Source organism: Zeus faber (genome assembly GCF_960531495.2).
Source record: "Zeus faber genome assembly, chromosome: 17".
NCBI classification, from domain to species: Eukaryota; Metazoa; Chordata; class Actinopteri; order Zeiformes; family Zeidae; genus Zeus; species Zeus faber.
Window position 1 is genome coordinate 22,125,715 of NC_137204.1, and position 108,437 is coordinate 22,234,151.

General features: G+C 45.4%; 1 protein-coding gene across 2 annotated transcripts; it reads right to left on the bottom strand.

The window, feature by feature from the left end:
• Positions 1-22,498: 22,498 nt before the first annotated feature.
• On the bottom strand, positions 22,499-106,689 carry bcr (BCR activator of RhoGEF and GTPase). Of its 2 annotated transcripts, XM_080017762.1 has the most exons (23): positions 105,082-106,689; positions 60,161-60,345; positions 53,493-53,597; positions 51,986-52,171; positions 47,615-47,722; positions 44,576-44,636; positions 44,426-44,478; positions 44,134-44,274; positions 35,621-35,742; positions 34,959-35,124; positions 34,143-34,262; positions 33,709-33,784; positions 33,318-33,422; positions 32,914-32,988; positions 32,493-32,590; positions 31,091-31,222; positions 27,391-27,450; positions 26,860-26,969; positions 26,006-26,145; positions 25,148-25,282; positions 24,578-24,683; positions 24,158-24,320; positions 22,499-22,604 (listed from the first exon to the last, which is right to left on the bottom strand). In XM_080017762.1, the coding sequence occupies exons 1-23, from the start codon at positions 106,679-106,681 to the stop codon at positions 22,515-22,517; spliced, it is 4,137 nt and encodes a 1,378-aa protein (XP_079873888.1). In that variant the 5' UTR covers positions 106,682-106,689; the 3' UTR covers positions 22,499-22,514. The 2 variants fall into 2 exon arrangements, with proteins under 2 accessions (XP_079873888.1, XP_079873889.1); XM_080017763.1 differs by lacking the exon at positions 31,091-31,222.
• Positions 106,690-108,437: the final 1,748 nt, after the last annotated feature.

The window sequence follows — 108,437 nt, forward strand, 5'->3', positions numbered from 1 at the left end:
CTGTGTGTCTGTGTGTGTGTGTGTGTGTGTGTGTGTGTGTCTGTGTGTCTGTGTGTGTCTGTGTGTCTGTGTGTGTGTGTGTGTGTGTGTGTGTGTGTCTGTGTGTGTGTGTGCATACACACACACACATACGCACGCATACGAGAAGGAGGAACCTGTACAGTTCACTGAAATGAGGGGGAAAAAGGGAAGTGACTCTTTTGTTTCACCGTGCCGTCTCCCAACAGCTAATACGCACTTAAAACAGTTGACAAAGCGTGAGCAATGTCTCACATTCACACACACACACACACACGCACACATTATTCCTTACCGTGTACATGATAGCATAGAGGTAGTATTTTTCCTTTTTCTACTGAACTTGTTCCAAGCATAGGTTTGTATTTTCTAAGGCGCTGTACAACAGCGACGCTGAGGCTCGCGTTGGACGAGTCTGAAGCCGCTTAATGAACCGCGTGGCCTACCAAATGGATGTGGGAGAGAGAAACCATCCTCCAGTCCTCACCTGCAAACATTACAAGTTATTAGCAGCAGCTTTAAAAATAGGATCATTCACACACAAGTCCGTTCCGTGTCGTTTGGAAAGTTATTTGTGTTCCCACATCGGTGTATACAGGTTCCGCTGCGAGGAGAAGAGGAGGGCTGATTAAAACGTTTTTTTTTTTTTTTTATTTAACGCTTTCATTTGTTTCACCTGTATATAAAAAAAAAAAAAAAAAAAAAAAGGATGTTTGACGATACCATTTTCAGAAAACGTAAAGAATGACTGATAGTATTTTGAACAGCACATGTCCAGCACACCAAAAACAAACGAAATCAGTTATGTGACGCTATAGCTGCTTTTTTTTTTATGAAGGGCACTACCTTAAAATGACATTTACACCTTTAATCTGTTGTTAATTTTTTTCTTAAGATGTCTAAACTAAAGAGCAAGTTTCCCAACAACGATTTTAAGACTTTGAGATGTAGGCGTTTGTGCAGCTGCAGGTCTTTTGTACAAATCTATGCATGACATATCTGTACTAGTGCTTAACTTGAAACGGTCGTCATCCAAATGGTGTGGCGCTTTGGTGGGGGGGGGGATTTCAAATAAGTTATGAAATACTTGTCAACTTTTATTTTTTAATGAGCCCAAAGCGGTCGCCGTTAGCATTTTCTTTTATTTATTAATGACATTTTGTTGCTTTTCATTTGACCTCTTTGTCAGATAGGCCACTGTAAAAGTATAGTCATCATGTTTGTTGTTAACTAATACAACATTATTTTTTAAGAATTAATGCTTCCTCACTTTAACTATTTCAGCACTTCAGTGTTGAATGTACAAAAAAGGGATAATTGACAATTGATTTTTTTTTTTTTTTTACATGACTTTTTGCATGTCACTTAACTGTTGTCGTGGTTTTTTAAAACTATTACTATGCATACGAAATGTCTTTGTTTTTCTATCCGTGCGGTGCGATGATGCGGTCGTGTCACGTGCACAGTCTGGATGAAGGGGCTGTAGGTTGTAGACTAATGTAAGTGTTTAAACTTACCCTTGAACGTTTTCCTTGAACGACAAAACTTGAGCGGCCGACTGCTCAGTGCATCCCATACGACCCGACGCAGGTAAAGGGATATTAAATGACACACACACAAAAAAAACCCAAAAGGTTTAATATTTTTCACACGATAGCATTGTGCACTGACTATTAGACACTTTGTAATAAGGCAGTTTATCCTTTTTCTCTCCCATGAAAGCTTCTCAGCGGTCCTGATATTTACTCTTCCTTTTAATATATCTACGAGCAGGTTTCAGGTCTGGCCTTTGGTGCGCTTGGGCGATAACCACTTCAGGAATATCAATTAAATCATTTGAGCTAATTTACCTTTGTTTTCCTTATTTTTGTTAACTGATCAAACGAACCGCTTTACCACGTAGGGTCACACAATCTGGCGCCATTGGCTGTCTTTGCAGGGAAGCAAAAAAAAAAAAAAAACATGGACATTATTGTTTACATTGTTATCTGGGGGGAGGGGGTTCATCCTGTGCAGCGTCTGAGGGGGCGTGGCATGTGTTGTCTTGTGCATTTGAATGATGATGGTATTTTGTTGGAAAAACTTAAGTCGTGGTCCATAATATTGATGTCCATGATTCATCCAAAAAATATAGTGCAAAACTGCCCTGATTTCTAAGATACTGTAAAAGGCTACTACCTCAGTGCAAATTAGTGTAAGAGTGAAATTGTGCATATTGTTCGAACTTGTGCACTTGTAGTGATTAAGAGTAATTAAAAGGTTTTTTTAAGACATACATCTGCCCTTTTGGGGTGAAGAGTGTCCCCATTTATTTAGATGGGCTGAGAAAACGACGGGGTGAAAATGCAATTTATTGAAAGCTGTATGATAACTGTATTTATGTACTATAATATTTAACCTTTTAACTCTTTTCCTCATGGTCTATAGTCTGTTTCCTTGAACGAGGGCCAGACTGAAGGGTCACATTTATTGTTAACGGGACTCTGCATTCTGTAGAATTTACTGTCATTTATTTCAGTGAAAGCTTTGGGGTCTTTACCCCCAAATGCATGCCAACATCCCATTAAAATCATAGCATGATAAGAGGTCCTAACAAAAAAAAAGAACCACAGAAATTATTATTATTATTATTATTATTATTATTATTATTATTATTATATACATATTGTATCCAGTTCATTATTTGAATAAAATACAATTGCATTTCTGTCATGTTTTTGTCTGAATTTCATTGTCAAGAATCTTTTCCACTCAGACTCAGGGCACGCACCGTCACGCGGGACATAGATATAAATCTGGTAAAAAATAGAAAGGAAGGAACACAGCACACTGGAAAAAAAAGAAAGAAACAAAGAAAAAACATAGAAACAAAGAGACGATGTCGATGTTGGTGCGACCTCTCCGCTCGCTGCGAGACGGTGTTTTGCCGCGTTGCGTGGCGACGGTGTTGCTGCCCGAGGCGTCGGTCGCCCGCCGGGCCGGCACCGTCACACCCGCCGGGCCCGCAGCCGTTATCACCACAAGCTTTTTATCCTTTGAATATTTCACAACCAACTTGACTCTCAGTTGGATATTCCAGTAAGGAACACCGTCTGATCGGCATCGTCTCTTTTTTTGAGTTTCAAGTCGAAGAAAATCAAGTGTGTGACTGAAGTCGATATTTCAATTTCAACAACTAGACTAACTAAAAGCCATCAAAAACCTTAAGCAGTTTGCAAAGTTGAAACTTGAGGCGCCACCAGCGGGTTATTTTTTCGACAATTATTTTGTATTCCCTTATGTTAGTTACACATCCGTTTTGAATAGCCTGCAGCACTTCAGATTTGTTGACACTGGCGCTGCCATCAACGACGGCGTTTCATTTTTCAAGCTTCAAATTAATCATTTGACCCAGTGCTAATTATATTACACACATTTTTACTCACGCAGTCGACCGAGCACGTTTCACAAAGCAAGCAATTTTCTAAAATTGTCACCCTTAATATCCTTACACTACCCAAGCATCGGCACCCCAACGAGCGGGAGGGGCTCTGGTCCTCAGCGACGCCTTTATATCCTCCAATCACAGCCAGGACACGCAAAAATTACGCTTTTTTTTTTCCGAGTCCACAAAACATGTAGACTGGTCTGGCAACTCATCATCATCATGCAAATCGTAACAAAATAGGGCAAAAACGGAATAAAGCCAAAATTGTTAGTGGCAGCACGGGTGTCAACTGAGCCAACAACATTGGGTTCACACATCTCAAGTGCAGGGTGGCGAGGCTGCTGAGATGAATGTCATTAAAACCATCATGATGTCACAGTTGGAGTCGGGCGTGCGGATGGTCACTCATCACCTTTCTTTTGCAGTCGACGCACCTTTCACCTGCGGTTTGCTCAGATTAGTGTGGACACACCTCTCGCCGAACTTTAGCTCCTCCGAATTCAGGTTGACGTCTTTTTGGCTTTGCGGTGGTCGTAGCGTTGTTCATCCTCTTAAAGAATACATCCGGCCGTCGGAGCATTACCGCATCCGTTCCGACCGTAGACGATTGTCTCGTCATGAGCCTGGTGTGGGGGGCAGATACCGCAGTTACTGAACCCAACCCCGATCACCAAATCTGCAAGAACATTCGGTCGCTTTCAAAAGGGTCAGTGCTACGCGTCCGGACGTCTTTATGAACCAGCGAGCTGTTCAAGCTGCGGAGGACTCAGAACGCAAAGGCCTTGAATCCAGACGGGAGCCAAGGTTCCTTTTCGACGGCCGACTTCCGCGGCCTCCAGGCACGTGTTTGGGGAGGTTGCAGGTGACGGGGAGTTATCTGATCGTTTCGCACGGGCGGCAAATAATACATGTGCATACGCTCGCAGCATGGTGGACAGATTTGCAGAGTCCCCCTCTGAATTATTAACCCGACGCAGTAAAGCACGACACGGCTGGATCCTCTTACCGACATCAGCGCAAAGTACCAAGAGAGGGCCTGCACAAAAGTACACGGCACAGCGTCCTGGACGCCCCCTTGGTCATGATGTCACGTGTGGACGGGATGTTGATATCTTGAACATTTGACCGCCCTCCTTGAGGTTTAAGTAATGTTTAGGGTGATGTATTCACGAAAACGGTCTGCGGTTTCTGCCGCAAATTTCATATAGGCTCTTGGTATATATATATTTTTTTTTTAAAGACAATTTGGTAGTGAACCACACAGAATCTAATCTGAATTAATGTTGCACTACCCCGTAGGGTGATACTGCTGTTGGATATTTAATGTCTTCTCAGAGGCTACACACCCAGGGTGCTTGGGGGATACCTGCATAGTAGGGACACGGAGAAATGTGTTGTATTAGACCTATTTAGCGTATCACTGTCTATCAATTCGCGTCCAGAAGGCAAGCATAGTTTCCCCAAAACCCATTCATTGCCGACCTCGTCTTCCTCAATGTGATTCGAGTACTTTCTGACACCAAATGACCAACGGATGACTCGGTAGTACGCTGTCCACATTTTGAATCGGGGATGCAGCTGTGGACAAGCGGCACACGTGCCACGGTGTTGGTACCTGCAAGCTGCCATGACAGCCCAGCACAGCCCGACTTCACTCACCCCACCCGGTGATGTGAGACAGATGTTTCCAGGGCACGTATTTTAGTTTCACCGCATGTGTCGGGTAGTCGTTGGTGCATGTGATAATCTGACACCGCAAAACACAAGAAATAACTGGTGTGATATTGAGTTGAAGGCAGGGAGACCATGGAGTCCCCCGAGAGACTTTCCATTTCCAATGCTCTGGCAGTTTTCCACTGAAACACATCTAGGAAACGCAAGTTTGTGTAACACGGGTACAAGCACTCCGATGCTTTACCCGTGTTATTTGAGGGCTTTTGTGACGGGGGGGTTTCAAGGTCTTTTTAAAATTGCAAGACGACAGCGACTTCATCCTCATTTCCGCCCAAGGGGGGGCCCGTACGAGGGTGTCTTTTCGTTTGTCACACGCGGTCGTAGAAAAGTCTCGCACGCCGGAAAGAAAACACGATCGCCGAGGGGGCGTCATTAACGACGATTTCACGTTCACCCCCGCGTGACACATTCCGGCTCCGCTCACTGTCTCAGACGTTGCGGCGCGCTGCCTCTGGATAAGACTCATGCGTCATATACAGTGTAAATAGATCATGATTCACAGGAATAAAATGCTTCCGTCTAAAATGTCCCACCGTAGACTCACCGCCGTGGTGCGTTGATTGGATTTGCTGCAGTCAAAAGAGGATTTGGATGCGGATTTTGGAAAAAAGAATTATAATTGCTTTATTTCGATGTTCCTCCGCACCGCGTGTGATTAAACAGCTCAGTTGGCGAGTGTTTCCCAGGTGTGGGATTTATCCAGGCGCCAGCCCCAAGTTTTCCCCACGATAACTATTACTCCGCCTTGATGATGGTGTCAGGGTGATGGATGGTCACCAAACGTTATGGTTGTCATCCCACCCAAGTGCTTGTGGTAAAATTGCCACCTGTGTTCTAGGGAAACGCTCTGAACGTAGTGCAGGCACACAAACGCATCACCGCATCCAGGCTGGTAAAAATAAATAAATAAATAAATAAGCCTAGAGAACTAAGACTATGACCTCATCGCCCGCCATGATCTCACCGCTCACCTCTGAATCCCAGCGGTGGCGGTTGAAGTGTGTGTCACACGCGCAGACTCAACCCAGTCATTGACCCAGATAGAACAGTGCTCGTGGCGGCTCCCCCCCACGACACCGGAACCCCACCTTCATGCAGGTGCAGCGGGTCCGTTTGCTTTTCAACACTGAACTCCTACGTCTTAGCACCTACGTGTGTAACGTCTGTTCATGACCTCCAGGTCTATGGGGACGGAGGATATGTTTGCAGGCGAGGCTTGTTTGTTTGGGGTCACGGGTTAGAGTCAGCAGCAGGTAGACACGGGCCCCGGGAACACGGGCCCCGGGAACATGGGCTCTGATGCCGAAACACACACGTTTACTCCGCAGCTGCTTCAACTCATTCGCACGCATGCATGCACACACACACGCATACACGCACACGCACACGCACACACACACACACACACACACACACCTTCCTCATCTTCGCTGCTGACCAAGCCGACCGACTGTTTTCTGAAGGTGTACGTCGTCGCCCCGCAGTTTGCCTCTGGCATGAACACGAAATATTTGCGGAGCTGTGACACAACGTGGAGGCTTTTCAAAAGACAACCGAGAAGGTTGTAGTTGTCCGTTTTATATATTTTTTGACGCCTCCCGGGTTTTTCACCGTAAAACGTGAATCAAGTGTATTTGAAAGAAATCTATCATTGTATCCACCTCAATTCTTGTAGTGTCAGACTTTTATAAAAAAAACAAAAACATAGTAGGCTGACCTAATAATAAAAAAAAAATCATAATTAATAAATAAATCTAGATTAATTTCTGCCAGGGTGTAACCAAAATGCTTCCAGAGAATGGCAGACTAAAAGTTTAAACAACTCTAGGGGTTAGGAGTCACTCAGCACATTTTACTGCAGCATTAGTATGGGGGTAGCAGGGGGTCTATGAGGCGGAAAAAAAAGTTGGGAACCCCTGATAAACTAGATAACAATTTAAATTATATTTAGTTTGTCTGAACTAAATGAATGCATCTGGTCGCTGGTTTTCATTAACGCTTCGCGGTCCCATTCCCCAGACGAAGGGCTCAGTGTACGAGAGGTGGGGTGGAGTTCTGACGCTACTTGTCCGACGTCCCCTGAACCCCTTCCACCCGGTCTGTGTTCAGACGGGTTACTCCACTGAATCATGCATTGATTTGCAATCTTAAAACTCTGTATTGAAACGACGGAAAACACCCGAAGAGTGAGGAAAGTCATTTTATATTATATTACGTGTGCGTGCGTGCGTGCGTGCGTGTGTGAGTGTGTGCTAAAAGTAGAATATTTGGTGAGCCGTGAGACAGAACTTTACATCGGGTTATAGCACAGCCGTCAGGATGGAGCGGGTCGTTTTGATATATGTCGCGCGTATGTGGCTCAAAAAGTGCGGGAGGCGTAGCGCGGTGAAATTTGTATATTATAATAAAATGTGCAATGATAGCGAGTTCAACGAAAATATTGATGCTTTCCAAACCGCTTCAACTGAAATGAACTTCTGTTTTTTTTTTCAACCCTATTGTACAGGTGATATTGTTGCATTAATTGCTTTTGTCCTACATTTACGTGTTTCCATCGCGAGTGTGTAAACATCGTGAAAGGAACGTTCCCCACCCTGCGCTGCAGGTGCTCTGATGGCGGAGGCTTTGTGCTGCTGTTTGTGACGTGGAGTCCTGGAACATCTTCACCGCTGAGCCCACTGGAGATGGATTTATTCTCTGGTGTTTACAAGGTATTTTAAGTCCCTTTGATCCTCATGACAGCACACGATACTGAAAACAGACTATAGGTGAGTTATTTTTGAGAAGTCCAAAAGAAAATCTTTCTTTGCATGCACCTCACCTAAAAAAACAAAACAAAAAAAAAAAAACCCTAAAACCTGAACATAGAATTATTTTGAGCATGTACTCCATCTGCTCAAATGCATTAGAAAGCACAACAGGGGAGGAGTCTGGCTTTCGTTTCTTAATAGACTGAGTCAAGTCTTTGCATAACGTCTATTCATCATAAACACCTCCACACATTTCAGGTGCATCGCAACTTTGAATGTGTGAAGCGAAATGTAGCTTCAGCTTCAGGCCAGCCCTAAATTTAGAAGTGTAAGCATGTAATTGGTTTCCAAACAGGCTCTTTTCTGGACTTGTGTGGTCTCATTTACCTTATTTATTCTTGCATTTAAAAGCATTAAATCATTAAAAATGTGTATTAACTCTCAGGTCCACCATCAAACCATCAAACACCATCAAAGTGTTAAATTTGATATTTATTACCTGCCATTGTTCGGTGTCTGTAGTAACAGTCAACTAATAATCGCAAATAATCTGATAAAAATGATGAAAAACAAACGATTTGTCACTATCATGAATATCTAAGTCTAATTTCGCTTGCGCTCTCATCCCTGCTCTCCGTCCGTACAAAATACAGTATTGTTTTCCTTCTTGGCGTTCTTTGGTGCAAATACCGCATATTCCAATCATCTCATCAACTGAAACGGGGGCACAGCGGGGCTTCTTGTTTTGCTTGTGTTATTACAGCGTCACCTTGAGCAGTGGCACTAATAAAGCAGCGAGAGTGACGTGTTTGGAAATCGATCCCGCACAGCGGGAGCGGCAGGGTCGGCGTGCCGGAGAGCCACGCAGGAGAGCACCGCGCCAGGAACCAGCCTCCTGCAGGAGCTCCCGCACGCAAACATCGTCAGGTCCGCTCCGGCCTCGACAAATATAAATTGTGCATTTCTTTGTCGAGTCTTTTTTTAATGTGATCATAAAAATAATAATAATAATAATAATCCCAAGTGTTGCAGTGGCTTCTTGATAAACTCTTCAATAAAACAACTGTTCAAAATGCGAATAAAATTGCAAAAATACTGTTAAATTACCGCCATCGCAGGTGAGACGCCAGTGTATTCTTTTTTCTCCATGTATCTTGGAATATGTATAAAGGACGATAAGCTGTATCCACTGTTGGAGGTGAGATTGTCTCATCACTTGGACTCACACTTCTGCTATTAGAAGATGTGACCACGCTGATTCTTCTTCATTTGCATCATTACATTGAGGCAAAAGCTCTACTCCGAGACCTTTAATGTAGTTTTTGCGAAAAAAATAAAATAAAAATGGGGGCTGCCTGGTGGACCTCCTTGCTAAGGAGGAAGCCTCTTCAGTCCTGGCGAGAGAAGCTGCCGCTCGTCTGGGACGTCTTCGGAGGAAGGACCCACCTGCACGCGAACGACACCTACCACAGGGGCCTCAGCTCCGGGGTTCCCGCACCGTCCCGTGGTTACTGTTATGAGACTGACGATACGTACAAAATGGTGTCGGGCGTCTTTTTTTTTTTTTTTTTCCACCGTCTCTAAATTCCATGCGTCCCTTTCTCATTCGGAGCAACTTTGAATCCCCATTATTCCCTGTGTTCCCAGAACGCCCCGGCGAGGCTGGCGGCTCGGCGCAGAGAGGCCGCGGTGGTCGGTCTCTCTGTGGAAGTGGCGGCGGGAAAAAAAAAAAAGGAGCGGGAAGATGTCGACGGTGGGATCGGCGTCGTGGATGGACCCGGAGATGATGCGGGAGGAGCCTTACGACCAAGAAGGTGACGAGACCGATTCTGCCGCGTGGGCTCTGCTTTCATTCGCCAAAATGTGATTTATTACATTTCATGCTTCTATTTAATTGGCCGTGTCAACAAGGAATTGGTTGTGGACCGGGACTCAAACATGAGGCTGCGTAACGTCATTATTTTCACCGTTGTGGTTAAAAAAAAAATAAACAGCTTTGAGGGCTCCGGACGAAGGAAGACAATACACGGGCGCGGCCTCGCCACGGCGATCGCACGCGACGGCAAAGGGACGTTATTGTTAGTTCACCGGAAACATTCCGCAGCCCCCGTGGAGTCTGACTACACACGTCTGCTCTGGCCATCCCAGAATAAGGCTTTAATATCGTTACGTCAGGGGAAAGACGACGTTAATTGGGGACAGTTGGAAAACGGGTGCTCTGACCGGTGGCGTTATTCAACTGAGCCCAGATGAAAACAAGGTTCATTTAATGACTGGATGCGGTCGTTACTCAGAGACGAATCTGGGACGGCGGCTTTCACGGTTGGATGATGTAGCTTGCAACTCTCTACCTAGAATTCTAGGAATCTTATCTCCACAACCGTTTATCCGATCTACTTCACACTTGGCGGGTGTGTCGCTGGGCTCCCACGGACGTGCAGTGTCGAATTTTGGTGCAATTTGGACGCGCCACATTGCTAAACTTTGAATAAACAGCGAACCTTCGGGGCCTCGGGGCTCTGCGGCTGAGAAACAAGGAGCGTCTTACCCCCGGTGCACGACATTAAAACGTCTCAAGGTCTTACGGTTGGTTCTCATCTAATCACAATTTGGTTTTGGAGGCCGAAAGTCTATTATTTTATTTATTTATTTTTAAGGACTACGGGCTGGACGTGAAGGCTTTCAGTGAACTGGCTCCAGGCCGTCCCCAAAACCCGGTCAAGGTCGTTGAAAGCCGCTGTCAGGTGAGCAGGAGGGGAGCGACGTCACAACACAAAAAACATTTCACTCCCCCACGCTTTGAAATGGATTTTGTTGAATTTGAGGTTGAAGCGTTGCTGGTACAACAACATGAGAGAGGATGTCACTTTATAAACCCCCAGGGGGGAATTCTGAATGTTTGTTGGTGTGATATGTGGCGGACGACTTCACATCAAGCCGATGGATGCATGTTGGGGAGGAAAGAACGTACAGTAAAGCAAAGTCTGTCCTCGACTTGACCTCTCCTTGAAGCTTACAAATCTGAACCGACCTTGAAGCCGCTTTGTTCCAGCCGGAATCCGCCCACAGACCGCCGCTCAGAGAGCTGCTGGAGGAGCCGCTGGATGAGCTGGAAGCCCTGAGGTAGCTTGATGTATAAATGTGATGTCCGTGTTATTTTCCTATGAAAATCTCATATTTTATTCTTGTTAAAAAAAAAAAAAAAAAAGATCTCTGTATATTTAGTCTATCAACAGCAGCGTAACGGCATTTGTTTATTTAAGGGGTATTTACTTATGTACGAGATGAATTTATTTTTATTTGTTATATTTTCTGACTTTAGATTCAAATTTAAAAAACAATCCCCCTCGCTTCGTTCATATTCCAGACTTGTTTGATTGACTTTGAAATTGATGGTGGAGCTCTTTCTTTTCAGGTCATCAACATGGTAGAATATAACCAGGACGGTGAACAGAAAAATACACCGATCAGCCACGACATTAAAACCACCGACAGGTGAAGTGAATAACATGGATCATCTCATTCCAGTGGCACCTGCCAAGGGGTTGGATATATGAGGCAGCAAGTGAACAGTCAGTTCTTGAAGTTGATGTGTTGGAAGCAGGAAAAATGGGCAAGCGTAAGGATCTCCAAAACCACAGGTCTTGTGGGGTGTTCCCGGTCTGCAGTGGTTAGTACCAACCAAAAGTGGTCCAAGGAAGGACAACCGACAGGGTCAAGGGCTCATTGATGCACATGGGGAGTGAAGTCCAGCCCGTCTGGTTCGATTCCACAGAAGAGCTACTGTTGCACAAATTGGTGTAAAAGTTCATGCTGCTCTGATTGAATGGTGTCAGAACACAGTGCATCACAGCTTGCTGTGTATGGGGCTGTGTAGCTGCAGACCAGTCAGAGTGTCCATGTTGACCCCTGTCCACCACTGAAAGCGCCTACAATGGGCACGTGAGCGTCAGAGCTGGACCATGGAGCAGTGGAAGAAGGTGGCCTGGTCTGATGAGTCACGTTTTCTTCGACATCATGTTGATTTGTGGGGTTAGGGTCCGATCCGATGGAGCATCTGTGTGATGTGCTGGAACAACAAGCCTGATCCATGGGGGCCCCACCTCAACTTCCAGGACTTAAAGGATCTGCTTGGTGCCAGATACCACAGGACACCTACAGAGGTCTTGTTGAGTCCATGCCTCCAGGGGTCAGAGCTGTTTTGGCGGCACCAGGGGGAGCTACACAATATAAGTGGTTATTAGTGGTGCTTTTAATGTTGCGGCTGATGTGTGATCTGTAGAAAATTGCGCCAAATACAATGGTCGCTGGTTATTGTGCAAACGATAATAAAGTAATTATTAATCCGAACTCCAGTCAAAATCACCAACTGACCGAAACGAGACATGGCGGTGTTTTTAGGGAGATCAACACTGGATTCTCCACCGTGTGAGACCCTTCTCCACGCGTGTGTGTGGTGGTGATCTTATGGGATATGTGCAACCACGCCTTACAATACAGGGGGGAATGTGAAAAAATATGTTTTTAGCTTTCGAATAATGACAGTTGAGAATTCTTCCAACATGATTACACGATACATAATTTTTTTGGTAGGGTGGCTGGTGTATTGGTTGGTTTGGATTATTGGAGGCTCTACAACCCCCACCCCCCCGGCCCTTAGTGGTACCTCCCATTGTGACGCAATAAAGTAAATTCCAGAATTCAGTCAGCAGGTATAAATTCTGGAGTTTGCCCTGAACCTCATCACGGGACACAGGTTGAGAACAGCAGCAGGAGCTGCCGTCACACACACACATGCACACACTCACATATGTATAAAACAATATTTATTATTATTACCTATTGATTATATTATTATTTTCTTAGCAGTTTTAAAAGGTCGGTTACCCTGGGCACCTGTACCAGATTGTAAAACTTGGTTCATAAACCTTTAATAATTTTGCACTTTTGTGCTCAAATTATTTGTCTGCTGCTCTGCATGCACAAGGAACTTGCTGCTGCTGCTGTGAACTCACTCCCTAGCCGAGCTAAGATGACGTTCATAAATCCCCGGTGGAAATTCAGGAACACCCTCATCGAGATCCCCGAATCGGCAAACATGGACAAAGACCGCCGAACCAGAGCGGAGGAGAAAAAGGAACGGAGCTACAAGAAGGAACTCACCGTGGAGGTGGAGATCTGCGGCGAGGAGAACGTGACAATGATGCAGCTGCTGAGGGAAATCAAAAAGCAGTGCGGCTCCGTGATCGGCTGCAGGTTCAAGTCCCCAAAGACGTACGAGATCACCATGGAGGACGAGGACAGCGAGACCAAGCTGCTCGACGGCATCAAGGTCAAAAACAGCATCATCATGGCCAGGGACATGGCCAACCACGAGATGGTGGTGTCCTTCCTCAACCTCCCGACGTACATCACGGATGAAAACATCCTGGAGCAGCTCAAGGGCTGGGAGGTGACGCCGCTCTCCCCCATCAAGAGGAGCGTGTGGCTCGGCACGGACATCGCCGACGGCACGAGGTTCCTCAAAGTGAAGCTCAACAGCCGCTCAAAGCCGCTGCCGGACTCGGCGAAGTTTGAGACTCTGGAGGGAAGCGAGCACTTCCGGGTGATCCACGACAGGCAGGCGCACGTGTGCAGGCTGTGCGTTCAGCCCGGACACATTCTGCAGGACTGCCCCGAGTTCACGTGCCACGCCTGCGGCAAACAGGGACACTACCACCAGGAGTGCGCGGTGAAGCAGGGCTGCGACTGCGGGCGGAGCCGGGAGAAGTGTCGCTGCAACGGGGAGAATGTCAACGCGGAGGCGCTGAGCGCCAAGGGGAAAGGGAGCGCGCCCGCCCTCAAGTCGGACGGAGGAGAGGAGCAACCGGAGGCAAGTCCCCAGAAGCTTGAGACCGGGAGCAGCCTGGACAGGGGGGCCCCGCAGGCCGAGGGCGGCGCCACCGAAGGAGACGCGATGCCCGAGCCGTGTGGCCTGAATCACGCGGCCGCCGCCCCCGAAATCCTGGCCGGGGCCAAGGCCGCCGAGCAGAAGAAGCCCGGCGTGCAGGACTACCGCAAAGAAACGCTGTCGAGCGAGCGCGGCGACAAGGGGCCGCGGTTCACGGAGATGGAGATGGAGATGGAGATGGAGATGGAGATGGACACGGACGAGCAGAGAGGGGAAACGGGGGGAATCGTGGAGAACAGGCCGGCCGAAGAAACAAAAACCAAATACTGAAAAAGGAGAAGAGACGTGAGGATGGGAGGGTATGGGGACAGACGGAGCGACGTTAAGGACGGTGTACATTCCGCCCCCGGGGCCATCGCCGCGCTTGGACGTAGGCGAGGAAGCGCCGTCCCTGCCGCCCGGAGGGGAAAGCCCGACCACAGGCTCCCAGATCCAGTCGGTATCTACATGTCTGTAGGGCATGGCGCTACCACTGAGCGACGCATTCCTCAAGATGTTTGTTTGTGGTCGTCGTGGTTGTCAACCTGAGCGCATCGGATCAGATCAGTCCTCTACTGCCCCCTGGCGGAAGTCAGGTGTCACTACCTACGTTTGTTACAAGCGGACCTTGGGGTTTGCGGAGCGTAGGCCGCACAGCGGGCGGCCATTGCCGTTCGCTTGCACCTACTCCGGTGAGGCGCCGTGTGTGTCGGCCCCAAGTTCCCGTTCGGTGTGTGCGGCGGCGATTAGAGCAAAATATATTCGTGGAAACGGACCCGGAGAGCGGCCATGCGACAAGAGCGTGGAGCCGCACGAGAGCAGGTGAAAAGTGTTCAAATAAACGTTTGTGTTGTATTTGAACAATATTAACGTTCTCACATATTCTTACAGTTGGGATAAAAAAAGAAAAAAAAGAAAGAAAAAGAGAAAAATGTGCCAAAGTCTTGATGGGCGGCAAACGTTTCAATTACTTATTTCTTCGTCAGTATGATGTCACATAGTGATCATGAAGTGAATGATTACACTGAACACCGGGTACTGTGTCTGTAACAAACGTATCTGTTACAGCCTACATGTTTTTAATTTGTTGTTTTTTGGGGGTTATTTGAATGTAAAGCTGATTTGAGTTAACTTAGAGAATAGACTAGAATAAGTCATTCGTTTGCTGAAGACGCACACGTCACTGGCAACGTGATCGTTCAGCCGTAGAGTTGCAGATGGAAACGCACTGTTTTGCGCCGGCAATACCCACAAGCAACCACCAGGTGGCGGAACATCCCCGGAGACCGCCGACGGAAAACAAATCCACGGGACGAACCGGTGACGTTTTAAAAGTTACTCGTGCTTATATTTTAGTTTCTAGTTTCCATTCCATCAGTTCCGAGTAACTACTTAGTTTAACGTGTCAAACTGTATCAGCTACTAGTACTTAGTAACTACTCCAACTGTGATGAGAAACTATTGCAATTAAAAGTCGAATGAATACACATTATAGTACTTATTAACCTAATGAATAAGTATTAAAGCATGTATTCGTTAAATGAATGAGTACTTTCATACTTATTCATTTAATGAATAAGTACTTTACTATATAGAATGAGCGCTGACCAAGTCCTTTCATTTTCAAAATATGAAAATAGTCAGTTGATTTACAAAGCACATTTTCAAAACAGCCTGTGTTGAATAAAATTTAAAAGAACATAACCATAACCATGAACTATAACCATAACCATGAACTATAACCACAAACATGAAATATAACCATGACCATGAAATATAACCACAAACATGAAATATAACCATGAAATTTAACCATAACCATGCAATATAACCATAACCATGAAATATAACCACAAACATGAAATATAACCATGAAATTTAACCATAACCATGAAATATAACCACAAACATGAAATATAACCATGAAATATAACCATTACCATGCAATATAACCATAACCATGAAATATAACCATGAAATTTAACCATAACCATGCAATATAACCATAACCATGAAATATAACCATAACCATGAAATATAACCACAAACATGAAATATAACCATGAAATTTAACCATAACCATGAAATATAACCACAAACATGAAATATAACCATGAAATAAAACCATTACCATGCAATATAACCATAACCATGAAATATAACCATGAAATTTAACCATAACCATGCAATATAACCATAACCATGAAATATAACCATAACCATGAAATATAACCACAAACATGAAATATAACCATGAAATATAACCATAACCATGCAATACAACCATAACCATGAAATATAACCATAACCATGAAATATAACCATAACCATGAAATATAACCACAAACATGAAATATAACCATGAAATATAACCATAACCATGCAATACAACCATAACCATGAAATATAACCACAAACATGAAATATAACCATGAAATTTAACCATAACCATGCAATACAACCATAACCATGAAATATAACCACAAACATGAAATATAACCATGAAATTTAACCATAACCATGCAATATAACCATAACCATGAAATATAACCATAACCATGAAATATAACCACAAACATGAAATATAACCATAACCATGCAATATAACCATAACCATGAACCATAACCATGAAATATAACCACAAACATGAAATATAACCATGGAATTTAACCACAACATGACATATAACCATGAAATATAACCATAACCATGAACTATAACCATAATAATGAAATATAACCATGAAATATAACCATAAAATAAAATATAACCATAACCATGAAATATAACCACAACTATGAAATATAACAATAACCATAAAATATAACAAAAGCTATGACATATAACTATGAAATATAACTATAACCATGACATACAACCATGAAATATAACCATAACCATGAACTATAACAATGAAATATAACATAACCATTACATATAACCATAATAATTATATATAATCACAACCATGAAATATAACTATAACCATGCAATACAACCATAACCATGAACTATAACCATAACCATGAACTTTAACAATAATAATAATAAAATATAACCATAATAATGAAATATAACCATAACCATGAACTATAACCATAATAAAAAAAATATAACCATAATAATTAAATATAACCATATCCGTGAAATATAACCATAATAATGAAATATTACCACAACTATGAAATATAACCATAAAATAAAACCACAGCCATGACATATAACCACGAAATATAACCATAACCATGACATACAACCATGAAGTATAACCATAACCATAAAATATAACCATAACCATGACATACAACCATGAAGTATAACCATAACCATGAAGTATAACCATAACCATGAAATATAACCATAACCATGAAATATAACCATAACCATGACATACAACCATGAAGTATAACCATAACCACGAAATATAACCATAACCTTGAAATATAATCATAACCATGAAATGTAACCATAACATATAACTATAACCATGAAATATAACCATGAAATAGTCACAACCATGAACTATAACTATAACAATGAAATATAATATAACCATGACATATAACCATAATAATGACATAAAACCACAACCATGAAATATAACCATAACCATGAACTATAACTATAACAATGAAATATAATATAACCAGGACATATAACCATTATAATGAAATATGACCCTAATAATGAAATATAACTATAACCATGATATATAACCATAACCATGAACTATAACAATGAAATATAATATAACCATGACATATGACCATAATAATGAAACATGACCCTAATAATAAAGTATCACTATAACCATGAATTATAACCGTGATACAACATCGGAGTCGGTGCGTTGGTGCGTCCACTCCTCCCCGCAGAGTCTGCGTGTGGCCACCAGATGGCGACACTGTTCCGCGTCTTCGGGTGACGTAATGCTCCACGGAGCATGCGGACGCACGCTCCGGAAGGTGACGTTGTTCCTAATACTCGGTACAGGGAAACGTGTCGCTTGCCGCTCATCTGTTGGTTTATTCTTTTTAATCGTTATTGAATCATTCAGATTATTATTGGCTGTTTGGGTCAGCGCGTGTGCGTTTGATTGAGGTGAGACCTTCCGAGCGTTATTATTGTTTGCGCCGCTGTCGCAGAGCTAACCGGATCGCTTTACGTTTTCCTCAGAGCGCTTCTGTGGAAATTAACACCGCTTCGGGGGGGGGGGAGAAAAAGAGAGAATAAAGAAACATGTTCAGCGAAGCGCTAACTTGAAAGTATCACCATTCTGGTTACATTTTTATTTTTATTTTGGTTGCGCAATATACACAGTATACAGCCGGGCGCCGCATTGACTTGCTTCTGCTCGTTGCTGCGATACGTCAACGTCGCCGCCATATTGGAACGGTCAACACTGGTCTGTGAATAAACACAAGGAAACGAGGAGCGCTGCGGTTTTTTTTCTGGATAAAAAGCACCATAGCGTTTACATTTCTCAATCGATCCCAACGAACCATTTTTATAATCAAGGGTTTATGATCTACGTGGGGTGGGTTGCTCCACCGGCCGCCATTTCCGCTCATGGCGGACGCACTTCCTGTGACGCACTGCCGTAAATCGGTCATTTTCCCGGGAGTTCGTACCAGGTGGCGGTCTGAACGCACATGGACGTGGAGAAACGATCTCAACGCAGATGGTGCCATTATTCTACAGCCATTACACTGTGCAGTCAACATTGACTTCATCATGATAAATAAATGCAAAAAAAAAAAAAGCCGTCCATGTCCCCTCAACACCTTCATTCTAGTGTGTTCTGTTGTGGCTGCCTTGCTCAGATCTTTATTTATTCCACGCTTTCGCGTCCAAACAAATAAGTTTGCCCTCCGACGGTTCAACAGAAACATGAATAATAATTTAAAAAGAGCGAAGTCCCACCCGCAGCCCTCCGTCGAACATTTTAACCAAATACAAAACAAACGGGCTCATCAGCAGGAGGCGATTCAGAGAATGCTGCAGGCGTCGTGTGTTTTAAATACGTAAGGATAATAAGATGTGGAGATATGAACCGACGCGTCGTGTTCACATTATTTTCCTTTACATTCAATTCAATTAAAAATTTATTTCATGGGAATAGAAGCTTTGTATGGAGCGATACGTTCCGTACGTTCCCTTTTTAAAAGCTAATTCCACATTTGAACGGAACGAATTACGTCAGTAGAATGTCATATATACAGTAAGGGACTTTGCTCGTGGAAGAACCAACGGACCAATGCCGAGTTGACTCGAGGGTCATGAAATGTTTTGGGGTTTTTTTCCTCCAAAATCAATTATCAATCAAAACACAAAACGGGGGCCACAATGAAAAAAAACAATTCAGAAAACAAATGATTTACTTTTGGATGTAATTTCATATTCAACTCCATGGAAAATAACATATGTATAATATGCTGTACTGTCAAAGACCTGTTTAATTTTTAACTGACTTTATCCTCCATCTTTTCCGTTGGTTGGTTGGTATAATCTGGTATAATCTGCAGCGTAAAGTCATATTAAGGAACATGAGAAGGATGTGTGCAGTGTACGTGTTAAGGCTCATATCAGAATCCTAGAAAAGTCACACACACACACACACACACACACACACACACACACACACACACACACACACACACACACACACACACACACACAGACGCTTTGAAACAAAACCAAAAAGTAATAGTGTGGAGGCACAACAGAGTAGAGCAGTGTCACCACCAATCATCAATCAATCAATCAATCAACTACAAAGACTTTGAATGTGTTTCATGCAGTGGAATCACAAAACGTTCCTGGATATTAACCAAGTAATACGAGCAAAATAATTTGGACGCCGCAAGGTTTTCCCAACCGTTCTACATTACAACATTGCACCTTCGGTGACTCGGGTTCGTAGAAATATTGACTTTGAAAGACAAAAGCTTGATGTGGTAAGGTAAAAAAATAAAATAAAAAAAGTCAATAATTTGACAAATTCTGAACATTTGTCCTCAGCTGAAATGTTATGTTAGTGGACGCTGTTAAGGGAGGTTAAAAGATCCGTTGTAACTTTAACCTCCTTTTTAAAGTCCGTAATGAAAGGCAGGATGGGGCGAGACGGTATCATCGTTCACATGAATAGAGACGTTGATTCAGAAACTTCCAGACAAAATTCTCCAACTTAAAAAACAAACAAACAAACTAAATAAATAAACCTATGAAAAGTCTCGACTCCTTAATACAGCATTTTTTTTATTACTGAATTGATATCATTCATACTTTCATGCGGGCACACCCATGTGAACTTACAAGCAGATAAAGACACACAGAAACACTTCCCAGATCTGTAAAAACCCTCGGTTGGTCGTTATTAAATCGCCCCCTAACAAATGGGAGGGCTGGGGGGGGGGTGACGACAAAAAAACGGGAAAAAAAACAACCCCAAAACAAAACAAACAAAAAAAAAAAAACAGCACAGAGAAAAACAACTTCAGATCAGTAAACCAACTTGTTCTACGTCACCATCGAAGACGGTCTTCCTCACGTCCTCCCTCGGGCCAGCGTCAGGTAAAAAGCAGACCCTTCGTGAGCCACTGACCAGCTAAAGCTAAGTCTAACATGTCTATTAGAACAGATCTTCCCCAAGAGGCCCAACTGCAATGAAAACATGCCTGCATGTTAAATAAAGGTACAGAAATAAAAAACAGTCAATCTCTGGACTCTCTCAGCAACAAAATAATGAAGAAAAAAAAAAAAGAGCTTTTCTTTTAACTTGGCCCAGGAGTTAGTTAATTAGTAAGTTAGTGAACGTCAGGCATAGTGGAATGGAAAAAAATAAAAAATAAAGGGCACATGCGTACATAGAATAATCCAGAGGTTTTATTTTGGAAGCGGGTAAGAAACAAATAAATAAATACAAAAGAAAACAAACGACGGATAGATTGACACGGAACGGAAGAAACGAATATCCCTTTGTTAAAATCAACAGGTACGCTCCTCGTTTATCGTAAAGGATTCAGCGCTCAGGCCACTCGTAATACAGTAGTTCCAACGTCGCGGGAGTGCACTTGTGTAGCCGCAGATTAAATAACAACAATAATAAAAACAAAATAAAAACACGGACGCGTTTTGTGCTGCTTCACGACCTCTTCGCGCGACGGTCTCTGGATGGGAGATGGGGCGCTGTGAAACGCAGCTGACCCAGCAGCCAAAACCAACGGAGAGCCGGGGCCCCTTTTTTTGGCAGCGGCGTACAAAAACGACAATGTGTGTGCGTGTGTGTGTGTTTGGATAGGACGAATAGAACAGCTGAATTGTTTCTATAAGAACAAGGCTAAATCCTGCTTGTTTCACGGCAAGACTTTGTGTCAAGGCTACGACCTACCGCTCCCCTACTCCACCCAAAAAAGCAAGGTCTCGCTTCGGTTTCTCCCGCCCCCTCCCCCAAATAAATTACTATATTAATAATAATAATAATAATAATAATAATGATGATTACACTGCCAAACAGAAACTCGGAAGCCCCCCCCCACCCCCACCCCCACACAAATTCCGAGATTATGTACACACCACCTGTAAATACAAGTTGAATTTTCCTCCTAGAAACAAACGACTGATTATTTGGCAAGACGCCCCCGTGTTACGACGAGGACGCTCCCCCTGCACGGAGACGTGGACGCAGACGGTTCCCGTGTTAGAAAAATGTATTGCTTCCAGGGTTTTTACAAGCTGAAGACGGAGCCGGGGGAAGAAAAACCGAAACGACACAACACGGAGCGAGAGAGAGAGAGAGAGAGAGAGAGAGAGAAAGAGAGAGAGAGAGAGAGAGAGAAAGAGAGAGAGGGAAGAGAGAGAGAGAGAACCGGAGGCCGTCTCGTTTCTCGTGTCCGAGAGGCCGCTCCAGTCGGCTCGGCGTGCGACGCGCTGCTTACCGTGTAAACAACGTCAACAGGTAAGTGCTGGGGTTCTTTAGAGAGGAAAAAAAAAAAAAAAAAAAGTTAAGAAAAAAAATAATATAAAAATTCAATCTCGCGTCGACTCCCTTTTCAACTCCCCCGACGACGACAGAGCCCGAGGTCTTCAGCGAGAGGGTTCGGACGGATTTCTGTTGAGAGTCTTGACTCGATGATTGTCCAAATAAAGATATCCGTGGAAATGACCCGGCTGGCCCTACGCCTCTAATAAAACATCATGACACACGCACGCGGACACGCACACACACGCACACGCACACACACACACCTAATGGAGGACAAGTACCACGTGGACGACCTCCGACCTCGTCGGGCCAACGCAACATTAAAATAAAAGCTCCTTCATGTGGCGGACGTCTGCGTCGACTCCGACTCACTGCGTTGTTGGATAATTAGAAAATCCTAAATGTGTCAAGTACACCAGTATAGAAGCTGTAAAGGCCCGGGGGCTCGGGGCAGCAAGTTCGACAGTAGAGAGGTGGAGAGGTGGAGAAAGGCAGGTGGGGGGACGGCGCTGTGGGGGGGGCTCCGGGCCTCGGTGGCCCTCCGGAGGCTCCGTGACGCCCTGCCGGGGGGGCCGGGGGGGCTTCTTGAGTCGTCGCCGGGGACGATCCGCAATTTGAAAACATACTATAATAGACTCAGTTTGAGCCAAAGTCCGTCCGCTTGTTTCACTCTACACCTCGGTGGAGAACAGGATGCTCTGACGTTTGCTGTCCGGCGTGGGGATGGTCTCCAGCTGCAGGAAGTACAGCAGCACCTGGACCTGCAGCCAGACAGAACAAAGCAAACAACCACCCATCTCCGATTTCATTGTTTTGTTATTTTGACATTATAATTGCACTTTAACCTCTTTGACTTAGGGTTCGGCCACCATATAGGCAAACTATTAATGTATGTTCGGATAGATAGATGGACAGACAGGCTATAGATCAGGGGTGTCCAAACTACGGCCCCCGGTCCATTTTTAATTGGCCCGCAGCAAATTCTAAAAATACAATGGAATATGGCCCACAGATGAAACTTGCGCTTGGCTGTATTGTACTTCCTAGTTTTAACACTGGGTAGAGCTACTGTCTTGAACAAGGCAGCTTCTCCCCAAAAACGAGAGCAATCAAAGAACGAGAATTCAACAACGTGAGTGTGACCAGAAACACAGTTGTGCGGCGAATCGAAGACTTGTCAGCTCACTTAAAACATCACGTGTCAGATAAAGCTTGTGCCTTTTGATTTTTACTCGATTGCATGTGACGAGAGCACAGACACCACGCAGCCGTCTATTCTTTTTGCGGGGAGTAGGCGATAACTTTTGCATTACGGAGGAGCTGCTTGATCCTAGGAGTCTTAAAGGGCACAACAACGGGTAAGGACATTTTTGAAGCTGTGTCTGATGCAACTGACCAAATGGGACTTAAATGGGTCAAGCTCTGTGGAGTTACAAGGGATGGGGCTCCAACAATGACCGGCGAGCACAAATGAATGGCCTCTTAAGGTGTGCGCCAAGGTGCAAGAGAGTGGAGCTGAGGCCGTTAAAATGCACTGTATCATCCACCGAGAAGCCCTCTGTGCCAGGACAGTCCAGCTTGGCGATGTGATGAACACTTCATTTTGAGCATGAGGGCTCTACCAGAGCTTTCCTATCTGATGTCGATGCTGAACACGGGGACCTACTCGACCATTCTGATGTGCACTGGCTAAGTCGCGGCTCCGTGCTGCGGCCATCTCTCATGACAGAATTCAGTCAGCGCTTCAAAGATTTTTCTATCCCTTCTATCATTTTTGTAACAAAATAAATGAAAACTCATTAATGGAGAGCTGTGATGGAGGCGGGTTTTTTTCTTAATGCATATTCAATTATCAAGCATGATTGACCTACATTTGATTGATTTTGCTAACTTTAATACACGAGAGGTGAGGCGATATACCTCACCTCTAGTGAGGGGCCCAGCCCTTCGCATATTTTTCCTGTATGTGGCCCTCAGTGAAAAAAGTTTCGACACCCCTGCTGTAGATCAACAGTTAGATACAAGACAGACAGACAGACAGACACTGTAGATAAACAGATGGATAGACAGATGGATAGATGGATGATAGATGGAAACATAGATAGGTGGATTGATGGATGAATAGGTGGATAGATAGATAGATAAACAGATAAATAGATAAACAGACAGACAGATAGACAGATAGATAGATAGATAGATAGATAGATAGATACTGTAGATCAACAGTTAGGTATATAGATAGATATAGACACACAGACAGCCAGACGGGTGAGGGTGAGGGTGAGGTGAGACAGGACTGCTGTGGACATCTCACCTGTGACATCACCTCCAGGGACCAGCTGTCCCCCATGCTGATGGGCTGGGTGGGGTTGGTGGGAATCTTGCTGTCCTTCTCCGCCGGCCTCAGCAGGGTGGGGCCAAACACCGTGGCCAGGTTGTGCAGGGACATCTTGTTGACGCCCTCCTTCTCTGCCACCCTGTCCCACGCCCCCGCGGACACAATGTGCTGAGCTGAGCTTTTTAAAGACACCGATCCCAGAGAGCCCGGCACCGAGACTATTTTTTATAATCAATTTTTATTTTTTTATCTATTTTCAAGGTCCATTTCATAGGATATACACGCCTGTCATTAAAAAAAAACAAAAAAACAACTGATAAGATCTTTAACGTTTAATTCTTAGGTTTGGTGGTCGTGTCGGGGTTCGACAACGCAACGTGCACGGCCCCGCCCTACCTCTTCAGGTGGTCCAGAAGGAACAGGAAGGTCACCAGGTTGGGCTCCGGCAGCGACAGCAGCAGGTTGAGCATGCAGCTCTCTTTGGCGACACTGTCGGACAGCGCTGCAAACGGGAGGAACAGCACACGTTATTGACACGGACAGAACTGTAAATAATGTTTCATACGTTTTTTTTGCGGCGCGTTGTCCTGTTTCATTCAAATCTTTACTACACTAAAAGTTAAACGTAGTGGCAGGAGTACTGTAGCACTCTGGCGGCAAGCATTTCAGTAGCGTAACTTTCATAAAGACTTTTAAAATTTCAAATTAATTACGTGATTTACTGATTGGGCAGCAGATAATATACTATATAATATACTATTCATAAGATTGGTAGCAATATTAATGCTAAACTCCATTTTATCTTTTGCATCAGAATCATTTAAATTGATCCAGTATTATGAGAATAGCTTCAGCCAAGGGGGTCATTGCAGCCGCTCTCCTTTTTGTCACTACCTATTTGCAGCCTGTTTGAGGTTCTAAAATACCACAGTGTTCCCTGAAGAACGTAATTTTTCGGCGACTTACTGATGCCTCCCGCAAAGTTTGGGTAGAGGTCGTCCGTAAAGAGCGGCTCCGGCAACTCTCTGAAGTAGAGTTTCAAGGTCCCGGCGATGGCATTGACGTCCATCTCGCTCATCATCACCGACACGTCTTTGTTGTCTGCGTCGAGAAACAGGCAAACGAGCTGAGTGGACACATTTTTGGGGGTCGGCGAACGAAAAACGGGAGCACGACACGACCGCAAAGGAAATCTCAAATCTTTCGGCGCGACCAGGCGTTCGCCGTGCTCCGTGTCACCAGAACCGACACCAAACCGTTTCCACACCAGACCGTCAGTACATGACCAGAACACCCTCGCAAGCCAGTTAATCCACAACAAAAAAAGAGAAAGCCTGTTAATAATAATAATCATTATTTGACACCACGCAAACAATTCTCACTTCAGCAACAAGCCGCTAGAAAACACCGAGGCGCCACAAGGATCACCTGATGAACAGAGTCACAGACACAGCCCAAAAGATGAGAGAAACAGGAAAAAACAGAGGCAGAGACGTTATGATTTTAGCAATTCATAAATGTTCATCCACATGCTTGGGTCCCATCATTGCATTTGACCTGAGTTGCATTCTTCTTTGCATTTAGCCTAAAGTCAGTTGTTTTACTTTTTGCTTGATAAATACACCAACCAAGTGTCTTAATCGACTTTTCACTGTCCACAAATATTCACTGTTCGTTTCCCTAAATATAACATATGCATTCCAAACTTGATCACTGTACAAACAGATCACACTGACAGCAGGTCAACAGCTTAACCACCCTGCCGCCTGCATCCCCCTCCTCCTCCCTGCCTCGACGTCAGAAGGCTCTCGTTTGGATACTCACTGGTGTCGAAGGCGGCCTTCAGGGCCTGGATGTCGGTGGCTACTCCGGACACGCGGTAGATGCCCACCTCCTCCATGCCGCGCCTCTCGATCTCCTCCAGGCACTGACGCACGATGTAGGGAACCTTGGAGCGCTCCCGCCTACAAACGCGCGGAGAAGAAACGACAAACACGTTTGGAGAGAAAAGGCGCGATCGGTAACGCGCGGTTCTCCCGTCGCCCCGGCGGCGGCTGAGGGGTTCGAGCGGCTCGGTCCGGACTCTCCTTTAGGAGGAAACGCTCCGTCCATCTCTGCCCCATCCAGCTGAGCTCCACCGCTTCTTTCCCCAAACGGGTTTCATTTTGGTTCACTCAGCGACCAAACGACCGACATGGCAAGACTCTGTAATAACACCCCATTTTGTTATAACTTTCCCAAGTGCAATACATTTGACCTTTATGATGTAATAACACCCACATTTTGTAGCATTTTGAAATTTCTTGAACGCGACACATAATACGTTTAGCCACATTTTGTAAGAACCTACAACATAACGCATGCGAGTGAAAAGGGACTTTCAAGGCCCGGTGCCGTCGGGGTTTTGTCTGGAGTCCAGGGCTACCAGCTGGACAAGGAGTTGCCGGGGAAAGTTTTTGAGATTATCCGAGCGCTTATCTCCCTCAATCTGCCTCCTCCTTTCTCTCCACGTTGCGCAGACGTGAACACTCGCTCGGGGGCGTCGGGAGTGCACCAGCTGCCGCGCACACACACACACAGACACACACACACGCTCTTTCTCTCTCCCTCTCTCTCTCCACGGCAACGGCGCGGGGGCGGCCCGTCGGCGAGGTGCCGCTCGTATCGGGCCGACTCACTTGGTGACCGTGGAGATCTTCACTCCGAACACGCCCATCGGTTTCCTCGAGGGCATCCTCTTCAGGCTGAACTCCCGGCTGGTGAACTTCATGGAGAGCTTCACCTCAATCTGACGCGGGGAAACAACGAGAGTGGTCGTAAATCAGAGGGGGAGAGAGAGAGAGAGAGAGAGAGGGAGAGTACGTTTCACACCAAAGCCCCGTCTCAGACGTCTTTTAACGATCTGAGGGGAATCCTCAGACGTGAGCACTCCCAGGTGGAGCGCTCAGAGGGCCCAAACACATTGATATATGAGAGTTTCGATGGGAGCCGGTAAAATGATCCAATAAGAACGCAGGTGGGAGACAACATGAGGAACGGGCCGCGCCATTCCCCGCCTGATAACACAATATTTCTATCTGACAATGTGAAAATGTGTTCAACAGCAGAGGTTCCCACGGCGATTCCCTTCCGCCGAGCGGACTTTTTAGGAGACGCGGAAACGCCGTCAAAGCCCGGAGAGGTTTCGTTTTTCGGCGTGATCCACTCACCCCGTTCATAGGAATGACGGTTCTTTGCCAGTCTTTGCCTTGCAGCGTCTGTGGGTCCAGCTGGGAGAGGGAAACAGAGCCACAGGTCTCCATTAGTATTGGTCTTTGATTATAAATGAATCTACCAATCAGTGGGGATTGGGAAAAGTCAGGAGAATAGGAGCAACCAGAGGGAGATGAACGTTCTTCTCCTTCTTCATTATTTTAGAAGAAACCAGACACACCCTCTCAAATTCCTTCCTCCGCGTTTACAGTTTGCAGGGCCTGGATAGAAATGACGCTAATCCATCACTGCTCTCTCCACCTGAGGGCCCACATGTCTCCACGGCCCTCAGCAACTCTCGAAATGAACAACCCACCACTTCTCCTGTGGACGGTTACTACACTAAACACAGCACAACAAGAACTACTGCGCTGTAGCTCGTGTCCTCTGCCCCATCCCATAAATCACCTCTCTCTCCATTAGATCCCAGATCTCCAGGACATATATAATATATAGAAAATATTCTAATGTGTCTTGATATACCATACCTCTGGTAAGTGGATATCAGGACTATCATCACACACACACACACACACACACACACACACACACACACACACACACACACACACACACACACACACACACACACACACACACACACACACACACACACACACAGTCTTTACCAGGTCGTCATGGCCGTACCAAACTAAAGCTCCATCTGCTCATGTGCAAAGCTGGATAAAAGTCTTGAATCTTAATCTCAGTGGTAAAACTTGTTTCACAATGACGCATTCCGGAGTCACCGTCCACGTGGGAATCCAGTGTCAAACCTTCTGGCCGTGCACGTGCACTAGCCCTAAAAAAAACCCCAAAACATTACTAGGAAACATTGAAAGTGTTCCCAAGTAATTCTTCACAAGATTTTTTGTCCTGTTTTTTTTTTTTTTAAGATTATGACAAATAATAAAACCTTTGATTTAGAAAGACGTGTTTCCAGTAATACAAAAGACAAACGATTTACCCCGAAATTGAATAAACACAGATAAGCACACAGACAGACAGACAGATGCACACACACACTTCTGAGCGATAAATAGATCTAATATATTCGTTATCAAATTGTCATACCATAATATTTTGTAGACTAATTTAAAAATTAACGAAGACCTTTCTCACAGAATTACATTTCTCACAGCTTGAGGGTAAAAATAATATTTTATATATATTATTCCTAAACATTACCCAGATTTCAAAACATAAATTAACATAAATGCAGGGAAGCAGACGTCATATGACAAAACCAGTGCTCAACTTCGGTAGTTTATTCATTCTATTTATTATTTTCCTATTTCTTCCTTTAAGGTTAAATTGTGCCTTTTGATATATTGTGCCAGATTTATCCAGAGCTCATTTTTATCCACAGTTCCATGTCAGCTCGCGTACGCACACACACACGCATGCACACGCACACACGCACACACACACACACACACACACACACACACACACACACACACACACACACACACACACACACACGCGCGCGCGCTCGTTTGACTCTAGTTACCTGATGTCTCAGGATTTCTCGGACACGCCCCCACAGCTGGGCCCCGCAGCCCCCGACACCAACCGCCGTCATGATATTTGAGAAGACCCTCCCCTGATGGTGCAGGTTCCCACCTCGGGACAACGTGGTGCATGCGGTGGTGTCCATGACTTATTACAGGACAGGAGGAAGCTTTTTACTGTCTTTTACTGTCTTACCACTGAAATCTTTGGACTATATAGATATCTATGAAGCGGTTTTGCGAGGTGAGATCCCAGATTTCCTAAAGACCATCCATGATTCTCGTACTGGTCTTCCTGAAGGACTGGTGTCTATCTTTCCGCGCCGTCATTGAGTCATAGCGAGCAGTTAAGCCTCCACGCCGCACTCCAAAATGAAAACGTGCATGGCAGTCCAGTTGGCTCCCGTCTCTCGTTTCCTCCTTCCCGTTATCCTTCTTGCTGTCGTCTAAAAAGTCGCGCCGCAAATTCCAACAATCCTCCCGAGAAGGGCATCCCCTCCAGATGTCAGTCGAAACAACTGAGCGATCTCCTGACAGCGTGGCCTACTGGGCTTTGGGGAGAGCGTCAGGGAGGTCCAGATCTAGCGGCGGAGGAAGAGGCGATCTCGGGGGAGTTTGCTTCCATCTCTCCCCTCTTCCCTCCCTCTCTGCCGTGATCCTGCCAGCTTTGGCGAGCTACCGGCTGAGCTTCAACTCAGTCTTACCTAAGTGTGAGATACTTGTCTCTTTTTTTTCCCCCTCTTTATTGTCTATTTTCCAAGATTTCTGCGGTGTATATACACAGACACACACACGCACACAACACACACTGCAGGGCTCCGGGTCCTCACCCTCTAAAAGGATAACAAGATGATCCCAATCATCCCCTATTATGACTTTCAGACTAAAGCTGCTTTAAAAACACTCCCCTGTTGCGCGCGCGCATGCGTGTGTGTGTGTGTGTGTGTGTGTATGTATGTGTGTATGTATGTGTGTGCATGAGTGTGACACTTGACTGCCTGGGGAAGAACTGATTCTTTTCATATATTCTTTTCAGTCAGGATTTAAATGGGTTGTTCTGACAAAATAAATGCCCGGAGCAGAGAGGTTGTAATGCCTCAGTAAAGAACACATAAACACTGTAAGCCGAGGATACGACTGGATTAAGCACAGGGAGGTGATTCATGTGCGCAGGAACAGATGATGGAGTGGCGTAGGAAGCAACTTTCCCATCTTTTTTAATTATTGTTTTCCGCCTGCTCACAGGCGGCGTTCCAGCTATCGCCACTAGAGGGAGAACTGTGCACATCTTTCCACATCGACCAGGACGTTTCCCATGGAGGGCCGAGTTGGAGCCCGTTGTGTTCATCCTTCATTAAGCAACGGCTTGATGAGCCTGTTTTTCCTGGATAACGCAGACGATCTCCCACTCCATTATCCACCTCGGATGTTGTTGTTAAAAAATGTAAACTATTTCTCACCCTGTTCTGCCATTCACTCCGTGTTTACTCCCATCTCCGAAATCATCTTAATGAATCTCTCCAAATGAATCTTAAACTAATTCTGCAGGACTGGGCTATCACAGCAAATCTTTTAGTTTTATTTATTTTTTATTTTTTTACACATCATTTAGGGACACTCTGTTTCACTCTAAGCCATTAGCTATCATTTTGGTCTGAGACGACAAAGGGTCTGGTCCGCTCCTAAACCAGATCCTTCCGTCAAGAGTCCATGCTGCGCGCTGACTGTTCCTGCATCCACATTTAATGTCAATCTAACTGCCAAATATGATAAGGAAAGGAGTAGTTGTCTGTATTGTGTGTGTTTTGCGCCCGTGATATCACATTTGACCTCATTGGGTTTCATCTTACAGCCGCTGGCATATTAGACAACTCAGCAATTCATCCCTCCGCCCCTCCCCCGTTCAGCTATAATGACCGGAAACCAAGATCGTCCAATCCGGTCAATATCTCACTAATTAATGTAATCGGCGGCTCAGTGCACTATCACGTGCACGGTCCGAGTCATCCAGTAAATCAATACCCCCCATTGAGATCATAATCTGAATTTCATGCTTTGTGACAATGGTGATACGGCAGGCGTTTCGGCGATGACTCACGGCGGGGCTGCTGGGGGGGTGGTGGGGGCTGACGTAATGCCTTACCGGGATCTGTCCCTTCCCAATGATGCGGTCCGCGCTCTCCACATCCTCTTTGTTCTGCCTCGTCTTGTTGTAGCTCTTCTCGTAACACAGCAGCCGCAGGGTCTGCGAGCCCTCCAGCTCAATCTCAAACTCCTGGGGATGGAGATGGGGGTCGGGGGGGGGGGCAAGGAGGACGGCAGCTGTTACCAAGCAGCCGACCGAAACAGGCGTCCGCGGCGCCCGAGAGGCGCGCGCTCGAAGATATTGATTCAAAGACGGGAAAAAAAAACAAAAAAAAAAACGAGGAGGGAAGAGAGGAAGGAGGACGCGTAACAACAAAGCGGAGGCCGACGCGCCAGCAGACAATGAGGGATGGAAGTCAGGCGGAGAGGGAGGTTTTTTTTTTTTTTTTTTTTTGTTTGTTTGTTTCTTTTGTTTTCTTAGCGTTTCCAGAGACGTGAGTCATCAGGAGCAGCTCCTCGTCCGCTCACACCCCATTAACACCCAGATGAGTATCTGGGCTCCCGGCGCTGACTTCCCAGTGCTGCTGGGTGCCTCGGAACTGTCTTTGCGTGGACCTGCACCTCATGGGCCCCGGCTCCCACAGACGGCGCCGCCGCGGCCGCTGCTGTGGCTTGAGCGCGGTGCACGAGTTGACGTGCGTATCTGCTCGTGCATATCTGCTTGTGCATATCCGCTCGCGTGCGTGCGCCCGCGAGTTTATCTGTGTGGGGGCGTCCGCAGGGCGCGCAGCTGCACCATGTGGGCTCTCCGCATGTTAGTTCTCCTGTTTGTCCTCCCCGGACAAACTGATTAGGGCTTTTGTTAAATTACGGAACAGATGTGATTCCTTATTACATTACGGGCAGGATAAGTGGGAGAATTGGAGGAAAACTGCTAATAAGTGCGTGCACATCAAGGGTAAGAGGTCCATTCTCACGCAGAATGAAGATTGATGACTGTTTTCCTTGGTTCGTACGGACGGTATCCTGAATCTCATCCATCAAGAATCAAGTCAAACAAATCCGTGTTCAAATCAAACAACAGTTGTTCATTTCAGTTCATGGGGTTTCATAACAACCAATTGGCGGTTGAATGGCCCTAGATGAGGCTGGTGCTTATCTTAAGTACAACATCAAAGTACGGACTGTTTTTTTCGAAAGAGGCCTTATTAAGACGACGGTTCCAATCATTTACATCCGTTCATAGCAAAAACCTCGCTGAACGCTTCACTAGAGCGAGCTTTACGTTTTCAAAAAAGGAGATTACGTTTTTTAAAGCTTAAACGTTTGCCCCCGTTGGACTGCCTCCAAGCAAAGTGGTACATTTTCTCAGTAGTAAAGCGTCCATCAACAACGTGACGTTAAAACTGGCGACACGACAGGGATTTTTCGTGGAGCGTGTAAAGCTTGTCGTCTCTCACCTCGTTCCATTTGGGTTCGGTGGTGTAGCGATACACTCTCGTCTTTGCTTTATTTACAAAGAAGCCGAAGGAGTCCACCTCCAGTGTGCAGTAGAGGTCTAAGAAATGAAAGAAGGTTTCCAAAAAAATTAAGCTATGTCACAAATCTTCTTTTTCTCTCATGAATTTGGGACTTGAATCTCAGATAAATAACAAAATTCTTGTAATTTTCTAACTTCATTTTCAGAGATTTTCATTTTTTTTCTTGGAATATAAACCCCCTTTTTTCTTCTTCCCTACATGCTTAAGAATTATGCATTATATATATATTCTTTTTTTTTATATACTGTTTATATGTAATGCATTATATATAATTATGCATTATGTATAAATGTATTTTGGATTTGCCATATCCTGCATGGGGGCTAAAAGGGGGACTCACTCAAGCTCTGTTTGAGGCCGGAGGCAGAGTGGACGATTACATTCAGGAACCCGTGGAGTCCGGGGGATTCGTCCTCTGGACAAACGGACAGCCAAGAGGAGGAAAAAAAAGAGAGAAAAAGAAGGGATTGGAGCAGACTGCTGTTTGTATTGGAGCAGGGTCAGGCATGAAAGGAAAGCTCGGCGAAAAAGGCCGATGCGATAATATTCCTAAAATTCTTCGAAATCCAGAGATTCAAGAGCCTTTTTGCTAAAATTAGCTGAAGTTCAGAAGAAAGAACATTTTCCAAATTTGGACAACACGCAGCAAAGTAAAAATGACAATTAGCCGAACTAACAACACCTTCCATAAATTAACATAAATTACGACTTAATAAGTCCCGATGGTTAAATATGACGTCTCACCTTCCTTGTTGATAGTGAGTGGAATGTGGTGGACGGTCTGCAGCTTGACACAGGAGTTGGTCAGCATCTGCAGCTCCATGGAGGTCAAGGAGAAACTCTTAAAACCTGGAGGGAAGACCACAGATGGTCAGGTTCCCACCTCGAGACCTCTGTCATATTGGAGATTAATATCACTGCTCTAGCTATAGTAACAATTAAATCACGTGTTAGGCCTACGCATTACAAGAATAAAAAACGAAAAACAAAAAATTCTTGCGTTTGAATACAATTACAAATTCTTCCAAAAAAATAAATAGCAATAGCATGATGATGAGGAAAATTAGTGATCGCATCTTAAATACCAAAAGATTTTGCAATTATCGGTTGCTTCAACTGCACGAGTGAACCTTACATTTCTTCTGCTGTTCCTTTATCATCTCCTTCCACTCAGCGCGTTCGTAGTCGGACGAGATCAGGAAAGTGTAACTCTGAAACAGACGGAAATAAAGTCACCCCTGAGTGTCGTTAAAATGGAGCAAACAACGGATGGATGATGAGGGGAGGGTATAGTATCTGTAAGGAGAAATGTTTAGCATGTTAAACAGCATGCTGAACTGTGACGTATGTACGTAGTTTATAGTGCCTGGTAATAATACAAATGATAATACTAGCAGCAAGTGGTATTTTATAATATGTAGTAGTAGTCATATAATCTGGTATACTATTATAATAATAAATAATAAAATGTATGAAAAGCTGCATGAGAAAAAAATATGAAAATAATAATTATTAAAGTAATATATAAACATTTTGATTAAAAAAGAGAAACTGGGACATTTGACGGACCTTTCCGCTCCTGTTGTAAACTCTCAGGGCCATGCTGGGGGAGGTCAGCAGCAGTAGAGACTCCTGCTCCGACAGCTTCTTCCTCAGGCGGTCTATCGCCTTGGAACCCTTGTTGGCTCTCTGGAATCGTAAAACGGTAGAGCATGAGATTCGGGTGTTTGCCTGTCGAACACGTCGGACAGTGTTTCCTCTGGGAGCGCTCGGCGGAGGGGCATCGCCAGAGCGGAAGCACCGGCACCGAAGCGCTACAAAACATTATGGAACGTAGACAGATTTCCCCTCACAAGAGCAAAATAATGAAATTTAAATATTCAGAATGTATATAATCTATGTAATAAAGAACCATGTTTTATATATATATGGGAGGTCCTCTGTCTTTCACCCCTATCAAAATGTTTATTTCCATCATTTATAACAGTTCATGGCACGACCTCGCTGGACGGTCTTTTAATATGCCATTAATTTACTTTAAACGTGTTTAAGAATCAACATTTTTTTTTTGTCTTATGCAGAGGGTCCAGAAGAAAAACTGTTACGGATCCAAAACAAAGGAGTTAAAGAACCAGAGTTACAAAACACCTACCAGAGGAAACACTGGCTGGGTGGTGGTTGGCAACCAGTGTTGGGGTTGCTTTGATGTGGGATATACAATATTCCTTGTGTTTACGTGTGTGTGTGTGTGGGTCTTTTCCTCTTCCCACAGCCCCTGCCCACCCTTTCCCCGGATCAAACCCGTCAGATGTAAGACCTTAAACCGTCCGCACCCCTCGCAATCTCACAATGCGTTCACATCCAGCACGGGCGTGTCCACGCTACCTTCTCTCGCTGGATCTCGCTGCGGAGGTGCGAGATCTTGACCTTCATGGCGTCCAGCTCCTCGTCGGGGACCTGGGGGATGGTGAGTGGCTCCGTTTCCTCGGGGCCCTGGAAGGTCAGCTCGGACAGCGGGATGTACCACTTGCTGTCGTACTGCTGGCTTTTACTGTGCGCCGAGAGGGAGCGACAGCGGGGTTAAATGAGATCGACAAGTGGAAAGGAGAGCGATGTAAGGTGTGGGAAAGGTGGAAGGAAGCAGGGAAAACTCTTTTATTTCAACTCGTGCATAAGAAAGGAAACCACAGGCCGGTTTCCACTGATGAATTGTGCTTATCCAGTAAAAAAAATACACACGTAACAATTAATACATGAAATCAAAAAAGGCACATTTTAGATTCCGACACCTTTTTAATGTGAGTTTTTCCCCATCTGGAAATGAACCATACATTAACATACCAAACCAGAAAGTAATAAAAACTACTGCCAAGAAACAGCATTTCATTAGGTGCCAAAGCCAAAACGTTTTACTCCTCAGTTTACTGCAGAACTCGTTCCACTCTGTGGCCTTGGGGTCGCGACGTGATACAGAATGGAGCATTCAGTATTAGCTTAAATAATAAATCGCATAAAAGCATTAAAAAAAAATAATCACGGTTTCTCACCCTCCAATCTGTTTCTTGAGCTTGGCGCAGAGTATCAGGTCCGTGAAGAGGAAGACGTGCCGGAGCTTTCTGGCGCCCTCCACCAGCTCCACCATGAAGCTGTCCTTCAGCAGCTGGCGGTTCTGCAGAAACAACAGCACGGCACCGCAGAGGCTCATTAGCACGCTGTCAGAAACAGTCAGTAACACAGTTTGAGCAGACAGTGATGCAGGCGAGAAGGCCGTCCAGAGCGGCGGAACTCAAAAGACGACATTACATAACGTCATTGACAGGACATTTTTGCACAAAGTGTCTTATAATGCAAGTGGTCGTAGCCTAGGAGTAGATTAGTAGAAGACTTCAATAGGAACAAGTAACATCGTTTCAGTCTCACTTTCCCCTTTTCTTCGGAGTTGGGAGGCTCATGGAGTCCCCGACACTCATTTTGCAGTGCTGTGTTCAGAATGGTGTACTACGTACTGCTTACAGCACTACATGTACATACTATCATCCACAACATTATCATGCAAGTAAAAATAATGTCTTTTCAGACACACTACACCATCGTATAGCACTTCCAGCGGTTTCACAAGGACGCCGCCAGGAAACCTTCACCAGCGTCTTGCTTCAATGCAATGTGAGACAGGACATTTCACTGGATGGAGCATTTAATCCTGTCTTTATCTCCTTGTGTTGGTCTGCATGGAAGCTCGGACACTGCAAAATAGTGTCTGCATGGTGGCATGTGATATGGTTATTGACCAAAAGGGGGCAGTGATGTCGCTTTTCCAAGGATGGTCACGTCATTCACTAATAAAGTCAAATAAAAAACAAGATTTGTGGAACCAAGGACGTGTTCTCTGTCAATACAGGCCTTTATCAATCACATGATACTAAAAAAGAAATCCGACTGGCTAAACGATGCATCTTCACCAAACAGGTATTATCTGCCGGCGGTGGTCTGCAGGTGAAAAGATATTGTATGTGGAGAGAGGGCGCATAACTTCTTCAGGTACGTAAGTTAGTTCATTTGTTTAGTTTGCTGCCTTAGTCGATGAGAAAGAAGCGGAAAGAAGAAGAAACACATTCTGACAACAATAACAAACACCTTCCAGCAGCAGCAGCAGCAGGCAGCATGCAGCATCAGCATCAGCATGCAGCAGCAGCATGCAGCAGCAGGCAGCAGCAGCAGGCAGCATCAGCATCAGCATCAGGAGCAGCAGCAGCAGCATAATGTAGCAGCATGCAGCAGCAGGCAGCAGCAGCATCAGCATGCAGCATCAGCAGCATCAGCATGCAGCAGCAGCAGCATCAGCAGCATGCAGCATCAGCAGCAAGCAGCATCAGCAGCATGCAGCATGCAGCATCAGCAGCATCAGCAGCAGCAGCATGCAGCATCAGCAGCAGCAGCATGCAGCATCAGCATCAGCATGCAGCAGCATGCAGCAGAATGTAGCAGCATGCAGCAGCAGGCAGCAGCAGGCAGCAGCAGCAGCAGCATGCAGCAGCATGCAGCAGCATCAGCAGCAGCAGCAGCAGCAGCAGCAGCAGCAGCAGCAGCATGCAGCAGCAGCATCAGCAGCATGCAGCAGCAGCATCAGCAGCATGCAGCAGCAGCAGCATCAGCAGCATGCAGCAGCAGCATCAGCAGCATGCAGCAGCAGCAGCATCAGCAGCATGCAGCAGCAGCAGCAGCAGCATCATCAGCAGCATCAGCAGCAGCATCATCAACACATCAACACGGCAGAGAGATCGGGCCTTGTTGATGTCGACAGGGATTTCGAGGTTTGGGGGGGATTTTGTCGAGAGTGTGTAACGCCAACCCTAAGAAACCGTTCTCTCTCAATGAATGGAGGTAATAAAGCTGGAGCTCGGCGTTGAAACTCACCCCCCTCCCCCCCCCTCTTACTCGTAGCGTCTCCCTACGGAGCCGATCTCCCCCTCCCCTCCCCTCCCGATCGCCCCCCACGATACCCTGGCAGCAAGGCCGCAGAGCATGACATCACGGCTAATTGCAGCCAATCGCAACTCTATCCTCCACGTTTCCACCCCCCTACCCTCCCCTCTTCTTATTCTCATCTCCCTCCTCCCCTTCCTCCCTCCTTCCCTCCCTCATTTTCCGTCCTCTGCTGCCCCCCCCCCCCCATTTCGATCAAGCCCCCGCAGTGGGTTCTCCCGCTCACAGGAGGAATTATCGCGGCTTTAGCGCTGACGTGAGTCATCCACACAGACACACACCTAAAGAGACCCCCCCACCCCCGCAGGGAGGATGTGTATCAATCCGTGTGTGTGTGTGTCTGTGTGTGTGTGTGTGTGTGTGTGTGTGTTATGTTTGTGAGCACTGGAGAGTAGGAGAGAGAGAGAGAGAGAGAGAGAGAGAGAGAGAGAGAGAGAGAGAGAGAGAGAGAGAGACAGAGAGAGAGAGAGAAATGGACAGAGGGAGAGAAAGAGAGAGACAGAGGGAGAGAGAGAGAGGGAGAGAGAGAGAGAGAGAGAGAAAGGTAGTGGGAGCATGTGGAAAGACTGAATGACATAGAGGTAGAGAATGAGTTTAAATAAAGAGACAGGGATTGAAGGAGATAAAAAAAAAAAAAAAAAAAACCTCTTGGAAGAGATTTTGGGCTGTAGCCTTTTACACATCGAGCGCACGCACGAACACCTACATCAGATTACAATCATTACCTGATCCCCAGATAAGGATATGACAGTCCAATTCCCAATAGCGCATATAATTATTCATTACCAGCAAAAGATAATGAAGCCTGGGACGATGACAGTCTGATGGATAACTTCCACATGAGCTGCTTCGGATCAGCGCCTGACGTTTTGTTTCTAATTTTAAATGTTTGGGATGAAAAGGTGAAACAGAGGCAACGTGTGCTTGGTTACACACCTGCAGTACTAATGTATGGCATACCACAAAATGAAATACTTTATAATAAAAAAGAAGGTCCTTAAAGGACCAGACCAGTGTCAAATTGATTTTTTAGCTTGTTTACTAGTCAGCACAGACATGACCATTTTCCTGGTGATAGCTCACATTTTTTTAATATTGTCTCTATTCACAAGTTTTGGAAAATTGATAAAAAACATAAAAACATATAGTGAGAAACCTACACTAAAATAATGACGTCCTGATCCCACCGAGAAGCACATATACTACAACACTACATATTTCTACTTAATTTTGCCATCATTTGTCTTAATTCCATGTTCAAGCAATTGTGCTTCAGCCTTTCTCAAATAGAATGAACACATATAAAAAAAAAAAAAACGTCACCCCACAATATTGTTCACATTTTCCCAAACCAAAAATAGCGAAAAAATAAACATTACAAATGTAAAAATGAGAGCGTGCAATTTAGAAATGAGATCATCAGGAAAACGGGCAGTCATATAAAACGTGTGCGCTGACTAGTAAATGGTCTAAAACGCAGTTTGACACCCATATGCTCCTTTTTTTAACCAATAAAAACAAAAATAAAAAACATTAAAAGATTTCCTCCCTCAAGGTGGATCATATTCCATATGCATTACAGTTCCTCTCGCACGGAAACGATCCCGATTTATTCCCTCGACACGTTTTGTGTTATATGATGATTTCCATGACAGCGTGACCACGTGCTCCACTGTACTTTAAACACATCAGTCAATCATGGGAGACGTTTGCCGCCATGTTAAGGGCATACGACTAAAGAAATAGGGAACGAAATCCCCCGGGGACGTTTCTGAACCCCAGGTTATAAATAGACCCGTTCTCGCCTCGCTCCTCTCTCAATCTAAACGCAATCATGTTATTCTAAATTTGGACCGTGTCGTTCTAATGGGACTTCTTTGCTTGGAGCTTCGTCTTAGCTTCGGCCTTTTGCTCCTTTCACTCTCAGATTTGGAACAGGCATGAATACGTTTGCTGGCTAAGTGCCTTTGTGAATTTGAGGGATAGAGATAGTCGGAGAAAACACAGGCGGATGAACACTAAGTGTGCTTCTCTTCCAGGTGCAGTGTTTGAAGTGAAAAGCCTCCTCTTGGAATTACACTTTAATAGTGAAAATAGTGGAAATATTTAACTTAATTATCCATTGGAACATGGTGCCGAAAGAAGCGAAAGTATGTTTTGCTGTGATTTGTAAGTCGTGAGTTGTCAATATTTATATTGTTATTTTAAACAATATTGACGTTGTTTATTCTACAAACAATACAAATGTGCTGAAAAACAACAAAACAAATGAATTTAGTAATTTTATATGGGGAAAGGAACGTTTTGTTTCCTGGTTTTACATCCAAATCTTGAATCAAGTCAAATTGAAATGTCAACGTTGAGGTCAAGAAAAATAAAGATTTGCTTGTTTTTCTTTCACAACGGTGCCAGTGTATGTACGCACATACTTTTGTATATAATAATAATAAAAAATATATAACACATTAAAATGATTTTTGTTTTCTTTTTCTCAAAACACGGGCCTGTTAAAGCAAAGATGACCCACATATTGGAACTGACATGTAAAACATGATGTTGAACATTTAATAAAGTTCTGAATGCACATCCACAGGAGATGTCTTCCATCTCATGTGTCAGCGTGTGATTCAATCATCTCAGTAATCCAATAAAGAGAGCAACTGGCAAGAAGATCAATGGATTCTGGGATTTGATTGGGTTATTAGATAGAAAGTACTGCAACGGATTACGATGGATTATTATTTAGATAGCACCTTAATTAACCACACGCCCAACAATATCTCAATCGGCCATGTCGCCTCTAAGGTAAACTATAAAAGAACATGACGGATTATATAATGGGGACTCAAATTGATTCGGCGAGAATCGCCATCACTCATCATCAGCCCTAGGTGGTAAACCTCCACATTGACTGGGTGGCGAGATGACATCATGAGGTCGGAATTGGGGGGCGCCAGATGAAAGGTTCCCGAGGCCTCGGCTGTGTGAGAGCGTGTGGGAATCACGCTGCGAAGAGACGAAGAGAGCGACACACAGAGGATCCCATGAAATGAACCACGGTGCTGCAGACGCAGTTAGTTGTTAAAACGTACATTTCACCGTAATTATGATTCAGAGGTTTATCGTTCATTTTTGTAAATATACATTTCTGCTCAATATCCTCTTTGAAAAACACAACTTTGCTCCTCTCTCCTAACGCAGGAGCCCCGGAACAACTCCGGAAACCAGATAGATGTACCGGCGTCCGTGCCGACGGCAGAGCGCAGCAATTAAATATTGACCAGGTCCTGAAAGAGCGTTTGCTGAGTGTGTGTGTGTGTGTGTGTGTGTGTGTGTGTGTGTGTGTGTGCGCGCGCGCGCATGCAGGCGATGTCATGAATTCACAACATCTACTATATCTATATATAGAGTGCATGCTTTGATGAGCATCTCTGCTCTCTCAGCATACCTCTGCGTAATAGGTCGTGTTCATGCGATGCGTCTCGTGCTGCATGAGTGTGCATCTGCAGCTCGGCACTGGCGGGCGGGCGCCTCACGTACGTCGTGGTTTTTGTCAAAGCAGGGTTCGGGACCCCCTGGGGTCCTTCGAAAAAGGTTCCAGGGTGTCCCCAGCGAAAAAAAAACCCCATTACCTGTCAATCTTCATCGTTGTTTCGTTTACAGGACATGAGCCCCGTTAGAGTGTGTAGACAAATGACTGTTCCCGTCATAGTTTCACTGTTATTTCCCTAACTGGAGCATAAACAGGCCTGGAAGATGTCCCAGAGAGCAAATCTCATCAAAACGGGGTCCGTGGTCTGATTCATATTAAATTGAGGCTCCTTGATATGAAAATAGTCGAGAATGAAGTATTTCTGAGAATTGTGAGTGTATGTGTGTGTGTGTGGGGGGGGGGGGGAGGGGGTAGAGAGAGAGAGAGAGAGAGAGAGAGAGAGAGAGAGAGAGAGAGAGAGAGAGAGAGGGAGCGGGAGAGGGAGGGAGTGAGAGAGAAAAAGAGAGAGGGAACGAGAGAGAGAGAGAGAGGGAGAGAGAAACTAAAGTACCGCATATGTTTGTGTGGTCGTTGGTGTATCTGTGTGTGCACTCTCCTTTACTACATAATGACACACACTCACATCAGCAGCAACATCCCTCCCAGAGGCAAACACAGCAGCGTATGGAGGTGAATTCAGATCCAGGCGGCGGCCTCATTTGCATTTTAATTAAGCAGCTTCTGTTTGCCCCCCCACCCAACTGGCTGAACCCGGGCCCCTCGGGGCCACTTGCGCTGCTCTGCTCCCACAAGCCTCCGCTAAAGAAACCACAGGTTACTGGCTTGTGTATGGACACAGAGTGTAGTGTGTGTACGCTCTTATTCCTGGGGCGGGGCCATTGCTAGATATTATAGTTCATTGTCTTTCAGCGTCCTCCAATCATTTGAATGTTGTATTGGTTGAGGTTTTCCCTGTTGTACTATGAACTGCAGCTCAATCCATTCCCTCAATACCGGATCAATTTAAACTATACATTCCGATGTCAATCACTTGGGTTGACTCCCAACCATCTAAAAAAAAAAACAAGGTTAAGGAAAACGTATATTTGTGTTTTCCTTTAATATTTGTATGATGCTATGACCAAAGCTTCCGGGACATGGAGTCCACAGAGCTCGACGGTGACCGCCCACTTTTTGAACGGCTCTAGTTGCGGAAGTGAATTTCCCATTCGTTCAACTCCACCAACATTTCAGAAAATCCTCATTATGAAGATGATTTCAGTTATGGAAACCTGCCGGTACATTAGATGTTGAACACATCGCAGATTCAAGCACCTGATGATATATTTACCTGCTGCTTGATGGTCTAACCACACCCATGTCATGTCCAAATACGCAACGGCTCCACGTCTCTCCGCCATCGCAGGGAGGGCTGTGTTTTGCTTATAAAAATATATTTACGATTCCCCTTAATTATAATTATCATTTGTAAAGTCTAATAAAAAAAGACCGTAATTTATTTATTTTTTCCGGGGGAGACCGCCCTAATATTTTAATATTGTCGGATGACGGTTAATGATCGGTTAACGAGGGCCAGCTATTAAAAAAATATATAAATTAGCATCCCTACTCAGTATACGGCAGTGAATTGAAACAGCAGCCAAATTCTCACTCCGCTGATTGGTTTATTATCGTTACGCCCAATGTTGCAACTCATTTGGTGCCAAACAAAGGCAAAACGCTCACACATGTTACTGAAATAGAGTCTTTGCTGTGGGGCACACACAGTAATAAGCGGCATCGATTTCTATGTGCTGCTTTTATGTTGCTATTATCAATATTTGATGCCTGATGCAGAGGTCTGAGGCTGCAAATGGGGCATGTGTGTATAAGAGTGTGTGTGTATGTGTGTGTGTCTCTGTATATTTGTGGTGGTGAGGGGGGGTAATGAAAAAGGGAATTGGAGGAAAGATGTGTGGGTGTGCTGTGTATACTGTGTAGTGTGTGGCTAATAACGACCCCCCTGTCAACAGAAGGTGGAGCCCGCCTGGCCACTCCGTCTCCGTTTATGAATAATTAACCCTGTATCTGCCAGTCAGGGAGGAGGGCTGGCTCGTTACGAGGCATTACGTACAGTGCTGTCACGCAAGCTATCAATCAAAACACTCCCTTCATGTGCCACTAGCCATCTCCAGGGATGGCGCTCGAAAAGGTGGGTGGGATGGAAGCATGCATGTATGTGCGTGCGTGTGTGTGTGTATGTGTGTGTGTGTGTGTGTGTGTGTGTGTGTGTGTATGTGAGTCAAGGGTCCAGAAGCACAGCAAACCATCAGAGAGCAAACAGTGGAGCTCCCAAAAGGCCTTGGGTAAGGGATGCGGTTGTGCCCATATAAGGGCACGGTCTCTGCCTGAGCTCGGTGTCCCCTCATCCAGCCTCTCATCCAGACATCTAGCAACCACTTCAAGGACATTCACACAGCAGGGCTCCGGATTGAGGGAGAGGTGTCTGGGGCTGGGTAGTGGGCATGATCTCACGTTTCAATCCAATATTGATTCAATGAAATATTGATGAGCTGGCTTAGGACACGATTCTATATTGATATATTTTATACATAATGACTTTGTGCATTAATAAGAAATAGAGAGATGAAATATTGAATTTCATTTGTGACTATAGTAGTTTCATTTAAAAAAGGCCGATTGTTGCATAACTTCCAGACAAAGTATTGATGTTACAATTTTCAAATCAGAAATCTCTGAAAATAAAACGATGGAATTGAATCGTACTGGAGCATCGTTTTTTTTAACCCATCCTTGGAGGTGTAAAAAAATAATAATTCAATTCAAATCATGTCGGGAAGGAAAATGTGTTTGCATGTATTTATTTATTTTCACCTCAAGTGATGATAAACATGTAAGATTCACGCTGACACAACCAACTGCGACAAATATTCGAAGGAAATGTGTCCTTGAAATGCAACTCCCTGGTGTCGTACACACACACACACACACACACACACACACACACACACACACACACACACACACACACACACACACACACACACACACACACACACACACACACACACACACACTCCTCACCTCTCCCTTCTTGACAGTCATGGACTGGCGTCGAGGCGTGGTCTCCTCGTTGATGCTGGAGAGGAAGTTCTGAGAGATCCGCAGGGCGTCCTGCAGCAGGGGGTGGTCCGGGTGGCTGGACGGGGTGTGTTTTAGCAGGTCCTGCAGCGCACACACACACAACCCCATGGGTAAAGGCGAGAAAGACAAAACAAACCCAGCAAAATCAAGTAAAACGTTACCCCCCACCCCCCCCACCCCACAATCGGTGTGGTCGGACGGCACCGGAGGCAAGGACTGTGTTCACACTCACGTGGAGCACCAGGGTGCTGCGTGTCACTCTGTCCACTGGTTTGTACAGCAGAGCTGGGGACAAACAATGGGAAAACAATGAATTGAAGGAACGACATGCACAGAGATAGGTAAAAAAAAGATGTTTCAGAGACATCACAAGGTCACTCACTCTCCAGAGAGTTTTTGGCCGACTGATCTTTGCAGTCCTTTGTGCTCCTCACCTTCAGGTTCTGGAGAGAAACGTGGCGGAGAACATGAGCGAGAGCCGGGGGGGGGGGGGGGGGGGAACGCAGTGCAAGCAATACACCTCTCTCAAAAAGAACCACAGCGGTGTATTAGAAACACATTTCGGTTTTCTGGGAGTCGGTTATATTTAATAGGAGAGTTGAGCGGTTACAAAAGGAAGTATGGCTGTTATCGTCCAGCGCAGCTGAGGTCGCCCGGTTACAAATTAATCATGCTGTACTCAGCTGCTCCTTCCCGCCATGCTTTTCAGAGTCATGCATCATTACACAAACCAATAACAACTGTCTGGGACAGATTTGCTGCCCTTAATATTAACTAGTAGCCTCATAAGACAGCAGAAAGGATTCATCTGAACCTGGCAGATGTCAATGGATTTACTTAAACAAACCAAGAAAAGGGACAAGAAAATAGCTTAGTTTCACTGTAAGTGGTATATATAAACATAATTATGGTTTAGATGTTTAGTTACAGCAATTTTAACTCCCATCTGATCAAAACCCACAGTTCAAATACTGTTCTGGACGACATGAGAACTCGTAGGTTGGAGAAAAAAAAAAATCATACAGGCAAGACACACACACACACACACACACACACACACACACACACACACACACACACACACACACACACACACACACACACACACACACACACAGTGTTGACAGGAAGATGTACAGTGGAACATTCATACTGAAATGAGCTGTAATGACTAAAAGGTGAGTGGGAGGAGGTTTAGGTCGTAAAAGCGAACAAAAGCTCTAAGTGGCAGCTGAATCACCGTTCCACAGTTCCACAGATCCACAGTAGTGACTGTGGTGATAATATTTCCGTTTCCAAAACCTTTTCTTAATAGGACAGAGACCACCACTGCGACGTCTCCAAGATCTGTTCCTTAGTCTCTCATGCCGACGCCGGAGTCACCTGCTGTAGACCACGGTGCTGATTCCGGCTACAACATAAAGCTCCTGCAATGCTGATGGCAACCAGAGGTAGAGAACATCCCATCATTTAGATGTCACAGGTTCGACCATTTTTCAAACTCCGTTCAAAACGCTTATCTCATTCGTCCTTCTCCAATTTAAAGCTGTGTTTCCAGTTTTAACATAATGGAGTACCTCTATTTGTCCTTGACTTTGTCCTCCTATACTAAGCCTATTCTAGTGTCCAGTGTTAGAACTCAATATGATCATATTTAAGCAATTATATTATGTAATAACACCCGTCAATTGGAATAAACACCTTAAATAAGACATTTGACCACATTTTGTAGCTTTTTATCATGGCAACGTAATAATGCCACACAAAATTGCCGTCTTCATATCTTCTTCTTCTTTATATCAAGTGCAGGCTAGAAAAAAGAAATAATAATTGTAATGCCACTGTCCCCTAAAAAAAAGAAAGAAAGAAAGAAAGAAAGAAAGAAAAGAAAAAAAAAAGAAATTGGAACATAAAACATTTTAAAAACGTGACCGTTTTCCAAATTAGCCTATTCAAAATGTTCAAATTCAGATAAAAAACGAACAGTACTGTTTTCCGTGCTTGAAAATAGAAACTTGGCGTAAGATTCAGAGGGTCTCACCAAACCCGCGGTGCAAAGAAAGTGATGAAAGATCCCATGAATGGGAATGAAAGGTAGATTAGATTTATTGCTTTGTTTATTTATTTCATGGGCATATATATTTTTTTCATTTGCGGTGATGACAGTAATGACTTCAATACCGTGATGACGTCACACAACCGTGGTATTCCTAATCAGAGTCACTTTACTGCGCTCACCGTTCCTGTGGGCAGTGTGAATTGTGAAAGTGATTCCTCCACCACGAACAGGGCACCATGCTACAACTCAGACAACTCATGATTGTTTCATTTCGCAATCTATGCTTAAATTCAATGTTTTACTAAATGAATATAAATCGTCACTTTTGGTGGATGCAAACAGACCTCAGGAACAGGCTGCAAGGAGAGCACTTTGGGGCCTGCGTGGAGATTTCAATAATTGGGCCCCCTGTGGCAAACTCTCCATATCCTGATGCCATGCTGAAAATTCTCTCCAAGCCAAGGAAGATAAAGTGCAGCAATGAATCACGCACACTGTGTTCATGATGCGCTAATGTTTTTCAAAGGCCTTTGGTTACACAGCTCATTTTTATGCAATAAATGCAGCCTATTAAGTCATCCTCTCCTGGCGATCACTTTGTTTTGCGTATTGAATATACCGAGCGAACGAAAGATTTAACGCCAACATAAACTGCAGACCGCCTGCCGTGCCATCTGACCGAAGCCCATATGCCATCCCGCGCTCCTCGTCTGTTTAGGGCTTTTTCGGTGCTTCCACCAGGCCTGAAAATAGTTCTAGGGGAAACACTGAAGTGTTGCACTTTAGTGCTCGACAAAATTTCACTAGAGGGCTCCCAGTTCTAGAAACAAAAACACACACATTATGTGATTTCGCAATTAGGTTGGAATAAAATACGGCTTAAATTCGGTATTGCGTTCAAGATGTTACAACACGTGGCAAGTTATTTCAAAACTCAGAATTTTTACAGAATGCCTTCTTACGTCCTCTGTCTACCCAACAAGATATTTAAATTGAAAATGACTGATATGATTCCTTGAAGGATAACTCTGGCCATTTAAGACTTGGACCCGTTCTCCAACCTTGCGACCGGTAAGAACGACACGTTCCTGGTGCTTTGGTGATCATTTTGGTTTGGCGTCAGCATGGCCCGTTTCATTGAGTCGAGGGTAAGAGAGCCCTGACGGCACGCTGTGCTGACGCAGGTCATTACATCCCGGTCAGAGACGATCACCACGGCTGGAAAGGTGAAGAATAGCAGGTGGAGGGTCCGGGCTGATGAAATGGATGGAATTAATCCTTCCACTCGCGATTTCTTTCCACCATCGTGCCGACCGGGTTCCCCCCCCCCCCCCCCTCTTTTCCCTTCCCGCCCGCTCTTACCTCAGAGATTTCGGCAAACTGTGTGTTGGCCTGGCAGCATTTCTCTGCGGTCTCCACGGCCAGCTCGTAGTTGTCCACGAAGGCACGGTAGACCCCCAGCTGGCTGGCCTGGAGGACGGAGAAAGCAAGAGAAGGGGAAAATGATCTCGTCACCCCTGGAAGAAAACACTACAGCACATTTCAACATACTGTACCACCTGCTTCTAGTACTATGATACCATATTATTACTATGTACTAACTCATATATATTTAACTTAAATAATTTCTATATAATATACCTATTTTGAGCTCATTAGTTAACAGCTGTAGAAATGGTACCCCCTGTTTATTGTCTTCTGTCAGCTTGTGCTGCTTTAACACCTGAGTTCCCCCCCAGAGATACACAACGCACAGGGACACACAAAGCTCTAAGCTGCAAAACATTCACACACAAAGGTTCTACTCACAACCCTTAACCCTTTCGCCAAGCGTAAACCACTAAACACCATGCACAACACTCTGGAAATCAACGCCTATCGCGGAACCACAAAAAGTGAAGTGATCTCGGATCTGTGTTTTCTAGCCTGGTTAAGACATTTTGACCACAAAAAAATCTCCTTTAAATGGGAGTGTAGAGAAAGAGCCCCGCTGATTTTTTCGTACTGGATTTTCTTTATAATCACCGCACTGAATCCTGAATAAATCCCAATACCAATAATCACATTGTTTTGTTTTTTTTCCATGTGAATCATACAAATTGTATGTACTGCTTTGTTGATTACCTAGCCAAAGTGCTGATAATTGGTTTCTATTGTGAGTTCACATTCATTCATTTTAAACACTGATGTGCATATGTCCGAAAAACAGACACACACACACACACACACACATTGACAGAGAGAGAGAGAGAGAGAGAGAGAGAGAGAGAAAGATGGAGACTGGTGTCATTCCAAAAGGCAACAACAGGCGGTTGCCACAGCGCTCCCAGCAGCCTCAGCTGTTGCCATGGCAGCCAGTGAGACCTGCACAGTAAGTAATTAATGATCGCAGTAACAGAGGCTGTAAAAGCACATTTAGAGAGCTGGTTGGCTGAATAAAGCCCATCAAGGCATGCCTGGCAGCCTCACTATCCATCCACACGGTGAACAGTAGGACAATCAATTCTCCTTAACAAAGGCTTCAGCGGGAGACAAAAGGAGAGATGTTTGTGTGACAAGGCAGGGCCTCCACCGGGCGTGCGCACACGCACACGCACACGCACACGCACACACACACACACACACACAGACAGACACACACACAGACACACACCAGCGACAACATTAAAACCACTGATAGTTGAAGTGAATACCATTGACATAACACTCATTTCAACGGCACCTGATGTGATGATGATGATGATGATGATGATGTGTTGATAGCAGGAAAATGAGCCAGCGTAAGCATATGAGCCACTTTGACAAGGACCGAATTGTGATGGCTAGATGACTGGGTCAGAGCATCTCCAAAACGGCAGGTCTTGTGGGGTGTTCCCGGTATGCAGTGGTTGGTACCAAAAGTCACCAATCAGTCACCAAAAGTGGTCCAAGAAAGGACCGGTGAACTGGCGACAGGGTCATGGGCACCCAAGGCTCACTGGTACGCGTGGGGAGCAAAATCTAGCCTGTCTGGTCTGATCCCACAAAAGAGCTACCGTAGCACAAATTGCTGTAAAAGTTTATGCTGCTATGATAGAAATGTGTCAGAACACACAGTGCATCACAGCTTGCTGTGTATGGGGCTGTGTAGCCGCAGACCGGTCAGAGTGTCCATGTTGACCCCTGTCCACCACTGAAAGCACCTACAATGGGCATGTGAGCGTCAGAACTGGACCATGGAGCAATGGAAGAAGGTGGCCTGCTCTGATGAGTCACGTTTTCATTTACATAATGGAGTCGGCCAGGGGTCGGGTCTGATGTGATTGACCCTTCAGAGGTCTTGTGGAGTCCAAACCTCGATGGGTCCGAGCTGTTTTGGCGGCACGACAGGGAGCTACACAATATGAGTGGTGGTTTTAATGTTGTGGCTGATCTGCAAACAAAAGGAAAACAACAAGAAAACTCAAGGGGGTACGCGCACGCGCACACACACACACACACACACACACACACACACACACACACACACACACACACACACACACACACGTAGTCAGGGAATAAAGCAATTTCTACTGTAGACTGCGTCCCCAGTGTGTGCTCTGCCCTGGGCTCCAATCAATCTGCGCCGCGGTGGAGGCCACACTGAGTGACAGTATCACTAAAGCCAGAAAACAGAAGTTGATTGGATGTCAGCCGTAACCAGGGTGTGTGCTTACTGTAGCATCTACTGAGGCACAAATTGGGTCCCGTTAATGGAGAGAACCGCCCTGGGTTAGGATTGGGACGTCTTCATTTAAGAGGGGGACAGGTGACGAAACAAGGGCAAGACGTTCTACACCGACACTGGACTCTCATCGTACAGTTTGTTCGTGTGTGTGTGTGTGTGTCTGTCATCTACAATCACCAAAAGACATTATGTAAAAAAATGTTGGCTCTGTACTTTTGGCTTTCACAGGGATTCAAACCAGAGAAATCTAGTTTCATTGCATAACCGAGCTGAACCTGGCTTTGAAGGATTTATGGCTTTATATTGGTGCAGACAGGGCATAATTCCAAAAATGTAACGTTCGTGACGGCAGTACAGGACACGTGCGGCAGAAGCGGCAGTGTGCGCGATTTAGCCCTATTTTCGTTCTTCAAACAGCTCTCTCTGACACTCATGCCTCATAACCTGTCATCCACGCGCTGCCTCTTCCTGCATTTCCACCTCTCCGTCTTCCCGCGGTGATGCCCATGTATTTTGTCTCCACCGCCGAGCCCCCGCCTGCTCCTCGCTGCGCACTTCACCGTCATCGTGAGACAGCTCTATCAGCGCGGCCGGCTAATCTAATCGCCTACCCTAGCCAACCTTTATCCTCTTTCCTTCCCTCTTTCCATAGTTAATTTGTCCTCCGGTGCCCCCGCCCTATCGCCTCCTCCACCTCCTCCCATTTTTGCCCCGATCGCCCCCCGTCTGCTCTCATCTCGTATCCTCCCCCATCCCTCTCTCTAAACCTGGATGACTGTCATGTAGCAGCTATTTTTTCTGCAGGCTCAGCGTCTTCCGCCTCTGACTCTTATTAACCGCTGTCTGAAAGCAGAGGGGAGAAAGACACTAAATGTGTGTGTGTGTGTGTGTGTGTGTGTGTGTGTGTGTGTGTGTGTGTGCGTGTCTGTGTGCGTGTGTGCGTGTGTGTGTGTGTGTGTGTGTGTGTGTATCTGAGTGATGTGTGCGTGTGTAGCGAGTAAGGGAACAGACGGGTAACATAGAAAACAAAGAGGAGAGAAGAAAGAGAGAAAAGAATGAAGAAAAGATCTTTCAAAGATGTTTCATCACAATGGCACAATGGTTAAAAAAAAAAAAAAACACGAGCTCGCCTGGCCGACTGATTTGAGGCCAGACAAAGAAATATATTAAGATAAGCACTACACGGAAGACGGAAGGAAGAAAAAAAAAAAAAAAAAAAAAAAAAAAAGAAATATGAAAGATAAGTTATTAAATAAAATATTTGATAAAATAGAGGATTTGGGGCATGTTGACCAAGCAAATAGAATTTTCCCAGATCCGCCAGGGAGGAGGACTACAATGTGAAGTTATTAAGACAGTGGGAGGAAGGAAGGGAGAGAGAGAGAGAGAGAGAGAGAGAGAGAGAGAGAGAGAGAGAGAGAGAGAGAGAGAGAGAGAGAGAGAGAGAGAGAGAGAGAGAGAGAGAGAGAGAGACCAGACACAAAGATAGCGAAAGAGGAAGACAGACCGTAGGAGCAGGGGGAGAGACAGACACGGGGGGGGCGACAGATAAGGGGTAGAAGGCGGAGGACAGGAATACAGAGAAGGAGCGAGAGAGGGATCTCTATTTATAGCCGCCTCTTTGAGACACAATGCACACGGTGGACTCGGCTGCCTGCGGTGGACAGACGGCACACTGACACACGCCTGTGTGTGAGCATGTGAGAGAGAGAGAGAGAGAGAGAGACTCCAATGGGAGAGTAGCACTCTCCGAGAACAAGTTATTCATTATGGGCTAATGTAACAGACCAGATGTCAGATTTTTGTGGCGCTATATTCTTGGAGAGACCTCAAGGTTCATGACAAAAGCATGTCAATTGCTTTTAGTCTATTGGATTATGATCATTACATTTGGGCTTTTGAATAAGCCATCGGTTCAAGAAGGATATATATTCATACGCACACACATAGGCTGAAGAATGGACACACACACACACACACACACTACTGACATATCACCCAAAAACCCCCAGACAGGCGCATACCTGTTTCTGGAAGAGGTCCCCTACTCTCTGGTGGTGGCTCCACTGCTGCACGCGGGGCAGCAGGCTGTCGTAGAACTCCTTGTGCATTTCGTAGAGTTCAGGCACTTTGAAGAAGATGGTCTCGATCTGGGACACGGTCAGCACCGGCTGGGAGGTGGTGGCCGCCGCCTTCAGAGGCTTCATGGGCTTCGTGGAAGACAGGATGGAGGGGGAGGCCGTTCAGCACAAATCTCTTTGTTGTTATTTTGTTATTCCACCGCATCCATCAAGCCACAGCTACAACGCCGGCACCAAGGTTAAGACATTTAAAGTGGTAATCAACGATATCTTGTTAAAAAAATCCCACAATTGGTTTATATTTTTTTTGCTGGCACCTTTTTAAGAAACCAGACATTCAATGTATTTGTTATGCATGTGCTTCTATCTAGGCTGTCCATGGTTAGTGGCGTGGTCCGCCTTCTCTGCAGCAACGATGAATTTAATAAACCAGTGGAGCTAGTTGTGGTCATTTAACTGTTGATATGGAGCATTGACCAAAAATGTACCCAGAATTTGTGGGTAAAGCAAGTGAACCCGCTAATTTTAGGCGATTGACGCCTTTCCCATTGCCAAGGAGAAATGCAGTTTTTTTTCTGGCGTGCCACGTTCGACGTCACAAACACACCGGAAACGGGGTGTGTCACGGCGCCAGGGTGATTGGGAACAAAACAGCAGAGGAGACGGCAAATTAAACCTAAACGGCGGGGAGCGGGGACGCTCCTCCTCTCCGGGGACCGGCATGGAGGCAGTGCTGGAGTAGCTCAGAGCCTGGCGGGGGGGCGGGGAGCGTGGGGTTCTCCACCGCGCTCCCCACGGTGAGATCCCCACACTCACAACACTTCATGGTCCAAAACTAACGGAAAAAAAAGGTGATAACTTCTGATTTGGATTTTGGATTGTAAATGGGATATGAAATGATGGAATGACGCACGGACATTCCTATCTATTAACAGGGTAACCTCCGGAACTCAAACGTGCGACACATCACGCAGGTAAAGTGGTAAAATGAGTGGGTTGACCCGGTGTCGTGTTTACATTAGAGCCGATTGGAGGTGCAGCCGATTAAAACCCGTGTCTATTGAAGGGTCATTTGACCCAGGACTGAAACCCAGGTTTTTCCTTTCCCACTGATAACCAATGCCGGATGTTAGCGGGTGTTACCGGGTTTTGGTGCAGCGGTAAAGAGGTAATCCACCCATCAGAGACCACAGTATGGATCGCCACTTCAACCACTAAAAATATTGCCATTATTTCCAACATACTCACCATCTAAACACAATGAAGTGAGATCTACATTTGACATTTTCTCTGATCCAAAAAGAACAAAAAGGAGACATGCACAGCCATAAATCCAGAGGACAAAAAGAGAGCGTGCGCAGAAACAGTTTCGATGGAAGTGGTGGCAATGTGCTGACGGGCGAACACGAAAAGGCACCATGTTGTTCGGTGAATACACAGTCGGTCTCACCAGCAGCAAAGCCTCCAGGTGACTGAGGTATGTCTCCTCACTGGCCAGGATCCCAGATAAAACCCACTTCCTCATCTCCAGACCCTTCTCCAGATCGCATTCCGTCTGCAACACACATGCACACATTAATCAGACAACTGTTCAGACTTGGAAAAAATCATTGGTTTATACGAAACGTGTACGCATAAAAAAATAAAAATAATAATCCAACGCCCTGGAAGCATTAGATAAGTATGATTTGTTCTCTAACAAATCTTTACCAGATTCTAATTATTGTTTTAGGGATTCATTTAGAACAAAAAATGTGTTTCCATTCAAATATTTTATTTTCAGGATGAATGTGAGTAGAGGCAAAAAAAACAACAAAAAAAACAAAAACAAAAGAACGCTCATTAATACGAACGTTTTTCCGAAACCCTCCACTGTGGTCGTCCCTTTTCCTCAGGGCAATCACAGCCCTCCCAAAAGTAAAGGCAGGAAAAGCAAAGCACAGAGGAAGAGATTCCTTGGGCTGCCTTGTTTAACCAAGAACTCTGAAAAAAACATGAGATAGGCAAGGTCTCTCCTGGGACGATGATCTCTACTTATGTGCTTGAGAGAGCATGTACGAGAAAAAACAACACGCGCGCACGCACGCACACACACGCACACACACACAAAAATAAAAAAACAACAATTAATGGAGGGAAAGAGAGGAGGTAGGAATCCGCCACTGGATGGACAGAGAGACTGCAATTGAGGGAGGGGTGGAAGAATGTGGAAGAGGAGAGAGATGAAGGGAAATTGGAGGAAAAGAGACAAAAGCAGCTTAAACTCTCAAAAAGGATCAAATTGACGCAAGAATGTGAAATGATCAAAGAGAAGAGAGACGGAATAAACTCTAGTAAACCCAACTCTTCTTAGACGTGGGCGTGCGTGTGCGTTTGTGTGTGTGTGCGCCTGTGTGTGTGTGCGCCTGTGTGTGTGTGTCAGGGCACCAAGGCACGGAGGAGAATCCAGAGAATGTGTCCCGTAGAGAGGATGAAATCTAGAAAAAAAAACGCCACACTGAAGGAGCATTTCTCAGCATGTGTGTGGGCTTTGGGCATTCTTTAGCGTTTATTCCCCCTCCTCCCTCAACAGCCCTGCAATTTACAGGCAACATTATATTCATAATTAATGACCATTCATCTTTTAGGTCGGAGCTTGTGGACACATTATCAAGACGCAGACATGAGGCGTTGGTCTGGCTTTGAGCCAGGTGGGCGGTTCCACGGCTGACCCCTGGCCGCCGGAGACGAGTTGTTGACGCTTTTTCTTTGGGGATCATACTAAAAAAAGTAGGGCCTGTCACAACAACAACCCGGTGCAGATGACATTACAACTGAGATTATCCTGAGTTTGGCGATAATGATGTCAACCTTTTTTTTTTCATAAAATATTTTATTACACACACACACACACACACACACACACACACACACACACACACACACACACACACACACACACACCCATTATTTTGTCCAACATAAAACAACACAAAGATCAAAATAAGGGGTTTTCAAACAGCCAGCAGCTATATTTTGCACCGGAGGCGGCAGTGTTATAGAACAAGCTAGTGAGCTATTTCTAGAAGAAGAATCATTCGCAAGGTACATTTTTGCATAAACTCAGAATTCTGTCATCCGCGTTAACCCCTCCTAATCATTAGGAGTGGTGAGCAGCCAGAGTCCGACGTCAGAGGATCAAATCCACAGGATGGAACCCACTTCTAGGCCGCCGTTGTCTTGTATAAGCATGTATGTGTGACCTGTTGGGGTGCGCACAGGTCTAAAGGTGTGGGAGGTAAACCACATTAGCAGAAGAGCAACATGTAAACCACATACATCAAGGTGCCCAATCTGCCAACGCTGTGAGCGCTGACCCTGATGCTTTTTCACAGTATTTTGAAATTATCATATATTGTCGAATTTTCTGTATAATATCAGTTAGTAAGTTACATTATAATCTAATGTGTTAAAAAAAATAGAGAACTGTGAGCTAATTTTAACTCTAATGAACTCAGATACCCGATGATGACTGATTACACATTATATTAGAATATAATGTTCTGATCTCCACAGACTAATTAGAGGAAACCGGGCAAAACAACAAAGCGCTCATAATATATGTGGAAAAACAAGAGGCGAAGGTGATAAACAACAGGAAACAATCCCTTGTACCACCGCAGACATGAAAACATTAGAGTCGATCCAGGCCTGTGTAATTGGCTCGCAGTGTGGGGACGGAGAGCAGAAAGTGTTTATTCATGGTGTTTGAGACCCAGACAGCCCCCCCCCCACACACACCCACCCTCTTCTCAGGGGTTTCCCCACATCTCCAGACATATCATCTTTTATTCATCGCCATGCCAACTAATGAGCCTCTCAGTGTTCCAACCCAACTAAAGAGGGGGTCCGACCGCGATCGAAACAGCTTCCCGATTGTACACAACAATTTGTGAGTGTATATTTGTGTTGTAGGGTTTGATCATGTTTGAGTGTGTGTGTGTGTGTGTGTGTGTGTGTGAGTGTGCAACTGCATGTCCTGTGAGCAGTTGAGATAACAAATACCATTAAAATGTATTTGAAACCTTTACCCACACATAATGGGTAGGTTTGCTGTTTTTCAACCCAGGCGTTATTAAAATATTGCATCCCATCATGTATAACTGTGCATAGCAGAACCTTGCTGAACGGTTATGATTGAGAAACTTCTCACTGTACTTAAATGCAGTCCAATGGGGCAAACAATTTAGCCAAAAACTATGTAGCCAGACAGTCTTTATATGTTGCAAAACGTTGCAAACGTTAGGCTAGAAACAGAAAGTTGAGCAGCTTCTTACCGGCAAAGTGCTCTTGCCAATGCAACACTCTGGATGTACCGAGGAAATTGCTAAATAAATGTGTACAAAACCCAAGACTTAAGGACTTGAGCAGTGAGAAGCTGCAGCAGAACGGTTACAAATGATGGGAACCGGCATTTTAATAAGGCCTGGGTTGAAAAAACAGCAATCATATCATCTAAAATGGTTCTCTCAGTTTTGACAGCGGCCCATACTGTATCTGTGCCTCTGATGCGATTCGTAATGGTGAGTTTTTTGTTGTTGTTTTTTTTGCCCGGATTATTTTCACGAGAGCTACACAGGAATCAATACAAATAGTGTTTACCCGGTCCAGCACAACGATAAAGATCAATGCCTGGAGACGGAAGATGGAAACACAGCGACGGTGCTAGGGGCGATATTATTGTTTGCCTCTCACGTCCCTGCGAAGAGTAGTGTCGCTTTGTATGGGCGCCCAGAGAAAAGGTTGGAGAGGACTGTGTGGGCGGCAATGCGAGCGCTGCTCCATACTCTATCAAACCTGATCGTTTTTCCCATTTCGTATTTACATCCGTATTATCGTATTATCCGTATTATCGTCCTCTTTTTTGCCTTTCCTCCCTTTGTGAAATGGCTAATAAGACTGATTTACCATTCCTATATGTACGCCTTTCGGATGTAATGGAGTGACACACACATCTAGGAATAGACTGTTCGGAGATGGAGTGCAGTCATTTCACCTGCATTCCCCTATGTATTTCTGACCCCGGCAGGACGTGATCGACAGTGACAGGGTAATGTCCGCAGGGGTTGGGGACGGCTATTCTGGATTGGACGTGTTGACATGTGCCACGCTGCATCGCTGCCCGACTTTCATTTTGAAAGTAAAAAAAACGCCCCCCCCCCCCGCGAAAGGCAGCCGAGCCTCATTAAAGACACAAAGCTTCATAACAACACCCCGGGGCAGAATCTCCGTCTCGCCGAGCGCGGTAATCCAGAGAGGTCGGTCGTTCCGGGGCGTTCGATGACTTGGGAGGGAGAGCTGACCTCGCCCTGAGGTCTTTGCCTCAGGCTGTGATGCCATCGAAATAGACAAGGCTGGGGGAGGAAGACGATTACTGCTTTAGACTACTGCTTTTTTTACTGTTGTGTCTTGCGCGGCACAGACAACGGCCTGAGAAACAGATATCAATGTTAAAATAATTAACAGACAAGAACAGTTTGAAAATCAACTTGAAAAACATTTAAACAAGACATTTCTGCCTTTCTCAATTAGGACTATCTTTATTTACACCCTCTACGGTGGGTCTCAAAATAAGTGCGATAAGATCAAAAAAGCATCGGCAAAACATGTCACTGCGCAGTCATCCTTGTCCATCTGGCACATTTCCTCACTTTACCCCCCTCTCGGCTAGAGGAGACCGTTTGAAGGAGAACGTCGTTCTGGAAAAACGACATCCGCATCATCGCCAGCTGTGATGACTCACGCCGGTGACATCACGACGCTATTGGCCGCCGCTTGGCCAATCGACGCTCTTCTAGGGGTCTGACTCATCGATTTGAGGAGGCGACTGGGGGAAGCGGCTGAGGGGGGGGGAGCTGTCCGAGGGCAATCCAAGGACGACAGTAATTCCATTTTCGAGACAATTACTGAAAGCGTGTCTGGCTGTGCGGATATTTTTAAGTATATAATTGTAAAATGGCTGCATAATACATTTAAATTGCCTTTGGTTACAGTCTCCGCCCGCCTAAGCACACATACAGTATGCATGCACACGCAGTCACAGCGCCGTGTTTGCTCGGGGATTTCGTCTCTAAACACGATAATGTACTCAGCGAGCCCCATTCAATCCCTGCTATAACAAATTTATCCTCACACTGCGCCGTGATAACACGATTTCTGCACGTGCGGCAAAGGCTCGGCAAGTCCGCGCCGGAAGTGCATATGCAAAGTTTATCGGTGAATCGGTGTGCGCGTTCATTAAAAAGCATACGAGGAAGCGGAGCAATCGGGTCAAGGGTCGGCTTCAGTCGGGGGACTCATCATTTATGGGCAGATTCGAGCCATCAATCAGTTTGACAGGCGTTCACTTTCAGCAGTGAGGAAACACTAACGGGGGAGGAGTCATTTCGGGGAGGAGTCACTCCACTCCGGGATGACTGATGCGATTACTTATTCAAATGAGACTCTGCAGGAAATCAAAATGAGGCTATTATATTTTCCCTTGACCTTCTCTCTTACAAGACCTCCAGCATGTCCGTCTGCCGTAAATCCCAGAGTAAGAGCATATTAAGTGATAAAGGGCCGACTGATGAAGTGAACGTGATATTTTCCCGTGACAAACAAGGAAACATCTACCGATGAGCTCCACCGCCGCCGACCACGAGCTGCATCGACATCCATTTGAACCGCCGCTCGCTATAATGGGTGACGCGGGATTAGAGGTGTCCGCTTATGGTGGGCGTGCGCGGCGCATGCCCGAGCCCTCTCCATGGTAACGTTTGAAGAGCTCCAGATTGGACGGATCCCTGGGCACCTCTTATGCCATGAGCGCCACTTTTAAAGTCGTCAGATCGCTGTACCGTACACACTACGCAACATTCTGTCTTGCGATCGCGGAATCATGACTGATCGGCAAAAAAAAAAGAAGGCAGAAAAAGAAAAAAGAAATACGGGTGTGAGAATGAATTGGGTGTGCGCGGCGCTCCGGTGCACTTCAGTCGCTCCTTCTCGACTCTTCCCCTCACCCCGTGTCTTCCCTTATTGGCTGTGTTACATGCGTGGCTCCCCAACCGGACCAGGTATTCAGACCGCTTGTAATCTTTCGGGCGTCTGCAAGGCAACGACGGGCTCTCGGGCTGGAGGAACTTTTTCACAGTTCTCACATAGCGAGCGCTGTGGGGCGCCGATTTGCTTTCGCCAATGATGAGAAGACATAGGCAGCGATACATGGGGATTCGAGGTGTAGGTTTAAAAACCCTTAAAGCGAGGTTACATGGAGCTGTGACGCAGTCTTTGTTAGATACCCTTTTTTATCAATCTTCTTAGAAAATCAATTGGATTTCCCGATAAAAGACAGGTCTGGCTAAAACAAGGATTGGGGTAAGAACAGATTAGCCCACTTTTCTGCGCTGTATTGGGGTCAAAATCAACACAGCCATCGGAAATGACTCTCGCCATATAGGTCAGAGGTCATGAATTTTGATTTCAACAGGGGCCTGATTTTCTCGGAGGAAACTCTCTCAGGGCCAAACTCTAGCAATAATAAGAGCATTTGCAAATGTGATTTTCTACACACACACCATCCTGTCTCCAAAGCAAAATTGGCTTGTGGCTTCTATGCTCAGACAATTTTAGGCGGCATGGTTTAACGTTGTCATGTATTAAATTGTTTTATTTGAATGCGTTTTAAGGCAATCTGTAACATTTGATGATTAACGACAGAAAGCAATCGTGATAGGCAGCCATGGAAACGACACCAATACCCCTTCCAAACAGAGAATCTGGAGTGGACTGCTGTGTTTTGACAGCTTGAAATCCCAGCAACCATCGAGGTAAAAATGGACTGACTGGTATTGATCAACAACGTGTGAGAACCCCCGCTGTTAAAATATAAATTAAAATACGGCTGATTGCACCTTTAACATAGAGTATATCATAGAGTATATTTAGCTGGTATTACAGAGGCTTGGGGGCCAGTGGCTCAGTAGGCCGGACCTTGGGCAGCGAGGCATATAGATGTAGGTGACTTTCTGTGAATTTCACACAAAAAAGAAAAGATTAGTGACGAAACATCTGAGGTTACAGGGACGGCCTACTGACCGACTTGGAGGACTCCAACGATCCGGAGGAGAGCGTGTCCCGACTGCTGCGGCTCTTGGAGCTGAGGTGCGGCGAGGAGGAGGGGGAGTCGTCAATGTACGGCAGGATGTCGTGGTGCCTCCTCTGCTCCTCTGCCCGGTCCGCATCGTAGCCGTAGGAGGGAGGAGTCCCCGTGAAATGTCCGTCTGGGATTAGGGAGATAAGGAGAAGGTCAGCGAGGAGTTTTTGTCCTGATGATGGCCGAGAGGAAACTCCGCGCCGCGTCCGTCCATCTAAACATGGATATCACACATCCCAAAGAAAACAAATTCCCACGTTCAAAAAGCAAACTGAGGTGCATCGCTCTGAACTACACGGTCATGATATTTGTCTGGAACTATCTCAGACCTCTTTTCATTATTTGAGATCTTCATGATGACTCATTTGGGCTTCAAAACTGTGTAACAATAAACAATTTCTTTGTTTCCTGACAAAACTACTCTTTAATTAGAGAAATATATAAGCTGGTCATGCTGAGTAAACTGATTTCAAATGACTGGTACATTAAGTACATTTAACTGTACCTTTTTTTTTTTTTTCTGTAGATGAGCGTTGATACACATCCTGATTACAATTTCTAATAAAAAAATTGTCTAGGTGGCATCATAGGCATATACAAGGGTATTTATCTGATGAATCATTGATGAGTAATCCATCAGCAGTAGAACTAAAGTAACACAAAATAATAGACTTTCGAAATGTAGTGGATTAATGGCGCACATACTTCAAAGTCATGTAAGTTTAATCCCTTGAACTTGTTACTGTCCACTACCCCTCGCTCAGGGGATTCCCTCCCACTCCCCATCATCAGACCTTGACTACTTTTTTTTGTTTTTACAATGTCAGAAGGGAGTCAGGCCACTCATTATGCTTTCTTGGTTGGTCCAAAATAGGCCTTTTTTTAACATTCCAGTAAAACTGTTTACAGTCGGTGGGGATGAGATTATTGCGCAAATGGGAAACTTCAAAGCCTTGGGTCTGCGTCTGAGTGCAGTCAGTGGTTCTGGGAAGCGAGAGTACTGCGGTGGGAAGAGAAGACAACTAAATCTCAAAATATCAGACGACAGCGTCTGACATTTTGCTCATCTCCTCCTCCCACCACCATGTTTTAACAAAGCCCCGTTTTTTTTTTTTGTTGTTTTTTTTTTTCAACAGAGGCTGGCCGGGCTTCGTTTTTGCGCTGACTAAAGTCTAAAGAGACACCGCATTTCCAACTTACAATCAAGCACGGCAAACATGCCCCACGCACGCGCACATGCACGCACGTAGACAGAATGCTCTCCAGTTCCCACTAAACAATCAGCATTCTGTCTGTATCCTCACAAGCCAGGTTTTCTCCCACACTGGGGCAGTTAAGAACCCTCCCCCACACACATACATTCCCAGATACTCATCCAGCATCTGGGAATAAATATGACTCAAAGAGGGATGAAAACACATGAAAAAATGTCTTTGCAAAATAGACTTCAATGTAGATATCAGATGTTATTGCCCCATCATTCGTGTAAGCAATGTGTTAGGGCTTCCACAACCATGACATTTTATTGACGGTTAATTCTCTCCCATGTCTCTATGTGCTCTCTTTAATTCAGAAAGACCAATGGGAGTGAGAACGAGAAGGAAAGAGAAGAGGGAAGACTACACTTCTGTGCTCGGGGCAAGCCTGACCTCTATGCTACCCACTGTCTGTCCCGAATACTGGCTACTGCCAACTATGGTGGGTGGATGTGTGTGTGTGTGTGTGTGTGTGTGTGTGTGTGTGTGTGTGTGTGGCCCTGTGTGTCTTCTTCAGCCAACTGGCCTCTTGCAGCGTTTTTACCAGGAAGGCCAAAATAGAAGGTCTGTGTTAGTGTGTGTGTGTGTGTGTGTGTGTGTGTGTGTGTGTGTGTGTGTGTGTGTAAAAATACTCTCTGCGGACAAGGTGTATTTGACGTTGCTGCACCAAACCAAACTTGTCAGAAAGCTGCCGTCCTTCTATTTAATGCCATGTTTGTCCTCCATTTTGAAAAGCGCGGTGTGAACCTTGTTTTCATAATAGCAGCTTAATATCAGCCTACACGTTGGTTAAAAGGGAGAGCTATATTTACTGATGTCCAGATGTGAAAAATCACATCCGCAAACACACATTTTGGTACTGTAGCAAGGGTACGAGTTTCCTGACAAGTCTTTACACAGCCACACAACTTGTCGTGTGATCCATCCCACATAACAGTAGACAATCTTATGGATTGCCAAAAATCTAAAAACTGCTGCTGTGTTTGGATTGGATGGATCCTTACGTTGTGTGTAGGGTAGCAACGTTACATAACACGTATCTTCGTACAAAAACAACAATTTTCGAGCCATTTCTGGGGAATTTGAAAAATAATTTGGGAGACGCTATTTTTATCTTTTCCACTTCCTGGCTTCTGAAAAATATGTGAATGCGTATTTGAGTGCGCGCGCGGCTCGGAGGCACTGCGGTGACCCCGCAATCCCACGACGCCAAGAATACAGCACATCTACGCGGCTTATGGAGGAATCGTTTCCTTTTGGTGAATAAAGGTGATGGGAGGTGTCAGAATGTTCTAGCCGTGGAATTACTAGGACTGTTACATAAGAATTCACAAAAAAAAACAAAAAAACAGATATGCTGTGAATGCAGCCAGGGCCCTGTGGGTAAAATAGAATTCTTGAAGGTATAAGGGCATGATATTTACACAAGCGCTACAACACAAATACCTCCAATGTGCCTGTTCATGAAGGCGGAATTTAGTTATTCCCACTTGGTACCTTTTTTCCCGCTGTGGGGATATATGCAAAAATGACGATGAATATGCTTGCTGTTTGTTATGAATACCGCTGTGGAAGATCCGGCTTGCGTTTTTCCATTCGAGATGAGACTTAGCCTCTCTAGTCTGTCGGTTGTCAGTGTTTTTTCGAAGTTTGGGTCGCCACCCACAGGCGGAGATTTGATGGGGTCACCAATTCAAACTGCAGAATTTCCATGTTCGTCCCTTAAAAAGATATTCTATCCATGGTAAGCCTCCAAGACATGTAGGTGTTTCTACTCTATGTACCACTTCATTTACCCACTGTAGGCTGCACTATAGGCTCCGTTCAGTATTATTGTTATTACAATAACAATGAACGCATAAAAAATATGCAAATACTGGAACCACATTTATCAGTATGTAAAATGTGTAAATACTAACATCAATAAAACACACATAAAACAAACCTGTGATTCATCAAATGTTCCTTATGTCTTGTATTGTTGTTTTTGTTTATGTCTGGAGGATGTATGCAAGTAAGAATTTTATTGTACTGTGGTTTGAATATTACTCTCTCGAGCGCGCTTTGTGAACATGTTATTTATGGGCTTTCTGACAGGCACACTCCACAGCTGACCTCCCCATCCCCTTGTTGGTGACCCATCTTCCTTCCTCCTCTCCGTCCTCCGTGTTGACCCTCTGAGGAATAGCGCACCACCACATATAACCTCCGCCGTAAGGACAAAGACAACGAGATGCACACACAGGCACAGCCCTGACTTCTAGCACTCTCAGACGAAGGCTGCTCATGCTTTTGGCCAGCTGAAACAGGCATGTCTGCTTAACACACACACACACACACACACACACACACACACACACACACACACACACACACACACACACACACACACACACACACACACACACACACACACACACACACACACACACTAAAATGTTTACATGGAAACAGCTTTTGGGTGGGGAAGGAAGCGTTTCCCAAAAGCAGGTGGAAAACTTCAATCAAACTGGGAATGGGAGGTTTTTGAGTAACCAGGGCAACACATGGAAAGACTTTCCATGTTTTTCCAAAGCACCATCATATGGAAGGTATACGACGCAATACTGATGTGTAGGGCTGGCCCCTGAAAGAATCATCAGTCTGAAACCCGCCAGTCGACTGATTCAAGTCGAGCAGTCGTGTTTTGTTTTGTCAGTCAGTGTGTATTACAATACCAGGATAAAACAGATAGAAGCTAACAAAATGCACAGGGATAACAAATATATTTTTATATGTGTGAATCAAACACGGCTCTCCGTGCCCTGTTCCTCCAAATAAAACTAATAATAATAATAAACCCAAACTAACAGTGTGGGTATGGGGGACGGAAAAACGGGGCACGACTCGTAGGCTCGTTGACATTATTTTCTGCGCATAACGCATGGAGAGGGGGTTGATCGGGGAGAGAGTGATGTAGAAAGTGTCCCCATTATGCACGGTTTCCTTCCGTACTGTTCGATACGTACTTGTTTCCTTCTGTAAGCAGACGGAAAATAAAATAAAACCACACTGTTCTGGCGTGCTGATCGCGGACACCCCATCGCTGGCATGTGCATTGTCGGTGCCATCGAAAGAGGGACAGGTGCGCAAACTGCTCCTCAATCGCTCCCATGTCACCTATCTCGCCTATTCACCTATCGATTCCACTGACAAAATTCTGAGTCGGGGACAGCCCTACTGATGTGACCACCAGAGAACTAGTATTCCTACAGATGACACTTTTATGGAAACTGGACATCAACAAACTGAACTGGTCTGACTGAAGTTATGTTTTGAATTATAATTCCATGTCAATAAGCACCTGTACAGTGTGAGTGGAGGGGACCAAATAAGTATACATGTCTTTTAAGACGGCGGAAGGTGTACTCATTCATGGTGTCACACCTTTGAAGTATGGCACCACAATAAAGACAACAAGTTTCAGTCTCCCCTCGCTCCCTCCCGTCGTCCTCTGTCTTTTCTTCTCATCTTTTATCGGGTTATTAAATGTGACATCTGCTAGCACTTGTGACATTGGCTAGTGAAATTAGCTATCGACAGCTCTAATATATCAGCTCTAATATATCTAATATACAGTATATACATATATACTGTATATTTATCTATATACACTGTATATGTGTACACACACACACACACACACACACACACACACACACACACACACACACACACACACACACACACACACACACACACACACACACTCACACTCACACTCACACTCTAATATTCTGCAGGTCTACCCAAGTTTGGTAGGTACTAACCACATACCGGGAACACCTCACAAGACCTGCTGTTTTGGAGATGCTCTGACCCAGTTGTCTAACCATCACAATTTGGTCCTTGTCAAAGTGGTTCAGATCCTTACACTTGCCCATTTTTCCTGCTTCCAACATCAACTTCAAAAACTGACTGTTCACTTGATGCCTAATATATCCCACCCCTTGACACTTGCCATTGGAACAAGATGAGCAATGTTATTATCTTCACTTGTCAGTGGTTTTTAATGTTGTGGCTGATCGGTGTATATATATATATATATATATATATATATATATATATATATATATATATATATAAATAAAATCATAGATATCATAGATCAGATCATACAGTATGATCAGCTAATATAGAAGGAAATATCTTCATCAAGAGTGAACCACAACGTGAGGACATATTGTGATACACTACCACTGAAAGAAGATGAGATGTACAGAAACTAACATGAAGAGAAGCAGAGAGAGTCTAAACCATTTGCGAGGGAGGAAAAGGCCTCAAAGGAGGACAGACATGGACAGCATAAGAGAGCGGGACAGAAATACTGGAAACTAGGGCTTGATATTGGAGTTTTATTATATAATGGATATCGGCCTGTCAATGTCATAAACCGGATATGTAAAATAATGAAAAGAGTCTTTCGACAGAGCTGGGCAGTGGTCGATGTTTTTTAACGTAAACAATTTTAATTAAACAATATTGAATATCGGCAGAAGTTATTGGTATCGGCAGCCTCAATCAAACAAATATCGATATCGGCCCTTAAAAACCCATAGCGCTCGAACACTACTGTAAACGGCAGCAGACGACACTGCAGATCCTAGACAGTAAAGTGCTCCTCCAACCCCAACAGCCTGCCATAAATCCACCCTGCTGTTGATGCGTTTATTGGACGTTGGCTGGAAACCTCATCTCCACCTCCGATCAAACTATCACTACTGATATTACGCCAATATGTCTTCCACTGCTGCGCGCGCGCACGCACACGCACACACACACACACACACACACACACACACACACACACACACACACACACACCCTTACTTCCCCACCCAGTCCCATAAGATCCACTGTAACGCCACAGTGCTCCAGGCCCTCTCCTCTAATCCAGCTATTTGGCTAGACAGGAGAATATAGTAATAGATGGGTTGTTGGTTCTCATTAAGTGTTACACACCAGCGCTCCTCCCACCTCCCTCATGCACTGTGTGTCATTCGGGCCCAGCTGATTTGGAGTGGGTCATCTCAACTCGTTAAGAGGAGCGTGCGTGGATCGTAGAGACACATTTCCTGCACTCCTGGTGTTGTGCATGTACTATGCATGCATATCCTGTGTGTTTGTGCCTACACAGAAATATAGCTTTGCAGCGATATATTGCTATCTCACAAGACTATAGATATACAGTATACATTATACACACATATACTGTATTACACACACATATAGATACTGTAATACACACACACACACACACACACTAGTATTTACACTGCATATTATTGATAAACACTGTTCTATATACTATTTGTGCTCGACTTTACCACCACCTGCCCATACTGGGCTCACTAAGCATAGTGTTAACTCATATTTATACTGTATGTGTATATACATTTTATTTCATTTTTCGTCTTCTTTTTGACTTGCACCGTTCCGTCATATTCCGCTGCTTTAACACCTGAATTTCCCTTGCGGATTAATAAAGTGTTATCTGATCTTCTATCGCCACAATATTTTCCACATCCAGGTGTGTGGGTGTGGAGGTGTGGTGCCTATGGGGTGCCTGCGGTGGGATATGAAAAACTGGAGAGAGAGAGAGAGAGAGAGCTGCCTCGAGGAGGAGAGAGAGACTGGGCACCCCTTTCCCTTGAGTACCTACATCCCCTAAATATCCAATTTAGAGGCAATTTAACGCAGTGGGTGGGGGTTGAGGGGGGCGTTTAAATTACTGAAATTAGAAAGCTGTGGAAATTAAAGTGAAGCCCCAGCTAGAGCCTTGCTGGGGGGGAGAGACGCGCCGTCAAATGAACTTGAACGCAGCCCTTCCCCATGGTAATCCTCCCGCAGCAGCCCGGGCGCTTGACAACCGTTAATTTGATAAGCGTCGGTATCTCGTCATGAGCTGCGGACGCGGCGCCGAGGACGGCGCGCGCGGCTCTATTCTCGAGCGCCCCGAAATATCCGTCAGACGTGAAACCCTTTCGCGCCCACTGGCACGCCGAAGGCCATCGAGACGGTGAGGGTACAATTTGGAGACGAGGGCTCCGCTTTTCATTTTGAGCGGCAATGGCGTCCCTCCCAAACAGCAGTCGGTGTAAAAGCCAATTGGGGATGCAAAATCTCTTCTGACAGAAGTTAATCACAAATCCTTTTTACAGTGCCACTGGGGAAAAAAACCAACGTTTTTTTGGGGGTTTTTTTTATGCGAGCGAGTATTGCATGTCTTTGGTCGCCAAAACTGCAATCCTCTGCAGACTTGCTCCGTACTCGAAAAGATTATTTGAAGACAATAAGTCAAGAAGCGCCGACTCCCACATGGGAGGCAGAGGCGTCGTCCCTATCAGGTTTTCCCATCTTTTCCTAATTTATCACGAACACTTGTTTAACTAATCACGCTTGGCAGTCAGTGCCTGATGTCTAGACGTCTGCTCGCAAAAAAAGAAAAAAGTAAAATAAAATAAAAATCCTCGTACCCAATCCCCAGTATTTATTTATTTATATATTTTTTTAAATGGAGCAGAGCCGTGAAATTATTATAAACCCAATTTGTTTCCCGGAGGTAATCTCTTCGCCGGCTTGTCGATAATCTCTGTGGAAACGGCCCAGGAGCGGCTGGTTTCCGTTATGAAGCCGGGACGGTCGCCAAGGCATCAGAGGCTGTTCCTCAAATAAAAAATAAAAATAAAAAAATAATAAAAAAAAGAGGAGATAAAAACCAAACAGCAAACCCCCCGCCGTTCTGAAATCATTTCTTTGTTTCGGGAATCGAGGGATGAGGGACAAAACACTGGGATGAAAGAAAAACAACCGCGCAGGGGGTAACTTGGCCTGTAATCGCACCCCGAGCGAAGGAACAAAGGGGAGGGAACGGAGAAACCCCGACAGGAACGAGGATATGTGCTTATTTATCCCGTGCGGCTTCCTCGTCGTATGTGGTCCGGCTCCTCTCTGCCTTGAAACGTCCGTGCAGCGTTTGCTCGTGCGGATTAGGTCTTTCTGGATCCCGGTCTTTTCGGGACAGCTCAGATAGTTATGCGCTTCTTTTTCGCCGGCCAAACGTGACGTCCGCGGTGAAGCGCCGATGAGGAATGGGTTCTCGTTATCGCAAATGTAAAATGATTTTCCCCCGGGTCGCTGAGGTGGCTATGAAACACCTGCGGAACAGTGCGGCGGACAAAACCCCTCGTGTCTGGACAATTTTCCAGCTGTTATGAGGTATTTAATCGAAGTGGTCGCGTGAGAAAGATGCTTTCATCAATCTGCCGCGCTTGTAAAAAGGAAAAATCAACCAGCATAAAAATGTCTTCAATTATCTTAAATAACTATTTCTAGGGATTCTATAGTTGAAAATAAGTAGCTTTTTAAAGAGAACAGGAGCTCTCCACTGTACTATACATCTTTATAGGGCTTTAAGACAATTTCTAGCAGTTGTTTTCTTGTCTTAAGAAATCTTATAAAAAAAAAAAAAATGTATATAGAGAATATTGCTTGATTTAAGTAAATAATTTTATTCTAGGTTTCTTTCAGGCAATTTTTTGCAGTGAACCGTAGGGGTTCACAGACACACACCGCCTTTCAAAAATTAGCGCCGTGTCTTTTGAGCCGAATCGGGTTCTTTGAACGCAACGCACATCACGTCCCCTCCTCTCCTCTCTTTCCTCGCCCTCTCTCGTCGCCACTCCAAGCTTTTATCTCGGCCGCTGCCCCGCTCTGCCGCTCCTCTACCTCATTCTGCACTCCCACTCTGATTCTGTTTAACTCGCTCCCCGTACAGTATGAGTGGATCTCCATCGACACACGGCAGAGTCAACCCCTCGCCCCGCCCGCCGGAGCTTTGGTTCCGTAAGTGTCATCTCCGTCAGCTGCCGAAGCCATTAGGAAGGCGACTCATTACGCTGAACGCCAAAAGCTTTACGGGGGGAAATAAGCGTTTAAATTGCAGCAAAAAATCACACAGAGACACTGATTAATAATACAGCACGCTAAATTACCAGCTCTGCTCTGGAACATGGAGAGCGCTCATTAGATTTGCCGTTTCTACAGGGAAAGACGGTAATGTAGGATGAAAAATTCAAGAAGCCTGATGTTACGGCCCCGAACGGTGGAAAAAAAGAAAAAGGGTAATTTTTTTTCTTTTTAGTGTAGGGAGATTGAATGGGTTTAAAGTGCTCTCTCTGAGATAATCACTGTAATAATGTATAAGAAGGTGCATAAGGTATCTCCACTCCGCTATTCGCTCTTTCCTTTAGCGAGCATGTCCTTTCACCAAAATACAAAAAGCTGAGCCCTTCACAACAGATAAGCTGATAAGTCTCTCTCGCTCTCTCTCTCTCTCTCTCTCTCTCTCTCTCTCTCAACACATACACATTCTTTAAACAGTGGTCGGCCCATCCACCGGGGGCTTTTTTTCCGTCTGTCTCTCCGTCACGCAGCCACTTTTATCCCTGTCTGCCAGCCAGTTAGTCAGCCATTTAGCCAGCGCTGTCATTCTGTCAGTCAGCCATCCAGTCGGTCGGCGTGGTTTTTTTTTCGGTCCGTCTGCCCGCCTCGACTCTCTCCTTTCCCTCCGCCGGGGTCTTTGCGGGAGCGAGTGTGCGATTTCACGGCGGCTGTAAATCTCGGGGGCGCACTAAAGCCTCCCGACAGTCCCTATAATGCATCGTGAGCGCCGTGGCGATTGCACGTGTGTCGGTGTGTGAGCGGAGGGTCGGCCTGTTAATATATCTGTGTTGGACCTGGCACTTTAATCTCCACGCCTTTACGCGGAGGGTACTGTGGCCCCGACGTGTCTGCGTCCTCAGAGGGAGGGACGGGAGGGAAGGCCAGCGATGTCAAAGAGAGGAAAAAAAAAAAAAAAAAAAGAGAGAGGGAGCTGGAGGGTAATGGGTGGAGGACAGAACAGTTGATTTAGGGTTTTTTGGGGTTTTTTTTTAACAGAGAGGAGTTGTTTTTTTAACAGAAGTAAAGTAGAAAATGTTCCAGAGATGTTGACCGCATGAATAATTGTGATTCAAGACCAGGAAGTTAAATGAAAACCCTAGTATATTTAACACTAAACCTTATTTTTTAATCATTGGGAGTCAACCCGAGTGATCGGTGTAATAATATTTTAAATTGATATTGAGAGTGGTCAACAAAACTGATCACGATAACACAGCTCGTGTCTGTGAAAGTACACACACACACAGCAAAGTGAAGATAAGATGGATAAATGTGAATAAAGTTAAAAACATATCATCACATAAATCACAGGTGGCAACTGTTTTTCAGGGGTCAAGCCGTGCGGTGTTTGGGGTTAGAGGCCTTCCAGGCTAGAGGGGTCAGAGGTTAACGCATTGGATAAGAGGTGAAAGGTCACGAGGGTTTTGTGTCACCATGTTTTCGTGTGTGTGTGTGTGTGTGTGTGTGTGTGTGTGTGTGTGTGTGTGTGTGTGTGTGTGTGTGTGCGTGTGTACTGGCGACGGAGGCTGGGGGTGAAAATTCAATTAAAGAGCAGTTTTACTACCCCCATCCACTCAGCTTTATCACAGTTAAAAACAATATTGAAATGCAAGTTATATAAAGGACTAATGAACCCCCAGTTGGCTAAATAAAGCATGAAATGATCCGATCATTACGGTAGAAGTGCATGCCTTTTTAGGATAAAAAAAAAAAAAAAAAAAAAAAAGCAAATTAAGCCAAGAATGCAAGAGAGGTTGCCTATAGGATTGGGATGAAACTTCAGTTATAAACAACCATTCTAAATAAGAACACCAGAGAGACGTAGTTAGAAGTAATTGGACCTTGGTAAGTGAGTCAGTTGGGTTTGAAATGAAGGGTGTAAGCCGAAGTAAATATGGTTGGATTGTTTGTGGGGACTGCAGTCATTTTCCAGCCCGGTCACCTGAGACTGAACCCTTTGATCTACATGGCGTGTTCCTGTGTGTGTGTGTGTGTGTGTGTGTGTGTGTGTGTGTGTGTGTGTGTGTGTGTGTGTGTGCGCGCATCATTAGGTTGTCTTGCAGCACGTACCGCATTACACCCGTTCAGGGTCCCTCGGGTCCTGTTATTCTGGTAAAGTCAGTGAACCAGGAATGCTGAGATTATCCACAGTATAGAAATTCTGCCCTTAGAAAACCTGTCTTGCCAGCCCATCCCCTAATTCCAACTGTCCCACAAACGACGCGGTAACATGCAACACACCATAATATGGTGTGTTGCGTGTGAGTGAGCAACTGAGAATGTTATGACACACAGTAGCTACCTAAACTGAAAATAGAAGAATATGAATTTACTTAATGTGTAGCACTGTACAGCAGTAGTTGTCAAGCTGGGGACCCGCTGGGACCCCCCAGGGGTCCTTCAAGTCCCCTGGAACCTTGTCAGCGAAATGATTAACAGTTAAACTTCACCGTTATTTCATATAAAAGATGTCAGCACCCTTAGAGAATATACAATAATGAAGTTTGGACTAAATCACAGCTCGTAAATAAAAGACCCAGACATGAAATCAAATGGGTTCTTGGCCTAACGCTTATGAAGTTGAGGGTCCTCATTATGAAAAAAGGATTCAGAATCATTGGTGTACGGCCTACCATCCTTTAAAGTACAAATAATAAGAGAAACACTCAAAATTAATCAAAAATCAGTTCTGGCAACAAAACAATGGGCAAATGACAATTAACGACAGATCCAGCCTGCCAACCCATCGAGGTGACTATGTGGAGTTCACAGTACTCTCCTCTTCCATTTCCAGTGGCCCCTGGCATAGCCTCAACACAAGCATAGCTGCTCCTCCTCTTATCATCAGCAAACAGAGAACTGAGCACAAAGGGCCCCAATCTGCCCTAATCTCTGGTCAAACACAAGTCTCAGCATCGTTGTCGCTCACGGCAATAAACTCGTGCCTTATGCCTGAGCCGTTCAGGGGACACATGTTTGGCTTTTGCTTAATGGACCGTGGAGACTTGCAAAAGCGTGTCTCCAGGGGAACTGTTGCCGTGGTTACTACCGGATGTCATGATTGTGTGCATTTTTTTTGTGTGTGCGCCATTAGGTAACCTTTTAGGTTAGAGTCCTATAAAAAAATGAGCATTTTACAAAGAAAGAAATATTTAGTTGTGCTTTTAAAAATGTGTTCTTAATATAGAAATGGTGCTTATTTGATGCCTTTTCCTCCATTTTTAGGATGGGTCTTAGTAACAGTTGGATAATACAGATTTCTGTTTTTAGAGTAATTGTGATTTTCTGTGTTTTTCGTTTTATTCTACCCGTCATATGCCGCGATTATAATAGTGCAATAATACACATCTACTGATTACAGAGGAGCTGTCTATTGACATTGGGACATAAAAAAATTGGATGGGACGTTTAGTTTCCTCAACCCAACTGGTAGAAACCCAGCTAGTCCACTTTTATTTATTGCGACATTGGTTTCCCAGCAGGTAATGGCAATCACACAGTTATGTAATAACTGTGACAGCTCTAGAGAACAAAACCAACAGTATTCTGGTGCTGAGACAGCTGTACAACCAGTGGACAAATTTGCCAACTTTTTAATTGATTTATAAATGTCCATTTACCAAGTCAGCCACTTTGCGATTTTACGATAACATACTACAGATACTGACTGAGCTACAGTGTGACCTCACAACGGAGATAAAAAAAAAATAAAAAAATCATTGGTCAAAGTATTAGTGCTACGAGACAATAAGTTGTCATACACGACAACATTACTGTCATCATCATCATCAACATCTGTCAGTGCGTCTGTCAGTCTAATTAGAGGACAAGAGGCTTGGCCCTGATCCTTCATCCTGGTACCGAGCCAGTCTGGATGCCCCGCACCTTGAAGCATCGCAACATCAAGTACCTGAACCCAGTTCCACTGCCGCCCTTCCAATCAAACACACACTCATTAGAATCAAGCACTCAAATACATTAAAGCTTGCAGGTGTGTATATTCTGCCCCTCCCTCTCTCACACACACACACACACACACACACACACACACACTCCATGCACATTCAGTGGTGATCTTAACCATTGTAATTTTTTGTATCATATCGATAGATCACAAAAGAGCAAATAAACACCACACACACACACACACACACACACACACACACACACACACACACACACACAAATTAGGGCAGAGAATGATTAGGAAAGCGAAAAAAGCACCGACGCCAACACAGGCGGCCAATTCAATTACTCCAGTTCCTCTGGCTGTCGAGCTGTACTCTCCTGGACATTTTTTTTTGCTTCCAACATCATCTGATGAGCCAAACCACAAGGAGACAGTTTTCTGTTTTTACTTCCTTCCACATAATGTTCTAGTACAAAATAGCGGCCCGCAGTAAAACTACACTATCCGCAAACTCGTGAAAAGTGCTTAATATTAGTCGCTGAAGACCTGGAAGGTATAGAGGTTCTTGTGACGCAGAGACTTAAAATGGTTTCTAATCCAGGATGATTATGTTGAAGACGTTTTTGATTCCCTCTTCCTATAGGTGATACAGGCGGCCGCCTAGAGCCCATCCCGGCGGGGTGGGGTTGGAGAGGGAGCGATTGTGGCGCATTTGGCGCACTTGTCTCCCTCTCCGGCGGCATCGAGGATGCGTGTGCCAGCGACAGTGATGCGAAGCCCGAACAGTGTGTTTTTATATGTGTTATATGTGTTTTTATTTTAGATGTAGGTTGTTTTATTTAACGTCTTCTTATGGAACGAAACAAGTGCGTATGGAACGCTATGGAAGGAAAGCGTGCGTAAGGGGACACTTTCTACGTCACTCTCTTCCCGATCAACCCCCTCTCCATGCGTTACGCGCAGAAAATTATCTCCACGAATCTACGAGTCGTGCCCCGTCCCCACACTGTTTTTATTTGTTTTATTTGGAGGAACGAGTCACGGAGAGCTGTGTTTGCATTCGTGTCCGAACGATTAACACATATAAAAATATATTTATGATCACCCTTATTTCTAATTCCTCATTGAGCTGTCATCCCTGTGCATTTCGTCAGCTTCTATCTGTTTTATCCTGTTATTGTAATGGACGCTGACTGACAAAAAAACAACGACCGCTCGACTCGAAGAATCTCAGTTCACTGACGGGTTTGCGACTGACGATTCGACTCGTCGACTTTTCAGGTACAGCCCTTCCAAAATCCCAGACGATATCTAATCTCATATAACAATATTAATACTACGTCAATATATAGTCCATCCCTAATCTAAAGGCAAGGGCACACAAAGTGGTGAGATGTCAGTAAAATAGAAGCCATGCCATGAAACCAGGCAAAACGTTCCCGACGAGGATACTTAATCCATAATCTTGGCCCACCATGGCATCCATCCTTCAGCACATGAGCAGCGGAAATAATTCCAAAAGAATTCATAAATCAGAAGAAGCAGAGAGAGGACAACGATGTAAGTGGTGAGAAAGAGCAAGAGAAGGATAGAAGTACATAACGGAGATAAGATGGAGGCCGTGGAATCTACTTATAGAGACAGCGCAAGGAGACTCGGGAGGGCGGGAAACAGAAGTGCCTTTCTTCTCCGGCGCCTCGAGGGAGAAACGTATATTCAATTTGGGTTAAAAGAATGCATTCAGAGAGAAACGCCTCTAATGGGCCTGGAGTAATGAAAAGACAAGGATTTGAGGATTAACGCCGCTTTTCTCCGTTTCTGCGCCCGGGCGGAGAGCGAGAGCTTCAGAGCCGAGCTTTTATAGATCCAGATCAAGGCTGGTGAGCTGTCACTAAAAAAAAAACTCACAACTCACACTCACACTCACAACCAAGCGAAACCGAACCAAAGACCCTGTTATCTATACAACATGTCCCACGCAATCAGGGAAGGCATTTTTGATCGTGAACTTTCGGCTAATGTTTTCCCTTTGCAACCCAGCCTCAGCCTCCCTTTGACATAACACATGTTCTGTACTCTCTCCATCTCTCTGTCTGTCGTTCAATCTCCTGCTCTCTCTTTTCCCTCTCTCTCATTATCTCCCTCTCTCTAAATTGCTGACTGATATTACTAACCGGTACCGGTTACACGTCTGTCAGAGTAACATTATACCGCTTATGTAACCAGAGACTTATACTGTAGTATGGCTGAGACCAGAAATGAGCGTGGCACTGCAGGCCGCACAGCGCCGATTGTCCTTGCGGCATTTGAGTTTCAGCGTGTCCACATCCTGGCCGCGCTCACATTTTCTGCAGGAAGCGAAAAAGGTTTCATTTAACGGACGACACCGCTCTACATGTAAGGTTTGAAAAGAGAAAACAATAGGGTCGACGGTGCGAACGGTTGCTGGGTGTCTGTGAATCTGCCCAAGAACAATCAAACCTGTCCCTAACAGCTGCCCTCGCACGCTTGCGCACACACACACACACACACACACACACACGCACACGCGCGCGCGCGCGCACGCAAAGGAGGTCATGTACAGGCGGTTTGAGGACATTCTCTGCACGGAAAATGTTCCTTTGTCTGAATGACATGTTATACAGTCAGCATTGCTGCATTCTCTATGTGCGTGTGCGTGTGTGTGTGTGTGTGTGAGTGTGTGTGTGTGTGTGTAAAGTGACAATGGGGGCAAATTAGGTGGGGAGTGGCAGGCTCTGGTTGTAATGGTTTGCAGCAGCGCAGGGCTGCTCAGCCAGATGTGCATTGTGTCGCAGTCCCACATGCTTAGCACACACCAAGGACAAGGGACAGATCCAAGGACTCCACACACACACACACACACACACACACACACACACACACACACACACACACACACACACACACACACACACACACACACACACACACACACACACACACACACACACACACACACACACCATGACCTCATATAAAGTAAAAAACCCCTGCAAGGACACATAAATGTCATCTATCAACAGTGAGGTATGCTTTTGTGAAAGTGCAGCGCACCACTGCACCTGAACACGCATGCACATACACACAAACACTCCATCATGTCAGTAACGTGTGGAGGTTGTCTCTCCTGGGCCAGCAGCGCATAGTAATTTAAGCCCTCACAGGGTGCTCGGAATGGAAATAGCGTTTCGTAACACCCCACGATACGTATTATTTTACAACTGCGAATGCCAAAAATAGTTGTTGAATTCAACATTTAGAAACAGGTTTTGAGAGCGGCTACCAAAATACAACCCTCCAAAAGGAGGACATCAGGGGATTATGCGGAGCCATTTATTACTCTCTGCCTATAGATGACCCACCACAGAGGCGGCTAATAAACAAGGAGCTATCGAAAGAAAAGGGCGGAAAAAAGAGGGACAGAAAAGACTGAAGGGAGAGAGCGATATCAATCAGACGCAAGATGGTGAGACAAACAGTGTGAGACAGGTAGGGAGAGGAGTTAAGGAGACAGAGGATGAGCACAGACCACATTGGAAGAACAAAGGAGTCATTTCCGCCATCATTCGCAGAAGGTGTGTGTGTGCGCGCGTGTGCCTGTGTCTATATTCGCCGGGGTGTACGGTCGACCAGAAGATTACCCTTTTCTAAAAAAACATTTATATGGGAGATTTAAGAGGAACAGGCTACTGAGGCGTGGGTATACCTGCCTACGCCTTTTCCATTCAGTAGAAGTAATGGTGCAGGTTGTCCGTCGCTATCGGTCTGTCCTCGATACATAAACACAGAGCTAGAGCGATTTATTAGCTCAGGAAGCGAGCACACGGACACACCGCTGGAGAATACATTTTGTTTTGTTGACGTCCCCTCACCCGGCTCTTTTGGAGGGGGTTGTTTGCTTCTGTTTCATCTCCCCGGAGGGTTTATCACCTGCTCATCTCACTCTCACAATCAATTTTTTTTATTTTTCCTTTGTCTCTCTTCTTGTTTAATCACTTTTAGACATACCACTAAGTTCTGAGGCCTTAGATGAGACGGGCTGTAAAGCGTTATCAAAAATTCACCTGCTTTCGATCAAAACGGAGAAAGCGATGGAGACCGAAATAGGATATTCGCGTATAAACCGGGGAACAGGGAAATATGGAGCGGGAGAGAGAGAGTGAGAGAGAGAGATGAGAACTGGAGAGCATAAAACACTTATTAGGCACTAATCCTGACATCTCTACCTACATAGAATTCTGCTAGTTCTGCACGTCTGGTGCTGTTCGGGTGTGTGTCTGTGTGTGTGTGTCTGTGTGTGTGTGTGTGTGTGTGTATATGTGTGCGCGTGCGCCTGTGTTTGTGCGCGGTTGAGAGTGAACGATGGTGACTGGAAAGCCATTATGCAACCAAAGCACAACATCTCTTCCATATGATTAGACTACAGTAGCCTGTGGTTAATTAAAGGAAAGCCGGGCTCAGCTCTATTTCCGTCTGTTGTTGTGAACAGCACAGCGGCAAGGAAACACAGAGGAAAATTACAGGTTACATATCAGCATATTATTGCGCGGATAATAAGGGGACACATCAATGGAAAGATAACAGCATACTAGAATATAGTTAGTTAATAATCATACTTGCTTCTAATAGGAATAGTGAAATCAGTATGGACTTAGAACATTGGTTTGGGGTCGCTAGAACCAAATGATTGGAATATAATATTTTTTTATTTTACTTTTTTTACTTATACATGTGACTTCTTCGGCTGTTACGCTATGATCATAAATAAAAATGGTAATTTCTTGATCCTTTACAATCTGACCACCGTGAAATTACAGAGAAACTATAATATGTAGGACTTGAAAGAGAAAGTGATAATTTTACCCACACGGTCTTCACTATACGTCCCAATTTTTGCACAAGATGTATTATGAGTAGCCGGGAGTACATGCAGCCTGAACTCACTTATACCCTCCACACACACACACACACACACACACACACAGAAAGTACATTTACACATGTATGACACATACATGAAGAGAATGACACACACGCACACACCCATGCCCACACGGGGAAACAGAGCAATGTGGAGAGGAGAGGAGGACAGATTAGAGTATTTTTAGACCCTCTGTTCCGCACAGCCACAAAAACACAACTATTCCCCGAGGGAGCGCATGCTACACTAATCTGTCCATGAGAGTCTGAAGGAAAGGACGGAGGAGAGGAGGAGAGAGAAGGTTACATCAATGTCCGAGATCACGCGACTCCTTCCAAACACAAACAAATGTACACAGCATATATACATAGGTGCCCACACACACACACTAAAAGAGGGAAAAACATCTTGAAAAGGACCAGGACAGCCCAGTCGGACACACACACACACACACACACACACACACACACACACACACACACACACACACACACACACACACACACACACACACACACACACACACACACACACACACACACACACACACACACACACACACACACACACACACGCGCGGCTGGTTTAGGTTTTCAAAGTTCTGAAGTTGATGATTCTTGTATGAGGTTCCTTTTGACTGTCTTGGTCTGTGTCTGGATGGCTTGGGTCTTTAGATCCTTTGATCATTCTTCACGAAATCACGTTCCACAAATTATACAAGTTATAAGTTATATGCAAATAAATTCCACTCAGCCAATTCAGAGTGAATATTCACTCTAGTGTCCTGGTGCCCATCAGCAAATACTGCCCTTTTGGCAAAAACTGACTGGACTATACTTCCTTTCATAAATTACCAGAACAACATCATGGGCCAAAATGAAAAATGAAATACATTTTTGTCAACACAACTATTAAAAATTGTAATTTCCAAATTGATAAAAACACAAGTGCCCATTTATAAGCCCACTGTGCAGGTTATCTATAGACTGTAAATGTACACACACCCATCCATGTCACATGCAACACTACCAGACAGCCAGACAGGGAGTACAGCCCTTGTCTGTTCCCCACATGAATGTTTCATGGCGTGGAACAAAGAAATAAGGGTTTTTAGGAAGTACAGAAGATTAGATGTGAAATCCATGCATCCGACCGGAAAGGAGACCTCCATCCTAAAGTTCCACACATGACAAATATGAATAAGAAAATATAACACCATACAACACATGCGTTCGGGGGAAATCCCTTAAAGGTGTGTGTGTGTGTGTGTGTGTGTGTTTATCAGTATAGCCTCTCCCACCCAACCAAAATAACCACTAGAGGAGGCCTGTTTTGTTGACAATATGCAGAGGCTGGTCATGACGTCCCGCGCTATGGTACCAATATCGGTGTGACGGGGGAGGGTAACCCACCACCCGAATGACCCCTGACCTCCTGGAAAATTCAAACCACCAAAGAAGGGTTGTCACAAGACCATATTCATACCTGATAATAATATAGCCGACGAGGTATTATGTTACATGGTACATCATGATACCACTCGTCAGCAAGCAAATATCAGAAACAGAAAAAAAGGAACAGTAACAAGTAACCATGTTTTTGTTTATAAAGGTATATGTGTGTGTGTGTGTGTGTGTGTGTGTGTGTGTGTGTGTGTGTGTGTGTGTGTGTGTCTGTATGTCAAAATATGTCAGTGCATGAGCAAAGAGTCATGAGACTTTTCAGACAGGCCGCGTTAGATGAGCAAGAACACTTAAAATAAGACCTCCACGGGCCAACAACGCAGTGAACAAAGCTTGACTCACTCACTGTATCAGAGAGGATGGAATAACTTAAAGAGAGATTTAAACCAAACTGGAGCTTATTTTCTGAGGACGATAAGAACCGCACGCCAGTAGATGAGTCATAGAAGTTATTTTAGCCAAATCCTTTAGCGATGACTTGTTCGCATATAAGCCCCCGGTCCACCACGACCATGACCAACATTTGCCCTCACAAACCGTCGGCGGGAATTGAAACGCCCCGCGCCGATAGCTGATCTGGCGACTCCGACTCTATTCTGCTTGTATGAAGAAAAACTTCATTTCAACCACGGCCCGTGTTTTTGGGGCAAACGAACAGATGCTTTAACCCGCTTTGACGCCGTGAAGGTGGAGAGCTCAACGAGCGTGTCGAGCGCAGGTTAACACGCCGTCGTCAGCACGTGCGGTTGAGCATGGGATGAAGAGCCACACCCTTCCGAGCCACATCAGGCGACCAGAGCAACCTCGCGACGCTCGGCCGTGAGGTCCTGGCGATGTGCCCGAGGCAATAAAGATGGGAGTCAGCCTGAGGTGGAAAGAGGCGAGGGCGAGAGAGGTAGCGGTAGAGGGAGAGGGAGAGGGAGAGTGAATCCATTGAGAAATATAAACAATTAACCCCGCCACACTCAAATGAAAACACATACACTCCGGAAAAAATTAAATAAAATAGGACAAGGCCCCAGTGTGGCCCACTTTCTATCGTAAGCGGACTCCAATCAAAACACACAAACGGAACAATTAACGTTTATGTGATGTCGTAAACGCAAGAGGGAGGGAGAGAGTTGAGAGAGTGTGTTTAAGAGAGAGAGAGAGAGAGAGAGAGAGGGACGAGGACAAAGTGAGAGAGAGAGACGGGAGGGGCGGGGCGCGGGGAAGGCGTGTCGTCCCATAGGAGACTCCACCATAACAAGCTCACCGACACAGACGGACCGCCAAGCGCACGCGGTACCGTGTAGTCGCAATGGTTCAAAGAAAAAAAACACACGGTTTGGTTTCCCTCACGGTATCGGTGCTGTCGGTATTTGGTCAATGGCAGCGACCCAGGTTCGATTCCGGCACGTGGCCATTTGCTGCATGTCATCCTCTCTTTCTGTCCCTTTTCTTCCCACACTATTGCTCTCAAAGGCGTAAAAAAAAAAAAAAACATATTCCCTTTATTAAAAATAAAGCAAAAATAAATGTTTGTTTGTGTAGGGAAACAACATTTTTTCACCCACCTATAAAATGTAAGTGCAATATTTTGCTAAATCAGAACAGATTACCTCTCAAAAAGTTCCGCCAAGCTACTACATGTTAGGTCCAGTGAAAACGCAGAGCTCGAATGCGAGACTCAAAACAGGTCGAGACTCGAAACTGCCAAACTCCGCGGCGGTTTGGCGAATAAAACCTCAGGACACGTGCCCACACCGTCCAGTGGGGGATAAACTGTACCGGTGGTTTTTTCTGTTTTTTTTTTGGTTTCTTTTACAGGAATCGTTTCGCCATTATTGGTTACACGTTTCCGGCATCTGTCTTGCTGTCTTGCCCGTCCCAGATGTGCGTTTCAGCCACGACAGAGAGCGAGGAGCAGGGAGACGGAGGGCGAGGAAGGGCAGGCGCGTGCATTCTTTGGCTGATCTGGCTTTTAATTGAAGTCATCAATAACGCATCCCACAGGTCTCAAAGCAAACCCAGACAGCTCGTCTACGCTCCGCAAATTCCTGTGCGGTGGTTATAAAAAAAAAACAAAAAAAAAAAACCACACACGCACACCCACGCAGGCTGGCATGTGTGTGGATGTGTATTCCGCATGCACACACACACACACAGACACACACACATGCACACGCACACACACCTTCCTTTTTATGGCTAGTCTGATTTCCTGGCTGCACTCGATGGCAACCATAAATACGTATATTATAGCATCGAAGTGATGGGCTGCGACGGCCTTTTTTCACGGTTGCATGCGTCTGCTATTTTGTCATCGTAACAATGAATTTAAAAACTCACCGACAAGATCATGCAATTGTGTGACATTTTTTCATATTCACGGTGACACAAAGGGAGATGAGATGTTGATCAATATGAGGCATTCTGATAGAAACATGCAGACATGAAGCTGTTGGAACATGGGGTGCTAAATACTTGTTTAAGTCGGCGGTTCATTTTTGATTTGGATCTAAATAAAACCTCAAACTCCCGTGCAGAGCTCACTAGTCTTTAATCAACAATATATTTTGTGAATAACGTGTCGCTTAGATGTTCCAACTGCTGTCGACCAATCAGCCTCAGACTCGAATAAAGTGACTGAAGTGACCCTCTGTCCAAAAACAGAATTAAAAAAATGTAATCCCTCGCCAAAGTCCTGACTGTTTTATTTGTTTGTAGAGCGGTCACAATTATGATGTCATCGCTTAGGGCAATGATGTCAGCTGATCGCGGTCATTTAGTAAAAATCATTAAGATTCTCCATGCACGTTTCCATCATTTAATCGGGAATTTCGAGCCATCCTGAGAAAAATATTCCTTTATGTTTCGACGTTCAATGTCACTGAATAAATAAATAACAACCCATGAACCGAAAAGACTTGAGATTGTGAATAGCAGTTATTCTAATGTCTATTAATCACACAAATACAATGATGGAGGCATCCCTATCGATTTGGTTTTCACCTCAATGTATTTATATTAGCAGAGAAAGTGAATAATTACATCCTTGAATTTCACATTAAATCCTGCCCTGCCTCCCACTTATACCGAGTCAAAAAATGTCTTAACACTGCAAGGCCTTGTTTACTATGTTTGGAATTAGGGAAAGGAATATAATGGCTTCTTACTGGAAGTTAGGTGCCCTTGCTGTCTGCCTGGCCTTGGGACCCAAACAGCGACAGGAATAAGCTCACGTTCAGCAACGATCCCTTCGCCTGAATCAAATGAACGCTTTTAGCCCGGATATCAAATGGCCCGGCTGAGTACGGCCATAATTCCATTCGACTTAACCTTTGATGCACAAACATTAAGAATATTGGCTATTAAGCCCAATAGATTGATGGAAAAGTGATATGCCACACATTAAGGTTCTTAATATAGGTTGTTACGGTAAGTGGCTGACATCGGCGCACGGTGACTTTGCACGGACTCGCTCCCTCTTTCTCGCAGGCATGAACACACGTTGTAAAAAAGTAGAATTACGGCCTGCCAACAGTTGCACGGTCGTTTATCAATGGCGACGCACCGTTTTTGCGCCGGTCACAACCACCTACAGTACCAGCTCCACCCACAAGACTGCGCGCACGCACGCACGCACACGCACACACACACACACACACACACACACACACACACACACGCCATCATCATCATGCCCAGACAGCACACAATTAAAATAGAAGGCTGTTCAATATGCTCTGACTACGCCTCCATCAACGGTACTGTAATAGGACGCGTGTTAGCGCATTAAAAAGGCGCTTGAATTGACAAAGCAAGACGGCGATCGTATGACTGTACATGTTGCGGCGTAAATCGCTGCCATTTTTATTGTCATCCGTCATTGGAAATACCGCAAAAAACCCGACTCGTTCCGGTCCGATTCCCAGGCTGCCGGTTCAACAAAAGAGCGGCACAAAAGGGCCCCCCCCCCTATCTCCGGTGAGGAGTTTATGGTTAAATATGAGACAGAACCCCCGTAGCTAAGGAGACAATAGAGCGGTGGTGTGCGCAGGCGGGGAAAGGGGGAGGAGGAACGCAAAACGCCCCCGCGGGCGTCAGGTGAAGGCCCTCCCTCGCCCGCCGAGTGCCGCGCGCTGATGGCGCTTGGTTCCCGAGCCGTAACATAACACCCATGATAAAGTGTAGCAACTACACAACCTGCTCAAATACGCACAGGCCAGGCTCTACGGACGGTACACAAAATATGAAAAGAGAAAAGGGAAGAAGCCATCTTGTGTGGTTGCCTAGGCTCCTGCGTGGTGTCCCGTTAAGAACTAGCGCGGGGCGATGTATTGATTTAATATCAATGTTGAGATATGGGAATAGATATGGTTTGGGATTTTTGGTTATTGTAATAGGGCCATAGGGTTAGATGTTGTCGTTCAGGCTGCATTACAGTGAAGGGCCTGCACCTGCTTGGTCATAACGTCCACGTTTCTCATGATTGTTCATCAAATATCACTCAGCCCTGTTTAGAATGACATCCCATCAAACCCCGGGTTTACACATAAATATCAAATTAAATATTTCAGACGTCGTATCGTGAGGAATCCCAGGGTGTATTTTCTCACCGTTCGCTTGGAATCCAAAACGATGGATCACATGACATGAGTCGGTCACACGACCGAATCAATGCTTCACAGAAAAATATTTTCTCACAATCATCCCGCAGGTTTTTTTTTTTTTTTTTTTTTTTTAAAAGGAGTCTCGCACACGGACGCAGGCACGCTCGCAGGCCGTGTAGATTTGGGTTTGTTTGACCGTGACCCGTGCAGACAGGGAAGGAATGTGCTTGTCATGGTGGCTCCACAGTATTTCTGGCTGCTTTGGTTCAGCTTTTTATATTCAGCCGGGGCCTGTTTTCTGCAGTTCCTCTTTCACGGACTGAGAGAGGGATCAACAATTCCCATTAGTTCCACCATCTATGTGTGACTATGTGGACATGTGAATGTGTGTGTGTGTGTGTGTGTGGGGAGGCACATGTCTGTTTGAGCATTCTGAGCGGGCCTTCCTCCCTGTCTCCTTCTCAGTCTGTCTGTATCCCTCTCTTGGTCTCTCTGTCTGTCTCTCCCTGTACGTCTGTCTGTATCCCTCTCTCGGTCTTTCTGTCTGTCCGTCTCTCTCTTGATTTTTTCCGCCTGTCGATGTTCTCTCTCTCTCTCTCTCTCTCTCTCTCTCTCTCTCTCTCTCTCTCTCTCTCTCTCTCAGAATATTATGAGTGATAGTCAATACTCGCTTGACAACCACAGTGTTCTGGCTGACTGACAGACTGACTGACTGGCCGGTTAATAACAAGCCGAGAAGGATCGAGTGGAGGGAGCACAGATGCTGATCAAAGCCAACAGGCACCCCCAAGCGTGCACACGCGCACACACACACACACACACACACACACACACACACACACACACACACACACACACACACACACACACACACACACACACACACACACACACACACACACACACACACACACACACACACACACACACACACACACGGCGTGTATAACTTCAACTGAATTTTAGTTTAGTCTTCAAAGGCCTAGTTGCCAGGGATGATAACTCCACCAATAGGTAGAGCAAGTCACAGCTTAGTCACTGAAAGAATGATGACATCCCCCCCCCCCCCCTTTTTTTTTTTCTTTTTTAAACCTTTTTTGTAAATCAAACAGAAGTTTTTGACCGTCCTAAGTCTGGCTTTTCTTCTCAAGGAAAGGTGACACATGAAAGCATGGTAGAATTCACTAATGGAGCAAAAATGAATACATGTCATTTAGATCCAATGACATCTACTTAGAGTTCAGTAAAAAGGAAGTGTTTCGTCGGTGCTCGGTATCGGAGGATAATTAAAGGCTGTGACACAGAATTTGAATTGGCACTGACAAGTAAAAGACTACTTGAGTTGGCAGATGGAAAGAGAACACAAAGCAGATCAGTGACAAGCGGCAGTCAGTGATGACGCAAACTCAAAAAGACACTTCTGCCTTTCTGATTCAGCAGTGTTTACAGCACAGCAGCACGCCACACACACTAAATATCATCATTTTTAACACAACTTCATGGTCCACAATTTCCCAATTTTTGAAATGTACCGTCGAGAATATCCACACACACACACACAACACATGTGTCCATGTTGCGAGGGCAACAAACACACACACACACACACACACACACACACACACACACACACACACACACACACACACACACACACACACACACACACACACACACACACACCGGGGAAACTTGTTCTCTGCTTTTAAGCCATCCTGGCTTGTTTTCCCCCAGGGGGCAGGCGGGAGCAGTGGGCTGGTCAGACGTCAACCTTCTTGCATGTTCTTTTTTGGGGAGTCCTGAGCGAGCACAGGGAGAAACTCTGCAAACTCCACACAGAAAGGCCCCTAATCAGGAGATAAGCCACCGGAGCACGGTGCCAACAGCACCCCAGGCGTGAATCTGACCCAGGAGCTTCTTGCTGTGAGGCAGCAGTGCAAAAACTGTGCCACCGTGCACACGTCCCCTGACAGCCCTATAAAAGGCAGAATATGTAGTATCTAGAGAGATAGATACACAATACATAGAAAGTTAGATAGAACAATAGAACCATGGTCTGCCATAAGTAACTTAATTTAATAGAAATGTGAGCTACCAATGTAATTGTTGAAATTGGTAAGTAGGATGTGTTTGTATTGTGTTGCACTACTTCTACATATTACGTGTACTGCATGTTAGTTCTTTGTAATTAAAACTCATATAAAACACATCTAAATTGATTGCACTCTTAAACAAAAACATTTCCATACAATCCACTGCCGTACGCAAAAAAATAAATTAAAAAATGTACCTCTCGCGCAAAAACAGAGAAATGCTGCGTGGTCGACGTGGCCAGTCGCCAGTGTAGCTTTAGAAGTGGACTAACTGGGATTTAATAGGAAGCGTTGCACTTATGGCACGGTGCGTCCGTACACTGTGCCAACACGCCAGGTGTACTTCTACCCTCAGTAGGGTCAGTTTTTTTCGTAAAGGCAGATAGATAAGAGTAAAAAGAGGTAGAGTTGCTGTTGCCGCCTTGAGTAATGTCAGCCGATCAGCTGTCACGTTTTGCGCCGATGGGATGTTAGGGCTCTTTAATAAACACTATACCGCCTCGGCCCCCCGATCACCACAGAACACCTGGCCTAGTACGAGGACTTCAATAAGCCGAGGGATCAGACATTTATAGCGCATTGATTTATGGAGGTCTTCTGATGAGGGACTTCACCGTGGAATCACTTAACTAATCAATAGCGCTCTGAAAACCACTCGGCATGGCAGCGCAGTAATAAAATCAGACCACTCCTCTCTGACCCAGAGAGGAGACTATGGGCAGCGCGGGTCTTTATACCCACCGTAGATCATTCTCTGCTTTCAGTGCAAGGTCACCTTTTCATATAGGAAGACAAAAAAAAAATAAAAAATAAAATAAAAAAACCTACACAGGAAGACTTGGAAACGCGCAGGAACACAAAGAACACGTGGATACACATAAAAATATGGGAGCACGCTTCAACTCACCAAACAGAACAGGGAGGATTGGCTCGATTGCTCTTTTACACCGATCATGCCACAACATTAGAACCACTGACCGGTGACGTGAATAACATTGATCATCTCGTTCCAATGGCACTTGTCAAGGGGTGGGATATATTAGGCAGCAAGTGAACAGTCCGTTCTTGAAGTTGATGTGTTGGAAGCAGGAAAAATGGACAAGCGTAAGAATCTGAGCCACTTTGCCAAGGACCAAGTAGTGATGTGCTAGACGACTGGGTCAGAGCATCTCCAAAACGGCAGGTCTAGCGCGTTGGGCGCAAAGACTATCCCGTCTGGTTCTATCCCACAGGAGCTACTGTAGCGCAAATTTCTGTAAAAGTTAATGCTGCGATGATAGAAAGGTGTCAGAACACATAGTGCATCACAGCTTGCTGTGTATGGGGCTGTGTGGCTGCAGACCAGTCAGAGTGTCCATGCTGACTTTTATTACTTTTTTGTTGACTTTTATTGATTTTATTTGATCTGTTTTTATAGGCTTATATTTACATTTAGTTGAATTTAAAGGGGACCTATTATGCTTTTTCCTTATTTTGGGCCATATATATATAATGTTCATGGTCCGAAGTTCATATTAGACGTGGCCAAAGTGTCAAATAATAAGGTAACTCGGCGAAGAAGTTAAGGTTATCTAGCAACTGTATCATACTATTGTTTGTATTGCTTTACTATTACTCTACTAACGACTGATTGATGGAGCACCACCGTTTATTGCCGTTTGCTGTGCGTAGTCGCCGAAGCGGTCCCCGTCCAGCCCAAACGCACGGGTGAAGGCAACAACTCCCATGATCCCACACTACCTCACCACGTCATCAAGCGCCGTCTTTCCTTATTGTTTTGATTCGAAGCCCGCCAAGCAGCAGAGATTACACATTTTAGCTTCTTACCTTCGTCTGTTATAATAAAAAAACAACAGGGATACAATACTACTGACCTACTGGTCCATTCCTTAATGTCAGGTGTAATGACAGGTGTTTATTTGTTGCTCAAGATCCTCTGACAACACTTAACAGGAATGTGTGAACGGTAAATAGCCTCGAGTAATTGTGCTTTGTATGCTCTCATGTGTGTGTGTGTGTGTGTGTGTGTGTGTGTGTGTGTGTGTGTGTACATTAGCTCCTCTTTGGTAACACAGGGGTTCTCCTTGGAGTTACGGTGAGGCACCTTGTCCTCTGGCCACCCTCCAATCCATTGCAGAGTGGTGGGTGGGACCCAGAACATGTCGATCATGTTGGGCAGCTGCAACGCTGCCCTCGCTCACTTTAAAACACGTTGGCAACGCAATGAGTCACCAAGTCCTTCAAAACTCTCCTCCATGTACCTCTGCGGTGGACATCCACTCAGAAACTATTGTTTTAACTATATTATTATTGGTTTGCAACCAAAGTGAATGCATGTGGACACCAAGTCGCAGACAACCAGACAAGATGTGTTTGAATGGCAATAGTATTGAGATAACAGCCATAGGCGGGGCCAGGAAGGAAGCATTACTGGGAGGTCCCAGTACACATTCCTGTATTCGAGGGATCCGGTGAAGACAGCAAAAATTCAATGCCAAACAACAATATACAATAAAATAAATCTTTCCCAACAGATACTGGTTTCTTGGGCAACGGGATGATGTTGACAAAATATCCTTTGGAAAACCTTTTGGTGAATACCCAAATAATATCAATATTTAGAGAATATTATACTGGGGATGACTTTTGGTGCTTTCATAAGATATGACACACAAAAGTAACTCATATAAATGTGGGTATTATGACCTCACAGGTAGGGGCGTTGACTGGAACAGCTATAACATTCCGAAAACTGCATTTCTTTACTGTAACGCAGCCTCAATGACAACATGTAGCTATATCGCAATATTACGATAAACAAAATCCCAGATGATACGATGTCTAGTCTGATGTAACAACATTGATATTATATTGATATATCGCTCGGCCCTACTGGTTATCATCCAGGTCTATATCCCCATGAGTGAGAATAAGTGTACATGTCTACCCTCACTGGTGCTTGTATATGTGTGCATTTCATAAATGGCTGTGCACGTGCGCTCATGGTCATGGAAGACTGGCTGCTGTGACCCATGTGTAGGGTTGTGGCTCATGGGTAGGGCGTTGGGAAATATGACACCCTGTGACATGGCAGTGAGTATCCAGTTTTGCGAGAAGTGGGCTATGGCATCAATAATGGAAGACAACCCTCCCGGGCCCTCCACCCCTCAGGGGTGAAGAACGTGTCCGTGTATGAAGGTTCAGCACTGAGTGAGTGTGCTTTCTGGGTTTATGTGTGTCTTACTATGAACGCACGCGTTTCCCCAATTGTAGGTATTCATTTTTCTAAACGTGGCGTTTATTGTGCTAAGAATGGACCAAAAATGTACTGATAACCCCCCACACACACACACACAGACACACACAGACACACACAGACACAGGTTTTGCTTCTCATTCCAAATGCTTATACTTTGGGGTTGGTGTTTGTACTCTTCAGAAATATAAAAATGTTTTAAAGATTTTCCAGCATGTCCTCAAGCTGTAAGCTCCAGGACAAAGACAACGTATTCTCACACATAAACACAGACACTAAAAGCAAGGCTTGAAATACAAAAAAATTATACACACACACGCACGCACGCACACACGTAGGCAGGACCCGAGTTACGTACGCCCCATGCTTACGTACTGACCTCCCTAAAGCCTATTGTTAAAAAAAAAAAAAAAAAGAAAACTGTGGTTCCTACTAACAAACGGGCGGAGTACTTTGTGCGACGCCCAAAACACTGCACTTTTTCGGCGCTTGGTTGGCACGAGGAGGAACCTCTCCCTCTCCCTCTCCCCCTCTCATTTACAAATTCAACTTAAAGAAAGAACTTGTTCATAACCTGGGGACTGCCTGTGTACACACACACACACACACACACACACGTCTCATAAAATTAGAATATCATGAAAAAGTTCAATTTTTTTGTCACTCATTTCAGAAAGTGAAACCCATATATTATATAGATTCATTACACGTAGAGTAAAATATTTCAAGCCTTTCTTGAAATTTTGATGATTGTGGCTATAGACAATGAAAACCCAAAATTCAGTGTCTCAGAAAATTTGAATATTGTGAAAAAGTACAATATTGGAAAGTCATGGTGTCACACCCTCATCAGCTAATGAACTCCAAACACCTGCAAAGGTTTCCTGAGCCTTTAAATGCTGGCTGCAGTCTGGCTGGGTAGGCTACACCTATCATGGGGAAGACTGCTGACTTGACAGGTGTCCAGAAGACAGTCATTGACACTCTCCACAAGGAGGCTAAGCCACAAAAGGTCATTGCTAAAGAAGCTGCTTGTTCACGGAGTGCTGTGTCCAAGCATATTCATAGAAAGTTGAATGGAGGGAAAAAGTGTGGTAGGAAAAGGTGCACCAGCAAAAGGGATAACCGCAGCCTTGAGAGGATTGTCAAGCAAAATCCATCCAAGAATTTGGGGGAGCTTCACCAGGAGTGGCCTGAGGCTGGAGTCAGCGCATCAAGAGCCACTACGCACAGACCAATCCTAGGCATGGGCGACAAATGTCGCATTCCTCGTGTCAAGCCACTCCTGGACCAGGGACAACGTCAGAAGCGTCTTACCTGGGCTGTGGAGAGAAAGAACTGGACTGTTGCCCAGTGGTCCAAAGTCCTCTTTTCAGATGAAAATTAATTTTGCATGTCATTTGGAAATCAAGGTCCCAGAGTCTGGAGGAAAAGTGGAGAGGCACAAAATCCACATTGCTTGAAGTCCAGTGTGAAGTTTCCACAGTCAGTGATGATTTGGGCTGCCATGTCATCGGCTGGTGTTGGTCCACTGTGTTTTCTGAAGTCCACAGTCAACACAGCCATCTACCGGGACATTGAAGAGCACCTCATGCTTCCTTCTGCTGACAAGCTTCATGGAGATGCTGATTTCATCTTCCAGCGGGACTTGGCACCTGTCCACACTGCCAAAGGTACCAAAAGCTGGATAAATGACCATGGTGTTACTGTACTTGATTGGCCGGCAAACTCGCCTGATCTGGACCCCATAGAGAATCCATCGGGGGTTGTCTAGAGGAAGATGAGACACCAGACCCAACAATGCAGATGACCTGAAGTCTGTTATCAAAGCAACCTGGGCTTCCATTACACCTGAGCAGTGCCACAGGCTGATCGCCTCCAAGTATTGAGTGCATAGAAATGAACATAATTTTCAGAAACCTGACATTTCTGTTTAAAATATCCTTTTTTGTTTATTGATCTTATGTAATATTCTAATTTTCTGAGACACTGAATTTTGGGTTTTCATTATCTATAGCTGCAATCATCAAAATTTCAAGAAAAAAAGGCTTGAAATATTTTACTCTGTGTAATGAATCTATATAATCTATATGGGTTTCACTTTCTGAAATTAGTGACCAAAAATATTGAACCTTTTCATGATATCCTAATGTGATGTATGTGTGTGTGTGTGTGTGTGTGTGTGTGTGTGTGTATATATAAAAACACACGCACACTTCAAAAGTTTGTTTTTGGTCCAAGCCAGACCCTGTCTTGCCTTGGGCCGACTGTGCCATTTGCAGGCTGGTGAAGTGGTCCGTGTGAAGAATAGTTGCTGTTACGACGACATTGGAAGACGTGTAAAATCCGAGCACACCCAAAAAATACAGAAATGAGTGAGCAGAAGTAAAAGACAATACAAGAGAAAAAACTACAGATGGCAGAACACCACAGTATCTTTTCCGATGCCAACACATACTTATATCTTGAGTGTCTGTGGACACTGATACCAATCAGATAGCTTTTCTTAATTCTTACCGTGCAGGAGTACTACTAGAGTAATACTGCTCAGCGCCATCGGCATGTAAAACAAAAGAGAACGTGCCGGTATGAAAATAAAAAATGGCAGAGCTGCACAATTGTGACATAAGACACACATACATTTGGTTTATTTACTAATTATCTTCTTCGGGAGCACTCTTCCATTACAATTATAAACTTCTTAACCTTTGTTTGAGGGAAAAGCTTAGCAGCCACAAGGACGCCCTCAACTGACGGGTCGGCCATGACTTGAGTCACCAGTCTTTATGATGTACAGTCAGTGTGATGAACCACTGACCACTATGCAGCATGTGTTGGAGGAGTGAAACTAAAAGCTCTCAAAGAGGCGAGAGGGGGAGGGGTGTATTGGAAAGAAGGTGGTCGGCGGGGGGAGGTTTGAAAAGGGCGTTCAGCAAAGTGGGAGAAAAATCATAAGAGGCAAGAACAGATGGATGGAGAGACGGGTGGCAGATTACAGCATGAAACACGATCCACCCCGTGAGCTGTGAGACGGCTAGTCCCTCTGCAGAGAGCAGATCAACGGACAAGAGGAAAAAAGGAGACCCCCCCCCCCAAAAAAAGAAAACTTCCCCCCTTTACATTGCCTGAGTAAAGCATTTTTCTGAAAAGCCTCTCCTCCCTCAACTCCCCCCTGAATAGACATTATAAATCTGGCTCCTCCTAAGACCAGCTCGGGCCAAGGCACAGTGGGGTTCACTCACTCCCACTCTTCTCCCTCCGTATATTCCCCCCAAATCCCCAAAACAACATCTGTCCGTTCAATTCATGTGTTTGTGTACATCTGTACGTGTATGTGCTGCAAAAGAAGAAAAAAAAATAAAATAAAAAAAAAACCAGTAAATGTGTCCTCTACTCTCCTCTGCCATTTGCTTTCTTTTATCCAATTTTCCTCTCTGGTCCTTTTCGGTTCCCCATGTTCCGTCCCCTGTGATGCGGCATATTCCACAAAACATGGTTTCGAAACAGAGAGCTCCGCTACAACCTTTTCCACTCCCCCAACAGTATTTAACCCTACCTAGCACCTAGCCACATGACTCCGCAAAGGGTCCAAATTACGCCTCGTGAGGGTCAACTACGAAAGATCATCATTTGCTGGAAAATGGAGAATTTTTCGGTATAGTAGTTTAGATAGTAGTAATAGTAGTAGTGGTAGTTTAGATAGTTTGCTATTGTCTCTCTTTGGGGAGCAAAACACTGTGCAAAGCAGTAGGGTTTCCTGAATCTGTCTCCACGCAGAGTGACAGGCTTTCTCTGGTTTATACGCCATGTATGTGGTCTGGATCCCTATAAACGCGCTGATCTTTGTCTGACATCATCATCATCATCATCATCATCATCATCACGTGGGAGCTTGGAGCCAATAGAATTAAATGCAACTTGATTCATTTTCCTTTATAGAGAAAGACAGACAGTGAAGGCAGCGTACACCCCCAGATCACACTGACCAAGTCAGCTAGTTACAGTCTGGGACGTTTTATATGTACAGTATGTTATTATTCAAATGTAAATAAGGCCTCGGCTGCTTTTGTTTTGCAGGTGACAATTAAAATATTTCTCTCAAATCTTCGCAGATATATGCAGTTATACTTTGGAATATTTTTTTATGGCACCACTGGATAATCTGTTCCGCTGAATGTTAGGATATGAAAAACTAACTAGCTTTTACATTAAATGTTTAACATTTGATATAGAAAGGTTGTTGACACATAGGTTAGGACAGGAATTCAGGGTGCTGGGCCTGTTTGGCCTGTGTTTTTATTTTTTATTTTTTGCGGAGCCCAATCAGAGCGATCTCAAATCTAAAGCGAAAACAAATAAATACGTCCACAGTAAAAACACTTCTTTTCATCGAATATCTATTTATCTATTATTTATTTTCCCTCAGCGCTCTGTATTGTCTGCTGAACGGTTGCGGGCGGTCGCAGTATGGGTGGGGTTGCCCCCTCACCGGGTCGGTCTATTTATTCATCTATTATTTATTCTCCCTCCCTGCGCTGTATACGCTGATTAACGGTGGCGGGCGGGCGGCGGTGTGGCCGGGGGTGGCGTCTCGCCGGGACGGTGCGCCTCGCTCTGCTCGCCGGTCCCGAGATCGGGGGGAGTTCATTCTTGAAACACAGGGGTACATTTTTTCTTTTTTGCCGTGACCCCTCCCTGACCCGTGCGTGGCGGTCCAGTCCATCGTAATAAAAAGGTTGGGAAGCCCCTGGACTAGGTGACGTGTGAGAAAACACTTCAACAACTTTCGCCGATTCTGGCGCATAGAGCTGCAACGTGGACGAGCACATTATTCTTGTTAGTCCGATAATGTTGTATGTTTATAGCCTAATAGGGTCCACAGTTAGCCTCTCTCTCCACCGGCTTCAACTTTATCAATGTTTGCACTACACACACACACACACACACACACACACACACACACACACACACACACACACACACACACACACACACACACACACACACACACACACACACACACACACACACACACACACACCTTGTTTTTTTTCCCCCATTCATAGCTCAGGCAACCCTTAGGAAATGTTGTTTATCGAGTGTACTCGCACAACCTCCCAGAGCAAATACAGAGCAACAACAAAGAGCCTAAGGGAAGGTGGAGCAAGAGAAAAAGGGAGAGGGAGGAGAGAGAGAGAGAGAGAGAGAGAGAGAGAGAGAGAAGGAGATTTTATAGGCTCGAAGGAGGCAAAATACCCAGCGTAAAAAAGCTGGTCAAGCTGGTGTGTGGCTCTAAAGAGTGTTCTATTGTGTGTGTGTATATACAGTAGCCAAATCCATCCACATTTCTGATGTATTACATGTCTGCAGTAAGAATACAGGGATTTGGGGCACCAAGGTTGAGCACATTATTGAGTGTTTTTGCATGAGTTTGAGAATATCACACGGAGAGAGGGAGCGAGAGAGAGAGAGAGAGATTGCATGTTGTCATATGTTTGTGGTGCGTGGGAGAGGGCAAAGTGCTGGTGTGGCCAGCTTAAGTAGTCTGAAGAACTTCCGCCCTAAACATCAACCTCTCATGTCCATAGAAATGACCTCATGTCAGGTGTCTTAAAACAGTCACCTGCACCACCAAGCTATAACACATGGTTCAATTTGAGGGAAAGCCATATCTAGGTAGCTGATTGACATAATTCAGTGTTTGTTTTAAAAAGATAAATACAAATGAATTTACTGCAGCCGATTTCTATTTCCAGACCGTTTGTAAATCCCATTTACAATAAATGGAAAGCCCTGGGATTTGTTTTTATCCAAACCTTATTTTTCCAGTCATTGGGAATAAACCTGAGTGATTGGTATCAAAATCTTTTAAATTGATAAGCTGAATATCACACATCAAGCTGAATTAAGGAGTACAAGGGGGCAACTGCCACCGCATTCCATTGTACTACGTGTTGCAGTTTGGTTGCTGTTAACCTGCTATCACTAACGCCCTTTATAAACACTGTAAGGCATGCTTATCTCCATTAAATTCAACTAAACTCATTTCTCTGATCCACTTGGTCCATGAGCTTGTTGACTGTCACACAAACACATGTTTCCTGAGGCAGAGATCAGACAAAGAGTGGAAGATACACAGACAATAGAGGCGGAATGAAACACTCAGTTCATAATAAGTTACAAGATATGGGGTTCATGATATGAAACACAACATTAAAACCTCTGACAGGTGAAGTGAATAACATGTTCATCTGGTTTAAATGGCACCTGTCAAGGGGTGGGATATATAAGGCAGCAAGTGAACTGTCAGTTCTTGATGTTGATGTGTTGGAAGCAGGAAAAATGGACAAGCGTAAGGATCTGAGCCACTCTGACAAGGACCAAATTGTGATGGCTAGACGACTGGGTCAGAGCACCTCCAAAACGACAGGTCTAGTGGGGTGTTCCCGGTATGCAGTGGTTCGTAGCTACCAAAAGTGGTCCAAGGAAGGTCAACCGGTGAACCGATGACAGGGTCATGGGCACCCAAGGGCTCATTGATGGGGAGTCAAGTCCAGTCCGTCTCGTCCGATCCCACAGAAGAGCTACTGGAGCACAAATTCTTGAAAAGGTTCATGCTGCTATGATAGAAAGGCGTCAGATCCAGATCCGAGCTCTGAGATACCAAGTATATTTAATATCTGGTCGTGTCGGGATCGAGTCGGGAGAGACGCAACGAGCTACAGCTAATGAGAACAGACATGGAGTGTAGAGGGGGAAAGATGGGAGTGCACGGACCAGGAGCCAGAAACACAACATACCTATTTTGAATTTCTTCTCTAGGTTTTTAATATATTTATTATTTAGATTCCGCTTTTATTTGTTTTTGTTTTTTTTTACAGTGATCAAGAATACAATACAAAATAAATAATCCTATCCGTGCATGGTATCGCGCCATTTCCGGTGTTTTCGTGACAAAACGTAGTTTGGAGACCCGACATACTCGTCGGGGATTCCTCCTGATGAAAGATCTTGTAATGTGTCACCGATCAGTCATGTAGTGTGCAAACCACAAGACTGCAAGACTCACGACCACGAGAGAGAAAGTTGTGTAGCGTGAACAGTACAGCGATCTGACCGCTTTGAAAGAGTGTCCATGGCATTACAGGACTTAAAGGATCTGCTGCTCAGGTCTTGGTGCCAAATACCACAGGACACCTTCAGAGGTCTTGTTGAGTCCATGCCTCCATGGATCAGAGATGTTTCGGCGGCACAAGGGGGAGCTACACAATATTAGTGGTTATTAGTGGTGGTTTTAATGTTGTGGCTGATCGATGTAAACAATACAGCCTAATTTCTAGCTATCTGTTGTGGAAAAACCTAAATGGCATTAGCTTATAGTGACTTGTGATATGAAGAATAGCAAATGGGTCCGTAAAAGTAATTTACAAGAAGTACACGGAGAAATCTACTTTTCAATGTTAACGGTGTAGTGTGATCCTTGACGTCTTACACCAGGGGTTCTCAACATGCGCAACCCTCAATACGCAATAGTTTTTAGGTTGCAAATGCTCGTGACAGGCCTATAAGCAACAGATCCAGGATAAATTATGTTTTTTTACTATACTTTGACAGTGCATTACTGGTGTGCAGAATATATTCCACATTCTATATTGGCAAACTGTTACATAGATGACACCGAAAGGATAACATATTTCAAACGTATAGAAACGAAATGTGCGGTCGCGACCCCAAGGTCGGGAATGCCCTGTGCGTTTTTTTCGGCTGCATCACAAAACTGTTTTGCCATGAATTTTTTTGCATACATTTCTTCCCATCCCAGAGAAAAGTGAAACAGACAGACAGACGAACAGATCCCTAGGAAGCCAGAAAGACCTTAAGGAAAACAGGGAAAAAAAGGAGAGGATTGAGAATTTAAACAGCTAGACTGGAACTGGGGAATAGGCTGGATGGTCTATACTGTTCTCCTACCCCGAGGCATGATGCTAACATTTGGCATTTATTGTGTTGTTTTATAGAAAGTCGCCAGTTAAACCCCTATTGAACAATTACAGGGAGAGCCCACTCGCTCCTAGGGGGGCGGTTTGACTTTGATCTTCCTCTGCTTTTCCCCTTGCTAGGTGGAAAACCCGCAGAACGTCAGAAAGGTGAGGAGCTCTAATGGGCTGCAAGCAACACAAACTGGAAACAGCTGCGCCGATGGAGTGAGAAGAGACAGATACAGAGAGAGAGGAAGAAAGAAAGAAAGAAAGAGAAAAACAAGGAGACCACAGGAGAATATAAAGACTGAGAAAGAGAATGAAAAGGAAGGAATAGTCCTGTCCTCCATGGGCGTCTCTCACTATGTGGTGAAGGTGTACTGTATGATATCCAGTGGTGTTTGCTGGTGGAACCGACATTACAAAAAAAAAAAAAAAAAAAAAGACCAAACACCCCACCCCCGGCGTGTGCGCGCACACGTGCGCACACACACACACACACACACACACACAAATAATCCCACCCTAATATATAGGACAACATGCATTAAAGCCATGACTCCCGCGAGGCGTGAGCCGCCTCAGATGAGAAAACCTAATGGTAATCTGATTGTTAGCCCATTTCTAATTCCCAGACTAAAGAGCCGGGATTAGGGATTACAAGGGGAGTGTTTGCATGACTAGACAGGTTTTTGATGGCACTCTCTAATCCAGGGAGCAATACCTCCTGGGGAAAGTCTCACCATCAATACATTTACACTGGCTATCTTCTAAATAATAACATATTATTTTTGAACAATCTTTTGGGGCCTATGAACGCACTGTTACTACACCATATATCTGTGGATTTATCTCAAATGATTTACATCTATCGGTTATTTATTGGTGTTTATGGTGCAAATGGCCATGGCCTAATGCCTATCAAGTTGGGGGTCTTTGATTTGAGGTTGAGAATCACCGATCGAGTTGATCTGACTTCCAATCTCCACATACTTTCAATAAAATCAACGAAATACATGTTCAAAAAACGCCACTACTTTCGAAAGTTCTTTCGAAACAATCCTTCGCTTCTTCTCTGTCTCCATTGGACCGGCGATTCGTAACACGGGCCTCCCTCTCGGGGGAGAGCCAGCGGACGAACAGTCCACAGGACGACGAGGACAACCCGAGAAAGTAAGAAAAGCAGAGAAATGTTCCAGCGAGCGCTTACGGGACACATGAGCGATTGCCTGCGGTGAGTGGTTTGCCGTGGACGCTAACCGACACAATTTCCGCGCGCTGCAGCCAATCCAGATGACAGGCTCAGCGACTGTGACAACACGGGGGCTGTGTGCTGGAGGCCAAGATGGCCGATGTTCAGAAGGGTGGAAGGGAGACAAGGAGAGGAAACAAGTCACCAGAACGTATGTACTGTACAGGATTTTCCAGCTATTTTATTTTATTTTTTACGAGAGTACGAAGTACACAAATAGAGACAGAAGTACAGAAAGGCACTGACAAATGTCCGTAGTTCGTAAGTGAGTGACTACTGCTGGGAAGGGCTTGTGTTTGAGTAAGGGGGTGGGTCAGGGTTCCTGCTACCATTTGCCTTGCGGTCGGGTTCAGTTTCCAAAAATCCTCTCTCTCCCTCCCTCCCTCCCTCCCTCCCATCTGGCCGCCACCAGCCTCCAGACCAGGCCGTGGTCGCATGGCAGCAATAACAGATGCAGCAGCGACGGATAAAATTAATAGTGCTTTTATGAAACTGAAACACATTTTATTTCAATAAACAACCATGGAAAGACTGATTAACTCGCGCACGCACACACACACACGCTTATTACTAGCCAAACCATATTCTTATTACAAGCCGAAAAGCTACCAGGAGGAGCAATCCTCCAACCACCAGAAGAGCTGTTCTACAATAGAAAAATACAAAACCATTCATGTGAACAGGCAGCGCAGCATGGAACTATCGGCTTCATGGCTACAACAGCGAACGCCGCCGAACCTGAAGCCTGAGTTGCGCGCGGTTCTCCCTCCCCGTACATGCTACCAGCGAAGTAAAACAAAGAGACTCCTCTCCTCCGTCGTAATTGGTTGTAGCAGGTTGCAGCGGTCTACGGAGCGCAGCGCAGAAGCGCCCAGCTGGCTCCGTGCGGATCCGCTTTCCGCCCCTCCGCCCGTTCCCGCTTTCAGATCCACTCGCTGTGAAAAGGGGGTCATTGTGCCACGCCGACGGACTGTACGCTGCGTGGGGTTGGCCGGAGGTATCGCTGACAAAACGCCTCGCTGTCCTGCGGAGGCCTGCGCCGCCGCTTCCTTTGTTCCACATCTTCCACTAACCCACATATCGCCACCGCTTGTTAACTCTCGCCTGCCCACACGCAAAATTAAAAAAACACTCACACGGGGTTCGGAGAGAGGGAGAAATGCGACAAAGGCTCAGCGTGTCTTTGGCGGTGAAGCTCACAGTGGCAAAAAAAAAAAAAAAAAAAAAAAAAAGCGTTAACAGCCTGTCATCCCTTCTGATCGCCGCCAAGTTACAACATTTAAATTTGCGGGGGAAATCCGCGCAGAGAGACGGGCGCTCAGGCATGCTTTGGTAAATGCAAAGGAACAGTTTCTTGTTCAAGTGGCAGAGACTCGTAAAATGCATATACAGCACGCGCACACACACACACACACACACACGTTTTTCAAGGCATGCACAAAAGCAAACAGCGGTGTTGGTGACATCATCACATTTAATCGGCAGAGGTCCCACAAGGAATACCAAGCCCTTTTCTCACGTGTCTGCTTTCTCATTTACCCGCAAGGCCGCGCGCTGCGCACACACACACACGCATGCTCGCACACACAAAACCCTCAGAGCACATTCAAATGCAAAAAACATATTCTTGTTTGTTATTAGGAAATAAACAGGCCAGAGAGGGAGTCAGAGTGAGCGAGAGTGAGATTGTCTAAGCATAAGAAACTTGACAGGCCCTTGCCACAGGCGCTGCAGTCGGATGGACAATGCGACCATTGAGGACCCAGGACCGCAGGTATCCGTTGGTCAGTGGGTGGATCTCTCTCTCTCTCTCTCTCTCTCTCTCTCTCTCTCTCTCTCTCTCTCTCTCTCTCTCTCTCTCTCTCTCTCTCTCTCTCTCTCTCTCTCTCTCTCTCTCTCTCTCTCTCTCTCTCTCTCTCTCTCTCTCTCTCTCTCTCTCTCTCTCTCTCTCTCTCTCTCTCTCTCTGCACTGTTTAATGAAAGCTGCCTCAAACACATAAGTAACGCACACAGGACCAACGATATATCACTACGTGGTGCTATTTATAGTGTAGTGGTGCGACATGGTCCACGTATTCTTCTTCCTCTGAGGGGGGGGGGTTGTCCTAGTGTTGTACGTGTGTCCGTTTGTAATCGCATGTAAAATGACGTGTAAAATACTGAGAAGTTGTATATCTTTTAACAAGCTTTCATTCCGACGGGTCACTTACAATCCAGGGTTGCCCAATCCTACCTGATTTATCGCAGTACAAAATCACAACATAATTGTTTTTTGTTTTTCTTCTTCTTGTAGTTTAACCATTGTGGGAATACGGGAATAAATGTCAGATGCTCGGTCACGTATGAGTGCAACAATGACCTTTTAGACATGTCCGCACTGTTCTTTTGTTTACAGTTCTGAAGCGAAGGCTGAGAGTAGGACATTTTGCTTTCCAATATGGTTTACGATAGGTTTTATGAGCATTTCTATGTTCTTTGTCAACCACTGATGCTCTTCCTTTATTCCCTAATGCCCAACTCACACAGCATCACCAAATAAACTCATCTCTGTCCTGTATGAAGCCCTTTCATCTTAAAACACATCCCACATCAGGCACACAAAACACATCATGAAACGATTATTGTTGTTGAGGAACAACCCCAATCAGGAAATATCCTGGATGAAAAAGAGGGGGGAGAGGAGAGAACAGGAGAAGAGAGGAGGAGACGAGAGAAATCCTTTAAAAATAAGACTCTCAACCAGATGGTGCGACTCCTCCACAGCGAGACAGCGGGGTCTCCGGAGTCAGGTCAACCATTAAAACCAACCTTCTGGGAGGAATCTGAGCGTTGGGGCTGGGTACTGGGCAAGATCTTGTTTGTGATACAAAATTTGATTCCATATTGAATAAATCCAATGTTGATGAGATGGCTCGCAAGACGATTCTGTTTCAATAAAAATTGTAATTAAGTATAAAATGAAATATTAAATATTATACCATATCTATATACACACTAATATATTGACATTTTACACATAATTTTTCAATATACCATCTGATATGCATTACAAAAATATTTCACAGAAAAATCAATCTAATACAGAAATGTAATGCCAATTAATTTGTGACTATGGTGGTATTGCATTTAAAAATGGTTGCATAACTTACAAACATCATCAACATTAAAATGATCAAATCGAGTCAGAAACTGAAAGAAGAGAATTGAATCAATACAGAGAATTGTTTTGTTATTTTTCTACCTACCCAGCCCTACTGAACACCTAACTAGTCACGGCACCCAGTTGAGACACACAAACGCGCATTTAGTGCAGTGTACGGAAGCCTCGGGGTAAAACGGTGCGCATATTTGTGTGCACGTGCCTTTCTGTTACGCAACGGGAGAGCCGTTTCCATCTGCGCCCGTCGCCAGCCCGAGCGTCCCTGACCGGTGAAGCGAGAAACGACAGCTCTGGCTTTGCGCTCCCTCCTTCCTCCATCTTCTTCACGGCGCTCGCACCACCCCACTCCTCATTGTGAGCGTCTGAAGCGCACGCCTCTTCTCTGCTCAAGTCCTTCGCAAAATCAAACGCAACCGCTCGGGGTCACGCAAAGGACGGGGTTATTACAAGCGGTTCGTAATGATTAACACTCGCCGATTTAACCCCGTCTCGGATGCAATGGCATGCGAATACCCTGTGTTGTATCCCCAGCATGCTGACAGCACAGGTTAAAAACAAAACAAAAAAACAAACTAAAAAAACAAAACACAACGGCTCCCTCCATTGTGGCTCTTTCCTTTCTAAAAAATGAATCTAGTCTTGGGCGGCGAAAACGCGCTTGGCGGGGTGGATGAAATTTCGAGGGGTGTGAAATCCTATCGTCTCTCAGTTTAGGATGACATTTAGGACTTTTACTTTACGATCGTATTTCCTCACAGTATTGAGGGCAAATCCTATCTCAAGATGAAAAAAATGTTCCTATTACAGAAGCGTCCTAATTTAACAATGACCTAAGTTCGGAATTTATATTTTAGGAAAGCACCGAAACCAGTCCTCAAGTTAAAAATGCCTGACTACTTTTGCTGGGTCATGTCATGAAGAAAAGGAACATGAAGAGATTTAATACAGGACACAGCCATGAGCTCAGGATTCGCTTCTCTAATGCCAAAATCAGATCATCTTCTTATATTTGAAACTTAGGAGAGGACAAGCACGCCAGTAATAAAACCTAGACACAATGTCAAACCACTCAAGTTCCAAACCCAAACACGGGCACGCCCGGCCGGCAGAGCCCAAACATCATTTTACTGATTTCGCTCAAATTCCAGATTATCATCACTAAATGCACTGTCTGTCTGCCGCCCCCCCCCCCCCCAGCTAACGCCCCTACAGGGCCCATTGTTGTGGAAAAGATGTTAAAACAAAGAGAGCAGACAGGGCAGAGATAATCCCAAACATAGCAGCTGGGGAATCAGCTTGTGATCTGCTCTGGACTCTCTCCGCTTGTGCCTCAGATTGGCCGCGTCAAGTCTCATCATTTGGTTGTTGATGAACTAGAAATAGTGTTATATCAAACAATGACAGTGGTGGGTAACGTTTCATTGATCAAAATACTGGTGGCAAATCAGTTAAAATAAACGAAAACTGAAAAGTCATGTGGCGGCGGAATGTCATCTGTGCCTACTAATGTTTTGTATCACAGCGTTGCTGTTCATTTTACGTTGAAACAAATTATTCAGAAATTAAGTATTTCCTTCTTCATTTTTTTGTTGTTTTCTCTTTTAGATCGGATGTGCTTATTTCCTCGTGTGTGTCCACGGCGACATTGCAGTAACGTCACTACATGACAAGCAGTTCTCCTCGTGTATGTCTTCGAGACCACGTTCTTGAGGTGGGGTTAAACATTTGGTCGTTGCCCTTTATCTGAAACATGATTTTTGTCATGGAAATATGTAAATGTATGTCCCCCCCCCCCGCCACCGCCCACCCTGCCTTTCCTTCCATAGCTTCCTGGCAGCAAAACTGGCGCTTACTGCCCACAAACCCTGCTGCCTGTCTGGTCCAGCGGGGCACCAGACCCGTGTCTGCGACACGACGGTGGGCACTAAAATGCTCAAATTGGCGGAAAATAATATAATAAAATACAGGCCGCAGTAAGACAAATTGCGCCATGTAACAGAAACACAGTGAGATCCTGCCCAGTACCCGGCCCTAGAGCTACATCAATAGAATTTTATTGTACATCGGCTGCCTAAGCAAGTGGCTCCTTCCCTTAAGATTTACAACTGAAACTAGGCCTGTGCGTCTGGATATCAGTCACATATTTAATTGGGCAAATTAACTGGTCAAAATGTCTGTGTCTTTATCTCCAGGCTACATGGTTAACTACTGACTGCTCTATTTGCAGGTAAGAGGGATCAAAAGCCGCAAATTAGTGGTTGGTGACACCCCAGCTAATTGTTTGCAGGGTGTGTTGGGGGAGCGGCGAATTATTTCTTCCGGGTCGGTGCTACAAGCTAATAAGGAAAGACTTCCAGGTTAGTTCAGCAGCCTTGCTTTGAGTCAGAGTGGTGCTTCCACCAGGGTCTCACATCATCAGGACCAACGACAGACCCATGTGAGTGGATCACCATACAAAACCCTGGGAAGGATGAAGAAAGTGACCTCCCATCACTACTCACACTGACTAGAGATGTACTTCACCAATCTGATACTCCAGGAACACAGAGTTGAAGCATGCGACTGTCTCTGTCTCTGTCTCACACACACACACACACACACACACACACACACACACACACACACACACACACACACACACTTTGAGAATGCACTCTCTTGTGCATAGAGAACATTCTATGTATTTAGCTTTTTTTGAGATCAGATTTTTGAGTACTCATTTGTCTGATTGTACAACGATTCACCTAAACTATACCAATTTCCTCACAGACGAAAATCTACATGAACCAAATCAACAGGTTCTGATTCTCTATGTTCGCAGGGCGAAAAGTGACTTTTTAAATATCTCATCCAATTAAAGTAGCCATTTCCAAATCACATTTTGCACAAAGAAAACACAGTCAGCCTCAGGCTGTTTCGCAACTACAAGAAACTACTTAAGCACCGCAGCCACTCAAATGGTCTCCGGGCACACTATTGCCATGGGTTGCCCTACCGTGTGGTGCGGTGTCATGGTGAGACACGGGAGGCCAGATTTGGCCGGTCTTGCGGACGCTGACGATGGTAGCCTCTGACATGACCACGTGGCCCCCCTGCTGCCTGTGATGGCGCTTCTGCGATTGCGGTGTTGGGGGGCTGCTGCTGTCGAAGGAGTGCTGGGAATTCTGGGAGTTCTGCGAGGGCGAGCGGCTCTTCTCCCTGAAGGGGCGGCGGAAGGCCGTCGTGGGACTGGGCGACACGTGGCTGGACTGGCCCGAAGAGAAGTCCTCCTCGCTGGACGTGAGGTTCTCGTTGGAGCTGCAGTCTGGGGTGTAGCCTCCCCCTCCGCCCACGTCTTCAAAGCTTCCGGGCGAGTAGGACCGGCGTGGCCAGGTAAGGAGGTGGTCATCACCTCCGCCATGGTCTCTCATCGTGACCCCGCCACCTCCGCCTCCTCCTCCTCTCCCATCCCCTCCACCTCCCTCGCCCATCATCACCCCTCCGACGTAGACACTGGAATAGGCCTGGAAATCGGAGGCCTGCCACGGTGGAGGAGGCGGTTTTCCCCCATTGGCCCTGGCCGGGTGCCGCGGGTTTGGTTCTCCGTCTTCATACTCTGCATCGTAACCACAGGTGCTCTCAGTGGAGCGTCCTCTGTAGACCGGCCTGGTGCGCAGCTCCCCGGCCACCGTAGCCAGGTTTCCTGGCAGGGAGTGCAGGGACCTCTTCCGCTCCATCTGCATGGCCTGGCTGCCCAGCGAGCTGATCTTGTCAGAAACGTCACGGTCGTTGACCCGGACCAGACCTCTCTCATGGTGGAACTCCATGTTGGTGTAGAACGGAGGTGGTGGCTGCTGCTGCTGCTGCTGCTGCTGCTGCTGTTGTTGTTGTTGTTTCTCCTGGCCCTTAGCTACATCACCTGCTGAATGAGAGTTGGCCCGCTTGATCCTTTCAAAGTTGGACCTGAGCGCAGCCACCCCAAGACCCATGCCCAGCTTGTCTTTTGGGTCAGTGGGGAGTTCCTTGTCTGGGGGTGGCTGACTGGGCCGGCGAGGTGAAATGGAGATGCCCCCTCTTTGTTTGGAGGGTGAGAGGCCATCCAGGCTGTCACAGGACATGGACTCCGCCTGCTGAGGCACCTCGAAGGCCGACTGGAGCTCCAGACCATCTCCGTGGGAGGCGGACTTCCTTGCCGGTGGGGGCCTCGGCTTGGACCTCCCGGGCTCTCCGACAGGCTGGAACCGGCTCCTCTCCCCGCCGACGCCGACGCCTCCACCGGTCTCCTGCATGTGCGGCTGCTGGGACAGGCAGTCCGCGCCCTGCGCGGCGGCCGGGTCCATCCCCTCGTTCAGCGGCGTCTTCCTGAAGCCCCACCGCTGCCGGTCGTAGCTCTTCCGCTCCTTGGCCAGCAGGGTCTGCAGGTAGATCATGCGGAAGCGCTCCTTGTTCACCTCCTGCTCCAGCCTCCGGATGGAAGCCTTGCACTTCTCCAGCTCCTGCTCGATGCCCCCCACGGACCGCAGCTCCATCTTGGGGGGCTCCGACTCCGGGAACTGGGCTTTCCACGCCTCGATGAATCCCACCGGCTCCACCATTGTTGTCCTCCCGGGGACGACGGGAGGTTCACACGGAGGGGAGGGGGGAGATGTCACGGGGGGCACCGGTCGGAGCGCGGCTCACCGTCCAGTTTTCGAGGTGGCGGCGGACGGGAGGCGTGGAAGTCGGAGCGTCGAAGGAGAACGAGAAGGGAAAATAAACAACGACGACGACGACGACAATTAAACAACGGCGTTCGCGTCACGCGGGTGACCTGGCGCAGAGTCAGTCACGCCAATGAACCGGCGACACTGTCCGGCGTTTCCGCAGCGTTGGGTCGATCATCAACCGGACCGAGGCTTTTCACCCATTTTCACCCATTCGCGAGAGGGCAAACGAGGGCGTAAGATCAACGCCGTTAAACGCTCGCGTCGCTCACGCCATTGCTCCAGGAACTCCAAGAACGAGGGAGACGAAGACGAAGAAGACGAAGAAGACGAAGAAGAAGAAGAAGGATCTCGGTGCCGACACAATGACAGCGTCCGCCTCCGGTGCTCCGGGAGTGGCGAGGCTAACCCGGATTTATTTCACCCTCTACCGCGGTACCTCCCGTCCGAACGTCCGCCGTGCCTGTGGGGCTCCCTCCCGCCGCCGCCGCCGCGCCGCCCGTCCGGCGTCCATCCGCGCACGGTGCTCCGGGGGGCGTCGCGGTTCCTCGAGCGAGACCCTTTGTACCGAGCAGCGGGGACGGCGGGCGGAAAATATTTATATATATATATATATATATATTTTTGTTTTTAAATAAAAAAAAAAAAACCCAAAACTGTTTCAACCAGAAGACCGACACGCGAGCGGCGCGTCAGGTGTGAGCGGGGCGCCGGGGATGCGGGTGGAGCGGCCCTTCCTCCCGCTTTGTTGTCCTCGCGTCTCCGCGGCAGTGATGGAGCTCCGCGCGCCGCCGGGGGAGGCTGGAGGGGGGGCGGGGCCGCGGGAGGGGGGGGGGGGGGGGGGGCGGGGCCGGAGCCGGATGATTGACAGCTGCGGCGCCGCCGGTTAAAGAGACGCGACGTGTATGACGTCAAAAGTCCTCCAATTTCATTTCACGTATATATATATATATACAGTATATTGTTATTAATAATATCATATGTGTAATTATATTGTTTTTTTTTTTGTATTTTACATTATGTATATAGGGTCATTCTGTTATTGCTATAGCAACGCATTTTCCCTGGATGAATAAAGTACATTTATCAATTTATATCGTTTACTGCATATCACAGCTATGATGAACTATTCTATTTTTTGTGAACGTTGACTAGTTTTAAGTTGTGTTGACATAATTCACTAACACACATGAGTACTTATCATACTGCACTAACATATACACAAAAAATAACAGCAAAATAAAATGTATATATATATATACAGTATATATAGTATATTGTTATTAATAATATCATATGTATAACATTGTTCTTTTTTTGTATTTTACATTATGTATATAGGGTCATTCTGTTATTGCTATAGCAACGCATTTTCCCTGGATGAATAAAGTACATTTATTAATTTATATCGTTTACTGCATATCACAGCTATGATGAACTATTCTAGTTTTTGTTAACGTTGACTAGTTTTAAGTTGTGTTGACATGATGCACTAAGACATGAGCACTTATCATACTGCACTCACATTAAAGAAATAATAATAATAATAATTAAAACCCTTCACCACCTTGCACTTGTATCTGGCTAAATCGTTCGCTTCGGTTGTTTCCAGTCTCTCACGTAAGTCGCTTTGGGCGACAGCGTTTGT

Coding starts and splice junctions, on each gene's coding strand:
- bcr (XM_080017762.1), bottom strand. CDS start 106,681: ATGGTGGAGCCGGTGGGATTCATCGAGGCGTGGAAAGCCCAGTTCCCG. Junction 44,275..44,425: donor GCAGCACCCTGGTGCTCCAC/GTGAGTGTGAAC, acceptor TGTGCGCTGCAG/GACCTGCTAAAACACACCCC. Junction 33,423..33,708: donor AAAGGAACAGCAGAAGAAAT/GTAAGGTTCACT, acceptor TCTTCCCTCCAG/GTTTTAAGAGTTTCTCCTTG.